The sequence below is a fragment of the Thalassophryne amazonica genome, chromosome 15, assembly GCF_902500255.1.
Source record: "Thalassophryne amazonica chromosome 15, fThaAma1.1, whole genome shotgun sequence".
NCBI lineage: Eukaryota > Metazoa > Chordata > Actinopteri > Batrachoidiformes > Batrachoididae > Thalassophryne > Thalassophryne amazonica.
Genome location: NC_047117.1, coordinates 60,339,671 through 60,483,849, shown reverse-complemented (window position 1 = coordinate 60,483,849; position 144,179 = coordinate 60,339,671). Strand labels below are relative to the sequence as shown.

The window sequence follows — 144,179 nt, the reverse complement described above, 5'->3', positions numbered from 1 at the left end:
TCGGTTTGCATAACCAAAGAATTTCTGCACAAACTGTCAGAAACTGTCTCAGGGAAGCTCATCTGCATGCTCGTCGTCCTCATCGGGGTCTCGACCTGACTCCAGTTCGTCGTCGTAACCGATTTGAGTGGGCAAATGCTCACATTCGCTGCTGTTTGGCACTTTGGAGAGGTGTTCTCTTCATGGATGATGCGAAGGAGATGTGTTGCACTGCATGAGGCAAATGGTGGTCACACCAGATACTGACTGGTATCCCCCCCCAATAAAACAAAACTGCACCTTTCAGAGTGGCCTTTTATTGTGGGCAGTCTAAGGCACACCTGTGCACTAATCATGGTGTCTAATCAGCATCTTGATATGGCACACCTGTGAGGTGGGATGGATTATCTCAGCAAAGGAGAAGTGCTCACTATCACAGATTTAGACTGGTTTGTGCACAGTATTTGAGGGAAATGGTGATATTGTGTATGTGGAAAAAGTTTTAGATCGTTGAGTTAATCTCATACAAAATGGGAGCAAAACCAAAAGTGTTGCGTTTATATTTTTGTTGAGTATATATCCTCATCAGTGTGATAACAGCTAAGTAGCCTCCTTTGACAATGAGGCTTTGGAAATGAAACAAATTGCCAAACCAATAAGGACGTTATTGTTTTTAATACCCGTACCCAAGCCAACCAATGATCATTTTGATTAGTCATGAAAGCCACCACCCAATTAATAAAACACTCAAATCATGTTTAGCCTGTTAACTTTATCTTGTTTGGTAACTGTGAGATGGGGGTGTATTCAGGCTTAATTCCTTCCATTCAGGTCTTACACAGTCTTGTTCATGGTCCACCTCATTACCCATTTATGAGTTTGCTGGGACTAAGGTGGAGTGAGCACTGCCAAGAAAGCAACATCCGAAGCATGTGAGCTTCAAAACCGCTCTTCAGAAAACTGGTGGGTGACGTCACCGAGGGTTTGTCCAGTATATAGACAGTCCATGAGTTCAAATCCCCACCTGACTGGAAAATCACTAAGGGCCCTTGGGCAAGGTCTTTAATCCCCTATTGCTCCCGGTGTGTAGTGAGCACCTTGTATGGCAGCAGCCTGACATTGGGGTGAATGTGAGGCATAATTGTAAAGAGCTTTGAGCGTCTGATGCAGATGGAAAAGCCATTTACCATTAGTTCCTTCGTCACGTTAGTCCCATCCAGATCCTCGCTGCTTTGATTCTGTCGATTGAACTTCCACAACCATCTGCTATAAACACCAGTTATTTAAGCATCACTGACTGAATCTGTTTTCTGTTGCAATATATTGGATAAAAGTGGCTCAAAGTTTATTCAACAAAATATGCACACAGTCATTTCTCATTTCATGACATATATGTAGCCTCTAAGTGCTTTTCAGGTGACTGAACATGACCTTTGCAATGCTCATGATAGAATATTGACGTCTTGAGGGAATGCGGATCATTTACTAGCGACCATCGGACGACTGCTCGTTCTGATAGTTCACATAATATGTTTTCATTTTTCACTTTCGCTCCCATGGCACTGCCTCCTTGCAGATATTATAGTGTTGATTCTTGTACCTTTCCCAAGGCATGAAGATTTTTTTCTACAGTAATATCACTGTTAATGATGAAAAATAGTGAAGGTGGGTGGGTGGGGGGTGGGGGGGGTAATCATTTTAATAAGTGCTATTTTCTTTAACAAGATAGACAGTGAGGTTTTGTTCCCCCTCTGAGTCTAACATGAATAATTCAGCAGCACAATTTGCCCCCGAACACTCATTTTAATCACTTTTGCGGGTCAACATCTTTCACAGATGGTCCAAATGAGCCAAATAATCAGGGTGAAGTTTTATAATGTGAAGCCTCCTGCAGCATTAAAATTATTTCACCATTTCCCTGAAAATCAGGTCGAGGAGCAGGCATTGGTGCCACATTCACCACAGTACGAAGCTGATCTGGTTCTGGTTCTGAAACCACTCAAGAAGATCTCTGGTCCACCTCCTCTTCCTTTAAATAGTTATCTATCTGCTGCAGCCAAGTGGTACGTGAATGTCCTTAAGACTTTGAAGAGTAGTTCAGGTCCTCAACACTGACTCGGCTTCATCTTGAATCATGCTCAGGGAAACACACCATGTGGCCATAGTATCGTAGTTGACAGTCCCTCACAGTACAGATAGTGCACCTTAACTAAGTATCCCTCAGTAATATCTCATTTGACACAAAGTCACTCCAGTGGTATACAAGGATTTTTTAGGAGAAACCTGGTGCTAAAAACATCAAGGCCCTAGCTTGATGATCTATGGTATATGGTCAAAAGCACATAATACCAGTGCAATACCACTTTACTATTTAAAGGGTGTGGAATCTGACCACAAAGATGGTCACATGGAGTAAAGGAGTTGTACTTAGTCAATTACTCATGGGTGTGGTTTGGGTATAACATGAAGTAAACCAATTAGAGTGTTAGGATTCATCCTTTGGGAACTGGGATGTCTTGGAACCTGGTGCACTGCTATTTATACAGCCTATCCAAGTGAGAGGTTTTCTGGTGAGTTCTGTGTGCAATGGTTCAAAGAGTGTAAGCGGACAGCCGCCACCAAACCTCCCTGAGGTGAAGAAATTAAGCAATAAGGGGAGGTTTGGTACTTTTCCATGAGTATTTACTTTTATTTCATTTTGTTTCATGTTGTTAATTCAGTTTTACTGTGTGTGCAAGCTGAGTATATGTGTGCTGTAAACATAACTATGTAAAGTGTATCTAAATATTGCATAGTATACATAGAAGGAAAACTCTGGGCTTGACTTTAGACCAGGATTTTCAAGAACAGGAAAAATGCACCAACACTGTGCCTGGCCACATCTTATTTTAAGAACAACATGACCATGGGCACACAGACACACATGCATACTTGCTATTTAAAGACAATGGGCATTGGGCATGAAAATGACATTTACTTCAGGTGGAAGGTAACAATGACATTGCTTAGGCATAGGTATTGCTTAGTCTGGGATCACTAGTTACAGACTCACCAAATACCTGTGTCCAGTGACCTCCTGAGTCATGAGGTGGGACAAAGTCACCAGCAAGTCATTCTCAAGTTGTTGTGTGGGCCGCTGAAGAGGAGGTACTGCTGGCCCACCACCACCAGAGGGCACCCTGCCTGGAGTGCGGGCTCCAGGCACCAGAGGGCGCTGCCGCCTCACAGGAGCAGCCGGGGTGACAGCTGACACTCATCACCTGTGACAGCTGTCACCACTCATCTGATCTGCATCGGTATATCAGCAAGACGTCATCTCCACCTCTTTGCCGAGATATCGTTCTACCTGAAAGGTAATATCCTCAGCCTGACTGCTTGATAGAAAGCCCTTTTTGTGATTTTTGTGAGTGATAACAGACTTTTTCTCCAACGAGAGGTGGAGGTAGCTTCCCTGCCGTGCAGATTGCTGGGTGCAGACGCACCCACATTTAATTGTGTTTTTGTTCCTCGCCAGCAGTACCAGGTCCGACACGCGGAGGCAGTGGCCACCTGGGAGTTCGGGACTTGGCGGCTCCAGTATTCCCGGGGTCTGGTGGCGGAGGAAATCGTGTGGTTCCGGTTCTGCTTTGGACAGGCGTCTCCTATCTTCGAGCCTGCCCACACGACACCTTGTAATTTGACCTTTGATCTATTGTGTAATCTGTTGTGTTTGTTGTGCACGTTCGCAACAGTAAAGTGTTGTTATTTGACCTATTCCATTGTCCGTTCATTTGCGCACCCTGTTGTGGGTCCGTGTACTTACACTTTCCCAACACAAGTCATGAATCAGCAAGTCTTAAGTCAAGTCTCAAGTCATAATGACCACTAATTGTTTGCAAGCTGACTTGAGATTTGAGACTTGCCGATTCATGATTTGAGAATGACTTGACAGTGACTTTGTCTCACCTCTACTCATGACTTTACAAAGTATCAAACCTAAAGGTCAAGCCGTCAGATACATGAATGGCATTGAAAGTCTGGATCTTAGTCTTGATCAAGGGCAGTGGTGAACCCAGAAATTCCAGCTCCTCAATCAGCTTCTTCAATGTTGCAATCAGGAATCCATTGATAGTAGAAGGTTCAGAGCATCATCCACAAGTTAAGGTTGATGAATCTTTCCTTGTCAACAAAGCCACCCAGGTCACTGGCCACAACACCCAGTCCATGCAATGAAGAGTCAATGAAGAGTCAGTGAAGAGTATGAGCCAGAGCACATCACTCATTACTCTGCTGTAATGTCCAGCAACTTACTGTGGATCCCACAAAATCTCCTGATGCCCCACAGAGCTGTCTGATCGACTCAGTCAAACACTTTGGAAAAATCAACATGGGCTGTCGATATTCGCAATTTAGTCGGTGAGTTTCATTTCACTCAGACTTCAGTCCCGGGATGCAGTCATTGCAAACTGTTCTGGTTTAAAACAGATCAAATATATGCTTGTAAATGAAAGTTCTGTGATGTGATGCTACTTGAGCGTAACATTTCCTGGTCTACATGGTGGTTGAGGTGAGCAGAAGATTGTCTTAAAATAACCATGCTGAACAAATATTGATTTTGTCATCATGTCCTGATTGGTCAACAGCATGAAGGATCAATGAAAAATATATCAATTTTTGTCTTATGTGCAGTGAGGTTTTGGGTTAACAGGCCCAGAAATATCATGACACCATTAATATATTTATTTTACCATAAAAAATGCTTAGAGTGGGGGAGGGGGGTCCAATACATTAAAGTCCAATCCATGCCTCAAAGCCTTCTTAGTGGTGAATTAATGCTATAATTTGAGAAACATTAGCCTAACCACCCCTCCGAGGTGGTTAGACTAATTTTCACCAAACCTGCTGTGTGCATGTAGGTTGACCTCAGACCTGCCCTGAAGGGGTGTGTTTTGGCAAAGGTCATGACCATTGGGATCAATTTTTTGGTTTATCTGTATGGTGCCCTACTCTTCCCTGGTCCTTTAGCTGATTTCCACCAAACTTGATATGTAAATACCAGTCAGTACTAGAATAACCCTTAAAGAGTTTATTTAAGCAAAGGTCAAGGTCAATGGGGTCAAAGGTTAACATTATTATTTTTGTCATTCCATTGTTCACCAAACTTATATGTAGGATATGTAGGTGGGCTCTGGATGGAATTGCCAAGGCATTTTACCAAAGGTCAATCATTGGTGGTGACAATGGTCATTGGGGACAGAAGTCAAAATTGAAGTTTTTCAGCCCAATTTGCAGCAAATGTGACACACATATCGAGGCTGGTTGTGGAATTTAGGTCAGATTTGATAAGGTCAGTCATTGAGGGTCAAGGTCTTCCTAGGTCCTGCTGAGGGTTTCTACCAAGCTTGATAATGTGAATGAAGGTTGGCCCCAAAATTGCAATATTTTTTTTTTCATTTTGGTAAAGGTCAAGGTCAGGCAATTTGATTTTCAACCCAAATTGGACAAAAGGTGGCAGGCACACACTTTGGAAAGGCCTGCCTGAGGTCAATCATATTGGTGAAGGTTAAGAGTATGTACAAAAACACACAAACACATAAAAAATAGAGACAAATTTAGTGTATTTTATTGATGGTCATTACTTAGGTTCAGCAGATGTGCAATGGCAAGCTGTGCAAGCATGCTCAAAACATTACAAAGCCACTGCACACACTCTCAGCAACAAGGCAGTACACACTGACATAATCATACACAGTATTCAAATACATACAGTAGAATCCATTCCATAGATATAACTAGAAAAATATAAAGTCACACCTTTTCAACATATAGAAAAAAAAATCACAACAAAAACACAGATTATCACATGTACCGGCACCCTTATTTACTCAAATGCGTGTTGCTAGATCAGATGGCCAAGTGAGAGTTTGGTCTATTTTCACAAAGTAATAAAAATAAATACAGCTGTTGATGCGTGTGTTCAAGTGATTTAATGATCCCTACACAAGCGTTTGTGTTTCCAGCGTGACGAAGAACATGCTGCACGTAGACAATGAATACGAAGCTGCAGCTTAGCCAGAGCAGTAGTACGCGCTTGCAAAGTAGCGGCGTGTGTTTGCGCCGTGTTTAATAAACAAATTGTCAGGAGGTGATTGCTTAGCAGAAACATTCTCGTGCCACGAGCTGCTCAACGAAACAATACGCCTGACTGCTGTGTGTACTTTCTGAGCCTTGACTGTCATGATGTTTGACTGCTAGCAAAAGCCAAACTTCTTGCTTATATGAGTCGGGGTTAGCGGCTAGATTTACAGGCTTAGTAGAGGAATCAAGGCCCAAAAAGTACATAAATCCTTCCAAAATGCCTCAAAGCGGCATTTTGGGTCCAAAAGTGGTGCTGACATCAAAGAATTTGACAAAGCACTGTGTGTATTTTAAAATGGATCATTTATGCTAACTGCCTCTGGAGTTTGGAGTGGAAACTTTTAGCCACTTGTCTAATGTATCACTGTGATGACAAAAGGCTTAAACTCTCCAGCTGAGCATGAAAGAAACGTTTATAATGGAATCTTTTAATGACATTCTTCAACGTTTTAATGTAAGTCTCATTAAAATCTCATTCCGCCAATAATGTAAGTTAATTATAGTATGTCAGGATGACTTTATTTTTTAATTGAAAGGTTAATTGTGTCGTTACTCTGAGACACCAAAAGAGAGTTTTCTCAACTATGATGATATAAGAAGATTTAAAAAAAATTTGCATTTATTTATTTATTGTTTTCACACACAGACTTTATAGTGTAATAGGTTTAGGTGTTTACACTTCAGTATTTTCCCACTGTTATAAAAATGCCACAAGCAGTAAGTCACCTTGATGGCCACAAGACCTTGGTTGAAGAAATGGAAGATAAGAAACTGACAAACAAGCTCATTTAAAGATACATTAACTTAAAACCCATATATATATATATATATATATATATATATATATATATATATATATATATATATATATATATATATATATATATATATATATATATATCCATATATATATATATCCATATATATGGAGATATATATATATATATATATATATATATATATAGAGAGAGAGAGAGAGAGAGAGAGAGAGAGAGAGAGACATACAATGAATAAGTGTCTGCTTTGGCTACATTCATGCAAAATACTTTCTGCAGGTTTGTGTAGACTGATGACTGTGAACTATTTTTCAATTGTTTAACAGCAGTTAAACAATTGGAAAATAGTTCGTTTTTTTCTGATTTAGTGCATTTCTGCATGGAAATACTCATGTACCCCACTTACTTGTGTAATTAGCTCAGAAGTGGGAAAACTACAGCCTGTGGGTCACATGTTGTTGTGTGTCGGGGGGTGTGGCTGGAGGTTTTGGTGTTGTTTTCTTTTCTTTGCTCCTCAGGTGGCATGGAAGCTGATTTGTCTGTGGAAAAGAAGGTGCTGGCTGAAGAATCCTCACCCTCGTCAATATCATGTGAGGCACCTGGGACTGGTGCTCACGTGCAGCCCTAAAGACTTTCAGCTGTAGCAGATAATTGGATGGCGTTCTGCTTTTAAGGCAGGTGTGAGCCAAGCAGAACTGCCGGGAACTCGACCTTGTGATGTTCGTTTGTGAGACGCTGAGGACCGCACCTGGGTTTGACACATTAAGCCTGTGAAGCAAGGAAGGGTGAGGACACATGCTGTCAGCACACAGTAAAGGTAATTAACTGTTGGACTAATTGTAGATAATAACTTGAGGTTTTGCTACATAGTATACGTGAAATTGTGATGAGAATGGTGTGGCTTGCTTCTCACTGTTGTGGCGTGCAGGATAGGTGATCCTCCACTTATTGTGAGAAGCTGCTCATGTGCATAAAGATAAAAAGTACAGACCTTGATGTGTTGCTGATAGCATGTGTTTTGTGAAAGAAATTGCTATAATTGCTAACGTGCCTCACATCTTCTGTGCTTCAACAGAGAATCAGTTTGTCGTGTCCACCTGGGGGGTGTCTGTTTGATGGTAGTGAGTCCAGGAGCATCGGACTTCTCTCCCCGTGAACGCTGGAGAGCGTGCCAGCAGTCACTCCTCTTGAAGGACATTGGGTTGGGGTTTTTTGTATGATTTATTTAGGCACAGGTGAAAAATAAATTGTTTTTTGTTGATGGAACCGCTTCCTGGTTATTTTTAATGCTGGGTCCTGTCTGACGCAGGTTCGCTCCTCAATCTGCGTCGACACATAACAGTAGTTCCCGGCCATTTCATAATGGATGCAGCGGCAGAGGCGGTTCCTTTTGCCAAGAAAGTCCAAGAACGCTTGGAGAAAATATGGGAGCAATTACAGCATCTCGCGAATCAAATTAAACAAACAGACGCCCGTGTTACGGAGCTTGCGGCGCAAGTCGTTTCGCTTCCTGCTGCGTCAGCTGTGGCATCAGTGATGTTCCGACTGGTTTTTGGTTATCCGATGAGGGCGAATGCCGTTGCTCCACGGTTGCTGAATTTTAGGCAGGGGAGGTGGAGTGCGGCGGAGTGTTCCGTGGACTTTCGGATTTTTTCTGCTCGGTCAGGTTGGAATGCCGCAGCTTTGCGGGGCGTGTTTGTGGACGGGTTAAATGAGTCATTAAAGGACGAGCTGGCGGTCCGTGACGAACCAGGCGATTTAGATGAGCTAATATCGTTGGTGATTCATCTAGATGATCGGATGAAGGAGCGTGGACGCGAGAGAGGACGCCCATTAGAGCGGGGTTTTTCGTCTCGGGGCTTTCCCCGACACAGGTCTGGGCCGCCTCTTCTTCGCCCCACTGAAGCTCCTCCGACGGGACCTCTGGCTCCTCCTGTCGACGAGTCCATGCAGCTTGGTCGAGCAGAGATTTCTGTATTGCCCCGACGATTTAGACGTCGAAAAGAATAACGGTGACGTGACTCCAAGTGTTCTGGGACCGGCGATATAATACACATATATAAAAAAAAAAAAAAAACCTACCACGGGTAATTGGTTTTTTTTCTTTCTCTTTTTTATTTTTGGTTGGTGGTTTGTAGTTTTGTCTGGAGGGGGAGGAGTGGCTGTTGGGCGGTTGGACGTCCGCCTGGACTCTTGTCCTTATTGCTTTTTTATGTGTTTTTAGGTATTTTCTGTTTGGGCTTGTAGGGTCGTTTTCTTTTGTTGTTTTTTATTTCTCTACATTCCTAACCCCAGCCTCACTTGCCCCAAGACCGTTTGTCTTGTGGGTGGTGGGGTGGTGCAGGTTGGTCACTGAGTATTCTCAGAAGACCTCTGCACCTAGGGGGGGTGTTAGAGGCGTTTTTTTGTTTTGGTTAGGGCCCGGTTCCACTCCAGCCTCGGCGTGCCTTTGTACCGTCTGTCATTGGTGTTGCCGGGGTATGGTGCTGCGGGGACTTACCTCAGTCGGAGGGGTGGCCCGATCTGTTGCCGTTTGCCATTTCGGTGGTTCCACCCCTCCCGAGGGGCTGGGGTATGGTCGAGTTGAGGCACCGGACGTTTTTCCGGTTCTCCGCTGCGCCTTGGGGTTGGAGCCGGGCTAGATTTTTCCTGTTCCCTTCTCCGGCTTAGTATTGTGAGCGGTTCGCTGCTATTGAGCTACCGACGGGCTCTGGGTGGGGCCTAGGGTCTTTCGGGGTTGCCGGGGAGGGAGACGGGGTTTAGGGTCGTTTTACCATCCCCCGGGGTTGTTTTTAGTAGTCCTCTGGGGGTTGATTTTTGTTTTTGTTATGTTTCCTTCCAGGGTTCCGCCTCCAGGGTTGATGGGACGGTCCTCTGGGGGGGAATTGGCTTGGGGCTAACTGGCCGAGTGTGCCTGGGTCTGGGGTTCCGGGGTTGTGGGGGGGGGGGGGCGCCTCCTGGGGTTGATGGTACGGTCCCCTGGGGGGCGCCGTTTTTCTCTGTGTACACCTGGGGACCTGTGTGGGATCTTGGTTCTGGCTGTTCCTCCTGGAACAGGCGATGAAGGCCTTCTGGGGGGTTGGTCTTTGCAGGTCATTCTGGGAGGGTTGTTTGTTGTTTTTCTTTCGTGTTTTTTTGTTCATATTGTGTTTGAGGGACTATGTTGGGTTTTGGTGTTTGGGGATGTTTTAGTCCAATTAGTCCAAACTGTTGGACTAATTGTAGATAATAACTTGAGGTTTTGCTACATAGTATACGTGAAATTGTGATGAGAATGGTGTGGCTTGCTTCTCACTGTTGTGGTGTGCAGGATAAGTGATCCTCCACTTATTGTGAGAAGCTGCTCATGTGCATAAAGATAAAAAGTACAGACCTTGATGTGTTGCTGATAGCATGTGTTTTGTGAAAGAAATTGCTATAATTGCAAACGTGCCTCACATCTTCTGTGCTTCAACAGAGAATCAGTTTGTCGTGTCCACCTGGGGGGTGTCTGTTTGATGGTAGTGAGTCCAGGAGCATCGGACTTCTCTCCCCGTGAATGCTGGAGAGCGTGCCAGCAGTCACTCCTCTTGAAGGACATTGGGTTGGGGTTTTTTGTATGATTTATTTAGGCACAGGTGAAAAATAAATTGTTTTTTGTTGATGGAACCGCTTCCTGATTATTTTTAGTGCTGGGTCCTGTCTGACGCAGGTTCGCTCCTCAATCTGCGTCGACACATAACACATGTGGCCTGTTAGGCTTTTTAATCCGGCCCGTCAAACTTGTTCAAATTATATTATTAAATTATATCATTATTAAACCTCCCCGCTCCCCAATCCTGGATAAACTGTTCATTTTTAAAAGGAGTGCAAGCCCAGATAACCTGTGATGAATCTCATTTCCACCACTTGTATCCACAATCTTATTCTTTCAGTCATTACCCAAAGTTGATGACCATAGGTTAGGATAGGAGCCACCTGAGGTCACCAAACTGGACACCCTCTCCGACTGCATCTGGTGCATCAAACTTTTATTTGGCTTATCCTCTTTATCTAACAGTGGGGTAAAAAAGTATTTAGTCAGCTCCTGATTGTGTAAGTTCTCCTACTTAGAAAGATGAGAGAGGTCTGTAATTTTCATCATAGGTACACTTCAACTATGAGAGACAAAATGAAAAAAAAAATCCAGGAAATCACATTGTAGGATTTTTAAGGAATTTATTTGTAAATTATGGTGGAAAATAAGTATTTGGTCACCCATAAACAAGCAAGATTTCTGGCTCTCACAGACCTGTAACTTCTTCTTTAAGAAGCTCTTCTGTCCTTCACCTGTTACCTGTGTTAATGGAATCTGTTGGAACTCATCTGAATAAAAGACACCTGTCCACAGCCTCAAACAGTCAGACTCCAAACTCAACCATGGCCAAGACCAAAGAGCTGTCGAAGGACACCAGGAAGAACACTGTAGATGTGCACCAGGCTGGGAAGAGTGCATCTACAATAGTCAAGCAGGTTGGTGTGAATCAACTGTGGGAGCAATTGTAAGAAAATGGAAGACATACAAAACCATTGATAATCTCCATTGATCTGGGGCTCCACGCAAGATCTCATCCCATGGGGTCAAAATGATCATGAGAACGGTGAACAAAAATCCCAGAACTACACGGAGGGACCTGATGAATGACCTGCAGAGAGCTGGGACCAAAGTAACAAAGGCTACACACTACGCACAGAGGGACTCAAATCCTGCAGTGCCAGGTGTATCCCCCTGCTTAAGCCAGTACATGTCCAGGCCTGTCTGAAGTTTGCCAGAGAGCATATGGATGATCCAGAAGAGGATTAGGAGAATATCATGTGGTCCGATGAAACCAAAATGGAACTTTTTGGTAAAAACTCAACTCGTTGTGTTTGGAGGAAGAAGAATGCTGAGTTGCATCCCAAGAACACCATATCTACTGTGAAGCATGGGGGTGGAAACATCATGCTTTGGGGCTGTTTTCCTGCAAAGGGGACAGGACGACTGATCCGTGTTAAGGGAAGAATAAATGTGGCCATGTATCATGAGATTTTAAGCCAAAACCTCCTTCCTTCAGTGAGAGCATTGAAGATGCAACGTGGCTGGGTCTTCCAGCATGACAATGATCCCAAACACACCACTCAGGCAACGAAGGAGTGGCTCCGTAAAAAGCATTTCAAGGTCCTGGAGTGGCTGAGCCAGTCTCCAGACCTCAACCCCATAGAAAATTTGTTGAGGGAGTTGAAAGTCCGTGTTGCCCAGCAACAGCCCTAAAACATCACTGCGCTAGAGGAGATCTGCATGGAGGAATGGGCCCAAATATCAGGTAAAGTGTGTGTAAACCTGGTGAAGACTTACAGGAAACATTTGACCTATGTCATTGCCAACAAAGATTATGTTACAAAGTATTGAGCTGAACTTTTGTTATTGACCAAATATTTATTTTCCACCATAATTTACAAATACATTCTTTAAAAATCTTACAATGTGACTTCCTTTTTTTCTCATTTTGTCTCTCACGGTTGAAGTGTACCTATGATGAGAATTAGAGACCTCTCATCTTTCTGAGTAGGAGAACTTGTACAATCAGGAGCTGACTAAATACTTTTTTACCCCACTCTGTCTGTCTATCTATCTATCTATCTATCTATCTATCTATCTATCTATCTATCTATCTATCTATCTATCTATCTATCTATCTATCTATCTATCTATCTATCTATCTATCTATCTATCTATCTATCTATCTATCTATCTATCTATCTATCTATCTATCTATCTATCTATCTATCTATCTATCTATCTATCTATCTATCTATCTATCTATCTATCTATCTATCTATCTAAATGTAGTCCATATCCTATTTTACTGTGTTTACATTTAGACATAGTTTGAACACAAATATTTTCATGTCACATTCCCCCAACAAAAGTACAAAAGTAACTAGGCGGTTAAAAGAAGCGGCTTGTAACTCAACGTGAGTACACACCACGTATTAAGATTGGCAGCAATAAAGAGTATCACCCATCATCATTATTGTGACAAGGGGAAAATTTATATTTCAATATTAATAACAGTTCAGCCAGCCAACTCATACAACTATTTATGATGTGGCAAATAAATGTTTGGAGTAAAGACTTTGACCTTGTTACTCCCCACAGTATACAGTAAGATTAATCTTGAACAGGAGGTGGGAGTAACAATAGCAGTTTCCAGACAGTGAAGAATACAGTCAGAGCCTACAGGCAGATGCTTGGGTCAACATGGAGAAGCCTAAATGAAATAAGCAGCAATGTGGGTTCAGACAAGGTTGGGTAGGATTACTTTGAAATGTAGTCCAAAAGTAATAAGTAATCCAAATGTATGTATATACATACATGTAATCCACATGTATTCTTTCAAAGTAATCCTACCCAACCTTGGGTGCAGAATTGTTTGAAATGAAAGTCAAGTCCTGGTTCCAGTATAGAGCCAAGAAGCACATTTTCCATGCTTTACTTGATAAGAAGTAAGTCCAACATAGGCCTTGATGCCTATTGATTCTGGTGCTTATCCCTGGATTCTACCATGAAGTAGATAAGTAGGTGTGAGTCTGAGTGTGAAAGAGTTTCTTTGTCTATATGCATTAGACCTTCAGTAGTGTGTAACCTGCCTTTCGCCCAGGCTTCACCCCCCCGTGACTCTTGTCAGGAACATCCAGGTTCATTCATCTTCTACACCCACTTACTCCAATCGAGCATCATGAGGGGGTGGAGCCTGTGCCAGCAGTCATAGGTGGTGTGAGATGGGGTACACCCTGGATAGGATGCCATTCTGTCACAGGGACACACATAGACAAACACATTCACACACACCTATGGTTAATTTATAGTCACCAATTCACCTAACCGGCATGTCCTTGGAAGTGAGAGGAAGCCAGAGCACCTGGAGGGAACCCACTGAAACTCCACACAGAAAGGACCAGGCGGGAAGTGATCCCATGATTCTTCCCAATTCTTGCTGTGAGGTAACAGTGCTACCCACTAAAACACCATGTCACCCAGGTTCAGAACATGAATAATTGAAAGTAACATCAAAATATAGCAACAATTTAAAAACAACTTAAAGTCACACACTCACTCATCTTCATAGGTGTCAACCTGTCTCCAGAAAGGGAAAAGAGGGTGCACGTTTCCTTGTAACCACCAACTCCACCAGGTGATTTCATAGATGAACCCACCCCATCTGTTTATCCTGTCGGCTGATAATCAGTGAAATCACCTGGTGGAGTTGGTGGTTATAAAGACACCTGCATGCTCTTTGCTCTTTCTGGAGTCAGGTTGACACCTATACATCTTCATCCAGGACCTGGTCATGGTGGCAAAAGCTCCAGCACAGGACCCCAAACTACCCCTTCCTGGGGCACATTAATCATCTCTGACTGGGGTATACCAAGGCGTTCCCAGGCCAGTGTGGAGTTACAATGTCTCTACCTCGTCCTGAGTCTTCCCCAGGGTCTCCTCAACCTGGTCTCATGGCAAGTTGTGATTCAGCAGCAAGAAATATACATTAATCTATTGATTTGTGATATTGTGACGAAAAGTGCCTCATTTTCATCACGGCAGCACAAATTCATTCTAATTCATTCTGTGATGGCTGCACGAAATTAAAAGTGAAGCGGGGGGTCCATTGTTCCTCTTCAATCCGAGGTTTGACTATCAGCCAAACCCTCCTTTCCAGCACCCTGGAGTAGGCTTTACCAGGGAGGCTGAGTAGTGTGATGCCCCTGTAGTTGGCACACACTCTCTGGTCCCCCTTTTTAAATATTTTTAAATATTTCTGAATGGATCTCATCAACACCCGGGCTTTGCTACTGTGGAGTTGTTTGACTACCTCATTGACTTCCACCAGGGAAAGTGATGATGATCCCCCATCAGCTTCCAGCTCTGCATCTACCATACAGGCTGCTCAACCTGGTCTCATGGCAAGTCGTGATTCAGCAGCACGAAATATACATTAATCTGTTGGTTTGTGATATTGTGACAAAAAGCACCTCACTGTCATTACGGCAGCATGAATTCATTCTAATTCATTTCATGATGGCTGCACGAAATTAAAAGTGAAGCAGGGGGTCGGGGTGGCTATGGTTAGGGTGGGGAGAAAGAGTAAGATTAGGTTATGGTTAAGGTTAGGGTTGGGGGTAGGAGTATGGTTAGGAATAGTGGTTTAAAAGAAACCCCGTCACGAAAATTTGACTCATTTCATGACGGGAGCACAAAAAAAACAAACAAACAAACAAAAAAAAACAAAACATGAGACTGGACTGGTCTCCTCCCAGCTGGATGTGCCTGGAACACCTCCATAAGGAGGCGGCCAGGGGGCATCCTTACAAGATGCCTGAACCACCTCAGCTGGCTCCTTCCTCATGGATGACTGAGCTTCTCACCTTATCTCTAAGGGAGACACCATCCACCCTCCTGAGGAAACCCATTCCTGCTGCTTGCACCCGTGATCTAGTTCTTCTGGTCATGACCCAACCCTCATGACCATATTTGAGAGTAGGAACAAAAACTGACCAGCAGATCGAAAGCTTTACCTTTTGGCTCAGCTCCCTTTTTGTTACAACAGTATGGTAGAGCAACTGCAACACCATCTCTGCTGCACCAATTCTCCGGCCAATCTCACACTCCATTGTCCCCTCACTTGTGAACAAGAGCTTGAGATACTTGAAGTCCTTCATGTGTAGGGCAAGACCTCATTCCCTACCTGGAATAGGCAGTCCATCAGTTTTCTGCTGAGAACCATGGCCTCAGATTTAGAATTGGTGATCCTCATCCCAGCCGCTTCACACTTGGCTGCAAACCGATCCAGTGAGTGCTGGAGGTCACAGGCCGATGACCTCAACAGGACCACATCATCTGCAAAAAGCAGTGATGAGTCCCTTAGCCCACCAAACTGAAGACCCTCCTCCCCCCAACTATACCTCAATATCCTGTCCAAGAATATCACAAACAGGATTGGTCACAAGGTGCAGCCCTGGACCAGAAACGAATCTGACTTACTGCTGAGCACCTGAACACAGCTCTTGCTTTGTGAGTACATAGATTGGATGGCCTCCTTTCCAGCACCCTGGAGTAGGCTTTACCAGGGAGGCTGAGTAGTGTGATGCCCCTGTAGTTGGCACACACTCTCTGGTCCCCCTTTTTAAATATGGGGACCACCACCCCAGTTTAACACTTCTTAGGCACTGTCACAGTCCTTCACACAATGTTGAAGAGACGTCTCACCCAAGACAGTCCCTCCACACCCAGAGCCTTCAGCATTTCTGAATGGATCTCATCAACACCTGGGGCTTTGCTACTGTGGAGTTGTTTGACTACCTCATTGACTTCCACCAGGGAAAGTGATGACGATCGCCCATCAGCTTCCAGCTCTGCATCTATCATACAGGCTGCTCAACCTGGTCTCATGGCAAGTCGTAATTCAGCAGCATGAAATATACATTAATCTGTTGGTTTGTGATATTGTGACGAAAAGCACCTCATTTTCATTACGGCAGCAGGAATTCATTCTAATTCATTCCGTGATGGCTGCATGAAATTAAAAGTGAAGCAGGGGGGTCGGGGTGGCTATGGTTAGGGTGGGGAGAAAGAGTAAGATTAAGTTATGGCTGAGGTTAGGGTTGGGGGTAGGAGTAGGGTTAGGAATAGTGACTTAAAAAAAACCCTGTCACGAAAATTTGACTCATTTCATCACGGGAGCACAAAAAAAAAAAAAAAAAAAAAAAGTGAGACTGGGCTGGGCTGCTCCAGTCTGATGCAGGAGTTCCTAAAAGTGTTCCTTCCAGCATCAGATTACCTCCTCAGTTGAAGTCAACAAAGTCCCATCCTTACTATAGACAGCTTGGATGGTTTCCCGTTTTCCTCTGCTGAGGTGCCTCAGGGTCCACCAGAAGCACCTTGGTGCTGACTGAAAGTCCTTCTCCATGGTTACTCCAAACTCCCCCCACACACACACCTGCTGCTTTGCCTCCCTCACAGGAGAAGTTGCCACACTTCTGGCCTCTTGGTATCTTGAAACTGCCTCCGGAGTCTCCTGAGATAACATATCAGTTCTTCAGTTAGACAGCTTCCCTGACCATCGGTGTCCACCACAGTGTTTGAAGGTTTCCACCTCTTGAGGCACAAAAGACCTTCAGGTCACAGCTCCCCACTGTGGCTTTATCAATAGAAGCTTTGAACATTGTTCTGGTGCAATGCCCTCAACCTCCACAGCGATGCCAGAAAAGCTCTGTCAGACGTGTAAGTTGAAGATCTGTCAGACAACGGGCTCCTCCAGACATTCCCAATTCACCCGCACTATCCGTTTGGGCTTACCAGGTCTGTCCAAAGTCCTGGTAAGGGAACTTAAAGTCAACAAGCAAATTTATCACTAAATCAAACGTGGTTCGATTCACATGTGGCTTCTCAAATATGTAATTTGTCTATAGCATTTTCAGTGAAGCGCAGCTTGCCCCTTTCTGGTTACAAGCTGAAAGCAGCATGATCCCCGTCAATACTTGTCAATTCCAGGAGGGGAAAATGGGACATACAAATCCATCCAAAGCAGCTCTGTAATCACTGCTGACAGATGGTGAGTTCACTGTCCAAAATACCCACTGTTGCCTTTTTGCATCTGGTATTATGTAGGTCTACATTTTTAGCAACACCACCATTGGTGTACAGCCTTGTGATCACTATCGGTCCCTACGCAGCAATCCATGAGGTCGGACATCCGGGACATTGGTCATGTGACTTGCATAGCAACGAGGCCTCCATTTTTCAGTGAGTGAAATCACAGCGAACGTCTTTGTGTATTTTCAAGTGATACTGGAGCTATGTCGCTGGCCGTAGAGCCAATTAAAACAAACTAGAAAAAGGAAAAAAATTTAAAAAAATTAGGGCCTAAAACAACTGACAACATTTTTCTGCTGAGCACAAACTAACACTGTTGCCTACACATTTAATGGGTTAGATGCTTTCACTCATAAAACAAACGTAGCATAGTGTAGTTTGACTACCACAACTCAGATTTCAAGCTTTCATTCAGACTTGCCGAATCAGGTAATAGCCGGACCTGTAATCAGAAGCAGCGGGTCCACAATTTATTCATCAACCTCCATCAAAACCATTTACAGATGTCAATTTTGACTCACCTTTCTGCTGAATAAATTCGCTAATTGGGACTCTTGTCTGTTGCTGCGGGCAAGAATAAAGAATCGTCTGCTGTTTCGCACCATACAGTTTTATCCGTTCCTCAGTAACATGCCTTTTTCCACCGGGGCGTCCCACGACAGTTCTCTGACATGGATTTAACCATTAATATCTCTCACTTCGCCGGTTTGCAAGCTGAAGTTATAGTCCCTCATGTAAAGGAAAAATAATAATAATAATATTCTTGGTGCATTGTTTTTGTGGGACATGACTGATTAAACATCGTTCCTTCAAATGCTGCAGTTCTCTGCCGTTGTTACCGTCTGCAGGTCTCCGCTCCTCCCGGGGCAACAACTTCCTTCATGCCGCCGGTGGGGTTGACTGATGAGATGCTCCCTCTTTGTTCAACTCACTCCTGCTGCTCTTCCGGCCCGGTTCCGAATATCCAGGTGTTTGCTTGTTTTGCGCTGTCTGGTGGGGCATGTTTGAATCCCATTGCCTTAGAAACTCAGTAAGAAATGCAAACTCTCTTACTACGAGAAAACAACAGTAATGTGATCATGACGGCATGCCGACTCCTCACCACCAAAATGATCCCGATACTGGTAGCTCATTTTACAAGTGAAAACTCTCCTTTTCCATTCTAATTTGCTAACTCCCTGACCATGCAAAAGCATGTGTGAAACACACACATTCACCAACTAGGAAATGATGACACTGCTGCCATAACAATCACGCAACAATGACATCATGCCGTCTTCCTCCATATAGCAGGTCCCTACGCAGCCGGTGGAACACGCCTACTAGGTTGATTAGACCACTTAGACTAAACCGTATTGAAAGAGCTGCAGACAAAGAAGCCTTTGAGGGATTCATTTCAACAGTTGCATGAAAGTAAAATGCAGATGTCAAACAGTTCAAAGAATACCACAAGTACAGTAGCAAAAAAGTAAAGTAAACAATCAAGAGACAGATCACTTTGCAGGAGCACGTGGGAGCAATAAAGGATGCTAATTCATGCTTATAATTGAATCGCAACATTAAGAGCTAAAACAGAATAGCCAGCAGCAATGGCAGCCAGAGATAGCAAATGCAATTAGAACAAAACCAGCCTTAGCAAGCATCATCAGCACCAATGCATCAAGCATAACCAATAGCCACTTAGGGTTGATTTCATCATGATGGTGATTAAACTCAGCTCTGAATCCAGCTGCTAGCTGGCAGTCAGCCAACCACACAGCGTGCAGGTGGCACGAACGCCAGCAGCTCAAGGTTATTAAGTCCACAAGGACACCAAAAATCCAAGGGCCTCATTTCTGCAAATTACTGGATAACATTAGAAATTAAACCTCTGAAGGCTTTTCTCACAAGTCAAGGAATCTTCTTTAGGTTTTTATCACTTTATTTCAGCACATTTGCACTGCCTCTGCTTGCCTTTTGTTCACCACTGAGGCAGCACCTCATATAGTACCAGAAAGTGTAACATAGAAGAAGACCAGAAATTTGAAAAAATTATCACCATCTTGAAAACTGAAGTGGCTAATAGCTTTATAGGTACGGTCGGACGTGATGCGCATGCACATAGCAATATGCATAGTAACCAACGAGCCGATGAAAACAAACCGCTATCGCGCTCATTTCCTACTTGACATCCATGGCGCTCGCATCATTCTGCCACATTTTTCTTCTTAATATGCACCAGTTTTCACAGAGAATGCAACGATTGTGTGTTGCAGTTGGCTGTACCAACCATGATAGGTTAAAAGATCGAAAAGTACATTTTTTCAAGCTCCCAAAGCGCCACAAACGTCCAGAGAGAAGAATAAATGGCTGGCTGCTATCAGCTGAGTAAACGAGGATGGTCATGGGAATTTCATTTCATTTAATTTCATTTATTTATTTATTTCATTCATTTATTTCATTATTTCATTCATTTAAAAGAATAAGAATAATGCCGCCAGATCGCTAGTTGGCATCATTTATGGTCGGAACTACGACTTTTGTTCTTGATTAATAAAAACATTCTTGGCAACTGCTTTTGCTTTCATCCGTCTTGCGCCGGTCCAAGAATTTCACCTCTAGCGGCACAATATGAATGCCCCTGGCCGTCCCTCTTAATCATGGCCCCAGTTCAGAGAAAGAAAACCCACAAAATAGAACCGGAATCCTATTCCATTATTCCTAGCAGGGGTATTCAGGCGACCGGGCCTGCTTTGAACACTGATTTTTTCAAAGTAAACGCTTTGGACCCCACAGGACACTCAGCTAAGAGCATCGAGGGGGTGCCGAGAGGCAGGGGTTGGGACAGATGGCATCTCGCCTCGCGATGGGTCATCAGCTCGATCCCGAGATCCAACTACGAGTTTTTTAACTGCAGCAAATTTTGCACACCTATCAAGGCTCTCCACATACTCATACATCATTTGGCATGACCGAATAGGCAGGCCTTTGCGAATAAACAGCGGTAAAGATGACTATATCAATAATGGTTGTGAGTGCACGTACAGTTTGTTTTGGTGGCCGTAACTAAGTGGAAGAGACGTAGGCCTGACCGTACCTATTTGCAAAAGCACACAAAGATGTACCATTGTGCCAAATTCTTACAATATATACAATTATTTGCTGTACTAGTTGTTGCTATTTTGCACAAATGATGGATTTTAAACTTCCTGGATGGGTGGCCAATTGACTCTCATGAATTAACTTGCTAAGCTAATTACTTCATCAAAACCAAAGGTAAAATGTGAGAAGAGTAAACAGAGGGTTGATTGCTAATAATGTTAAATAATAATGTTAATAATGTAAAAAGCAACTGAACTTAACTGTTGTGAAAGTGTAGTGACACAGACCCACAACAGGGGGCGCAAATGAACGGTCAATAGATGAGCCAAAAAATAACAATTTAATGTTGTGAAGGTGCACAACGAACATACAGACAATCTCAGAATATGATTACAGTCAATCCAAAAAGGTGACGTGTGGGCAGGCTCGAGGATAGAAGACGTCTGTCCTGAGAAGAGTGGGAACCACACGATTTCCGCCGCCACCGAACCTGGTGAATACTGGAGCCGCCAAGTCCTGAATTCCCAGGTGATCACCGTCCCCGACTGTCGGATCTGGTACTGCTGGCGAAGAACAAAGATAGTCAAGTGTGGGTGTGTGTACACCCCGTAACAACAACGGTGGGAATGCCACCTCCACCTCTCACTCAATATTCTGTAGAGTACCGCAGTGATTCCTCAGGGGAAAAGAGTGCCGTCCTGCACTCACTCAGCTTCCACAGAAAGAGGAACCGGTACTCCTGCAAACACTCACAATATACAGATATATTGCAAAACACAAACGGCTGAGTCTATTACCTCCAAAGAAGTACGATATCTCGGCAACGAGGTGGAGATGACGTCTGGTCTTTATGGAGTGACATGATGTAGAGTAGATGGGTGACAGCTGTCAAGAGATAATGAGTGACAGCTGTCACCCCCGGCTGTGTCCGTGGCGGCAGCGCCCTCTCGTGCTTGAAGCCCGCACTTCAGGCAGGGCGCCCACTGGTGGTGGGCCAGCAGTACCTCCTCTTCTGGCGGCCCACACAACATTAACCATTAAAAGCAAACAAATAGCAGTAGTCAGTTGATCAAAGTAACAACTTAGTGTTTTGCTTTCTGTTGTGAGAGCGAACCTTTGAATTAATTGACATTTGACCTTAATTTTCAGCAAGCACCCAAGTCACCCTAATAAGAAACCATAACTAATGCATCTGGACTCTTGCAAAGTGATCATGTCTACTTCAGAAGCAGAGACATGGAGGCGATGAAGGCAGCACAGTGGGAGGTGAAACACTGCATGAGGAAAGCAAAGGACAACTACAGGAGAAAGGTGGAGCAGAAGCTGAAAATAAACAACATAAACAACATGAGGGAGGTCTGGAAGGGTATGAAAACCATCACAGGTCATAACACAAAGACCAGAGTCGTGGGGGGGGAGGTGTCCATAGAGAGGGTGATCAAACTTAACGACTTCTTCAACTGGTTCAACCAGTCCATGCCCCACCCTCTCCCTCACCGCAGCCATCTCTCCTTCTTCCCTCAGCACCCCTCCCCCCAGACATCACAGCAGCAGCCCCCTCCTCCTTCTTCCCCACTTCGATACAACCTTCTCCATATATCACTGTGGAACAGGTCAGAGACCTGAGGAAACTTAATCCCAGGAATGCAGCAGGCCCAGGCAACTGAAGACCTGCACAACTGAACTGGAAGAACCACTACAATGTATCTTCAACCTTAGCCTGCAGCTGGGAGAGTGCTCACCCTCTGGAAGACATCATGCATCGTTTCGGTTCCTAAGAAGAACCGGCCCAGCAAGCTGAATAACTTGAGCAGTGGTACTCACTTCACACCTGATGAAGACGCTGGAGTGGCTCTTCCTCAGCTTCCTCAAACCCTAGGTGCAACACATCCAGGACTGTCTGCACTTTGCATATAGGTGCTACACCGAGTCCACTCCCACCTGGATAGGGTCAACGGCACAGTGAGGATTCTCTTCCTGGACTTGTCGAGCAACTTCAACACCATCCAGCCCCTTGTGCTTCAGGACAAAGTGAACAGGATGCAAGTGGACCCCTGCCTGGTCACTTGGATCTCCACTAACCTCACTGACAGGCAACAGTATGTCAGGCTGAGGGACACCACACCTGACACTGTGATCAGCAGCACCGGAGCACCACAGGGCATGGTGCTGGCCCCTCTTCTCTTCACACTGTACACCTTGGACTTCTACTACAACTCTGAACTGTGTCACATCCAGAACTTTGCAGATGACACAGCCATTGAGGCTGGACAAATTGGCTCTGTGGCTGGCATGAAGCTGGACTCTCTGGTGATGGTGGCAGAGAAGAGAACACTGGACAAACTGCAGGACATTATGGACGATGCCAGTCACCCTCTGCACACCATCATCATTAATAGAAGAGCCTCTTCAGGTACAGACTGCTCCTTCCCATGTGCAGGACCAACAGAATGAAAAACTCCTTTGTCCCTTAGGCCATCAGACTGCACAACTCCTCATTTGGGGTGGGAGTGGGGTGGGGGGAGTAACAGTAAATATTTGTATTTACATTTTGCAAATTATTTTGTATGTTTACTTTTGATACTCTGTCTGCTTCTTACCCTGTGTGCTGCTATATAATGATGCTGGAACCTCAATTTCCCTGAGGGAGTGTTCCCAAGGGATTAATAAAGTTCTCTCTAATCAAATCTAATCTAAGTAATGCCCCTACCTTGACCAGGAAAGGAAGGTCAAAGTCATCGGTCAAGTATAAATGCTGCTTGCATGCTCTGACTATTGAACTACTTGATCTTTGACCTTGATTTTTTTTTTTTTTTTTTGCATGTACTCAGGTAATGACCTTTCTTTGTCTGGGATTTAAGGTTAAAGTCATTGGTCAAGGTCAAAAGTCAAGTACAAATGTATTTTTGTTGTGCAAATTTGTGTAATGTTTAAGCCAACATAGGTACTGAGGTCAAGGTCACGGTCTACGGTCAACCTCAAAGGTCAAACATAAAGGCTAAGGTTAAAGGTCAGTGTACTTTGTAATTAAAAATAGGTTTCCCAACAGACTGTGTAATTAATTGAAGACCCCATGGTTAGTCTGATCTCAGTTGAGAGCAGAAATGCTCAAAGGTCTCGAATAGGGGCCAAGGTATAGGTCCCTGTTTTAGTAGTCCACAGCAGAGGACATTTGTTTGCTTTCTTGTTGCTGAAGAAATAGTTCTCAAATGTGATTTCTCAATTGAAAGTAGAAACTACAGTTTAAGTAGCTTTCCTTTACATTAAGTGGCTAAAAGAGACCATGATTGCCCATAGTGTGGTGGTTTTAAGACCATTTATCCTATCAGTGTGGCTTTTCTCCAGGAAACCACTTTACAGAAGCAACAGGAAGTTACAGCTGATATATGACCAAATGACGAAGTGAGGAGCCTTTGTACTTCCTCATTAATGCCAGATGCCAGTGGCAAGGGGTGGGTCACATGGGAGACGCTGGCCGTCACTGCAGCAGATGCAAACTGAAGATTGGATCAAATGTCCATCCTAAACAGATTTGCTGTTTATGTTTGGGAACTGACTCGAATAAGCCTCACAGATGGGGAAACTACAAAGCTGATAACTAGAGGTTAGGGACGATTAAGGGTATTGATGGACGTTTTCACAATATATCAACATGCTGTCAATTTTCACCTTGCCACATATGTCATTCCTCATGGCTGAAAAGAAGAAGGAAAAAAAGAACTGTAAGCTGATATATTTGAGATGCTAATGGAGGCTTTAATGCATCACATCGCTGCGATAGGGTTTTGGAGAGGTAAACCACATGACAGTCCTGTAAATATTAGCATAGGGGAAGTGTTGTGCCTCACTGTGTTTATGCGCACATGCCAGCTGATTCTGTCCACCTGCTAAAGTTTTCCATCTCACTTTCACAATGTTACTGCACATTTAGCGTTTGTGGAAGTAAAGAGGGGCCCCTAAGGAAAAATAAGAGCAATGTTTTTCAAATCAGACTTTTAGCGAAGCCAGAAGCCCTCAGCATCAGGTCAGCGTGGTTGGGAGACCTGCGGTTGAGTTGTAAACAAGCAATGGTGGACACAGTTCAGCTAATCAGCTAACAGCTAATGAAAGACGCTAACATTCTTGTTAGCGGTTTGGCTTTTCAGCTAACTTTAAAAACCACTAGAGGAACAATTAAATTCCACTAAATTTAGTTCGACTAACTTTACATCAGCTGTTGGGTTTTTTTATTTTTTTATTTTTACATTTGGAAGCGATAAAAGCACATGTGTGTTCCTGTTGGTGCTTGTGCACTAATCCAATAAGTGAAACTGACACATCACATGAAAGCAACAATCAACATTTCAGGGAGATGGTGTTAAGACCATTAATTATCATTACATTATAAAGCTGTAGACCACACTCACAATCACTAAGGTACCAGGAAACAAAACAAATGATAGATTTAAAGTAGGATTTACGGCACACTTAGATGCATGCAATTCTTTTTAATTTCTCTTTTATCCAAACTTTCGGTCAAATGACCGTCATCAGGGCACTGCACATAGCAAACAAAATGTACACAAGCAGGTTTATCTTATGTAACCTAGACTTCAATCAGTGCAATCAACAAAAGGGGTGACACGTGCAGAAGATAAGTTGTGTGCAGTTGGGATTTGTAGTTCATCATATTGGTAGCTCTCTAAGTACACAAGTATATTTGTAAAAAATACAATAAACAGATAGGTTATAAGAAAGAATAACAATTACCCCTCCAGTGTGCAATGCAATGAACAATAAAAAGACAAAAAGAGGCAAATGAATAAATAAAAAATAAATACAAATTTTAACTCGATCGAACCCTAATTAGAACATCTGGGGCAAAGTGAACCCCAGGGATAGATTTATTTATATATTTTCTGAACCATTACACTTATTTACCTAAGATTTTATGCAATTGTCACCTATAGAGTTATCTTTAATTTTACTTATTATTATCCAGTTTGTTTAAATTCTGTGGACTCCATAATAGTTTTTCTTATGGGGTCCATATAATGGTATCTGGGTCAGAATCCATAGCAAAATTTTGAGCTTAGTGTGAATTTTGCACAGCTACTGGACTGTCAGAGAAGTTTTTTATTCATTTTATTTGCATCAGAGCAACTACAGTGAGTAGGAATAAGTGCTGAATTTTTATATTGAAAAGTCTTGCGATAGGCCGGCGTCCTGTCCAGGGTGTACCCCACCTCACCCTATGACTGCTGGGATAGGCTCCAACCCCCCTTAATTGGAGTAAGCAGGTATAGAAAATCTATGGATGGTCACTGAAAAGTCATTTTCAAAAAAAAAAAAAAAGGAAAGGATGGATTGTCAGCCAGATACTCAAGCGTCATTTTTACAATGTAGTTGCAAAGTGATCATGTCTACTTATATTACGGATACCTACAAGAATGGCATAAATAAAAGTTATGTATTACAAATGAGAAGTTCTGGTGGAGTCCGCAAGGACCCCATGTGTACAGATTAGTAAATTTCACATGTACTGATGAACATTAATACGTTCTGTAATGTGAATAAACTGTTTGTTGAATGGAAACTACTGTTTAATTTCATCTGTTAATGACTTACATACATATTGATCAGCACTTGGTCTTGGCACAGTAAATATTTTGGGGAACTTCCTTATTTATGCTACAACATGTTAAAATTTCTAATGTTTTAGTGGCTTATCAATTTAGCATTATCACAGTTAACAGAGGTGGTTAATCCCGGCTTCAGTGAATAAACATCCTGCCACATATTTGTTCCATCCACCCACTAAACCAGCGGATTCTAATTAGTTCCGCTCTTCAGGCAGCTAGATGGTAATCAGTGAAATCACCTGTTTTAAGCACACAGCTAGAAGCAGTACATGGTAGGACTTTTGCTCACTGAAGCTGGGAATAACCACATTTGTTAACTGCAGTTTTCATCTTAGATAGTTAGCGTTTCAGTTAGCAGGTTAGAGCCCCTTCACACATAGTACAAATGTGCTCAAATTGTGCATGAAGTGTGCATGAAGCAGGAATCGTATGCAATATGTGTAAAATCGTAGCTGCCTCCAATGCCTTGTACACCTGTTGCTACAACTATTTGCGCACAGCAGTGGCTGAAAGACAGAGTGTGCACTGTGAGAGCCCATTGAACCCTCTCGCAGCAGGTGTCGGCCAAATTCCAGCTGACACACATGAGCATCTAACAACGCTCGCATAGCACTTACAAAATGTGTGGCCATTCATGTTATTAGCACGACAACAGTCAGCCGACGATCACTGTCGACCTGGACATGAAATTTGTCTATATGCCCCCACGAATGTGGCTTTGCAAACAGGCACAGTGACACGTTGGTGTGTGCGCTGAACTGACGGGGTGTGTCCGCCGACAGGAGCAGCTGTAGAGATCTGTGGATCTGGACATCACAGCTGGAGAATACGTACCCTGTTTGGATGGGCATGAACTAACAACTGTCCACTGTGACGCGCGTGTGTCTGCTTGCTGTCCTTATGTGGACATACATAAAAATATATAACGCTGTTGCAATGGGCTGCAGCGAATGCCTGCATGATGCACACATTGACAGGCTACTCCAAGTGAAATGGACCATCAGATCATAACATGCAGTGAGCGATCTGAATGTCACATTACCCACGTGAGCTCTGCTCTACATGATGCGGTGTCTGTCCTGCAGCCCGCCATCCACAAGACATGCGTGTCAGGCAGGACACATGTGCGGGGCAGTCTGGACACGTCGCCAGCAGATGTGGACATGATAAGAGCACCCTGTTTCTCATTCATGTCATTTAATGACTGTACGTCTGTGACGATGGGTCATCTACAGAGGAACAGATGGATAATACTTGTATTGTCCGCTTGATAAGAGGTATTCAATAAAATGCGGTGTTTTTATATGGTGTGTGGTTGTATTTTTTTTTAAATACGACCATGCCCTTCTTGATATCAGGCTTTTCCCCGTACCTTTTACAGGACAGTGATGGTAGCTCAGTGGTAAAGTTTCTGGCTGGCAATCAGCGCTTTTGGAAATTGCAGGTTTGAATCCCGTGGGTGGCATGTATTTATTTTTTTGTGAACCATCCTGTGTACACGATGATTCACAGCATGTATTTTTTTTTCCACAGCAGTGTGTTCCCGCTTGCACGAAACCATCACAGCATGTATTTTTTTTAAAATTTATTTTTGTTTATTTATTATTTATTTTTGTTTTGTTTGCTCGCACTGTGTTCCTGCGTGCACAAAGCCCGTCGGCTTGATGTTTTCATGGTTCACTCATACAAGTTGCTCCGCCGTGATTCTCCCTGATTTGTACTTATTTGTACTATGTGTGAAGGGGTCCTTAGCGGTTATCAAAATTAACTTTCAGTCTAGCTGTGCCCAACACTGTAAATGTATATGAACATGTACCCACTGTACATTATAAAAGCAACACCTCTGGCAAGTTAAACAGACAAGAAAAGCACGCATTTCACCAACAGTGAGCAAGAGAGAGAAAGTGGCATTGGTCGCCTATACATGAGGATATAGTAGTAGTAGTAGTAGTAGTAGTAGTAGTAGTAGTACACAACAAGGATACAGCATATTAACAGTCAGTTATGGCCTCGGCCCACCCACATCTCGAGTGTTGCCACCTTAGCGACTTTGACATTAAGTTTAGCAACTTTTTGACCTTCCCTAGCAAATAAAAATCCTACCTAGGGACTAGTAAATATATGTAGTGACTTTATTCTACACAAAACAGTCAGTTTGTAATGTAATAATATTACAAATAACACAAAAATAAAATAAAAAATTACTGCTATATAGTTTCTCCCTGGCTTCCTGAACCACAGGTTAGAAACAAAAGCAAACAAAATAATCTAAACTTTCAAGAGAACAGGATGCTATTCAACTTTCTGCCATATGCAAATTAGATGTGATTACATCATCATGTAATCTAGCGACTTTTTAAAACTACTTTTGACTTCTGGTGAGATCGTTTTTTTTTTTTTTTTTTGCAATGCTGCCCGTCCCCACCATTATAACTTAAAAAAAAATCATTCTTTCATATACATTAGATCCTTTCTCTTTCCATATGTTATGAGGTGTTTTTTCATATCTGTGGCCAAGCTGCTCCATGATTTCTACAGGTTTCCACAGAAATGAACAAATTAAAATAATAATCCAAATTTTCATGAATAACTATTTATTCCATCTCCAACTGCTGATGAATTGAACATAAAAACGGCACCCAGTTCATGTCAAAAACATTTCCTGGATTTAAGCCAGAAACATCAAATAAGACATACAAGGTGATGCGTTAAAGGGGTCATATTGTGCAAAATGAGTTCACAGTTGAATATAGTGTTGGTGTTATGTTGACCTTCCTCAGAGTCCCATAATTCTATAATTTAATTTAATTAGCTTATAATACGCCAAATCACAGCAAAAGCTGTCTCAAGGTGCCTTACATAAAACAATTCAACATAAAATTTAAATAATTAAAAATGAATTAAAAAAATTAAAATACATGATTAAAAACAAAAGTAAAAGAATAAAACATAAAAAAAACTATTCATAAGAAAGAGAATAAAAATAGGTTTTCAGTCTTGACTTAAAAATGTCCACGGATTCCGACTGCCTCACGGTCACAGGAAGACTGTTCCACAGGGTGGGTGCACGATGCGAAAAGGCTCTTTGAACCGCTGACTTCTTCTTCACCCTGGGAACACAGAGAAGTCCCGCATCCCCTGACCGCAAAGCCCTGGCCGGCACGTAAAGTTCTATCTTTGTAAATGTAGAAATGACCTCACTACAAGAAAAATGTAGACCTGAACCGGCTTGTTTTAGACTTCTGTGACATATGTCACAGGAGGCCATATCTGAATTAAGTCTGTCTGCGCTCTGTGAGACATGCCCACATGCTGATAAGGACAGATGCAAAATGGGTATCATTTTTAAAAAAAAACATCATCTCAGTGTCTGTGGAGTATTTTTTTTTTATATTTTTGTACAAACTTTAATATGCATTTTTGACCTGTGTGTCAGTGGTACAGCAGGACACTGTAATTACAAGTGTAATCGTAACTGTGTTTGTTGGTGTGGACAAAATAACCCAGAAAACAAATGTGTAAGCAGGCGTTTATCAAACTTGTGAGGAATAATTTAAGTGATCCTAAATTTATATCACTCAGCTAATCATTAGTCATTACATGGTATAAGTGATGTCATTATGACATCGCTAAATCATCAGGAAATGTTGCCACTATAGTCCAAAAAACACATTTCCTTGGTATCTGCAGTCAACAGGGCTAGATTACTAGATAACAGTGCCTACTGGTCTCACATCTATCACTCCTCCTATATCATGAAATGACGATTGCACTCATATAATGTGGTATTTTGTGTGCACACAAATGCAAAAACCCTCCAATGCCTTTATTAAAGTGTCTGTCACACTATGACGGATTGAGGAAATGTATTACTAAGGCATATGAAATTCTGATATCCATTTGTGTCCATTTTTGTTCTATACAACTCCTTCCTGGTTGTTGCACATTTGTTTAGCTTTTTGTCCTGTACTTGTTTGTGACCTCTGTGATACTCATGTATTCATATTCTGTGGTTGTCCAATGCTTCAGACAGGGCTTCTGATTGGCCAAAGCACAGCTGTTCATTTAGCTAAGGTCAGATTTAACTGAAGAAGAACACAGTGAGTCTGTGTGCTTTTTTTATCTGGACGTCAGAGTGCACCCAGGTGCCGACAGAGAAAGTAGATTGTTTGCTGTCCTCGCTGTTGCAGCCGCACTGGGCGCCGACACAGTGAGAAGATGCTGTCAGCACATGAACGTAGTGAGAATGTATGACATGTTGATCCAGAGTGAGATGTTTTCTAGCCACATTTGCGTTCAGACCTCGGTGATTCCCGGTCAAATCCGGATCCCCCCAGCATGTGTATCTCATGAAACTGGTAAAATTGTTCTGCTGAATGTGGCTATTTGTGTTGCCAGTGGATACATGATGCAATCTGTCCATCAGAGCCCCAAATCCACCAGAGACTGACTAATTAAGCGATATTTGTCACCAGACAAATTATTTCAATCCGTTACTATTATTACTGTAATTATTTTACTCAATCTGTCATAGTGTGACAACACCGTAAGACATGTGGTGACTGTCGTTAGCTTGCCAAAAATGTGCATAATAAGACCCCTTTAAATGCAAAATGGAAATAGCAATGGCAGTGCGTTTGGAATAAATGGCAGACGCCTGTGCAGTTAGCATTAGTGGTGATATCAGAGAGTTGGATATGTAATGGTATGTTTAAGTGATCGGAGAGAAACGCATCGCAGAAACACCACTGAAGAACGTTGGCACCAAAATCCCCCCTACCCCGCAACTCACACCCCAAAACACCCCCTACAACACAGAATTTCATGGATTACTACGTTAATCTGACGTTATCTGTGAAAATATCATCACGGCATTCCCCTCCTTTTACAATTAACAGTATGACACACCAAGTCTGCGCGTTAATTATTCACACCGCCGAGCTGGAGACCTGGAGCCAGCCCACCTCCGTGTAGGCCCCTGTCACGTGCCAGTACACCGCCCCCATCAGCTTGGTCCAAACCACCTGCACCTCTTCCGGAAAGAATTCTGGGAAATCTTCAGAAAAAACCTCTAGCATGACGCCGCTCAGGATCTGGAAAGCAGAAAACAGGATTATCTCAGCCCATCCCTGGGAAAAAGAGGGAGAAGCTAAGCGAGATCATCAGTGGGTGGAAGACACAGTCGTGTGCACATTAGATAAGCCGAGTGCTATTTTAAAATATAGATGGTTTCAATTTCAGCTATAATTATATTTTATTTGTCCACAAATCAATCAATCAATCAATCAATTTTTTTTATATTGCGCCAAATCACAACAAACAGTTGCCCCAAGGCGTTTTATATTGTAAGGCAAGGCCATACAATAATTATGTAAAACCCCAAAGGTCAGAACGACCTCCTGTGAGCAAGCACTTGGCTACAGTGGGAAGGAAAAACTCCCTTTTAACAGGAAGAAACCTCCAGCAGAACCAGGCTCAGGGAGGGGCAGTCTTCTGCTGGGACTGGTTGGGGCTGAGGGAGAGAACCAGGAAAAAGACATGCTGTGGAGGGGAGCAGAGATCGATCACTAATGATTAAATGCAGAGTGGTGCATTTAAGAAAATTGGCCAGATTTCTAGAAATGAGAGCTGCTCCATCCAAAGTGGGATGGATGCCGTCTCTCCTAACAAGACCAGGTTTTCCCCAGAAGCTTTGCCAATTATCTATGAAGCCCACCTCATTTTTGGACACCACTCAGACAGCCAGCAATTCAAGGAGAACATGCGGCTAAACATGTCACTCCCGGTCCGATTGGGGAGGGGCCCAGAGAAAACTACAGAGTCCGACATTGTTTTGCAAAGTTACACACCGATTTAATGTTAATTTTAGTGACCTCCGATTGGCGTAACCGGGTGTCATTACTGCCGACGTGAATTACAATCTTACCAAATTTACGCTTAGCCTTAGCCAGCAATTTCAAATTTCCTTCAATGTCGCCTGCTCTGGCCCCCGGAAGACAATTGACTATGGTTGCTGGTGTCGCTAACTTCACATTTCGCAAAAGAGAGTCGCCAATAACCAGAGTTTGATCCTCGGCGGGTGTGTCGCCGAGTGGGGAAAAACGGTTAGAGATGTGAACGGGTTGGCGGTGTACACGGGGCTTCTGTTTAGGGCTACGCTTCCTCCTCACAGTCACCCAGTCGGCCTGCTTTCCCGGCTGCTCGGGATCTGCCAGGGGGTAACTAACGGCGGCTAAGCTACCTTGGTCCGCACCGACTACAGGGGCCTGGCTAGCTGTAGAATTTTCCACGGTGCGGAGCCGAGTCTCCAATTCGCCCAGCCTGGCCTCCAAAGCTACGAATAAGCTACACTTATTACAAGTACCATTACTGCTAAAGGAGGCATACTGCTAAAGGAGGCAGAGGAATAACTAAACATTTCACACCCAGAGCAGAAAAGTGCGGGAGAGACAGGAGAAGCCGCCATGCTAAATCGGCTAAGAGCTAGTAGCTACGCTAAGCTAGCGGATTCCTAAAAACACGCAAAGTGAATAATGTGTAAATAATTTAGAGGTGATTCAGCAGAAGGAGTGCTTTAAATCGTAATCTAGATAACTAGATCAATCTAACTGATCAATCTAACTGCGCAGATTAAACAGCTAACAGATACAGAAAAACACCGCTGTGCTCCGGAACAGGAAGTGATACAATACCACAGTGAGAGCCAACCACCAGTAGAGGCAAGCAAATGCATTTTAATATGTCATAAATAGAATGAAAAAAGAAAAAACTTTTGAGAGCTATACTGGAGGAAATATAAGGATTATGATGCTGATTATGTTCAAATGTTAGACCCGTAATGTTAGACCCGTAATGTAAATGGGTAAAGCAGTGCATCATGGGGAAGACTGGCGTGACCTTGGCGAGACAAATGGAGCCCGGACATGCCTCTCAAAGTTACCAAATAAGTTAAAGGTAACAGCTAATCTTGGTTGAGGTGTTTTAGTCACACATCCATTTTGTGGAATGGGCGGTGGTTTTCACAATGGCTGCCTTTGGTGCCGGTGTGGCAGACCAAATGGTCCCCCTCAAAATCACTCACCTCGTTTCTGCTTCAAACTCAACTCCAGTCATCATCTCAGCAACAGATATCTGAAGCTTTTGTACAACAATCATTTCCACATAAATTCAGCATTATTTCATCATAAAAGGCGCTAAATGCGATCAGAGCACCGCGGCTAAATGAGCTGCTAGCTGATGCCTTCACTGTGCGTCAGACATTTCAAAGCGTCATGGAATTTCACCTTGTTTCTACTTAAAACAGCTTTGTTTCTGCTTAAAACTGACTTTAAAATGATTTACAACCTAAATTCCAGTGAAATTGGGATGTTGTGTAAAATGTAAATAAAAACAGAATACAATGATTTGCAAATTCTCTTCAGCATGTATTCAGTTGTATACACCACAAAGACAAGATATTTAATGTTCAAACTGATAAACTTTATTTTGTGCAAATATTTGCTCATTTTGAAATGGTTGTCTGTAACACATTTCAAAAAAGCTGGGACAGTGGTATGTTTACCACTGTGTTACATCACCTTTCTTTCTAACAACACTCAATAAGTGTTTGGGAACTAAGGATATTAACTGTTGAAGCGTTGTAGGTGGAATTCTTTCCCATTCTTGCTTGATGTATGACTTCAGTTGTTCAACAGTCCAGGGTTTTTGTTGTCGTATTGTGCGCTTCATAATGCGCCACATTTTCAATGGGCGACAGGTCTGGACTGCAGGCAGGCCAGTCTAGTACCTGCACTCTTTTACTACGAAGCCACGCTGTTGTAACACGTGCAGAATGTGGCTTGGCATTGTCTTGCTGAAATAAGCACAGACGATTCCTGAAAAAGATGTTGCTTGGAAGGCAGCATGTGTTGCCCCAAAACCTGTATGTACCTTTCAACATTGATGGTGGCATCACAGATGTGTATGTTGTCCATGCCATGGGCACTAATACACCCCCATACCATCACAGATGCTGGTTTTTGAACTTTGCGCTGGTACAATCTGGATGGTCTTTTTCCTCTTTTGTCCAGAGGACACGACTTCCATGATTTCCAAAAACAATTTGAAATGTGGACTCATCAGACCACAGCACAATTTTCCACTTTGCATTTGTCCATTTCAAATGAGCTCGGGCTCAGAGAAGGCGACGGCGTTTCTGGATGTTGTTGATGTATGGCTTTCGCTTTGCATGGTACAGTTTTAACTTGCACTTGTAGATGTAGTGACAAACTGTGTTAACTGACAATGGTTTTCTGAAGTGTTCCTGAGCCCACGCGGAAAGATCCTTTACACCATTATGTTGGTTTTTAATGCAGTGCGGCATTCAATTTTGGTTTTCAGCCTTGCCGCTTACGTGTAGAAAGTTCTCCAGATTCTCTGAATCTTCTGATTATATTATGGACTGTAGATGATGGAATCCCTGAATTCCTTGCAATTGAATGTTGAGAAACATTGTTCTTAAACTGCTGGACTATTTTTTCATGTAGTTGTTCACAAATTGTGATCCTCGCCCCATCTTTGCTTGTAAACGGCTGAGCCTTTTGGGGATACTCCTTTTACACCCAATCATGACACTCACCTGTTACCAAACAGGTATTTTTTGAGCATTCATCAACTTTCCCAATCTTTTGTTGCCCTGTCCCAACTCTTTTGAAACATGTTGCAGGCCTTCATTTCAAAATGAGCAAATATTTACACAAAAACAATAAAGTTTATCAGTTTGAACATTAAATATCTTGTCTTTGTGGTGTATTAAGTTGAATATAAGTTGAAGAGGATTTGCAAATCATTGTATTCTGTTTTTATTTACATTTTACACAACGTCCCAACTTCATTGGAATTGGGGTTGTAGAAGTAATTACAAATATCATTTTGTGGTAATGTTCTGAGCCATACCAATGCTTTTCTCCTGCATTACCTTGAAGTACACAGGTTCCACCTTGTGTTTGAGTGCGTGGGCTTTTCCCACCACGGCCAGCACCGATGACACCTTCTCTGGGTCGTGAAGGTTCTCCACCACAGAGTTGAGGGCGTTCATCACTCTGCCGGCGTGGTGCCGAAGCTGGCTGCTTCTCTCCATCTCCGCAGGATCCTCCATGTCCCGGAACTGGCTGAAGTACTGTTTAGCCGATGGGAAGTTCACAAAGAACCTGGAGACGAAACAAAACATGAGTATAGAGTACAATGACAAATGGATGTTTTTCTTTTACCTAGTTGGCCATTCTTTATATAATCTATATCTTCAATTTTACTGTTATGATACTTCTGAAGCTTGTTCCTTAGTTTGAGTTATCACCACATACTTTACTTTTTCAGCTCACCTTAATAATGAAAGAAAAACTAGTTTCACTTTATCTCCGCAGGCCCGCAACCCACACCTTCATTACTCCAAACCAAACCACAGTACACACAGTACACACTCTACTTTATATCATCCGGTTCCTTTCAGCAAGATAGTCTTGCACTCTGTGGCTCAAACTGGCAAGATATCCAACTATTTACTTTGTTTACAAAAGTGAAAGGTGAACCACAGAATTCTAAAGCAATAAACCACAGTGAAGCAATTTTGGTACAAATGCTCATTAGCTTGTAGAATGAACCTATTATCTGCCATCTAATACGTGCCATTAGAAGCACTGAAAGATTCTTTGAGTCACTGGTGCAAAGTACAGCGATGTGCAAATGGAGGCACACTGGAATTTTGTTAGAAACGTACCGGAAAGTATTCACAGCGCTTCACTTTTTTCTGCATTTTGACCCTGATCAAAATTTGACATACCCGTTCTTAGTAGAGTGTGTTGCCTCCTTTGACATCAATGACAGCTTGGAGTCTTTTGTGGTTGTTGTGCACGAGGCTCTCTGATGGTGAAGCTGCCACTGAATATGTCTTGAACTTTATTTACATCAATTATGAAGAAATACAAACGGTATGGCACTTTATGGTAAATCTGTGTGGAGTAGACAGTTCTCAAAAACTGAGTGACTGTGAAAGAAGGAGAAGAGTGAGGAAAGCCACCAAGACACTCAGACAACCCAGAAGAAGTTATAGGCTTATGTGGCTGTGATTGGAGAAATTGTGCACAGTGCATGTTTTGCATTTTGTATCCCCAGTTATACAGCTTCATGATGAAGCGGTGTAGAGGAGGATTTAATTAAGAAGAAGACCTGAAAGTTCAGCTACATGCCAGAAGGTACATCTGAGATGCAAGCCTCAATTTAATGTTTTGGTGAAAGAAAATCCCTTGGCTGGCCAGACTGCGTTTGAGGGATATTCGCCATGGTCAGGCACATCAAATCCTGCCAGCATGTCCAGCTTGTGCCGTACGTGCACTCCCACTGGATCCCGTTCAGGAAGAGCATGTCATGTAAAATGTCTGTTACACGCATCCATCATGTGATCCATCAAGTGGATTCATCTTTCCATTTGTTTATTTCATTGTAATTTCTGTTATACAGAACCAAAGCTGTCAGATGATCACGGTTCACGTACGCGCACCGACGCGATCTGAACGTTAATGAGACACCATCCCTTTCTCCTCAAAATCACATATCTAATGGCCCAAATGAAGGTCAAGGACAAAACGATTGGCCACACCTTCCATATCTAGCCATGTTCATATTCGTATCTATAGCTATGAGAAGTTTCATAAATATTTTGTGACAGAATGATTGACAGACGAACAGACAGACCCCCAGTGTGATTGCTCCTGTGATGTGTTGCAGTGGGGGCTAGAGGTGGGCGGATCGATCCTAATATCGATGATACCGATACCAACGCTGGTGTTGATACTGAATGATCCTCGTGTAAAAAAACGATACTCAAGCTTTTTTTCTCTCCCACATGCACTGACTGCTGCGCACGCAGATTCATCAAAGTCTACTCTCTGTCTGTAAGGGCAGCGCTGCGCTGTGTCACACAACACGGAGCAGCGCACCCTTGTATTGTGCTTTGTCAGCCCTCTACCTCAGGAGATTTTGTTTTAACTTGTGTTGAGTGATATTTTTTAAACAAAAATGTTGATTGTGATAATAAAGTATTTTGTTGTCACGTACAATGTTTGGCAAAATTCTATCCTAGGTCTTTTGGATCCTTTGCATCTATGAAGCTTAAATATGAAAAAGTATTGGTATCGGTATTGATATCGGTGCTACTGGGCCTGTATTTACTTGGTACCGGATCAATTTCAAAATTCCCGGTATCGCCCACCTCTAGTGGGGGCTAAAAGAAACTCGTACCAATAAACTGGAAAAAGCATATGATTGATTTGATTTTTGATATTGATTTCTTCAAAATGTTTGAGAACTCTCAAGAGCTTTACTTTTGTGCCAAAAATGTGCTGCTTCCAGTAAATATGGGTTGGCATCATCTTGACATTAATTCCATTGATGGCACAATTACATCCAAATGAAAGCCTAATTAGTAAAACTTCACAGCAGCATTCAGTCCACTATTTTGTGGCTGTGGAGATGATACAACACAAGCACAACAAATTTATCATCGATGTTCTCACAAACAAGATGCAACTACACCACCACAACAGTACCTCATCCACCACCTGTGACTGCTGTAACAAACCAAAGGACTTCGTCTTCTTTCGGCTGCTCCCGTTAGGTGTCGCCACAGCAGATTAATTGTTTCCATCTCACTCTGTCCTCTGTATCTTCTTCTGTCTCACCAACCACCTGCATGTCCTCCCTCAGCACATCCATGAACCACCTCTTTGGCCTCCCTCTTCTCTTCCTGCCTGGTGGTTCCAACCTCTGCATCCTTCTCCCTATATACCCTGTGTCCCTCCTCTGCACATTTCCAAACCATCTCAATCTCGCCTCTCTGACTTTGTCTCTAAACTGTCCCACCTGAGGTGTCCCTCTGATATCTTCATTCCTAATCCTGTCTGTTCTCATCACTCCCAAAGAGAATCACATCTTCAGCTCTGCCTCCTGTCGTTTTGTTAGTGCCATCGTCTGTAAGCCGTACAAACCAAAGGATGCCACAACAACAACAAAAATCAGTGTTTGCGAAACTGATTTGTTAATCCAGACACACACTTCAGTGTTGTCAACAATAATACTTTTCAAAAGACATGGATTTACACCAGACTGTGTCACGTTAAAATAAATAGAAAAAAGTAGTAGGTTAATACAGATCACATCAGAGTGCTGTATAAGCTGCTATATATCAAAATAAGCAATTAAAAAAATTAGGATGACTGCATATATTAAAATGAGAACAAATTTCAAAGAACAAAAATAAATTTTCAATTTTCCTCAGACTTTGAAATGTAACATTTGACAAAACAGCGTGGGAGGATCAGAGAGATCACAAAGGCGGATATGAGCTACAAGAGAGCCTGAAATGTCAGACACTCCTTTAGCATTTAGACACTGGTGCACTTCAAATTTAAAAGCAGTTTGTGTTCTGAGTTTGACTGGCAGCCTCTGAAACAGGACTAATGTCATCTCTCATCTTGGTTTTTGTTCAAATTCTGGCAGCAGAGTTCTGAATAAATGGTAGTGTGTCTGTGTGAGGGAATGTGAAGCATCGTTGTAAAGTCCTTTGAGCATCTGCATCAGACTGAAAAGCGCTATAGAAATAAGGTCCAATTATTGTCTAAAATCTACATTACAAAAGATAGAAACAAGTTTACAATCACCAAGAAAAAGGTTGATTTTTTTCTTAAATGCTAATTTCCAAATAAAAGCTTTCTCCTTGTTCAGCAGTATTTTAGATCAGTGTAATGGGGAGCTTGATGTCACATTTCTATCTGATACCATATTTTGAACTTATTATAAAATTAAAGATGTTTTTCCTCATTTATTTTTAATGGCCTTTCTCAGACCACCTGCATTACCTTTGTGACCATCAGGGGGCCATGAAGCACCTCAAGATTTCAAATGATTTCTCTGTGATGGATCACACAATCATCTAGTGATAAAGTTAAATCATTCTAACCATGTCTTGCTCTAGCAGGACCTACAATTATCTTAGACATCACTGACTTCAAAAGTAAAAAACAAAACAAACAAAAAACATTTCCTGTTTTCTGTTTCTTCATCTAGTTTTTCGAATTCTTGCAATATCAGATATTACTGACATGGTCAGGCATGGCATGGACATCTATCTGCATGTCATCACTATAACAGTGAGAGTCAACCCATGGCTAATTTTGATCAACTCAAGAGGTGCTACAAAACGAGAGAACAGTAGTAGACCTAGAACACAACTTTGAGGCACCCCAGACTTTACTGTGAAACATTCAGATGCAAAAAAACACACTGCAACTGACCCAATGTGCAAGATCTCAGCCATGACAGCACCTAACCAGAAATGTTAAAATAATGTTTTGCTCTATCAGCTGTGTCAAAGGCCACACTTACATCCAGTCACAGCAACACCAAACATGGAACCTGCATAAACAGCCAGAAAGAAATCATTCCTCACTTTGCAGTCTCCAAATGATGTGCCCTAAACACCAACTGCAAACACACAACATCATTCTTGTACAAATGTACATGTTGCCTAGAGATAGATGAAATGAAAGCTTTGCTGTGGGTCTGTAATTACACATCACCTCCATGTCTGGATTAGTTTCCTTTAATCAGGGGTTTACAATAGCAGATGTCAAAGAGCTGGAAAAACTCCAGTTTGCAAAGGTGTGTTTATTATGCCAAGACTTGATCTAATCTAGTTGGTACTGGGTCTATGTTGCATGCTGTGGACCTGCTTTCAATTATTAATTGATGGAGTTCAGTGACAGATATTAATCTAAACTGACTCATACCATCAGGATTGACTATGGAACTATGGGATTATTTATATCTTTAAATTTGTTGTTGATGAATTGTGTAAATTCTTCACATTTTTCTGGGTAGGCTTGGTAGTAGATCTGAAATACATATGGGTTTTGTAGTGTCCCAATTGTAGGGAAGAAGATACTGGAGTTTAGCCCTGAAAATTGTGCTCAAAGGTAGAACAGTATAGCTCATGATCAAAAATGATCACATCAGACAAAGTGACATTTTCAACATTTAACCATCATGGCAAAACCAATTTTAGTATGTAGTATTTCCATTTTGATGTGTAGCCACAGTGACATGCTGAATAAGGTCTAACTTTCAAGTAAATGCACAAAGTCCAGAGCCTTACCCCTCAATCACATTAGCTGTCAGAGACAGGGGCAAAGCAACGAGCTGCCATTTGTTTTCAATCAGAGTGGGTATTTTACCATGCCAAGTAAAACAAGTCGTTGCTATGCCTGCAGCTAGATGGGGCCAAACTAGACGATAAGTCTATTTTATGAAAACACTGAGTGAAGCAACACGGCAATTACCAATCCAAGTGAAGGCAGTGTTATGGCAGCGTGATATTTGTTGGCTGGTTGCTCAAAACAGGATCCAACATGGCGGAATGCACCCCCAGACAGCTGCATATTTGTATATGTGTAATAATACATTTAGAGAGGTGTTTGGTGATGGTGATGCATTTGCAGGAGAATGAAGACCCAAGTCTTTGGAGTCCTAGTGCTTCCTGTTTTATTGTGTCAGTGCGCCCAGAAAGTATTCACAGCACTTCACTTTTTCCACATTTTGTTCTGTTACAGCCTTATTACAAAATAGATTATATTAATTGTTTCCCTCAAAATTCTACTCACAACACCCCATAATGACAACATGGATTTTTTTTTTTAAATTTTGACAAATTTATTAAAAAGAAAAATTAAATTCACATCCTTTGCTCAATACTTTGTTGATGAACCTTTGGCAGCAATTACAGCCTGATGATGTGCTGTGAAGCACTGTGAATACTTTCCAAATGCATTGTAGTTGTTGGACTTGGGCTCATATAAGTCTAGTACTAAAGATTGAGTACTAAAGACATAGTCTCAAACACTGGATGGCTTTGTCTCACACCTAAACCTACTTTCGGGCATCTTATATGCTACTCTGGAACCACCACTAAATCCAAACAGCCCAACTATCAATCCCACTGATGTCCTTTGTCGGGGTCTTATTGGCATAAGATCACTGTCCTCAAAATCACTGTTGATTAATGATCTAATTATGGATCACCACTTATATATGATTAGGTTATGTGAAACCTAGCTTAAAGCTAGATCTGTCCTCCTCTTAAATGAGGTCTGCCCACCGGTGTACACATTTAGTCATGTCCCTCGTGATGCAAAGCAAGGTGGTGGTGTTGCTCTTATTTTATAAATCTAGGTTTAGTTTATTAGCTGTTGGGGGTCATAAATATAATTAATTTGAACATCTGATTCTCTGCTCTGCCCATGATGCTATGTACTGCCAAGGTCACAAGAATAATAATCAGTCATATTACTTTGTCGCTGTATATAGGCCCCTTGGACCATACTCTGAATTCTTAGATGATTTTAGTGAGTTTATCTCAAACTTGTCAACTACTGCAGATAACATTCTGATTATTGGTGACTTCAACATTCATATAAATAAGCCTTCTGATCCACTTTGCAAATCATTTATGGAAATTATGGATGTATTAGGATTCCAGTAATACATTCAGGATTCGATACCATTAGTGGAAATACCCTGGATTTGATCCAACTTTGTTGTGATTTGGTGCTATATATAAATTAAATAAATTGAAATCGAGCATCATTTGCATTGTCAGAAAATGTCAGTTACATGTTGGCCATGAAGTATGTCTCTGGACATGATCCAGCACACAGATACCTCAGCATTGAGGATCCCAGTCATTTGTGCATGGTAACATCTGGGTACTTGTAGTCCTAACAGCTTCAATCATGTTTGAACATCTTTAAACAGGCTGTTCTGAGTGAGTACAGATTGAAACTTGTTAGACTGTGCTCCATCGGGGTAACAATTTGAAGCCAAAGGCGGGTTTGTTGCAGTTCTGGTACTTTTGTTTTCTGACAGATTGCCAGGTCTGCACTTTATAAGCCAGCCTGTTAGGAGGTAAGCCAGATTAAGCAATTTCATCCAGTTTTTGCACTTTTTTTGGATCGTGGGCAATCATAGAACACTGTAAAAAAAAAAAAAAAAATCCATTGTTTTTATGAAAAAATTCAGGCAGCTGTGTTTACCAAGGGAACGCTATAAAAATTACAGGGAATATGTAAATGGTTTTGCGTAAAATGTGTAAATTTTACAGTTTAAACCTGTAATTTACAATAACACAAAAACCCCACAACATTTTAAAACTGTAATTTTAATGGTCCTTTCCTGTTTAATTATGCTGTTATTAAAACAAATTTCTTTCTGTAATATTTACACATACAGTAAGTCCCTCCGGCTGCTCCCTTGTTTTCAAATCAGGGTCGCTACAGTGGATCCAGGGTGGGTCTCCATGTTGATTTGGCACGTTCTATGCTGTATGCCCTTCCTGACGCAACGTCACATTACATGGAGAAATGTGGCACGGGTGGGGTTTGAACCGGGAACTTTCTGCACTGAGACCAATGCTCTAACCACTTGCCACCACCGCTGATATCTGTCGTTATCTTATTAATTAGTAATTATTTCAATGCAAAATAAACCCGTTCTTTATTTTTGCATGTTAATAATTACAATGCAAATATATGGAACACATAAGCTTTTGTGTATTTAGAAGATAAAGAAGGATCACATTATGTTTAAATATCCTCAAAATGTAGTTTAAACACACGTCACCTCTTTTTCCAAACCCTAAATTTATAATATTTTACTGTATTTGTGAAAATTCTTATCTGTAATGTCTAAACAATAGTAAAATTCAAATTAACAGAAAAAAAACAACATTATTTTAAGTGTTGTGTTGTAATTTTAACTGTCGCTAAGGTGGGTCTCCATGTTGATTTGGCATGTTCTATGCTGTATGCCCTTCCTGACGCAACGTCACATTACATGGAGAAATGTGGCACGGGTGGGGTTTGAACCGGGAACTTTCTGCACTGAGACCAGTGCTCTAACCACTTGCCACCACCGCTGATATACTGTCGCTATCTTATTAATTAGTAATTATTTCAATGCAAAATAAACCCGTTCTTTATTTTTGCATGTTAATAATTACAATGCAAATATATGGAACACATAAGCTTTTGTGTATTTAGAAGATAAAGAAGGATCACATTATGTTTAAATATCCTCAAAATGTAGTTTAAACCACGTCACCTCTTTTTCCAAACCCTAAATTTATAATATTTACTGTATTTGTGAAAATTCTTATCTGTAATGTCTAAACAATAGTAAAATTCAAATTAACAGAAAAAAAAACATATTTTAAGTGTCGTGTTGTAATTTTAACTGTCGCTAAGGTGGGTCTCCATGTTGATTTGGCATGTTCTATGCTGTATGCCCTTCCTGACGCAACGTCACATTACATGGAGAAATGTGGCACGGGTGGGGTTTGAACCGGGAACTTTCTGCACTGAGACCAGTGCTCTAACCACTTGCCACCACGCTGATATCTGTCGCTATCTTATTAATTAGTAATTATTTCAATGCAAAATAAACCCGTTCTTTTATTTTGCATGTTAATAATTACAATGCAAATATATGGAACAGATAAGCTTTTGTCTATTTAGAAGATAAAGAAGGATCTCATTATGTTTAAATATCCTCAAAATGTAGTTTAAACACACGTCACCCTTTTTCCAAACCCTAAATTTACACTATTTTACTGTATTTGTGAAAATTCTTATCTGTAATGTCCTAAACAATAGAAAATTCAAATTAACAGAAAAAAAACATTATTTTAAGTGTTGTGTTGTAATTTTAACTGTATGTATAGTTTTTGGTATTACAATTTTTCTGTGTTTAATCTACAGTCGTTTGTAAATTCTACAATGGTACATGATTATTTTAACATATTTGAACTGTAGATTTGCAGTTCAGCTGCATGCCACATTTTACAAATTATTGCTGTCAGTTAAACACTACTCCACTGTTTTTCTTTTGTAGTTTATTTTATGTTATGATTTTACAGGATTTTGCTGTTAATTTCTCATACTTTTTTTTACAGTGTAGAACAGCGCCCTTTGGAATAGGAGTGTTGCATGCATAAAATAGAACCTGTGAGTAATTACTCGTGGCACACAAGCAGCTAACGCTGCGCCACAGCTGCACAGCATCTCTCCACAGGCGGTGCACAATGTATGTTAGTGAACAAGGACATAATGTGATGTGGATATGTCATTCTCTGTTCTCACACTGACAGGCCGATGCGATCCAGAAACAGAATGCCTTCATTCCAGGAACAGTCTGCCTCTGTCGAACATTATCTGTAGAATGAGTAGTTAACGTGCTTAATTCTGATGCTCTGTTTAGATTTAATGTTATTCTTGCTTGTGTACAGAAAAACAGTTTAATGATGCTACTAATGATGATACTTACTGCCAAATATAACCACCACAGCGTGTTCCTGCAAATGGATACATTTATAAATTAAGACTTTCTATTTTTTTTGTTTTTTGTTTTTTTTTGCATCCTTGTAATCCATTTGTATTAACGAACTCTGCATGGGGTGCAATGAAGTCACTACAGGCTCTCTTCCGAGCTGTGCATCTAATCAGGTCACCCGATCCAATCAATAACAACACAATCTGCACGAGTCTGTTCCGTGTCAGCGATTCAGAGAGCAGCGAAATGAAATGTACATCCCACAACAATTTGCTCAACTGCTTGACCAGTTGTTATGGTACATTGTGGTCATTTGTATGGTGGGCAAAACACCACTGATATAATCTCATTCATTCTATATAAAGGCCCGGTCCCACTGGGGAAAGGATTAATTGTGCATGAATTGAGTATAGAAATTTCGAGCGTTCATTGTCGTCCGCAACAAAATTGGCCAGGAATGACAAATTGTCAGTATGAATTACGAATCTATTAATAATGTATAGTGAATATATGACGAACAATCACGGATGTATGACGCATGTATTGAGGAAACGGATCGGACACATTGCGATTATCACGGAAGTATCACGGATGTATTGAGAATGCATTGCGCATGTGTTGTGGAAACAGCGGTTGTATTGCACATGCGCATCATATGCATTGTGGTCATAAAAGAAGTGCACTCGGGCCTTTCGGCATCACTATTCACACCAACACCACAGCCTCTGGAGCAATTGCTGCACTTGGACAAGTTGATTGGTATGTTGTTAGACGGCAGCAACTGTCACACTACATCTTTGGGGATCCATAACTACATCTGTACGTCTCCACAGCTGGACTGGCAATGACTGGCAAGTATGTGGATTTCTGCCACATTTGTATAATACTTTGGGTTTATGTGATGTGTTTGTTATGCAGTCGCAAACTGTCAGCAAATCAGATGCAAAGCAGATGTAATACAAAAGCTTTATTCGTGGCCAATGTGTCTGCATTCACTACAACTTATTTTAGGTTGTGATGTGGATGTGATAAGCACGCTATATATGCATTTTACACACTGTCCCAGTCCGCGACCAAGCCGCATACCCCGTCAGTTGCGGATATCAGCGGATAACAGCGGCTATACAGTGCATAGATCGAGTATGTAAGGCAGATGTCATCCGCAACCAAAATTTTGTGCAGCTCAAAAATCCTGACAACGGAAAAACGTGCCTCTGCGGATACTTGCGGACGTTTAGCGAATATAAATCAAGTCTGTGTGCAATTCATGCGTAAATCTTCCTAAACGCCAGTGGCTCCGGGCCTTAACCAGCAATTTGGGTGGTGTTCACTTCAGTGAATCTGTTATTTTTCTGTTTGTTTGTTCATACTGGTGGGTTTACAATCTGCATGTTGATTCTTTTCGACTCATTTAGTCACTCATTTACTGTAATTTCCTGCTCCCTGAAAACTTAATGTAGCTCTTCATTTGCCTTTCTTTCCTTGTTCCATAAAGAGCTGCCGTGACTCTATTAGTGGAGCAGATAACTGCAAATATCAGACAGGCTGCTGAAATTGTAATAAAAGCTTTAAAGCTGTCATATGTGTGTGTGTATATATATATATATATATATATATATATATATATATATATATATATATATATATATATATATATATATATATATATACACACCTACACAGTGCACCTGGAAAGTATTCACAGCATTGCTCTTTTCCACATTTGTTATGCTACAACCTTATTCCAAAATGGAGTAAATTCATTTATCCCTTCAACATTCTACTCATGACATTCCATAATGACAACATGAAGTTTTTTTTAATTTTGCAAATTTATTAAAAAGAAAAAAATTAAGAAATCACATGTAAGTAAGTATTCACACCTCTGCTTTGCTCAATACATGATGCACCTTTGGTAGCAGTTACAGCCTCAACTCTTCTTGAATATGATGCCACAAGCTTGGTGCACCTATCTTTGGGCAGTTTTGCCCATTCCTCTTTGCAGCACCTCTCAATGCAACAAGAGGTCCTTTTCCCACAATCATTCACTTTAGACGGGTGGCCAGCTCTAAGAAGATTCCTGGTGGATCCGAACTTCTACAACCCCAATTCCAATGAAGTTCGGACTTTGTGTAAAATGTAAATAAAAACAGAATACAATGATTTGCAAATCATCTTCAGCCTATATTCAATTGAATATACCACAAAGACAAGATATTTAATGTTCAAACTGATAAACTTTATTGTTTTTGTGCAAATATTTTCCCCTTTTTGAAATCGATACCTGCAACATGTTTCAAAAAGCTGGGACAGTGGTATGTTTACCGCTGTGTTACATCACCTTTCTTTCTAACAACACTCAATAAGCATTTGGGAACTGAGGACACTCATGACTGGGTATAAAGGAGCATCCCCAAAGTCTCAGCGCTCACAAGCAAAGATGGGGCGAGGATCACCACTTTGTGAACAACTACATGAAAAACAAAAGTAAAAAGTGTGGCTTCGTAGTAAAAGAGTGCAGGTACTAGACTGGCCTACCTGCAGTCCAGACCTGTCACCCATTGAAAATCTGTGCCGCATTATGAAGCACAAAATACGACAACGGAGACCCTGGACTGTTGAACACCTGAAGTCGTACATCAAGCAAGAATGGGAAAGAATTCCACCTACAAAGCTTCAACAATTAGTGCCCTCAGTTCCCAAACAGTTATTGAGTGTTGTTAGAAGGAAAGGTGATGTAACACAGTGGTAACATACCACTGTCCCAGCTTTTTTGAAACATGTTTGCAGGCATCCTGTTATGTTTCGGACGCGGTTGGAGCACCGACCCAGCATTTGAAGGACCCAGCATAAATAAGCAGAGCACGGTTCAAAGGATAACAGAATTTAATAAACATAACAGTGAGTGATAAACAACCAAAATGTCCGTGGTGGTGAGGTGAAAACACGACGCGCTCTCAACAGCGCAAACGGTCCGGAGCCACAGCGTTCGGACCCAGGGACCCCGCCGACACCCCCCAGGTGGCCGCGACAAACCAAGTCTGTGAAGAAAGAAAACATGGAGGTGAGTCCAACACTCTCCACCCAGAGAGACACAACTCAAAGGTGCACGCAATCAGCAAACACTTCCTGGCTTAATCTATACATCAGCTTCTCACCCTGCAGGCACGGAACAACTCAGTTCAAATCTCCACTGCAGCAGAAGCTGATTAGACAATTAGCATAACGTGACAGCTCAATAACACAAGGTGTGAGGGACACCAAATCCACTGTAATTACTTCATAAAAGTCACCAAAACCAAATTACCTCAGGAAGTGTGCTGAAGAGCGTGAGACCTCACCAATCCTCCTTCACAGACTGTGGCGTCAAACCTGGAGCGGTCTCTGCGTCCGTGATGGTGAGATTGTTCTCCTGACGTCGATCTCACACGTCTGCTCACAAGGTCGAGTCTCTGGCAATCACACACTGTGCATTCAAGGTTTAAATGCAGCAATCTCTGATTAAGACAAAATACACCACAGCTGAGAGTCCTGATGACCTGCACGTGATAACAAGCCTCAGGTGTTCAGGGTGAGGTCCTGATGCTCAGCCACTCAGTCCTGAATGCATACCACCTGGTGGGAGAAACAGAAAACAAAAACCAAGCCAGCCAAACACCCCAGCACACAACACATCCATTTCAAAATGAGCAAATATTTGCACAAAAACAATAAAGTTTATCAGTTTGAACATTAAATATCTTGTCTTTGTGGTGTATTCAATTGAATATAGATTGAAGATGATTTACAAATCATTGTATTCATTGTATTTACACAATGTCCCACTTCATTGGAATTGGGGTTGTATTTATGGATGATGAGGCCACTGTGCTCACTGGGACCTTCAAAGCTGCAGAATGTTTCTGTACCCTTCCCCAGACAAACCTGTCTCGGAGGGCTACAAACAAGTCCTTGAACTTCATTCTTGGTTTTGTGCTCTGACATGCACTGTCAGCTGTGGGACCTTATATGTAGACAGGAGTGTGTCTTTCCAAATCATGTCCAAATCAACTGAATTTATCCCAGGTGGCCTCCAATTAGGCCTGTAGAAACATCTCAAGGATGATCAGTAGAAACAGGATTGCACCTGAGCTCAACTTTGAGCTTCATGGCAAAGGCTGTGAATACTTATGTACATGTGATTTCTTAATAAAAAAAAAATTAAATAAATGTGCCAAACACTTGAAAAAAATTCACATCTCATTATGGGGTGTTGTGAGTAGAATTTTGAGGAAAACATGTTTTGTTTTTTTAAATCCCTTTCCCATAAGTCTGTAAACATGGAAAAAGTGAAGTGCTGTGAATACTTTCTAGATGCACTGTAACCAACATGGGTCTGTCTGTTCATAAACAAATGTGGCCAAGGTTAAAATCCAAAATGGCTGCCGTTTCTGGTCTGACATGTCATATCTCCTTCATATAACCTAATAATAACAGAGCATATTTTTATGATTGTTTGATGTCAGTATGTATGTATGTGCTGTGTAGATTGCAATTTGTAAATTCAAGACTCTAAAACACATTGTTACATAATTTTATTTAAAATAGAATCCATTTAAAAACTACATCATAACTGTCATGAACCAATATGCACCGGGGTCGTTGGGGTTTGTTTTTAGAGGCAGCACTTTTGTTTCAGTAATAGCACATCCCTGGATGGACAACTGGCAGCCAGTGTGCGAACTTGATTCAGTGTTGAAGTCTTTGCCACAGTAGAGGCTCTTGCTTGCCTCTACTGGTGGTTGGCTCTCACTGCGGTATTGTATCACTCCTGTTCCGGAGCACAGCGGTGTTTTTGCTGTATCTGTTAGCTGTTTAATCTGCGCAGTTACATTGATCTAGTTAACTAGATAACGATTTGTTTCACAGTGTAATCTTCACGTGCCTTAACTAAAGCACTCCCTCTGCTGAATCACCTCTAAATATTTACAACATTATTCACTTTGTGTGTTTTTTAGGGAAATCCGCTAGCTTAGCGCAGCTACTAGCTCTTAGCCGGTTTAGCATGGCGGCTTCTCCTGTCTCTCCTGCACTTTTCTGCCCTGGGTGTGAATGTTTAGTTATTCCTCGGCCTTCCTTTAGCAGTAAATGGTACTTGTAATAAGTGTAGCTATTCGTAGCTTTGGAGGCCAGGCTGGGCGAATTGGAGACTCGGCTCCGCACCGTGAAAATCTACAGCTAGCCAGGCCCCTGTAGTCGGTGCGGACCAAGGTAGCTTAGCCGCCGTTAGTTCTCCCTCTGGCAGATCCCGAGCAGCCGGGAAAGCAGGCCGACTGGGTGACTGTGAGGAGGAAGCGTAGTTCTAAAAAAGAAGCCCCGTGTACACCGCCAACCCGTTCACATTTCTAACCATTTTCCCCACGGCGGACACACCCGCCGAGGATCAAACTCTGGTATTGGCGACTCTGTTTTGAGAAATGTGAAGTTAGCGACACCAGCAACTATAGTCAAATGGTCTCCGGGGGCCAGAGCAGGCGACACTGAAGGAAATTTGAAACTGCTGGTAAGGCTAAGCGTAAATTTGGTAGATTGTAATTCACGTCGGCAGTAATGACACCCGTTTTACGCCAATCGGAGGTCACTAAAATTAACACTGAATTGTGTTAACGTTGCAAAAACAATGTCGGACTCTGTAGTTTTCTCTGGGCCCCTCCCCAATCGACCGGGAAGTGACATGTTTAGCCGCATGTTCTCCTTGAATTGCTGGCTGTCTGAGTGGGTGTCCAAAAATGAGGTGGGCTTCAAAATTTTCAGTGTGACTATCCGAGAAATTGCGGAAGAGGTGGACATCAGCACTTTTTCTGCACATTCCACTGTGGACAGAATTTGGCCTTGAAAAGAGTGGCGGTGAAATTCGTCGCCGAAGCTGATGACGGATCAAAGCACCTCCGTGTTGAAGTCTCACAGGACATGCTCGACTCCAAAAAATGATGCCACACTTCTTTCACAATTTCTCGGAGAGTCACACGACTGAAAAGCCACCGAAAGCCGTCTGAATCTTCCGAATGGTAGAAGAGCTGGACATGTCACAGCATGTCCTGTGAGGCTTCAACACGGACTTGCTTTTGCTCCGCCGTCAGCTGCTTCGTGCCAAAGCCTTCCGCTGAATTTCACTGCCACCTTTTTCATGGCCAAATCTTCTGTCACAGTGGAATGTGCCGAAAAAGTGCTGACGTCCACCTTGTCTGCAATTTCTCGGATAGTCACACAATGGTCCCACATCACTACAGCGTTCACTTTGGAAATGATCCGGTCGTTTCAGCATGTTGATGGCCGACCGGAGCATGATTCGCTCTCCACCGTTGTGCGGCCGTCTTTAAACCGGTTGTACTGCTCCTTAATCTGTGTGATGCCCATAGCATCATCACCGAAAGCCGTCTGAATAATCCGAATGGTTTCCATCTGGCTGTCGCCCAGTTTCTGGCAAAATTTGATGCAGTAGCACTGCTCCAGTCGTTCCGCCATTTTCCTTGCAATGAAAATCCGATGAGAGACTACACCCATCCTCACACAAAGGCTGCTTACAAGCAAATGACGCAATCGACAGGAGTGACAAAATTCACGCATGCGCACGAAGGTTCAAAGTTTGCTCATGCAAGCACACGTGATTCAAATCCATCAGGTTGTTGCAAAAAATAAAAGGTTGGATACTTTTCTAACAGACCTCGTATATTCTGAATCCTCATGACATGGGGAACAAACTGGTACCATTTTTTAACAGTTGAACTGAAAATTACCCCAAAATAGCTGGCTGTGGGTATGACCAGGCAGATTTAAATTTCCAGCCCTGTATATGTGTTGGCCATCTCTGTTTATTTAATCCCTTTCTACAGCACACTCAGCACAGCACAGCAACAGCACACTCAACAAAACAACAGCATGCTTAGGCTGAGGCTGTGGTATGACCAGGCAGATTCAAATTTCCAGCCCTGTATTGTGTTGGCCATCTCTGTTTATTTAATCCCTTCCTTCAGCTATTTTATGTTCTCAACTGTTAAGCACCTGAATGTCCTGTACAACCCAGTTTGCCTTCCTGTCTGAATACATTCATTTTATGTTTGTAAAATTGCAATGTAAAAGAGTGAAATACACCACTACCTCAATTTTGATTCATTGATATTTACATTTACTGTTACCTACCTTTTTTGTGTAATTTTGTATAAATTTGAATGCAAACAAATCTTCATGAAGGACTTCAAATGTGTTTGTCTTTTAACCGCGTATTTCCACTTAGTTTGGTGAGTCCGCCACTTATACTGTAGTGTTCAGAATATAGTAGTGCTATGTGACTAAAAAGATTAATCCTCTTGCCTCTACTGGTGGTTGGCTCTCACTGCGGTATTGTATCACTTCCTTTTCAGGAGCACAGTGGTGTTTTGCTGTATCTGTTAGCTGTTTAATCTGCGTAGTTAAATTGATCTAGATAACTAGATAATTTGTTTCACAGTGTAATCTTCACGTGCCTTAACTAAAGCACTCCCTCTGCTGAATCACCTCTAAATATTTACACTTTATTCACTTTGTGTGTTCTTAGGAATCCGCTAGCTTAGCGCAGCTACTAGCTCTTAGCCAGTTTAGCATGGCGGCTTCTCCTGCCTCTCCCGCACTTTTCTGCTCTGGGTGTGCAATGTTTAGTTATTCCTCGGCCTCCTTTAGCAGTAATGGTACTTGTAATAAGTGTGGCTTATTCATAGCTTTGGAGGCCAGGCTGGGCGAATTGGAGACTCGGCTCCACACCTTGGAAAATGCTACACCTAGCCAGGCCCCTGTAGTTGGTGCGGACCAAGGTAGCTTAGCCGCCGTTAGATGTCCCCCAGCAGATCCCGAGCAGCCGGGAAAGCAGGCCGGCTGGGTGACTGTGAGGAGGAAGCGTAGTCCTAAACAGAAGCCCCCTGTACACCACCAACCTGTTCACATCTCTAACCGTTTTTCCCCACTCGGCGACACACCCGCCGAGGAACAAACTCTGGTTATTGGTGACTCTGTTTTGAGAAATGTGAAGTTAGCGACACCAGCAACCATAGTTAATTGTCTTCCGGGGGCCAGGAAATTTGAAACTGCTGGCTAAGGCTAAGCGTAAATTTGGTAAGATTGTAATTCACGTCAGCAGTAATGGCACCCGGTTACGCCAATTGGAGGTCACTAAATTAACATTGAATCGGTGTGTAACTTTGCAAAAACATTGTCGGACTCTGTAGTTTTCTCTGGGCCCCTCCCCAATCGGACCGGGAGTGACTTATTGGCCTCTCTTCATTGGCTTCCTGTTAATTCTAGAATAGAATTTAAAATTCTTCTTCTTACTTATAAGGGTTTGAATAATCAGGTCGCATCTTATCTTAGGGACCTCATAGTTCCATATCACCCCAAAAGAGCGCTTCGCTCTCAGACTGCAGGCTTACTTGTAGTTCCTAGGGTTTTTAAGAGTAGAATGGGAGGCAGAGCCTTCAGCTTTCAGGCTCCTCTCCTGTGGAACCAGCTCCCAATTCGGATCAGGGAGACAGACACCCTCTCTACTTTTAAGATTAGGCTTAAAACTTTCCTTTTTGCTAAAGCTTATAGTTAGGGCTGGATCAGGTGACCCTGAACCATCCCTTAGTTATGCTGCTATAGACTTAGACTGCTGGGGGGTTCCCATGATGCACTGAGTGTTTCTTTCTCTTTTTGCTCTGTATGCACCATTCTGCATTTAATCATTAGTAATTGACCTCTGCTCTCTTCCACAGCTTGTTTTTTCTTGATTCTCTCCCTCAACCCCAACCAGTCCCAGCAGAAGATTGCCCCTCCCTGAGCCTGGTTCTGCTGGAGGTTTCTTCCTGTTAAAAGGGAGTTTTTCCTTCTCACTGTCGCCAAGTGCTTGCTCACAGGAGGCCGCTTTGACCGTTGGGGTTTTTCTGTAATTATTGTATGGCTTTTGCCTTACAGTATAAAGCGCCTTGGGGCAACTTTTGTTGTGATTTGGCGCTATATAAATAAAATTGATTTTGATTTGATTTGATTTGACATGTTTAGCCGCATGTTCTCCTTGAATTGCTGGCTGTCTGAGTGGTGTCCAAAAATGAGGTGGGCTTCATAGATAATTGGCAAAGCTTCTGGGGAAAACCTAGTCTTGTTAGGAGAGAGCATCCATCCCACTTTGGATGGAGTAGCTCTCATTTCTAGAAATCTGGCCAATTTTATTAAACCCTCCAAACCGTGACTATCCAGGGTTGGGACCAGGAAGCAGAGTTGTAGTCTTACACACCTCTCTGCAGCTTCTCTCCCCCTGCCATCCCCCAATACCCCATCCCCGTAGAGACGGTGCCTGCCCAGATCACCAACAACCAGTAAAAATCTATTTAAGCAAAAAATTGAAAAAGAAAAAATAATATAGCACCTTCAACTGCACCACAGACTACAACAGTTAAATGTGGTTTATTAAACATTAGGTCTCTCTCTTCTAAGTCCCTGTTAGTAAATGATAAATAATTGATCAACATATTGATTTATTCTGCCTTACAGAAACCTGGTTACAGCAGGATGAATATGTTAGTTTAAATGAGTCAACACCCCCGGGTCACACTAACTGTCAGAATGCTCGTAGCACGGGCCGAGGGGAGCATTAGCAGCAATCTTCCACTCCAGCTTATTAATTAATCAAAAACCTAGACAGAACTTTAATTCATTTGAAAGCTTGACTCTTAGTCTTGTCCATCCAAATTGGAAGTCCCAAAAACAGTTTTATTTGTTGTTATCTATCGTCCACCTGGTCGTTACTGTGAGTTTCTCTGTGAATTTTCAGACCTTTTGTCTGACTTAGTGCTTAGCTCAGATAAGATAATTATAGTGGGCGATTTTAACATCCACATAGATGCTGAGAATGACAGCCTCAACACTGCATTTAATTTATTATTAGACTCAATTGGCTTCGCTCAGAATGTAAATGTCCACCCACCACTTTAACCATACTTTAGATCTTGTTCTGACTTATGGTATGGAAATTGAAGACTTAACAGTATTCCCTGAAAACCCCTTTTTGTCTGATCATTTCTTAATAACATTTACATTTACTTTAATGGACTACCCAGCAGTGGGGAATAAGTTTTATTACAGTAGAAGTCTTTCTGAAAGCGCTGTAACTAGGTTTAAGGATATGATTCCTTCTTTGTTATGTTCTCCAATGACATATACCAACACAGTGCAGAGTAGCTCCCTAAACTCTGTGAGTGAGATAGATTATCTCGTCAATAGTTTTACATCCTCATTGAGCACAACTTTAGATGCTGTAGCTCCTCTGAAAAACAGAGCCTTAAATCAGAAGTGCCTGACTCATCATTAATGACTGATCTCTGCTCTCTTCCACAGCATGTCTTTTTCCTGATTCTCTCCCCTCAGCCCCAACCAGTCCCAGCAGAAGACTGCCCTCCCTGAGCCTGGTTCTGCTGGAGGTTTCTTCCTGTTAAAAGGGAGTTTTTCCTTCCCACTGTCGCCAAGTGCTTGCTCACAGGGGGTCGTTTTGACCGTTGGGGTTTTTCTGTAATTATTGTATGGCTTTTGCCTTACAATTTAAAGCAAATTGGGGCAACTGTTTGTTGTGATTTGGCGCTATATAAATAAAATTGATTTGATTTGATTTGATTAATCCAGGTTTTGAGTATATCTTATTGTTACATGGGAAACAAGGTACCAGTAGATTCAGTAGATTCTCACAAATCCAACAAGGCCAAGAATTCATGATATGCACACTCTTAAGGCTATGAAATTGGGCTATTAGTAAAAAAAAAAGTATAAAAGGGGTGTTCACAATAATAGTAGTGTGGCATTCAGTCAGTGAGTTCGTCAATTTTGTGGAACAAACAGGTGTGAATCAGGTGTCCCCAATGTAAGGATGAAGCCTGGACCTGTTGAACATGCTTTTCGCTTTGAAAGCCTGAGGAAAATGGGACGTTCAAGACATTGTTCAGAAGAACAGCATAGTTTGATTAAAAAGTTGATTGGAGAGGGGAAAACTTATTCGCAGGTGCAAAAAATTATAGGCTGTTCATCTACAATAATCTCCAATGCTTTAAAATGGACAAACCCCCCCCCCCCCCCCCCTACAAATTATTTCAATCCGTTACTATTATTACTGTAATTATTTTACTCAATCTGTCATAGTGTGACAACACCGTAAGACATGTGGTGACTGTCGTTAGCTTGCCAAAAATGTGCATAATAAGACCCCTTTAAATGCAAAATGGAAATAGCAATGGCAGTGCGTTTGGAATAAATGGCAGACGCCTGTGCAGTTAGCATTAGTGGTGATATCAGAGAGTTGGATATGTAATGGTATGTTTAAGTGATCGGAGAGAAACGCATCGCAGAAACACCACTGAAGAACGTTGGCACCAAAATCCCCCCTACCCCGCAACTCACACCCCAAAACACCCCCTACAACACAGAATTTCATGGATTACTACGTTAATCTGACGTTATCTGTGAAAATATCATCACGGCATTCCCCTCCTTTTACAATTAACAGTATGACACACCAAGTCTGCGCGTTAATTATTCACACCGCCGAGCTGGAGACCTGGAGCCAGCCCACCTCCGTGTAGGCCCCTGTCACGTGCCAGTACACCGCCCCCATCAGCTTGGTCCAAACCACCTGCACCTCTTCCGGAAAGAATTCTGGGAAATCTTCAGAAAAACCTCTAGCATGACGCCGCTCAGGATCTGGAAAGCAGAAAACAGGATTATCTCAGCCCATCCCTGGGAAAAAGAGGGAGAAGCTAAGCGAGATCATCAGTGGGTGGAAGACACAGTCGTGTGCACATTAGATAAGCCGAGTGCTATTTTAAAATATAGATGGTTTCAATTTCAGCTATAATATATTTTATTTGTCCACAAATCATCAATCAATCAATCAATTTTTTATATGCGCCAAATCACAACAAACAGTTGCCCCAAGGCTTTATATTGTAAGGCAAGGCCATACAATAATTATGTAAAACCCCAAGGTCAGAACGACCCCTGTGAGCAAGCACTTGGCTACAGTGGGAAGGAAAAACTCCCTTTTAACAGGAAGAAACCTCCAGCAGAACCAGGCTCAGGGAGGGGCAGTCTTCTGCTGGGACTGGTTGGGGCTGAGGGAGAGAACCAGGAAAAAGACATGCTGTGGAGGGGAGCAGAGATCGATCACTAATGATTAAATGCAGAGTGGTGCATTTAAGAAAATTGGCCAGATTTCTAGAAATGAGAGCTGCTCCATCCAAAGTGGGATGGATGCCGTCTCTCCTAACAAGACCAGGTTTTCCCCAGAAGCTTTGCCAATTATCTATGAAGCCCACCTCATTTTTTGGACACCACTCAGACAGCCAGCAATTCAAGGAGAACATGCGGCTAAACATGTCACTCCCGGTCCGATTGGGGAGGGGCCCAGAGAAAACTACAGAGTCCGACATTGTTTTGCAAAGTTACACACCGATTTAATGTTAATTTTAGTGACCTCCGATTGGCGTAACCGGGTGTCATTACTGCCGACGTGAATTACAATCTTACCAAATTTACGCTTAGCCTTAGCCAGCAATTTCAAATTTCCTTCAATGTCGCCTGCTCTGGCCCCCGGAAGACAATTGACTATGGTTGCTGGTGTCGCTAACTTCACATTTCGCAAAAGAGAGTCGCCAATAACCAGAGTTTGATCCTCGGCGGGTGTGTCGCCGAGTGGGGAAAACGGTTAGAGATGTGAACGGGTTGGCGGTGTACACGGGGCTTCTGTTTAGGGCTACGCTTCCTCCTCACAGTCACCCAGTCGGCCTGCTTTCCCGGCTGCTCGGGATCTGCCAGGGGGTAACTAACGGCGGCTAAGCTACCTTGGTCCGCACCGACTACAGGGGCCTGGCTAGCTGTAGAATTTTCCACGGTGCGGAGCCGAGTCTCCAATTCGCCCAGCCTGGCCTCCAAAGCTACGAATAAGCTACACTTATTACAAGTACCATTACTGCTAAAGGAGGCATACTGCTAAAGGAGGCAGAGGAATAACTAAACATTTCACACCCAGAGCAGAAAAGTGCGGGAGAGACAGGAGAAGCCGCCATGCTAAATCGGCTAAGAGCTAGTAGCTACGCTAAGCTAGCGGATTCCTAAAAACACGCAAAGTGAATAATGTGTAAATAATTTAGAGGTGATTCAGCAGAAGGAGTGCTTTAAATCGTAATCTAGATAACTAGATCAATCTAACTGATCAATCTAACTGCGCAGATTAAACAGCTAACAGATACAGAAAACACCGCTGTGCTCCGGAACAGGAAGTGATACAATACCACAGTGAGAGCCAACCACCAGTAGAGGCAAGCAAATGCATTTTAATATGTCATAAATAGAATGAAAAAAGAAAAAACTTTTGAGAGCTATACTGGAGGAAATATAAGGATTATGATGCTGATTATGTTCAAATGTTAGACCCGTAATGTTAGACCCGTAATGTAAATGGGTAAAGCAGTGCATCATGGGGAAGACTGGCGTGACCTTGGCGAGACAAATGGAGCCCGGACATGCCTCTCAAAGTTACCAAATAAGTTAAAGGTAACAGCTAATCTTGGTTGAGGTGTTTTAGTCACACATCCATTTTGTGGAATGGGCGGTGGTTTTCACAATGGCTGCCTTTGGTGCCGGTGTGGCAGACCAAATGGTCCCCCTCAAAATCACTCACCTCGTTTCTGCTTCAAACTCAACTCCAGTCATCATCTCAGCAACAGATATCTGAAGCTTTTGTACAACAATCATTTCCACATAAATTCAGCATTATTTCATCATAAAAGGCGCTAAATGCGATCAGAGCACCGCGGCTAAATGAGCTGCTAGCTGATGCCTTCACTGTGCGTCAGACATTTCAAAGCGTCATGGAATTTCACCTTGTTTCTACTTAAAACAGCTTTGTTTCTGCTTAAAACTGACTTTAAAATGATTTACAACCTAAATTCCAGTGAAATTGGGATGTTGTGTAAAATGTAAATAAAAACAGAATACAATGATTTGCAAATTCTCTTCAGCATGTATTCAGTTGTATACACCACAAAGACAAGATATTTAATGTTCAAACTGATAAACTTTATTTTGTGCAAAATTTGCTCATTTTGAAATGGTTGTCTGTAACACATTTCAAAAAGCTGGGACAGTGGTATGTTTACCACTGTGTTACATCACCTTTCTTTCTAACAACACTCAATAAGTGTTTGGGAACTAAGGATATTAACTGTTGAAGCGTTGTAGGTGGAATTCTTTCCCATTCTTGCTTGATGTATGACTTCAGTTGTTCAACAGTCCAGGGTTTTTGTTGTCGTATTGTGCGCTTCATAATGCGCCACATTTTCAATGGGCGACAGGTCTGGACTGCAGGCAGGCCAGTCTAGTACCTGCACTCTTTTACTACGAAGCCACGCTGTTGTAACACGTGCAGAATGTGGCTTGGCATTGTCTTGCTGAAATAAGCACAGACGATTCCTGAAAAAGATGTTGCTTGGAAGGCAGCATGTGTTGCCCCAAAACCTGTATGTACCTTTCAACATTGATGGTGGCATCACAGATGTGTATGTTGTCCATGCCATGGGCACTAATACACCCCCATACCATCACAGATGCTGGTTTTTGAACTTTGCGCTGGTAACAATCTGGATGGTCTTTTTCCTCTTTGTCCAGAGGACACGACTTCCATGATTTCCAAAAACAATTTGAAATGTGGACTCATCAGACCACAGCACAATTTTCCACTTTGCATTTGTCCATTTCAAATGAGCTCGGGCTCAGAGAAGGCAACGGCGTTTCTGGATGTTGTTGATGTATGGCTTTCGCTTTGCATGGTACAGTTTTAACTTGCACTTGTAGATGTAGTGACAAACTGTGTTAACTGACAATGGTTTTCTGAAGTGTTCCTGAGCCCACGCGGAAAGATCCTTTACACCATTATGTTGGTTTTTAATGCAGTGCGGCATTCAATTTTGGTTTTCAGCCTTGCCGCTTACGTGTAGAAAGTTCTCCAGATTCTCTGAATCTTCTGATTATATTATGGACTGTAGATGATGGAATCCCTGAATTCCTTGCAATTGAATGTTGAGAAACATTGTTCTTAAACTGCTGGACTATTTTTTCATGTAGTTGTTCACAAATTGTGATCCTCGCCCCATCTTTGCTTGTAAACGGCTGAGCCTTTTGGGGATACTCCTTTTACACCCAATCATGACACTCACCTGTTACCAAACAGGTATTTTTTGAGCATTCATCAACTTTCCCAATCTTTTGTTGCCCTGTCCCAACTCTTTTGAAACATGTTGCAGGCCTTCATTTCAAAATGAGCAAATATTTACACAAAAACAATAAAGTTTATCAGTTTGAACATTAAATATCTTGTCTTTGTGGTGTATTAAGTTGAATATAAGTTGAAGAGGATTTGCAAATCATTGTATTCTGTTTTTATTTACATTTTACACAACGTCCCAACTTCATTGGAATTGGGGTTGTAGAAGTAATTACAAATATCATTTTGTGGTAATGTTCTGAGCCATACCAATGCTTTTCTCCTGCATTACCTTGAAGTACACAGGTTCCACCTTGTGTTTGAGTGCGTGGGCTTTTCCCACCACGGCCAGCACCGATGACACCTTCTCTGGGTCGTGAAGGTTCTCCACCAGAGTTGAGGGCGTTCATCACTCTGCCGGCGTGGTGCCGAAGCTGGCTGCTTCTCTCCATCTCCGCAGGATCCTCCATGTCCCGGAACTGGCTGAAGTACTGTTTACCGATGGGAGTTCACAAAGAACCTGGAGACGAAACAAAACATGAGTATAGAGTACAATGACAAATGGATGTTTTTCTTTTACCTAGTTGGCCATTCTTTATATAATCTATATCTTCAATTTTACTGTTTGATACTTCTGAAGCTTGTTCCTTAGTTTGAGTTATCACCACATACTTTACTTTTTCAGCTCACCTTAATAATGAAAGAAAAAACTAGTTTCACTTATCTCCGCAGGCCCGCAACCCCACACCTTCATTACTCCAAACCAAACCACAGTACACACAGTACACACCTACTTTATATCATCCGGTTCCTTTCAGCAAGATAGTCTTGCACTCTGTGGCTCAAACTGGCAAGATATCCAACTATTTACTTTGTTTACAAAAGTGAAAGGTGAACCACAGAATTCTAAAGCAATAAACCACAGTGAAGCAATTTTGGTACAAATGCTCATTAGCTTGTAGAATGAACCTATTATCTGCCATCTAATACGTGGCCATTAGAAGCACTGAAGATTCTTTGAGTCACTGGTGCAAAGTACAGCGATGTGCAAATGGAGGCACACTGGAAATTTTGTTAGAAACGTACCGGAAAGTATTCACAGCGCTTCACTTTTTTCTCTGCATTTTGACCCTGAATCAAAATTTGACATAACCCGTTCTAGTAGAGTGTGTTGCCTCCTTTGACATCAATGACAGCTTGGAGTCTTTGTGGTTGTTGTGCACGAGGCCTCTGATGGTGAAGCTGCCACTGAATATGTCTTGAACTTTATTTACATCAATTATGAAGAAATACAAAACGGTATGGCACTTTATGGTAAATCTGTGTGGAGTAGACAGTTCTCAAAAACTGAGTGACTGTGAAAGAAGGAGAAGAGTGAGGAAAGCCACCAAGACACTCAGACAACCCAGAAGAAGTTATAGGCTTATGTGGCTGTGATTGGAGAAATTGTGCACAGTGCATGTTTTGCATTTTGTATCCCCAGTTATACAGCTTCATGATGAAGCGGTGTAGAGGAGGATTTAATTAAGAAGAAGACCTGAAAGTTCAGCTACATGCCAGAAGGTACATCTGAGATGCAAGCCTCAATTTAATGTTTTGGTGAAAGAAAATCCCTTGGCTGGCCAGACTGCGTTTGAGGGATATTCGCCATGGTCAGGCACATCAAATCCTGCCAGCATGTCCAGCTTGTGCCGTACGTGCACTCCCACTGGATCCCGTTCAGGAAGAGCATGTCATGTAAAATGTCTGTTACACGCATCCATCATGTGATCCATCAAGTGGATTCATCTTTCCATTTGTTTATTTCATTGTAATTTCTGTTATACAGAACCAAAGCTGTCAGATGATCACGGTTCACGTACGCGCACCGACGCGATCTGAACGTTAATGAGACACCATCCCTTTCTCCTCAAAATCACATATCTAATGGCCCAAATGAAGGTCAAGGACAAAACGATTGGCCACACCTTCCATATCTAGCCATGTTCATATTCGTATCTATAGCTATGAGAAGTTTCATAAATATTTGTGACAGAATGATTGACAGACGAACAGACAGACCCCCAGTGTGAATTGCTCCTGTGTGTGTTGCAGTGGGGGCTAGAGGTGGGCGGATCGATCCTAATATCGATGATACCGATACCAACGCTGGTGTTGATACTGAATGATCCTCGTGTAAAAAAACGATACTCAAGCTTTTTTCTCTCCCACATGCACTGACTGCTGCGCACGCAGATTCATCAAAGTCTACTCTCTGTCTGTAAGGGCAGCGCTGCGCTGTGTCACACAACACGGAGCAGCGCACCCTTGTATTGTGCTTTGTCAGCCCTCTACCTCAGGAGATTTTGTTTTAACTTGTGTTGAGTGATATTTTTTAAACAAAAATGTTGATTGTGATAATAAAGTATTTTGTTGTCACGTACAATGTTGGCAAAATTCTATCCTAGGTCTTTGGATCCTTTGCATCTATGAAGCTTAAATATGAAAAAAGTATTGGTATCGGTATTGATATCGGTGATACTGGCCTGTATTTACTTGGTCCCGGATCAATTTCAAAATTCCCGGTATCGCCCACCCTCTAGTGGGGGCCTAAAAGAAACTCGTACCAATAAACTGGAAAAAAGCATAGGATTGATTTGATTTTGATATTGATTTCTTCAAAATGTTTGAGAACTCTCAAGAGCTTTACTTTTGTGCCAAAAATGTGCTGCTTCCAGTAAATATGGGTTGGCATCATCTTGACATTAATTCCATTGATGGCCAATTACATCCAAATGAAAGCCTAATTAGTAAAACTTCACAGCAGCATTCAGTCCACTATTTTGTGGCTGTGAGATGATACAACACAAGCACAACAAATTTATCATCGATGTTCTCACAAACAAGATGCAACTACACCACCACAACAGTACCTCATCCACCACCTGTGACTGCTGTAACAAACCAAAGGACTTCGTCTTCTTTCGGCTGCTCCCGTTAGGTGTCGCCACAGCAGATTATTGTTTCCATCTCACTCTGTCCTCTGTATCTTCTTCTGTCTCACCAACCACCTGCATCGTCCTCCCTCAGCACATCCATGAACCACCTCTTTGGCCCCCTCTTCTCTTCCTGGCCTGGTGGTTCCAACCTCTGCATCCTTCTCCCTATATACCCTGTGTCCCTCCTCTGCACATTTCCAAACCATCTCAATCTCGCCTCTCTGACTTTGTCTCTAAACTGTCCCACCTGAGGTGTCCCTCTGATATCTTCATTCCTAATCCTGTCTGTTCTCATCACTCCCAAAGAGAATCACATCTTCAGCTCTGCCTCCTGTCGTTTTGTTAGTGCCATCGTCTGTAAGCCGTACAAACCAAAGGATGCCACAACAACAACAAAAATCAGTGTTTGCGAAACTGATTTTGTTAATCCAGACACACACTTCAGTGTTGTCAACAATAATACTTTTTCAAAGCATGATTTACACCAGACTGTGTCACGTTAAAATAAATAGAAAAAAGTAGTAGTTTAATACAGATCACATCAGAGTGCTGTATAAGCTGCTATATATCAAAATAAGCAATTAAAAATTAGGATGACTGCATATATTAAAATGAGAACAAAGTTCAAAGAACAAAATAAATTTTCAATTTCCTCAGACTTTGAAATGTAACATTTGACAAAACAGCGTGGGAGGATCAGAGAGATCACAAAGGCGGATATGAGCTACAACTGAGAGCCTGAAATGTCAGACACTCCTTTAGCATTAGACACTGGTGCACTTCAATTTAAAAGCAGTTTGTGTTCTGAGTTTGACTGGCAGCCTCTGAAACAGGACTAATGTCATCTCTCATCTTGGTTTTTGTTCAAATTCTGGCAGCAGAGTTCTGAATAAATGGTAGTGTGTCTGTGTGAGGGAATGTGAAGCATCGTTGTAAAGTCCTTTGAGCATCTGCATCAGACTGAAAAGCGCTATAGAAATAAGGTCCAATTATTGTCTAAAATCTACATTACAAAAGATAGAAACAAGTTTACAATCACCAAGAAAAAGGTTGATTTTTTTCTTAAATGCTATTTCCAAATAAAAGCTTTCCTCCTTGTCAGCAGTATTTAGATCAGTGTATGGGGAGCTTGATGGTCACATTTCTATCTGATACCATATTTGAACTTATTATAAAATTAAAGATGTTTTCCCTCATTTATTTTATGGCCTTTCTCAGACCACCTGCATTACCTTTGTGACCATCAGGGGGCCATGAAGCACCTCAGATTTCAAATGATTTCTCTGTGATGGATCACACAAATCATCTAGTGATAAGTTAAATCATTCTAACCATGTCTTGCTCTAGCAGGACCTACAATTATCTTAGACATCACTGACTTCAAAAGTAAAAACAAAAACAAACAAAAAACATTTCCTGTTTTCTGTTTCTTTCATCAGTTTTTCGAATTCTTGCAATATCAGATATTACTGACATGGTCAGGCATGGCATGGACATCTATCTGCATGTCATCACTATAACAGTGAGAGTCAACCCATGGCTAATTTTGATCAACTCAAGAGGTGCTACAAAACGAGAGAACAGTAGTAGACCTAGAACACAACTTTGAGGCACCCCAGACTTTACTGTGAAACATTCAGATGCAAAAAAACACACTGCAACTGACCCAATGTGCAAGATCTCAGCCATGACAGCACCTAACCAGAAATGTTAAAATAATGTTTTGCTCTATCAGCTGTGTCAAAGGCCACACTTACATCCAGTCACAGCAACACCAAACATGGAACCTGCATAAACAGCCAGAAAGAAATCATTCCTCACTTTGCAGTCTCCAAATGATGTGCCCTAAACACCAACTGCAAACACACAACATCATTCTTGTACAAATGTACATGTTGCCTAGAGATAGATGAAATGAAAGCTTTGCTGTGGGTCTGTAATTACACATCACCTCCATGTCTGGATTAGTTTCCTTTAATCAGGGGTTTACAATAGCAGATGTCAAAGAGCTGGAAAAACTCCAGTTTGCAAAGGTGTGTTTATTATGCCAAGACTTGATCTAATCTAGTTGGTACTGGGTCCTATGTTGCATGCTGTGGACCTGCTTTCAATTATTAATTGATGGAGTTCAGTGACAGATATTAATCTAAACTGACTCATACCATCAGGATTGACTATTGAACTATGGGATTATTTATATCTTTAAATTGTTGTTGATGAATTGTGTAAATTCTTCACATTTTTCTGGGTAGGCTTGGTAGTAGATCTGAAATACATATGGGTTTTGTAGTGTCCCAATTGTAGGGAAGAAGATACTGGAGTTTAGCCCTGAAAATTGTGCTCAAAGGTAGAACAGTATAGCTCATGATCAAAAATGATCACATCAGACAAAGTGACATTTTCAACATTTAACCATCATGGCAAACCAATTTTAGTATGTAGTATTTCCATTTGATGTGTAGCCAACAGTGACATGCTGAATAAGGTCTAACTTTCAAGTAAATGCACAAAGTCCAGAGCCTTACCCCTCAATCACATTAGCTGTCAGAGACAGGGGCAAAGCAACGAGCTCGCCATTTGTTTTCAATCAGAGTGGGTATTTTACCATGCCAAGTAAAACAAGTCGTTGCTATGCCTGCAGCTAGATGGGGCCAAACTAGACGATAAGTCTATTTTATGAAAACACTGAGTGAAGCAACACGGCAATTACCAATCCAAGTGAAGGCAGTGTTATGGCAGCGTGATATTTGTTGGCTGGTTGCTCAAAACAGGATCCAACATGGCGGAATGCACCCCCAGACAGCTGCATATTTGTATATGTGTAATAATACATTTAGAGAGGTGTTTGGTGATGGTGATGCATTTGCAGGAGAATGAAGACCCAAGTCTTTGGAGTCCTAGTGCTTCCTGTTTTATTGTGTCAGTGCGCCCAGAAAGTATTCACAGCACTTCACTTTTTCCACATTTTGTTCTGTTACAGCCTTATTACAAAATAGATTATATTAATTGTTTCCCTCAAAATTCTACTCACAACACCCCATAATGACAACATGGATTTTTTTTTTAATTTTGACAAATTTATTAAAAAGAAAAATTAAATTCACATCCTTTGCTCAATACTTTGTTGATGAACCTTTGGCAGCAATTACAGCCTGATGATGTGCTGTGAAGCACTGTGAATACTTTCCAAATGCATTGTAGTTGTTGGACTTGGGCTCATATAAGTCTAGTACTAAAGATTGAGTACTAAAGACATAGTCTCAAACACTGGATGGCTTTGTCTCACACCTAAACCTACTTTCGGGCATCTTATATGCTACTCTGGAACCACCACTAAATCCAAACAGCCCAACTATCAATCCCACTGATGTCCTTGTCGGGTCTTATTGGCATAAGATCACTGTCCTCAAAATCACTGTTGATTAATGATCTAATTATGGATCACCACTTATATATGATTAGGTTATGTGAAACTAGCTTAAGCTAGATCTGTCCTCCTCTTAAATGAGGTCTGCCCACCGGTGTACACATTTAGTCATGTCCCTCGTGATGCAAAGCAAGGTGTGGTGTTGCTCTTATTTTATAAATCTAGGTTTAGTTTATTAGCTGTTGGGGGTCATAAATATAATTAATTTGAACATCTGATTCTCTGCTCTGCCCATGATGCTATGTACTGCCAAGGTCACAAGAATAATAATCAGTCATATTACTTTGTCGCTGTATATAGGCCCCTTGGACCATACTCTGAATTCTTAGATGATTTTAGTGAGTTTATCTCAAACTTGTCAACTACTGCAGATAACATTCTGATTATTGGTGACTTCAACATTCATATAAATAAGCCTTCTGATCCACTTTGCAAATCATTTATGGAAATTATGGATGTATTAGGATTCCAGTAATACATTCAGGATTCGATACACATTAGTGGAAATACCCTGGATTTGATCCAACTTTGTTGTGATTTGGTGCTATATATAAATTAAATAAATTGAAATCGAGCATCATTTGCATTGTCAGAAAATGTCAGTTACATGTTGGCCATGAAGTATGTCTCTGGACATGATCCAGCACACAGATACCTCAGCATTGAGGATCCCAGTCATTTGTGCATGGTAACATCTGGGTACTTGTAGTCCTAACAGCTTCAATCATGTTTGAACATCTTTAAACAGGCTGTTCTGAGTGAGTACAGATTGAAACTTGTTAGACTGTGCTCCATCGGGGTAACAATTTGAAGCCAAAGGCGGGTTTGTTGCAGTTCTGGTACTTTTGTTTTCTGACAGATTGCCAGGTCTGCACTTTATAAGCCAGCCTGTTAGGAGGTAAGCCAGATTAAGCAATTTCATCCAGTTTTTGCACTTTTTTGGATCGTGGGCAATCATAGAACACTGTAAAAAAAAAAAAAAAAAATCCATTGTTTTTATGAAAAAATTCAGGCAGCTGTGTTTACCAAGGGAACGCTATAAAAATTACAGGGAATATGTAAATGGTTTTGCGTAAAATGTGTAAATTTTACAGTTTAAACCTGTAATTTACAATAACACAAAAAACCCACAACATTTTAAAACTGTAATTTTAATGGTCCTTTCCTGTTTAATTATGCTGTTATTAAAACAAATTTCTTTCTGTAATATTTACACATACAGTAAGTCCCTCCGGCTGCTCCCTTGTTTTCAAATCAGGGTCGCTACAGTGGATCCAGGGTGGGTCTCCATGTTGATTTGGCACGTTCTATGCTGTATGCCCTTCCTGACGCAACGTCACATTACATGGAGAAATGTGGCACGGGTGGGGTTTGAACCGGGAACTTTCTGCACTGAGACCAATGCTCTAACCACTTGCCACCACCGCTGATATCTGTCGTTATCTTATTAATTAGTAATTATTCAATGCAAAATAAACCCGTTCTTTATTTTTGCATGTAATAATTACAATGCAAATATATGGAACACATAAGCTTTGTGTATTTAGAAGATAAAGAAGGATCACATTATGTTTAAATATCCTCAAAATGTAGTTTAAACACACGTCACCTCTTTTTCCAAACCCTAAATTTATAATATTTTACTGTATTTGTGAAAATTCTTATCTGTAATGTCTAAAACAATAGTAAAATTCAAATTAACAGAAAAAAAACAACATTATTTTAAGTGTTGTGTTGTAATTTTAACTGTCGCTAAGGTGGGTCTCCATGTTGATTTGGCATGTTCTATGCTGTATGCCCTTCCTGACGCAACGTCACATTACATGGAGAAATGTGGCACGGGTGGGGTTTGAACCGGGAACTTTCTGCACTGAGACCAGTGCTCTAACCACTTGCCACCACCGCTGATATCTGTCGCTATCTTATTAATTAGTAATTATTTCAATGCAAAATAAACCCGTTCTTTATTTTTGCATGTTAATAATTACAATGCAAATATATGGAACACATAAGCTTTTGTGTATTTAGAAGATAAAGAAGGATCACATTATGTTTAAATATCCTCAAAATGTAGTTTAAACACACGTCACCTCTTTTTCCAAACCCTAAATTTATAATATTTTACTGTATTTGTGAAAATTCTTATCTGTAATGTCTAAAACAATAGTAAAATTCAAATTAACAGAAAAAAAAAACATTATTTTAAGTGTCGTGTTGTAATTTTAACTGTCGCTAAGGTGGGTCTCCATGTTGATTTGGCATGTTCTATGCTGTATGCCCTTCCTGACGCAACGTCACATTACATGGAGAAATGTGGCACGGGTGGGGTTTGAACCGGGAACTTTCTGCACTGAGACCAGTGCTCTAACCACTTGCCACCACCGCTGATATCTGTCGCTATCTTATTAATTAGTAATTATTTCAATGCAAAATAAACCCGTTCTTTATTTTTGCATGTTAATAATTACAATGCAAATATATGGAACAGATAAGCTTTTGTCTATTTAGAAGATAAAGAAGGATCTCATTATGTTTAAATATCCTCAAAATGTAGTTTAAACACACGTCACCCCTTTTTCCAAACCCTAAATTTACAATATTTTACTGTATTTGTGAAAATTCTTATCTGTAATGTCTAAAACAATAGAAAATTCAAATTAACAGAAAAAAAAACATTATTTTAAGTGTTGTGTTGTAATTTTAACTGTATTGTATAGTTTTTGGTATTACAATTTTTCTGTGTTTAATCTACAGTCGTTTGTAAATTCTACAATGGTACATGATTATTTTAACATATTTGAACTGTTAGATTTGCAGTTCAGCTGCATGCCACATTTTACAAATTATTGCTGTCAGTTAAACACTACTCCACTGTTTTTCTTTTTGTAGTTTATTTTATGTTATGATTTTACAGGATTTTGCTGTTAATTTCTCATACTTTTTTTTACAGTGTAGAACAGCGCCCTTTGGAATAGGAGTGTTGCATGCATAAAATAGAACCTGTGAGTAATTACTCGTGGCACACAAGCAGCTAACGCTGCGCCACAGCTGCACAGCATCTCTCCACAGGCGGTGCACAATGTATGTTAGTGAACAAGGACATAATGTGATGTGGATATGTCATTCTCTGTTCTCACACTGACAGGCCGATGCGATCCAGAAACAGAATGCCTTCATTCCAGGAACAGTCTGCCTCTGTCGAACATTATCTGTAGAATGAGTAGTTAACGTGCTTAATTCTGATGCTCTGTTTAGATTTAATGTTATTCTTGCTTGTGTACAGAAAAACAGTTTAATGATGCTACTAATGATGATACTTACTGCCAAATATAACCACCACAGCGTGTTCCTGCAAATGGATACATTTATAAATTAAGACTTTCTATTTTTTTTGTTTTTTGTTTTTTTTGCATCCTTGTAATCCATTTGTATTAACGAACTCTGCATGGGGTGCAATGAAGTCACTACAGGCTCTCTTCCGAGCTGTGCATCTAATCAGGTCACCCGATCCAATCAATAACAACACAATCTGCACGAGTCTGTTCCGTGTCAGCGATTCAGAGAGCAGCGAAATGAAATGTACATCCCACAACAATTTGCTCAACTGCTTGACCAGTTGTTATGGTACATTGTGGTCATTTGTATGGTGGGCAAACACCACTGATATAATCTCATTCATTCTATATAAAGGCCCGGTCCCACTGGGGAAAGGATTAATTGTGCATGAATTGAGTATAGAAATTTCGAGCGTTCATTGTCGTCCGCAACAAAATTGGCCAGGAATGACAAATTTGTCAGTATGAATTACGAATCTATTAATAATGTATAGTGAATATATGACGAACAATCACGGATGTATGACGCATGTATTGAGGAAACGGATCGGACACATTGCGATTATCACGGAAGTATCACGGATGTATTGAGAATGCATTGCGCATGTGTTGTGGAAACAGCGGTTGTATTGCACATGCGCATCATATGCATTGTGGTCATAAAAGAAGTGCACTCGGGCCTTTCGGCATCACTATTCACACCAACACCACAGCCTCTGGAGCAATTGCTGCACTTGGACAAGTTGATTGGTATGTTGTTAGACGGCAGCAACTGTCACACTACATCTTTGGGGATCCATAACTACATCTGTACGTCTCCACAGCTGGACTGGCAATGACTGGCAAGTATGTGGATTTCTGCCACATTTGTATAATACTTTGGGTTTATGTGATGTGTTTGTTATGCAGTCGCAAACTGTCAGCAAATCAGATGCAAAGCAGATGTAATACAAAAGCTTTATTCGTGGCCAATGTGTCTGCATTCACTACAACTTATTTTAGGTTGTGATGTGGATGTGATAAGCACGCTATATATGCATTTTACACACTGTCCCAGTCCGCGACCAAGCCGCAATACCCCGTCAGTTGCGGATATCAGCGGATAACAGCGGCTATACAGTGCATAGATCGAGTATGTAAGGCAGATGTCATCCGCAACCAAAATTTTGTGCAGCTCAAAAATCCTGACAACGGAAAAACGTGCCTCTGCGGATACTTGCGGACGTTTAGCGAATATAAATCAAGTCTGTGTGCAATTCATGCGTAAATCTTCCTAAACGCCAGTGGCTCCGGGCCTTAACCAGCAATTTGGGTGGTGTTCACTTCAGTGAATCTGTTATTTTTCTGTTTGTTTGTTCATACTGGTGGGTTTACAATCTGCATGTTGATTCTTTTCGACTCATTTAGTCACTCATTTACTGTAATTTCCTGCTCCCTGAAAACTTAATGTAGCTCTTCATTTGCCTTTCTTTCCTTGTTCCATAAAGAGCTGCCGTGACTCTATTAGTGGAGCAGATAACTGCAAATATCAGACAGGCTGCTGAAATTGTAATAAAAGCTTTAAAGCTGTCATATGTGTGTGTATATATATATATATATATATATATATATATATATATATATATATATATATATATATATATATATATATATATATATACACACCTACACAGTGCACCTGGAAAGTATTCACAGCATTGCTCTTTTCCACATTTTGTTATGCTACAACCTTATTCCAAAATGGAGTAAATTCATTTATCCCTTCAACATTCTACTCATGACATTCCATAATGACAACATGAAGTTTTTTTTTAATTTTGCAAATTTATTAAAAAGAAAAAAATTAAGAAATCACATGTAAGTAAGTATTCACACCTCTGCTTTGCTCAATACATGATGCACCTTTGGTAGCAGTTACAGCCTCAACTCTTCTTGAATATGATGCCACAAGCTTGGTGCACCTATCTTTGGGCAGTTTTGCCCATTCCTCTTTGCAGCACCTCTCAATGCAACAAGAGGTCCTTTTCCCACAATCATTCACTTTAGACGGGTGGCCAGCTCTAAGAAGATTCCTGGTGGATCCGAACTTCTACAACCCCAATTCCAATGAAGTTCGGACTTTGTGTAAAATGTAAATAAAAACAGAATACAATGATTTGCAAATCATCTTCAGCCTATATTCAATTGAATATACCACAAAGACAAGATATTTAATGTTCAAACTGATAAACTTTATTGTTTTTGTGCAAATATTTTCCCCTTTTTGAAATCGATACCTGCAACATGTTTCAAAAAAGCTGGGACAGTGGTATGTTTACCGCTGTGTTACATCACCTTTCTTTCTAACAACACTCAATAAGCATTTGGGAACTGAGGACACTCATGACTGGGTATAAAAGGAGCATCCCCAAAAGTCTCAGCCGCTCACAAGCAAAGATGGGGCGAGGATCACCACTTTGTGAACAACTACATGAAAAACAAAAGTACAAAAGTGTGGCTTCGTAGTAAAAGAGTGCAGGTACTAGACTGGCCTACCTGCAGTCCAGACCTGTCACCCATTGAAAATCTGTGCCGCATTATGAAGCACAAAATACGACAACGGAGACCCTGGACTGTTGAACACCTGAAGTCGTACATCAAGCAAGAATGGGAAAGAATTCCACCTACAAAGCTTCAACAATTAGTGCCCTCAGTTCCCAAACAGTTATTGAGTGTTGTTAGAAGGAAAGGTGATGTAACACAGTGGTAAACATACCACTGTCCCAGCTTTTTTGAAACATGTTGCAGGCATCCTGTTATGTTTCGGACGCGGTTGGAGCACCGACCCAGCATTTGAAGGACCCAGCATAAAATAAGCAGAGCACGGTTCAAAGGATAACAGAATTTAATAAACATAACAGTGAGTGATAAACAACCAAAAATGTCCGTGGTCTGGTGAGGTGAAAACACGACGCGCTCTCAACAGCGCAAACGGTCCGGAGCCACAGCAGTTCGGACCCAGGGACCCCGCCGACACCCCCCAGGTGGCCGCGACAAACCAAGTCTGTGAAGAAAGAAAACATGGAGGTGAGTCCAACACTCTCCACCCAGAGAGACACAACTCAAAGGTGCACGCAATCAGCAAACACTTCCTGGCTTAAATCTATACATCAGCTTCTCACCCTGCAGGCACGGAACAACTCAGTTCAAATCTCCACTGCAGCAGAAGCTGATTAGACAATTAGCATAACGTGACAGCTCAATAACACAAGGTGTGAGGGACACCAAATCCACTGTAATTACTTCATAAAAGTCACCAAAACCAAATTACCTCAGGAAGTGTGCTGAAGAGCGTGAGACCTCACCCAATCCTCCTTCACAGACTGTGGCGTCAAACCTGGAGCGGTCTCTGCGTCCGTGATGGTGAGATTGTTCTCCTGACGTCGATCTCACACGTCTGCTCACAAGGTCGAGTCTCTGGCAATCACACACTGTGCATTCAAGGTTTAAATGCAGCAATCTCTGATTAAGACAAAATACACCACAGCTGAGAGTCCTGATGACCTGCACGTGATAACAAGCCTCAGGTGTTCAGGGTGAGGTCCTGATGCTCAGCCACTCAGTCCTGAATGCATACCACCTGGTGGGAGAAACAGAAAACAAAAACCAAGCCAGCCAAACACCCCAGCACACAACACATCCATTTCAAAATGAGCAAATATTTGCACAAAAACAATAAAGTTTATCAGTTTGAACATTAAATATCTTGTCTTTGTGGTGTATTCAATTGAATATAGATTGAAGATGATTTACAAATCATTGTATTCATTGTATTTACACAATGTCCCAACTTCATTGGAATTGGGGTTGTATTTATGGATGATGAAGGCCACTGTGCTCACTGGGACCTTCAAAGCTGCAGAAATGTTTCTGTACCCTTCCCCAGACAAACCTGTCTCGGAGGGCTACAAACAAGTCCTTGAACTTCATTCTTGGTTTGTGCTCTGACATGCACTGTCAGCTGTGGGACCTTATATGTAGACAGGAGTGTGTCTTTCCAAATCATGTCCAATCAACTGAATTTATCCCAGGTGGCCTCCAATTAGGCTGTAGAAACATCTCAAGGATGATCAGTAGAAACAGGATGCACCTGAGCTCAACTTTGAGCTTCATGGCAAAGGCTGTGAATACTTATGTACATGTGATTTCTTAATTAAAAAAAAAAATTAATAAATGTGCAAACATTGAAAAAAAATTCACATCATCATTATGGGGTGTTGTGAGTAGAATTTTGAGGAAAAATGTTTTGTTTTTTTTTAAATCCATTTCCCAATAAGTCTGTAAACATGGAAAAAGTGAAGTGCTGTGAATACTTTCTAGATGCACTGTAACCAACATGGGTCTGTCTGTTCATAAACAAATGTTGGCCAAGTAAAAATCCAAAATGGCTGCCGTTTCTGGTCTGACATGTCCATATCTCTTCATATAACATAATAATACAGAGCATATTTTATGATTTTGATGTCAGTATGTATGTATGTGCTGTGTAGATTGCAATTTGTAAATTTCAAGACTATAAACACCATTGTTACATAATTTTATTTAAAAATAGAAATCCATTTAAAAACTACATCATAACTGTCATGAACCAATATGCACCGGGTGTTGGGGTTTGTTTTTAGAGGCAGCACTTTTGTTTCAGTAATTAGCCACATCCCCTGGATGGACAACTGGCAGCCCAGTGTGCAGAACTTGATTCAGTGTTGAAGTCTTTGCCACCAGTAGAGGCTCTTGCTTGCCTCTACTGGTGGTTGGCTCTCACTGCGGTATTGTATCACTTCCTGTTCCGGAGCACAGCGGTGTTTTGCTGTATCTGTTAGCTGTTTAATCTGCGCAGTTACATTGATCTAGTTAACTAGATAACGATTTGTTTCACAGTGTAATCTTCACGTGCCTTAACTAAAGCACTCCCTCTGCTGAATCACCTCTAAATTATTTACACATTATTCACTTTGTGTGTTTTTAGGAATCCGCTAGCTTAGCGCAGCTACTAGCTCTTAGCCGGTTTAGCATGGCGGCTTCTCCTGTCTCTCCTGCACTTTTCTGCCCTGGGTGTGAAATGTTTAGTTATTCCTCGGCCTCCTTTAGCAGTAATGGTACTTGTAATAAGTGTAGCTTATTCGTAGCTTTGGAGGCCAGGCTGGGCGAATTGGAGACTCGGCTCCGCACCGTGGAAAATTCTACAGCTAGCCAGGCCCCTGTAGTCGGTGCGGACCAAGGTAGCTTAGCCGCCGTTAGTTTCCCTCTGGCAGATCCCGAGCAGCCGGGAAAGCAGGCCGACTGGGTGACTGTGAGGAGGAAGCGTAGTTCTAAACAGAAGCCCCGTGTACACCGCCAACCCGTTCACATTTCTAACCATTTTCCCCACTCGGCGACACACCCGCCGAGGATCAAACTCTGGTTATTGGCGACTCTGTTTTGAGAAATGTGAAGTTAGCGACACCAGCAACTATAGTCAAATGTCTTCCGGGGGCCAGAGCAGGCGACACTGAAGGAAATTTGAAACTGCTGGCTAAGGCTAAGCGTAAATTTGGTAAGATTGTAATTCACGTCGGCAGTAATGACACCCGGTTACGCCAATCGGAGGTCACTAAAATTAACACTGAATTGGTGTTAACGTTGCAAAAACAATGTCGGACTCTGTAGTTTTCTCTGGGCCCCTCCCCAATCGGACCGGGAGTGACATGTTTAGCCGCATGTTCTCCTTGAATTGCTGGCTGTCTGAGTGGTGTCCAAAAAATGAGGTGGGCTTCAAAATTTTCGTGTGACTATCCGAGAAATTGCGGAAGAGGTGGACATCAGCACTTTTTCTGCACATTCCACTGTGACAGAATTTGGCCTTGAAAAGAGTGGCGGTGAAATTCGTGCCGAAGCTGATGACGGATCAAAAGCACCTCCGTGTTGAAGTCTCACAGGACATGCTCGACTCCAAAAAATGATGCCCACTTCTTTCACAATTTCTCGGAGAGTCACACGACTGAAAAGCCACCGAAAGCCGTCTGAATCTTCCGAATGGTAGAAGAGCTGGACATGTCACAGCATGTCCTGTGAGGCTTCAACACGGACTTGCTTTTGCTCCGCCGTCAGCTGCTTCGTGCCAAAGCCTTCCGCTGAATTTCACTGCCACTCTTTTCATGGCCAAATCTTCTGTCACAGTGGAATGTGCCGAAAAAGTGCTGACGTCCACCTTGTCTGCAATTTCTCGGATAGTCACACAATGGTCCCACATCACTACAGCGTTCACTTTGGAAATGATCCGGTCGTTTCAGCATGTTGATGGCCGACCGGAGCATGATTCGCTCTCCACCGTTGTGCGGCCGTCTTTAAACCGGTTGTACTGCTCCTTAATCTGTGTGATGCCCATAGCATCATCACCGAAAGCCGTCTGAATAATCCGAATGGTTTCCATCTGGCTGTCGCCCAGTTTCTGGCAAAATTTGATGCAGTAGCACTGCTCCAGTCGTTCCGCCATTTTCCTTGCAATGAAAATCCGATGAGAGACTACACCCATCCTCACACAAAGGCTGCTTACAAGCAAATGACGCAATCGACAGGAGTGACAAAATTCACGCATGCGCACGAAGGTTCAAAGTTTGCTCATGCAAGCACACGTGATTCAAATCCATCAGGTTGTTGCAAAAAATAAAAAGGTTGGATACTTTTCTAACAGACCTCGTATATTCTGAATCCTCATGACATGGGGAACAAACTGGTACCATTTTTTAACAGTTGAACTGAAAATTACCCCAAAATAGCTGGCTGTGGGTATGACCAGGCAGATTTAAATTTCCAGCCCTGTATATGTGTTGGCCATCTCTGTTTATTTAATCCCTTTCTACAGCACACTCAGCACAGCACAGCAACAGCACACTCAACAAAACAACAGCATGCTTAGGCTGAGGCTGTGGGTATGACCAGGCAGATTCAAATTTCCAGCCCTGTATTGTGTTGGCCATCTCTGTTTATTTAATCCCTTCCTTCAGCTATTTTATGTTCTCAACTGTTAAGCACCTGAATGTCCTGTACAACCCAGTTTGCCTTCCTGTCTGAATACATTCATTTTATGTTTGTAAAATTGCAATGTAAAAAGAGTGAAATACACCACTACCTCAATTTTGATTCATTGATATTTACATTTACTGTTACCTACCTTTTTTGTGTAATTTTGTTATAAATTTGAATGCAAAACAAAGTCTTCATGAAGGACTTCAAATGTGTTTGTCTTTTAACCGAGTATTTCCACTTAGTTTGGTGAGTCCGCCACTTATACTGTAGTGTTCAGAATAATAGTAGTGCTATGTGACTAAAAAGATTAATCCTCTTGCCTCTACTGGTGGTTGGCTCTCACTGCGGTATTGTATCACTTCCTTTTCAGGAGCACAGTGGTGTTTTGCTGTATCTGTTAGCTGTTTAATCTGCGTAGTTAAATTGATCTAGATAACTAGATAATTTGTTTCACAGTGTAATCTTCACGTGCCTTAACTAAAGCACTCCCTCTGCTGAATCACCTCTAAATTATTTACACTTTATTCACTTTGTGTGTTCTTAGGAATCCGCTAGCTTAGCGCAGCTACTAGCTCTTAGCCAGTTTAGCATGGCGGCTTCTCCTGCCTCTCCCGCACTTTTCTGCTCTGGGTGTGCAATGTTTAGTTATTCCTCGGCCTCCTTTAGCAGTAATGGTACTTGTAATAAGTGTGGCTTATTCATAGCTTTGGAGGCCAGGCTGGGCGAATTGGAGACTCGGCTCCACACCTTGGAAAATGCTACACCTAGCCAGGCCCCTGTAGTTGGTGCGGACCAAGGTAGCTTAGCCGCCGTTAGATGTCCCCCAGCAGATCCCGAGCAGCCGGGAAAGCAGGCCGGCTGGGTGACTGTGAGGAGGAAGCGTAGTCCTAAACAGAAGCCCCCTGTACACCACCAACCTGTTCACATCTCTAACCGTTTTTCCCCACTCGGCGACACACCCGCCGAGGAACAAACTCTGGTTATTGGTGACTCTGTTTTGAGAAATGTGAAGTTAGCGACACCAGCAACCATAGTTAATTGTCTTCCGGGGGCCAGGAAATTTGAAACTGCTGGCTAAGGCTAAGCGTAAATTTGGTAAGATTGTAATTCACGTCAGCAGTAATGGCACCCGGTTACGCCAATTGGAGGTCACTAAAATTAACATTGAATCGGTGTGTAACTTTGCAAAAACATTGTCGGACTCTGTAGTTTTCTCTGGGCCCCTCCCCAATCGGACCGGGAGTGACTTATTGGCCTCTCTTCATTGGCTTCCTGTTAATTCTAGAATAGAATTTAAAATTCTTCTTCTTACTTATAAGGGTTTGAATAATCAGGTCGCATCTTATCTTAGGGACCTCATAGTTCCATATCACCCCAAAAGAGCGCTTCGCTCTCAGACTGCAGGCTTACTTGTAGTTCCTAGGGTTTTTAAGAGTAGAATGGGAGGCAGAGCCTTCAGCTTTCAGGCTCCTCTCCTGTGGAACCAGCTCCCAATTCGGATCAGGGAGACAGACACCCTCTCTACTTTTAAGATTAGGCTTAAAACTTTCCTTTTTGCTAAAGCTTATAGTTAGGGCTGGATCAGGTGACCCTGAACCATCCCTTAGTTATGCTGCTATAGACTTAGACTGCTGGGGGGTTCCCATGATGCACTGAGTGTTTCTTTCTCTTTTTGCTCTGTATGCACCATTCTGCATTTAATCATTAGTAATTGACCTCTGCTCTCTTCCACAGCTTGTCTTTTTCTTGATTCTCTCCCCTCAACCCCAACCAGTCCCAGCAGAAGATTGCCCCTCCCTGAGCCTGGTTCTGCTGGAGGTTTCTTCCTGTTAAAAGGGAGTTTTTCCTTCTCACTGTCGCCAAGTGCTTGCTCACAGGAGGCCGCTTTGACCGTTGGGGTTTTTCTGTAATTATTGTATGGCTTTTGCCTTACAGTATAAAGCGCCTTGGGGCAACTGTTTGTTGTGATTTGGCGCTATATAAATAAAATTGATTTTGATTTGATTTGATTTGACATGTTTAGCCGCATGTTCTCCTTGAATTGCTGGCTGTCTGAGTGGTGTCCAAAAATGAGGTGGGCTTCATAGATAATTGGCAAAGCTTCTGGGGAAAACCTAGTCTTGTTAGGAGAGACAGCATCCATCCCACTTTGGATGGAGTAGCTCTCATTTCTAGAAATCTGGCCAATTTTATTAAACCCTCCAAACCGTGACTATCCAGGGTTGGGACCAGGAAGCAGAGTTGTAGTCTTACACACCTCTCTGCAGCTTCTCTCCCCCTGCCATCCCCCCAATACCCCATCCCCGTAGAGACGGTGCCTGCTCCCAGATCACCAACAACCAGTAAAAATCTATTTAAGCATAAAAATTGAAAAAGAAAAAATAATATAGCACCTTCAACTGCACCACAGACTACAACAGTTAAATGTGGTTTATTAAACATTAGGTCTCTCTCTTCTAAGTCCCTGTTAGTAAATGATATAATAATTGATCAACATATTGATTTATTCTGCCTTACAGAAACCTGGTTACAGCAGGATGAATATGTTAGTTTAAATGAGTCAACACCCCCGGGTCACACTAACTGTCAGAATGCTCGTAGCACGGGCCGAGGGGGAGCATTAGCAGCAATCTTCCACTCCAGCTTATTAATTAATCAAAAACCTAGACAGAACTTTAATTCATTTGAAAGCTTGACTCTTAGTCTTGTCCATCCAAATTGGAAGTCCCAAAAAGCAGTTTTATTTGTTGTTATCTATCGTCCACCTGGTCGTTACTGTGAGTTTCTCTGTGAATTTTCAGACCTTTTGTCTGACTTAGTGCTTAGCTCAGATAAGATAATTATAGTGGGCGATTTTAACATCCACATAGATGCTGAGAATGACAGCCTCAACACTGCATTTAATTTATTATTAGACTCAATTGGCTTCGCTCAGAATGTAAATGTCCACCCACCACTTTAACCATACTTTAGATCTTGTTCTGACTTATGGTATGGAAATTGAAGACTTAACAGTATTCCCTGAAAACCCCTTTTTGTCTGATCATTTCTTAATAACATTTACATTTACTTTAATGGACTACCCAGCAGTGGGGAATAAGTTTTATTACAGTAGAAGTCTTTCTGAAAGCGCTGTAACTAGGTTTAAGGATATGATTCCTTCTTTGTTATGTTCTCCAATGACATATACCAACACAGTGCAGAGTAGCTCCCTAAACTCTGTGAGTGAGATAGATTATCTCGTCAATAGTTTTACATCCTCATTGAGCACAACTTTAGATGCTGTAGCTCCTCTGAAAAACAGAGCCTTAAATCAGAAGTGCCTGACTCATCATTAATGACTGATCTCTGCTCTCTTCCACAGCATGTCTTTTTCCTGATTCTCTCCCCTCAGCCCCAACCAGTCCCAGCAGAAGACTGCCCCTCCCTGAGCCTGGTTCTGCTGGAGGTTTCTTCCTGTTAAAAGGGAGTTTTTCCTTCCCACTGTCGCCAAGTGCTTGCTCACAGGGGGTCGTTTTGACCGTTGGGGTTTTTCTGTAATTATTGTATGGCTTTTGCCTTACAATTTAAAGCAAATTGGGGCAACTGTTTGTTGTGATTTGGCGCTATATAAATAAAATTGATTTGATTTGATTTGATTAATCCAGGTTTTGAGTATATTTCTTATTGTTACATGGGAAACAAGGTACCAGTAGATTCAGTAGATTCTCACAAATCCAACAAGGCCAAGAATTCATGATATGCACACTCTTAAGGCTATGAAATTGGGCTATTAGTAAAAAAAAAAGTATAAAAGGGGGTGTTCACAATAATAGTAGTGTGGCATTCAGTCAGTGAGTTCGTCAATTTTGTGGAACAAACAGGTGTGAATCAGGTGTCCCCAATGTAAGGATGAAGCCTGGACCTGTTGAACATGCTTTTCGCTTTGAAAGCCTGAGGAAAATGGGACGTTCAAGACATTGTTCAGAAGAACAGCATAGTTTGATTAAAAAGTTGATTGGAGAGGGGAAAACTTATTCGCAGGTGCAAAAAATTATAGGCTGTTCATCTACAATAATCTCCAATGCTTTAAAATGGACAAACCCCCCCCCCCCCCCCCCCCAAAAAAAAAAACAGAGATGCATGGAAGAAAACAGAAAACAACCATCAAAATGGATAGTAGAATAACCAGAATTGTAAAGGCTCACCCATTGATCAGCTCTAGGATGATCAAAGACAGTCTGGAGTTACCTGTAAGTGCTGTGACAGTTAGAAGATGCCTGTGTGAAGCTACTTTATTTGCAAAAATCCCCTGCAAAGTCTCTCTGTTAAATAAAAGACGTGCAGAAGAGGTTACAATTTGTCAAAGAACACATCAACTGGCTTAAAGAGAAATGGAGGAATATTTTGTGGACTGATGAGAGTAAAATTGTTATTTTTGGGTCCAAGGGCCGCAGACAGTTTGTGAGATGACCCCCAAACTCTGAATTCAAGCAACAGTTCACAGTGAAGACTGTGAAGCATGGTGGTGCAAGCATCATGATACGGGCATGTTTCTCCTACTATGGTGTTGGGCCTATATATCGCATACCAGGTATCATGGATCAGTTTGGATATATCAAAATACTTGAAGAGGTCATGTTACCTTATGCTGAAGAGGACATGCCCTTGAAATGGGTGTTTCAACAAGACAATGACCCCAAGCACACTATTAACTGAGCAAAATCTTGGTTCCAGACCAGCAAAATTAATGCCTCGCAGATGTGAAGAAATCATGAAAAACTATGGTTATACAACTAAATACTGGTTTAGTGATTCACAGGATTGCTAAAAAAGCAGTTTGAACATAATAGTTTTGAGTTTGTAGCGTCAACAGCAGATGTTACTATTATTGTGAACACCCCCTTTTCTACTTTTTTTTACTAATAGCCCAATTTCATAACCTTAAGAGTGTGCATATCATGAATGCTTGGTTTTGTTGGATTTGTGAGAATCTACTGAATCTACTGGTACCTTGTTTCGCGTGTAACAATAAGAAATATACTCAAAACCTGGATTAATCTTTTTAGTCACATAGCACTACTATTATTCTGAACACTACTGTAATTACAGGGCTTTTTTCTTTTTTTTTTCACATTCAGAGCTGATTTGTTTTCAAAGTGTTCCTTTAATATTTTGAGCAGTGTATAATATCCCATGTAGCCCATTGCCACCTGCTAGATGGTTGGTGGGTGCAGGTGATCTTGAAAGATGAGGATGGACCAGCTGTCTGCCTGGGTGGGTATCATCCATGACCTGGGGTGATTTCCCTCTGGTGGTGGGCCAGCAGTACCTCCTCTTCTGGCGGCCCACACAACAGGACCCCCCCCTCAACGGGCGCCTCCTGGCGCCCGACCAGGCTTGTCCGGGTGACGGCGGTAGAAATCCGCCAGGAGGGCCGGGTCCAGGATGAAGCTCCTCTTTACCCAGGAGCGTTCCTCGGGTCCATACCCCTCCCAGTCCACCAAATACTGGAACCCCCGGCCCATTCGACGGATGTCCAGGAGCCGGGGTGATTTCCTCAGTGTTGTGGATATAGCGATACACAGGAAGAATCCAAAGTAATACTTGCAGATGTGATCTGACTTGAGTCCAAGCACACCTGTGCAGTCATCAGGCTGCTTAATCAGCAGCTTGACTGAGACATGAGCCAGCTGAATGGATTATACAGGAAAAGGTAACGCACTCATTAACACAGATTTTAACAATTTCTGAACAAATCTGAAGCAAAATACTGTAAGACGTTTTGATAAATGGAAACAATAATAAAAGTGTTGCATTTATAATTTGTCACACCTTGTTGCGTGAACTATTTATGCAGAGTTGTACCCTAATTAGTATTTATGCATAATATGTTAATGAGCTGTATCATGGGTCATAATAACATACACATTTAGTCAATTTTCAACTCCTGTGCCACAGATCCACCTTTCCTGGACTAGAAGTTCGGCATTTGCCTGTGGAAGGAGGAAGACGTTGCATCAGAATTTTGGCTCTCTGTTGGAACTGTTTACACAGAGACTGCTACCTGCTGCTTTGGACTTTGAACTAACAGTCTTTTTCAAGACTTTTTTTACTTTTTTACTTTTTTTTTTACTTTTTCACCGTGCTCCAACGCTTAAAGAAGACCTCTAACGGTCGAAACATCGCGACGGAGCACTTTTATCAGCTAACTTTCATCAGCGTTGGCAAGCTAACTAGCTTGCTAACGCTTTCGTTTTTATTTTTATTTTATTTTTTAGCACTGTTGTCGTGCGTTACCTGTGCTGCTCCACAGCCTGTCTAGTGGATTTTTATTTTATTTTAGCACCGTTGTCGTGCGTTACCTGTGCTGCTCCACAGCCTGTCCAGTGGATTTTTATTTTATTTTAGCACCGTTGTTGTGCGTTACCTGTGCTGCTCCACAGCCTGTCTAGTGGATTTTTGTTTTGTTTTTTGGCACTGTTGTTGTGCGTTACCTGTGCTGCTCCACAGCCTGTCCAGTGGATTTTTATTTTATTTTAGCACCGTTGTCGTGCGTTACCTGTGCTGCTCCACAGCCTGTCCAGTGGATTTTTATTTTATTTTAGCACCGTTGTCGTGCATTACCTGTGCTGCTCCACAGCCTGTCTAGTGGATTTTTATTTTATTTTAGCACCGTTGTCGTGCGTTACCTGTGCTGCTCCACAGCCTGTCCAGTGGATTTTTATTTTATTTTTTGGCACTGTTGTCGTGCGTTACCTGTGCTGCTCCACAGCCTGTCCAGTGGATTTTTATTTTATTTTTTGGCACTGTTGTCGTGCGTTACCTGTGCTGCTCCACAGCCTGTCCAGTGGATTTTTATTTTATTTTTTGGCACTGTTGTCGTGCGTTACCTGTGCTGCTCCACAGCCTGTTCAGTGGATTTTTATTTTATTTTTTGGCACTGTTGTCGTGCGTTACCTGTGCTGCTCCACAGCCTGTCCAGTGGATTTTTATTTTATTTTTTGGCACTGTTGTCGTGCGTTACCTGTGCTGCTCCACAGCCTGTCTAGTGGATTTTTATTTTATTTTTTAGCACTGTTGTCGTGCGTTACCTGTGCTGCTCCACAGCCTGTCTAGTGGATTTTTATTTTATTTTTTAGCACTGTTGTCGTGCGTTACCTGTGCTGCTCCACAGCCTGTCCAGTGGATTTTTATTTTATTTTTTGGCACTGTTGTCGTGCGTTACCTGTGCTGCTCCACAGCCTGTCTAGTGGATTTTTATTTTATTTTTTGGCACTGTTGTCGTGCGTTACCTGTGCTGCTCCACAGCCTGTCCAGTGGATTTTTATTTTATTTTTTAGCACTGTTGTCGTGCGTTACCTGTGCTGCTCCACAGCCTGTCCAGTGGATTTTTATTTTATTTTTTACCACTGCTGTCGTGCGTTACCTGTGCTGCTCCACAGCCTGTCCAGTGGATTTTTATTTTATTTTTTAGCACTGTTGTCGTGCGTTATCTGTGCTGCTCCACAGCCTGTCTAGTGGATTTTTTTTTTTTTTTTTTTTTTGCACCGTTGTCGTGCGTTCGCTGTTGCCGTGCGTTACTTGTGCTGCTTCATGGCCTGTCTGGTGCCTTAACTAAAGCACTCCTTCTGCTGAATCACCTCTAAATTATTTATACATTATTCACTTTGCGTGTTTTTAGGAATCCGCTAGGTTGCGTAGCTACTAGCTCTTAGCCGATTTAGCATGGCGGCTTCTCCTGTCTCTCCCGCACTTTTCTGCTCTGGTTGTGAAATGTTTAGTTGTTCCTCGGCCTCCTTTAGCAGTAACGGTACTTATAATAAGTGCAGCTTATTCGTAGCTTTGGAGGCCAGGCTGGGCGAATTGGAGACTCGGCTCCGTACCGTGGAAAATTCTACAGCTAGCCAGGCCCCTGTAGTCGGTGCGGACCAAGGTGGCTTAGCCGCCGTTAGTTCCCCCCTGGCAGATCCCGGGCAGTCGGGAAAGCAGGCTGACTGGGTGACTGTGAGGAGGAAGCGTAGTCCTAAACAGAAGCCCCGTGTACACCGTCAACCCGTTCACATCTCTAACCGTTTTTCCCCACTCGACGATATACTCGCCGAGGATCAAACTCTGGTTATTGGCGACTCTGTTTTGAGAAATGTGAAGTTAGCGACACCAGCAACCATTGTCAATTGTCTTCCGGGGGCCAGAGCAGGCGACATTGAAGGAAATTTGAAATTGCTGGCTAAGGCTAAGCGTAAATTTGGTAAGATTGTAATTCACGTCGGCAGTAATGACACTCGGTTACGCCAATCGGAGGTCACTAAAATTAACATTAAATCGGTGTGTAACTTTGCAAAAACAATGTCGGACTCTGTTGTTTTCTCTGGGCCCCTCCCCAATCAGACCGGGAGTGACATGTTTAGCCGCATGTTCTCCTTGAATTGCTGGCTGTCTGAGTGGTGTCCAAAAAATGAGGTGGGCTTCATAGATAATTGGCAAAGCTTCTGGGGAAAACCTGGTTTTGTTAGGAGAGACGGCATCCATCCCACTTTAGATGGAGCAGCTCTCATTTCTAGAAATCTGGCCAATTCTCTTGGATCCTCCAAACTGTGACTGTCTAGCGTTGGGACCAGGAGGCAGAGCTGTGGTCTTACACACCTCTCTGCAGCTTCTCTCCCCCTGCCATCCCCTCATTACCCCATCCCCGTAGAGACGGTGCCTGCTCCCAGACCACCAATAACCAGCAAAAATCTATTTAAGCAAAAAAATTCAAAAAGAAAAAATAATATAGCACCTTCAACTGCACCACAGACTAAAACAGTTAAATGTGGTCTATTAAACATTAGGTCTCTCTCTTCTAAGTCCCTGTTGGTAAATGATATAATAATTGATCAACGTATAGATTTATTCTGCCTAACAGAAACCTGGTTACAGCAGGATGAATATGTTAGTTTAAATGAGTCAACACCCCCGAGTCACACTAACTGTCAGAATGCTCGTAGTACGGGCCGGGGCGGAGGATTAGCAGCAATCTTCCATTCCAGCTTATTAATTAATCAAAAACCTAGACAGAGCTTTAATTCATTTGAAAGCTTGTCTCTTAGTCTTTTCCATCCAAATTGGAAGTCCCAAAAACCAGTTTTATTTGTTATTATCTATCGTCCACCTGGTCGTTACTGTGAGTTTCTCTGTGAATTTTCAGACCTTCTGTCTGACTTAGTGCTTAGCTCAGATAAGATACTTATAGTGGGCGATTTTAACATCCACACAGATGCTGAGAATGACAGCCTCAACACTGCATTTAATCTATTATTAGACTCTATTGGCTTTGCTCAAAAAGTAAATGAGTCCACCCACCACTTTAATCATATCTTAGATCTTGTTTTGACTTATGGTATGGAAATAGAAGACTTAACAGTATTCCCTGAAAACTCCCTTCTGTCTGATCATTTTTTAATAACATTTACATTTACCCTGATGGACTACCCTGCAGTGGGGAATAAGTTTCATTACACTAGAAGTCTTTCAGAAAGCGCTGTAACTAGGTTTAAGGATATGATTCCTTCTTTATGTTCTCTAATGTCATATACCAACACAGAGCAGAGTAGCTACCTAAACTCTGTAAGGGAGTTAGAGTATCTCGTCAATAGTTTTACATCCTCATTGAAGACAACTTTGGATGCTGTAGCTCCTCTGAAAAAGAGAGCTTTAAATCAGAAGTGTCTGACTCCGTGGTATAACTCACAAACTCGTAGCTTAAAGCAGATAACCCGTAAGTTGAAGAGGAAATGGCGTCTCACTAATTTAGAAGATCTTCACTTAGCCTGGAAAAAGAGTTTGTTGCTCTATAAAAAGCCCTCCGTAAAGCTAGGACATCTTTCTACTCATCACTAATTGAAGAAAATAAGAACAACCCCAGGTTTCTTTTCAGCACTGTAGCCAGGCTGACAAAGAGTCAGAGCTCTATTGAGCTGAGTATTCCATTAACTTTAACTAGTAATGACTTCATGACTTTCTTTGCTAACAAAATTTTGACTATTAGAGAAAAATTACTCATAACCATCCCAAAGATGTATCGCTATCTTTGGCTGCTTTCAGTGATGCCGGTATTTGGTTAGACTCTTTCTCTCCGATTGTTCTGTCTGAGTTATTTTCATTAGTTACTTCATCCAAACCATCAACATGTTTATTAGACCCCATTCCTGCCAGGCTGCTCAAGGAAGTCCTACCATTATTTAATGCTTCAATCTTAAATATGATCAACTTATCTTTGTTAGTTGGCTATGTACCACAGGCTTTTAAGGTGGCAGTAATTAAACCATTACTTAAAAAGCCATCTCTTGACCCAGCTATCTTAGCTAATTATAGGCCAATCTCCAACCTTCCTTTTCTCTCAAAGATTCTTGAGAGGGTAGTTGTAAAACAGCTAACTGATCACCTGCAGAGGAATGGTCTATTTGAAGAGGTTCAGTCAGGTTTTAGAATTCATCATAGTACAGAAACAGCATTAATGAAGGTTACAAATGATCTTCTTATGGCTTCGGACAGTGGACTTATCTCTGTGCTTGTTCTGTTGGACCTCAGTGCTGCTTTTGATACTGTTGACCATAAAATTTTATTACAGAGATTAGAGCATGTCATAGTTATTAAAGGCACTGTGCTGCGGTGGTTTGAATCATATTTGTCTAATAGATTACAGTTTGTTCATGTAAATGGGGAATCTTCTTCACAGACTAAAGTTAATTATGGAGTTCCACAAGGTTCTGTGCTAGGACCAATTTTATTCACTTTATACATGCTTCCCTTAGGCAGTATTATTAGACGGTATTGCTTAAATTTTCATTGTTACGCAGATGATACCCAGCTTTATCTATCCATGAAACCAGAGGATACACACCAATTAGCTAAACTGCAGGATTGTCTTACAGACATAAAGACATGGATGACCTCTAATTTCCTGCTTTTAAACTCAGATAAAACTGAAGTTATTGTACTTGGCCCCACAAATCTTAGAAGCATGGTGTCTAACCAGATCTTTACTCTGGATGGCATTTCCCTGACCTCTAGTAATACTGTGAGAAATCTTGGAGTCATTTTTGATCAGGATATGTCATTCAAAGCGCATATTAAACAAATATGTAGGACTGCCTTTTTGCATTTACGCAATATCTCTAAAATCAGAAAGGTCTTGTCTCAGAGTGATGCTGAAAAACTAATTCATGCATTTATTTCCTCTAGGCTGGACTATTGTAATTCATTGTTATCAGGTTGTCCTAAAAGTTCCCTAAAAAGCCTTCAGTTAATTCAAAATGCTGCAGCTAGAGTACTGACAGGGACTAGCAGGAGAGAGCATATCTCACCCGTGTTGGCCTCTCTTCATTGGCTTCCTGTTAATTCTAGAATAGAATTTAAAATTCTTCTTCTTACTTATAAGGTTTTGAATAATCAGGTCCCATCTTATCTTAGGGACCTTGTAGTACCATATTACCCCATTAGAGCGCTTTGCTCTCAGACTGCAGGCTTACTTGTAGTTCCTAGGGTTTGTAAGAGTAGAATGGGAGGCAGAGCCTTCAGCTTTCAGGCTCCTCTCCTGTGGAACCAGCTCCCAATTCAGATCAGGGAGACAGATACCCTCTCTACTTTTAAGATTAGGCTTAAAACTTTCCTTTTCGCTAAGGCTTATAGTTAGGGCTGGATCAGGTGACCCTGGACTATCCCTTGGTTATGCTGCTTTAGACGTAGACTGTGGGGGGGTTCCCATGATGCACTGTTTCTTTCTCTTTTTGCTCTGTATGCATCACTCCGCATTTAATCATTAGTGATCGATCTCTGCCCCCTTCCACAGCATGTCTTTTTCCTGGTTCTTTCCCTCAGCCCCAACCAGTCTCAGCAGAAGACTGCCCCTCCCTGAGCCTGGTTCTGCTGGAGGTTTCTTCCTGTTAAAAGGGAGTTTTTCCTTCCCACTGTAGCCAAGTGCTTGCTCACAGGGGGTCGTTTTGACCGTTGGGGTTTTTCATAATTATTGTATGGCCTTGCCTTACAATATAAAGCGCCTTGGGGCAACTGTTTGTTGTGATTTGGCGCTATATAAATAAAAGTTGATTGATTGATTGATTGATAGTGTACCTCTAAACAGTGTATTGTTAAATTATCATGTTGACAAGACAAGCAGCAGTTTTCACCAGTTGTGAAAGGTTTTGTGGTTATTATATGTCATTTTAACTTGGTTACAATATCACAATTCATAATTCATTTATTTATCGAAAAGGTATACAAATTATACACATCAATGACATGAAATAAAGCACTTAAAATCAGGGCTTTCAACCAGAATTATTTCCACCAACTGGTTTGTTTGGAACACAAACAGTATTTCTGGTTTTGGGTTCCACTCCAAAATCAATGTTCCTGAACTGGTTAGAACAAAAATATTGATCCCGAACCAGTTAATAATGTTCCATGTCAGCTGTGAGACACTGAAAACAATGTATATGCCATGGAGAAGACAATAGAGTGTACTGCAACAGGCAGCAGAAGCTACAACTTTTCAAAACAGGACACTGATTAAAGACAAAGAGAGCGTTCGCACTGATCACCTGAAATACACATTCTGTGGATTTAAAGTGAAGCACTGTGTTGATGTGTTTATAAAAGACACGGCACTGTGGTACCAATATAATGGGCCGAGAGCTAACCCACTGCTGCCCATTAACTGCTGCAGCACCAACAGCTACAGTCCTCACACGACCATAACAACAACCCCATAACCGTAAAAAGGCTATGCAATGTAGCTACGTATGAATAACCACTTCATAAAACCATTCACATACAAAGTAAATACAAAGTCTTAATCTGACCTGTTATGTAATTTCAGTCTGATTCATCATCACAGCCTGACAAGAAGACGGTCTTGTTTTGGAAGATGACATCTAGGAAATACTTTTAATTCCTTATCATGGAAGTTACTGAAGAAACGTAGCATTTTTAAAGACGTCCCTCAGTGTTTGTCTGCTCCAGGTGCATTTCTCAGCCTGAACCAGAGAACTCCAGCACTTTGTCCCGTCAACAACAAGAAAAATAAGTTATTTTAAAAGTTAAAATAAAATAGGAATAATTTATAAGATTCTGAATTCAACTAATAACGAAATGTATTTTCATGTGAAAAAACAATGGGATAAAGATTTGAAAGTTGAAATACCAGAAGAACTCTGGTTGGAGGGATGGAAGTCTCAAAATTGTACAACAAACTCGCCTATTTGGAGAGACTTCTGCTGGAAAAGTTTAGTTCGTAATCTAACCACTTTTTTTGTAACGAGTAATCTAACGCGTTAATCTTTCCAAATGAGTAATCAGATTAAAGTTACTTCTCCAAGTCACTGTGCGTTACTATTATTTTTGCATTGTGGGTCGACAGCAGCATTAAACTTGGACCGTGAGGAGGAGGTCGGGGTTCGACTGAACTGCCCACTTTAAGTGAGCTGTGAGCTTTTCATCCACGGTTTTTTGCAGCAGCTACGACTCGTCCTCACCTCTTAAAGCGCGGTGATCAGCACACCTGCACTGAGCTTTACAAAGACATTTTTATGCTTTATTTTTCTCCTTTATTTAGAATTCTGAGCTGAGCCGCTCCGTATCTGGTCGTTAAAAACAACTGATCCTCCGCGACGCGTCAACAACTAACACTATTTTCCACTCAAATGCACCTAAACTCTCTTTCTGAGGACCACATGATGTGAAAACACAATAAAACTTTCTTACCTGTAAATCTGGTCCTGTTTTCTGCATAAATAAATGTTATCCATTCTTTGTGCTCAAACGCCAAAGCAGGGGCGAATCCAGATGGAATGGGGGCGTGGGGGAGGGATGTGCCCCCCCACAACACCCCTAGATTAAAGGTCCAGTTTTGAAGCCTTTTTTTTACTGCAACTACTAATACTACTTAAAATAATAATAATTTCGACAAGTAAAATATTTAGAGAGAATTTAAATGTTAGAAAAATGCTAGAATGAATTTAATAGTTACATTTATAAACAATGTAGGTTCAAAATTGCAAGTTTTACTGTTACAGTGCTGTCAACAGTTAAATATGAGGTCAAGAAAGAGGTCTTTATTTTACTTTTTATAAAACAAGTATTTATTTTCATTGAAGTCAAGAAAGGGTGACTATAAAGTGAGTTTTGGCAAAACAGGTATCATTGTCATGTTGAGGTGGCAGAGGGTTGTTGTCGGCAGCTGGGAAAAGTAACTAAAAAAGTAACTAGTAATCTAACTTAGTTACTTTTACAATTGAGTAATCAGTAAAGTAACTAAGTTACTTTTTCAAGGAGTAATCAGTAATCAGTAATTGGATTACTTTTTCAAAGTAACTGTGGCAACACTGCTCCTAATAGGAAATCAAAAGTCATGGGAATTCAGTTCTCTTGCTGGAGGGAATGTGGATCTATCGAAGCAGATCAAGTTCATATATTTTGGTCATGCCCTGCCATCGTTCATTTTTGGAAGGAGGTAATAAGTATGATTCACTCAGTACTGGGTATTCATTTGGACCTGTCATTTTGCTCATTGTTCCTCTGTGTCTCTCCAAAAGGATTAGGTCAAATGGACTTGTACCTACTAAGGATTATTCTTGTTGCGGCAAAGAAAGCCATCACAAAGTGTTGGCTCAAAAAAGACATTCCTTCAATGTCTCTCCTAATACAAATTGTGACACACATATGAACAATGGAACTTATAACATTCCGCCTTCACCTACAACAACACAAAGAAAAGTACTGGAAAAGATGGGACTGTTTTGTACAATCCACGGACAATGACAATGTTGACAAACTGTAAAAAATATCTTCTTTTTGTTTGTACTCCTGTGCCTGCCCACGTTTGTTGTTTATGTATGCCATAAAACTTCTTTAAAAAAAAAAAGTAAAAAAAAAAAAAGTTAAAATATATTCCCACCAGTATTCAGGTATCTGACGTATCTTCATCGTTCTGCTCATGACAAAAATAAATCCCATTTGATCCTCCAAAACAAAAAAAAACAAAACAACAACAACAGCAGCAACAACAACAAAAAACAGTATAATAATGACATGAATAAATGGAGTGTTTTCAAAAAGTCCCTCGGTTTGTCTGCTCCGGGTATATTTCTCAGCGTGAAACATGGGACGACAGCGCTTTATCCCGCCAACAACAACCAAAATATACAACAGGCGGAGCTGAACTTTATCGGGTCTTCTTGTTCTATCGAGTTATTGGTGGTTTGCAAACCGACACGGTGCATTACCGCCATCAACTGTTTGGATGTGGAGCATTAACAGAGTCTGATGTCCTCACCAGGTCATTGTAAAGGAGAATCTTTTGAAGAATGAGAAACATAACGGTATTAACCGGTTACCATTATTTTAAATAAATGGTTCTGTTCCAGAACATAAAAAATATAAAGTTTCAGGTTTAGTTTTCGTTCCTGGCAAAATACCAAACGTTTCTGGTTTTTGTTCCACGAACCTGTTCAGAGCCTTGCTTAAAAACAATAATGGTTATTTATTACTTTTAAAAACATTTACATAGGTGAGAGAACCACATATTCCAGTAAACAGTTCCACAAAGTTTTGACCCTATTCATAAACTTGAATTTCCTGACATTTAGTCTGCATCTGATAGCATTTACTGCTTTTCATTTATTGAATTATCATACTGGAAGAGATGGATTGCTTATTGCTCTTGTCACTTACCGCAAATAAACAAACATACAAATAAATAAATAAATCACTTTGTTTTCTAAATACATGCACTCTTAAATGGTCTTTAGCAGCATGGAAAATACAAACCGAACAGTGTTTCTGACACACGACTGGTTATCCAATAAAACTTTAGTTCCATATAGAAATTCAGATTTGAGAGCATGTTGAAGTGAAACGCTGGGATCTTACAACAGTGCCTCTATTTTTGTCCTACGATCACACTAGCTACAAGTGACAGAGGCAAAGCAATGACTTTCCACTAATTTTCAATCACAGTGGGCATTTTGGAGCAACAACAGACAATGTTTGCTCTGCTGCCAGATAGGTGGGGTCAAGGGCGCAATTTAGAACTAGAAATTGGGGGGGGCAAAGTTTGAGGCCCGCAGGGCCAAAGCCCATAGGCCGGGGCTCTGGGGGCCGCTTTAGGCCCCCAGAAGCCAACGGTTTCTAGATAAGCTCAGATGCATTCTGAGCATCCAGAACAGTAATTTAATGTTTTGAGAAGACCATAAAGTGGACACCATTTGCAATTTGAAACTGTGGATATAAGTACTTTATTCTGAGAATAGCCAGCACTGATTTTATTAACATCCTGGTGTAAATAAGGTATCACCACATGTGTAGAACTCAAAAAGAATGATAGGTTGAGTTTTCATTAAAAAAACAACTGCAATGTGGTAAAATGTATTCATAAATATGAAAGAACAGCCTCTTAATAATTAACTATCGCATATTGGATTTTTTTTTCTCAAGATTTGTTTTTGCATAAGTTTGAAAAAACAACAGATCATAAGTTTAGGATAAATTACTTATCATGAATTTAATTTTCGAAATGGCACTAATGACAACACTCATACTGAACATAATTTCGCTTGCATAGACTGATTTTGGAGATCAAGCAAAATTGCAGATGGGCTTTCTGAGGTCCCAGATAGCTTTTCTGATTTCCTTTTCTAACTTTCAGAATTTAGTAAATTAGCATATGGTCCATTGATACTTATGTGTAGACATTAGTCCCTAGAGTAAACTGTTTTTGCTTTTCAAATCTGGGCAAATGCAGTCCCAGAAAATTCTGAATGTGACAAACAAGAAACAGGTGTAAACAAGACAATGCTGCTAAAAATACAAACTTGCAGAAACAAAGATACTATTCTGACATGGTTTTGCACATAAGACTGGCATAACATGTTTCAAGTACACACATATATGTCAGAAGGTGGGGGGGGGGGGCATACCATATTCTGTCCCCCCGGTTGAAAAGGTGTGTGTGTGGGGGGGGACATGTCCCCCCTATCCCCCACCAAACTGCGCCCATGGGTGGGGTCAAAATAGATGAGAAGTCTATTTTTTGCACATCCTCAGTGATGAGACATGGCGACTGCGAATCCAAGTAAAAATGGCAACAAAATAATCCAAGATGGCAGAATATGCTCCAAAGCAGCTGCATAAATCTAATATGTTCGGCATTTTTTCCTCATATTTTGTAAAACTTAAAACTAAATCTAAAAACACTGTTTTTGTCACACTTCTGTAGTGATTTACAAGATATCTTATGGAGATGTTAGCATGCTAACTACAGGAACATCACTGTGAAAGACAATGGACTGAAATAAATCAAGGTAATGTTGGTTCTGTGAAGCAGTCAAGTATGAACTAAGAATTCAAAGTGTCTGGGTTTCTCATCCTTAAATATATTATACCCTGTTCTCCCAGCAGAGGGCGCAGGGCTCTCCATGCAAAATTCTGCCTGAAGAGGGGGTGGGCTGATGCATGAGCATGGCCGATATCATGTATGCCGGAATGCCACTTTCAATATAAATAATTAATTGAATCACAATTAAAAATATATATCACAAATAACTCACCTGATTGTGTCCTTTTTTCTTTTTTTTTTTTTTACCTTTTCTCGTTCATTAAATGTATTCCATGTAATTTAATGTAATTTCAGGCTGGCATTTAAGTAATTCTGTTCAAAAAGGCGGTGGGCTGATGCACACTCTCACGAGCGCCACTAGCTTAGCTTATGACAAGCTAAAAGTGGACGCTCTCATTTTGGCCGAACAACTTTCCACAGTTTCTGGGGATTCTGTGTTAGTACCCGCCCACGGCCGATGTGCTTGATGAATTCCTGCGCAAAAAGTAGTTCCCAGATAATTGTGATATATTCCTGTGAGATAATGAGTATATCTCATCTAAGTCAATTCTAAAATTTACCAGTAATAAAATTATAAAGAGAACTGAAGTTTTAAGAGTGGCCGTAATAAATATTTAAGAAACTTAAAAGTTTATGAGCATTGTAAACACTGACACGATGGAGTTTGATGCGAAAGAGTTCAGAAATGTTGGGAAAGTGTAGTGACACAGACCCACAACAGGGGGCGTAAATGAACGGACAATGAAAGAGCCGAATATGAACACTTTACTGTTGTGAAAGGGCACAACCAAAACACAGAGGAATACAGAATTTATGAAAACAGTCAATCCACAAAGGTGACGTGTGGGCAGGCTCGAGGATAGAAGACGTCTGTCCTGAGAAGAACCGGAACCACACGATTTCCTCCACCACCGAACCTGGAGAATACTGGAGCCGCCAAGTCCCGAGTCCCCAGGTGGCCACCGTCTCCGAATGTCGGATCTGGTACTGCTGGCGAGGAGCAAAAACAGTAAGACGTGGGTGTGTGCACACCCAGAAACAACAATGGTGGAGATTCCACCTCCACCTCTAACACACACTCGTGCAGCTCCTGTCTAACCACTTATCTGGTTGGGGTGTGAAGCGAAGCCGTCGCTGAATACACCAAACGCCAATCTCACAGATAAGGCACACCACAGGAAAGCAGCTGCAAAAAGAGTTCAGACTAAGACACAGTTTTAGATTACGGCAGAGAATATTACCTTCACTAGTAGATGATATCTCAGCAACGAGGTGGAGATGACGTCCTGTTTTTATGGAGTGGAATGATGTAGTGAAGATGGATGACAGCTGGCATAAGATAATGAGTGACAGCTGTCACCCCCGGCTGTGTCCGTGGCGGCAGCGCCCTCTCATGCCTGAAGCCCGCACTTCAGGCAGGGCGCCCTCTGGTGGTGGGCCAGCAGTACCTCCTCTTTTGGCGGCCCACACAACAGGACCCCCCCCTCAATGGGCGCCTCCTGGCGCCCGACCAGGCTTGTCCGGGTGACGGCGGTAGAAATCGTCCAGGAGGGCCGGGTCCAGGATGAAGCTCCTCTTTACCCAGGAGCGTTCCTCGGGTCCATACCCCTCCCAGTCCAGCAAATACTGGAACCCCCGGCCTATTCGACGGACGTCCAGGAGCCGGCTCCCCGTCGATGATCCGGGCAGGAGACGGCGCCTGACCGGGAGCACAGAGGGGTGAGGTGAGGTGCGGTTTAATCCGGGAGACATGAAAAACAGGGTGGATCCGCAGTGAAGCCAGGAGCTGGAGCTTCACTGCAGCAGGACTGAGGATTTTGACGATCCTGAATGGTCCAATGAACCTATCCATCAGTTTGGGGGAGTCCACCTGCAGGGGAATGTCCTTGGTTGATAACCACACCTCCTGCCCAGGCTGGTATGCAGGGGCCAGGGACCGCCGGGGGTCTGCATGGGTCTTAGCCCTCGTCTGGGCCTTCAACAAGGCAGAACGGGCAGTGCGCCACACCCGATGGCACCTCCGCAGGTGGTCCTGGACCGAGGGCACACCGACCTCTCCCTCCACCACGGGAAACAATGGGGGCTGGTACCCCAGACACACCTCAAACGGGGAGAGGCCAGTGGCAGAAGACACCTGGCTGTTATGAGTATACTCGATCCAGGCCAGATGGTCACTCCAGGCCGTCGGGTGCGCGGATGTCACACAGCGGAGGGTCTGTTCCAACTCTTGGTTGGCCCGTTCTGCCTGTCCGTTCGTCTGTGGGTGGTACCCGGACGAGAGGCTCATGGTGGCCCCCAGTTCTCTGCAGAAACTCCTCCAGACCTGAGAGGAAAACTGGGGACCACGATCCGAGACTACGTCAGTTGGTATCCCATGCAGACGGACGACGTGGCGGACCAGGAGGTCTGCAGTCTCCTGGGCCGTTGGGAGCTTCGGGAGGGCCACAAAGTGGGCCGCCTTGGAGAAGTCCTTGGGTCCTCTTGTGGTCTGCCTTGTCCCTGGCACAGGTGGTGCAGGCCTGGATATACTCCCGGACATCGGCTTCCATGGACGCCCACCAGAAGCGCTGCCGGACAACTGCCACAGTCCTTCGCACCCCTGGATGACAGGAGAGCTTGGAACCGTGACAGAAATCCAAGACTGCAGCTCTGGCTTCTGGTGGGATGTACAGACGATTCTTCGGCCCAGTTCCGGGGTCCGGGCTCCGTGCCAGGGCCATCCGGACGGTCTTCTCCACGTCCCAGGTGAGGGTAGCCACGATAGTGGACTCCGGAACGATGGGCTCCGGTGGATCCGACAGCTCTGTTTTGACTTCGTCTTCGTGTGCCCGAGACAAGGCATCTGATCTTTGGTTCTTGGTCCCGGGGCGATAGGTGATCCGGAAGTCAAAACGCCCGAAGAACAGTGACCAGCGGGCTTGCCTGGGGTTCAGCCGCTTGGCGGTCCTGATATACTCCAGGTTCCGATGGTCAGTGAAAACCGTGAACGGCACAGACGCTCCCTCCAACAGGTGTCTCCACTCCTCAAGAGCCTCTTTCACTGCAAGGAGTTCTCGGTTGCCGACATCATAGTTCCGTTCGGCCGGGGTCAACCTGCGAGAAAAATAGGCACACGGGTGAAGAACCTTATCGGTCTCTCCGCTCTGGGATAGCACGGCTCCTATCCCTGAGTCAGAGGCATCCACTTCAACCACAAACTGGCGGCCAGGGTCGGGCTGCACCAGAACTGGTGCAGTCGAGAACCGTCGTTTCAACTCCTTGAACGCGGCTTCGCACCGATCCGACCAGGTGAAGGGGACTTTTGGTGAGGTCAGGGCTGTCAGGGGGCTAACTACCTGACTGTAGCCCTTAATGAACCTCCTGTAGAAATTTGTAAAGCCGAGGAACTGTTGCAGCTTCCTACGGCTTGTTGGTTGGGGTCAATCTCTCACCGCCACAACCTTGGCCGGATCAGGGGCGACGGAGTTGGAGGAGATGATAAACCCCAGGAAGGACAAAGAGGTGCGGTGAAACTCACACTTCTCGGCCTTCACAAACAGCCGGTTCTCCAACAAACTCTGCAGGACCTGACGTACATGCTGGACATGAGTCTCAGGGTCCGGAGAAAAGATGAGTATATCGTCCAGATATACGAAGACGAATCGGTGCAGGAAGTCCTGCAAGACGTCATTAACCAAAGCTTGGAACGTCGCGGGGGCATTAGTGAGGCCGAATGGCATGACCAGGTATTCAAAATGACCTAACGGGGTGTTAAATGCCGTCTTCTACTCGTCTCCCTTCCGGACCCGAACCAGCTGGTACGCATTCCTAAGATCCAACTTGGTGAAGATTTTGACTCCATGCAGGGGCGTGAACACTGAATCTAACAGGGGCAACGGGTATCGATCGCAAACCGTAATCTCATTCAGCCCCCTGTAAACAATGCATGGACGGAGCCCGCCGTCCTTTTTGCCCACAAAAAAGAAACCTGCACCCATCAGGGAGGTGGAATTCCGGATCAGCCCGGCAGCTAATGAGTCCCGGATGTAGGTCTCCATTGATTCGCGCTCAGGTCGTGAGAGGTTGTACAGCCTGCTGGATGGGAACTCAACGCCTGGAATCAAATCAATGGCACAATCGTACGGACGGTGTTGGGGAAGAGTGAGTGCCAGATCTTTGCTGAAGACGTCGGCAAGATCGTGGTACTCAACCGGCACCACCGTCAGATTGGGAGGGACTTTGACCTCCTCCTTAGCATGTAAACCAGGAGGAACTGAGGATCCTAAACACACCCGATGGCAGGTTTCGCTCCACTGAACCACCACCCCAGATGGCCAATCAATCCAGGGATTGTGTTTCAACATCCACGGGAAGCCCAAAATCACACGGGAGGTAGAAGGAGTCACAAAAAACTCGATCTCCTCCCGATGATTTCCAGACACTACCAGAGTTACAGGTTGTGTCTTGTGCATGATTAAAGGGATAAGGGTGCCATCTAGTGCCCGCACCTGCAATGGCGAAGGGAGAACCACCAGAGGGAGCCCTACCTCCTTTGCCCATCTGCTGTCCAGCAGATTCCCTTCTGACCCCGTGTCCACCAGTGCTGGGGCTTGAAGGGTTAAATCCCCGCTCAGGATTGTAACTGGGAGTCGTGTGGAAATATGTGTATGTCCCACGTGAATGTCTTGGCCCACCCTAAGCCCAGTTTCTAAGGGCGGGCGTTGGTGTTTAACCGATTGGGGCAGTCTCTTAACTGATGCTCACTCAAGCCGCAGACAAAGCACTCCCCGCGGGCCAGCCTCCTCTGTCTGTTAGGTGGTCTAAATGTAGCCCTGCTCGTGTCCATAGCTTCATCAGCAGGGGGAGCTGTAGCCACACGGAGCGTTGAGGCTGTGGAGCGTGGGGAGGGCGGAACCTTTTCGGACCCGGAAGGGAGAGGGACGGCGTGTGCCCGGCCACGTCCTTCGTCTCGCTCCTGACAGCGTTCCTCCAACCGATTGTCTAACCGTATAACGAGATCAATAAGCCCATCTAAATCCCGCGGTTCTTCCTAGGCTACCAGGTGCTCCTTCAGGACCGACGACAGTCCGTTTATGAAGGCGGCGCGGAGCGCAATGTTATTCCAGCCGGACCTCGCAGCCGCGATGCGGAAGTCGATTGCATATTCGGCTGCGCTCCGGCGCCCCCTTTCTCATTGACAGCAGCACGGTTGAAGTGGTCTCTCCTCTGTTAGGGTGATCAAAAACCGTTTTGAACTCCCTCACAAACCCAGTATAAGTGGTAAGGAGCCGTGAATTTTGCTCCCAAAGCGCCGTAGCCCAAGCGCGTGCCTCACCACGTAGCAAGTTAATTACATAAGCCACCTTACTGGCGTCAGACGCGTACATTACGGGACGTTGTGCAAAGACGAGCGAACACTGCATAAGAAAGTCCGCACATGTCTCCACACAACCTCCGTACGGCTCTGGGGGACTTATGTATGCTTCAGGGGATGGTGGGGGGGGTCGTTGAACGACCAGTGGAACGTCTATATTCTGCACCGGGTCGGCAGGAGGAGGAGCTGCAGCAGCGCCCTGAGCGCGCGCTTCCACCTGCGCGGTGAGAGCCTCCATCCTGCGATTGAGGATGACGTTTTGCTCGGTCATCAGATCCAACCGAGCGGTAAAGGCGGTGAGGATTTGCTGCAACTCACCAATCACGCCTCCTGCAGACGCCTGTGCACCCTGCTCTTCCATTGGTTGTCCAACAGATGGTTGACGCCCCTCAGGATCCATGACGCTGGCCGAGATATCCTGTTGGGAAAGTGTAGTGACACGGACCCACAACAGGGGGCGTAAATGAACGGACAATGAAAGAGTCGAATATGAACACTTTACTGTTGTGAAAGAGCACAACCAAAACACAGAGGAATACAGAATTTATGAAAACAGTCAATCCACAAAGGTGACGTGTGGGCAGGCTCGAGGATAGAAGACGTCTGTCCTGAGAAGAACCGGAACCACACGATTTCCTCCGCCACCGAACCTGGAGAATACTGGAGCCACCAAGTCCCGAGTCCCCAGGTGGCCACCGTCTCCAAATGTCGAATCTGGTACTGCTGGCGAGGAGCAAAAACAGTAAGACGTGGGTGCGTGCACACCCAGAAACAACAATGGTGGAGATTCCACCTCCACCTCTAACACACACTCGTGCAGCTCCTGTCTAACCACTTATCTGGTTGGGGTGTGAAGCGAAGCCGTCGCTGAATACACCAAACGCCAGTCTCACAGATAAGGCACACCACAGGAAAGCGGCTGCAAAAAGAGTTCAGACTAAGACACAGTTTAGATTACGGCAGAGAATATTACCTTCACTGGTAGATGATATCTCGGCAACGAGGTGGAGATGACGTCCGGTTTTTATGGAGTTGAATGATGTAGTGAAGATGGATGACAGCTGGCATGAGATAATAAGTGACATCTGTCACCCCCGGCTGTGTCCGTGGCGGCAGCGCCCTCTCATGCCTGAAGCCCGCACTTCAGGCAGGGCGCCCTCTGGTGGTGGGCCAGCAGTACCTCCTCTTCTGGCGGCCCACACAACAAGAAAGATATGATTGGAATGGTTTGATTACCAGTTACAGTTGGCAATAAACAGTGTTGTATAAAGTACCGGAAAATCACAATTAAGTAAAAGTACAGATATCCATTAAAAAATGACTTTGGTAGAAGTTCAAGTAACCGATTGACATGCTACTCAAGTAAAAGTGTTAATCTAGTATTTATTGTACTTAAGTATGACAAGTAATGTACAACTAAATGTACTCAAGTATTGAAAGTAAAAGTACAAGTAAATGTTAATAATCAAAAATGGACTGATTTTTTTTTTTAATAAAAGTTTATCTAGGCTTGTAAATGACTGGTAGTATTAGTCAAAATACTGAAAATTGTGCACATCACACAAAAACACTTCAGAAACAAGGTTTCAAAACCTAAACAAGAGTAGGCTACTCACTAGGTGCTCACAGGAAACAGTTATTTCTATATGTATTTATTTATTTTCATTGTTAGATGGTTTTATCTTTTCTGTTGTGTTTTGTTTCATTCTTTTTGTCTCTCTAAAATTGTATTGTAACATTATTAGTCTATTATTATTGACTATTATTGTTTATTACGTAGACTATTATTGTTGTTGCTATAATATATGAATAAAAATAAATTAAAAAATTACAATTTGACTCTTTTACGACAACGAAAACAAATCAACACAAACGTGCTGATGCGACCAGCTTAATGCTACCTTTAACATTGAAAATGCCATAGACATGCTAACGCGTTAGCATCGGTCCCGTTTTTAAGTTATAAAATACATCTATCAACTGTTTCAGAAGACCATAACAGGTCAGTTTAACATAAAAATATTTAATATTACTCACAGACATATGCTCTTCAGGGTTTTAGCAGGAAAAAATTAGGATAAAGCGAAATAAAATCCACGAATCTTAGATCGAAGCACTGCTTCGACCTGCGAATCACTGCTTCAATTGGTTCAAGGTTCAAAGCAAAGCAAAGCTGCAGAAAAGTTGATTACAGACCCCCTGCAGGTCTGTAATCAATGTCGAGAAATTATCATTTTCCTGAGAAACACCCCCCAAGTGTGAAACTGCAAAAAAGCCTACCGGACATGACAAATCGGCCTGACTCCGTTGCAGTCACTCGTCATCAGTGGTGTCTCTGGGTGAAAACACGACTTTTTTCGTGTGTGTGTGTGTGTGTGTGTTTGTGTTTTTTTTGTAACGAGTAACGGCATGGTGCATTGAAAATGTATCGGAGTAGAAGTATGCAATTAAGGTCGGAAATGTGAAGTAAAAGTGAAAGTAAGCAGAATTAAAAAAACTCAAGTAAAGTACAAAGTCTCCCAAAACGTACTTAAGTACAGTAGTGAAGTATATTTACTTTGTTACTATACAACACTGGCAATGAAAGACTTGGGTGTTAACTTCGTGTTAAAGTCAGAACAAGAGGCTGCACTGAAAGAGATCTATCTGGGAGAAAGAGACACATTCTGTGCGATGTTGCTCCAACAAGAGCGGCATGCTGAGCAGTTTCGCGAATGTAGTCCGGCGAGTTCAATCTGTGGGCGAGATATCCCACAATGCCAAAATAGCAGAGATGTCGGTCCAATGAGAGCGGCACTCTGAGCAGGGTCAGGCTGATGATTGGACCTGGGCCCTTCGACGGGCAAATAACGTCAAGTAACCAGGAGCTATCCACACCCTGGGAACGCTCATCAACCAACAAAGCTAACTGCCTGTCGCCCACATTTGTAGCTAATGTGACCATAGGTTTGGACACTTTAGGGTTGTCTTTTCACTCAGGACAAAAACAAAATTATTCAGTGCATTATTCATTTACAATGCAAACACCATCATGGGCTAACCGGCTAATTAATGTCATGGCAAGGGGCAAGCTATATACTATGTACACTCTCAGTAAAGTAAACTGCATGTTGTTGCCACTGAAAAGGTGAAAATCTCATTAGAATTGTCAGGTAGCGTGGAGAGGACCCTTGTGGAGGTAAACGTGCATCTTTACTCACCAAATGTCAATTAACTACTGAAAATGGCCGATTACTCAGTTAGCTACTACCTTAGCCTCCTAGCTGCCAGCCAGCGCTGCTGTTCACTGAGTCATTAAGCTGACTGCTGAAGAGGGGCTTTCTCTTCCAAGCTGACCCCCAAAACATCTCAAAATAGAGCCTATGTTGTAAAATTACAGTTTCCTTTCAAAAAGACATTTTTTTTTTCAATAAAATGTCTCCGCAGTGTATTATTTCTATTAGCAGCTGTGCTAAATTCTACTCTTGCATGTAACACAGAGAAAACAGGAATCGTCTTCAGGGATTCTAGATGTTAAACCACATTTTCATTGTGATTTTTGATAACGTTAATCACAGCTAACCGCAGTTCATTACGTGTTCCCATAAGCGTAGCTGTTGGGAAGCGTGATAGAGAATGGGTTTATTGTTTTTGGTAATTTTTATGATGTTGCATATTTATGGGTATACAGCCATGCAGACACAAATCCGCAGGAAAACAAAAACCCAGATAGAGGGGCATGTACACAAACACACTTATGTTTTGACCCATTTAAACTCTTGTCAGAGCTCCAGCTGACTGGAATTGCTTGAACAGTTATTTCCCAGCTGGCGTTTTGCCCTTGGCAGTTGTGCGGCACTACATCCACAGATCCTATGACATGGTAGGCCTAGAAAGGCTCGGCTCGCCTGCAGCATTCAAACCTTGGCTCTTTCAGATGTCAAAATACTTATAAACTCTTCTTCCTTGGTGAAAGGAATAACACAGACAGTGTAGCTGCTCTGGTTCTGCTGAGACAGACATGAAAGTTAAGTGAAGAGCTTTAGGGAAAGTGCAGCGTGATGGTTTCTTTAAAGGAAAAAGGGGGTTTCTCTTTGTGGTTGTCTAATTGTGTTAGTGTGATAAATGAATAATTTCCTCCAGCAAATCAAGACAAAATATGCAATAGTCCTGTCACATTTTCTTTTTTTTAATCTGGTGTTCAGGGGCGCAAATGACCATCATTCTTCAAACATGGGATTCCACCATACTTGGAAATGCCAACTGTGTGTGATGAACTGAAGGGCTGCAGAAACTTGGTTTGTTCTTGTCACTTAAAGGTTACTTGACTCAGCTGTGGCTACGTCACTTCCAGTTTGCTTCAGTGTCAGATCAGTCGCCTGTGTGACAATACGCGGCTGTTGACGTGTTTTACCAAAATGACAAATTGTGTATTTGGGAGTGGTATTTGCTCTTGAATTCCAGATTTAAGTAATTATTTGTTTGAATTTAGTTATATTTCTGTTGTTGGGGTCTTAGTGTGGACAAGTTCTTGTGTGGACCTATTCTTGTGTGGACAAGAATAGGCGAAGCCCCCTTCGCCTATTCAGAGGGCTTGGATAATATTGCCCGGGAGCGATATAAAACCAAATTAGCAGCAGCAGGACTGGCATCTTGTTTGTACCAACTGGAAACTGGATAACGGAAAAATAATCCCACACAATGGGCAGATGTTAAATATCCTGATATTTATTCCTACCTCATAGACACACCAGGTATTTATGAAAGTAATTTGCATTTTATGTCATGTATGTATGCATTGTGAATTGCTGGTCAGTGTAACCCAAGACACTGATCGATGTGATGCATAATCCTCTTAGTGTGTCATCATTATGCTTTATTAAATACTGGCCTGTGCCGAGGAGGGACATGCTGCCCAAATTTTGCATTCTGTGTTTTGTTTTTAATATCGTGATGGATTTTTAATTTAACCTTTATTTAACCAGGTTAGCACCATTGAAATCAAGATCTCTTTTGCAAGAGAGACCTGGACTTATGGAATTATAAAGTTTCCAATTCACCTAACCTGCATGTCTTTAAATGTGGGAGGAAGCCGGAGCACCCAGAGGAAACCCACGCAAACATGGGGAGAACAAGCAAACTCTACACAGAATGGCCACAGGTGGGAATCGATCTCATGACCTTCTTGCTGTGAGGCAACAGTGCTAACCACTAAGCAACCGTGCTGCATTTTGATTTTCTTTCTCACTTTGTTGGTACAACCCACTGCCTCACATTGGCCAGGCATTTAAAAAAAAATGTAAAAAAAACCTGTAAAAACTTGCATCTAATTAAACTGTCCGCTACTTAAACAATCCACCCAGCCCGATTGGTATCACACCAGCCGGCATTGCTAAGTAAGTTGCTAAGACCTCAGAGACGGAGTGCCCGGATGTGCCACTGAGTCAATAGGATTTAGTCCCACATTGCATTTGCTGAACACAATTTTGCTTCCATTCAGGTTTTCACTTCATTGGCAATGGAGATTCAAGTTCCCGTGGCTTCTGTTGTGAGAAGCATATGCTTGATTTCCACTTCACAAAAATGAAGGTTGGCCTACATTAGCAACCAGTAGGCTGTGTATTGGTGAGAAACCACTGATTCCTGTTCTTTTTTTAATCATCATGCAAAATGCAAAAGTGGGAGTAAGTACGTCCCATAAAGGCTACTATATCAACACGGTGGTGCAACATGGCAACTTCTATCAGGGGTCCCGCTCCCATTGGAGATATCACGGGCTCACTCTAACCTATGAACACACATTCATTCATTGTCGTGGGCAGTTATATACTATTGCACAACTAGTTATAAATGCTATATTCCATTTATCCTACACATAACACTCTAACTAAGAGTGTACACATGAAACTCACAGTGATCCATTTAAAAATCAATAATAATAATAATAAAAAAAATTGCTCATTTTGATGCTTACTATAAAGGCATAGTGTAACTGTGAGCTCTCCTTTTACAGCACAAGATTTCCTGGATTACTTTGGGAAGAAAATAGAAGACATCAGGTTAAACATATCCCGGCATGCCTTAATCCAGCCACTACACCCTGCTATTGATGTGGGCGCCACTACTGAGGTATTACCTAGATTTACAGAATTTGCAGTATCTCACTAGGCATGCTGACAAAACTCGTAATGTCAACAAAAAGTACAACCTGTTTATTTGATCCTATACCAACAAAACTGTTTAAGGACCTGTGGCCCACTCTTGGGCCGACTGTGCTGGAAATTATTAATTTTTTTAACTTCTGGATCTGTTCCTAAATGTTTCAAATCTGCAGTGATTAAACCATTACTTAAGAAACCTAATCTTGACTGTAGTGTATTGACAAACTATCGGCCGATATCAAATCTATCATGTTTCTCTAAAATTCTGGAAAAAGTGGTGTCACGGCAGCTCGTAGACTATCTTACTGAGAATAATCTCTTTGAGCCACTGTAGTCTGCTTTTAGAAAATATCATTCCACAGAGACGGCTCTCACTAAAGTGATGAATGATCTTCTGCTTACAATGGATTCGGACATCACTACGGTTCTGTTGCTGTTAGATCTCAGTGCTGCATTTGATACAGTGGATCATCGTATTCTACTTGATAGGCTGGAAAATCATTTTGGGATTACTTGGAGTGCCCTTGCATGGCTGACGTCATACTTGACCAGTCGTTCTCACTGTGTTTTGTACAGTAACACTACCTCTAACCTTAGTGACATGAAATTTGGGTTTCCACCTGTGGTCTGTCTTAGGCCCCCTGCTTTTCTCCCTTTATATAGTACCCATTGGGCACATATTGTGGCGTTTTGGGATTACCTTTCACTGCTATGCAGATGATACTCAGTTATACATGCCGATAACTGCCGGTAATCTCGTTCACATAAAATCCTTAGAAGATTGCCTTGCAGCAGTGAGAAGTTGGATGTCTAGAAACTTCCTACTTTTAAACTCTGATAAGACTGAAATGATGGTTCTTGGTCCAGTGAGACATCTGCATCAATTTGACCAGTTAACACTCAGCCTCGGCTCGTGTGTCATACATCACACTGACAAAGTGAGGAACCTTGTTGTAATTTTTGATCCTTCGTTGTCCTTTGGCCTCCACATTAGAAATATTGCTAGGACTGCTTTCTTCTACCTGCGAAATATAGCGAAGATTCGTCCCATCCTGTCTATGGCTGATGCTGAGACCCTGATCCATGCATTTACCTCTTCTAGACTGGACTATTGCAATGTTCTATTTTCTGGTTTACCGCAGTCTAGCATTAGGGGTCTCCAATTGGTTCAAAATGCTGCAGCCAGACTTTTGACACGAAGCAGAAAGTTCGACCACATTACACCCATTTTGGCATCCCTTCACTGGCTTCCTGTCCCAGTGAGATCAGATTTTAAGGTTCTGTTACTAACCTATAAAATTATTCATGGACTGGCACCTCCCTACCTAGCTGACCTTACGTACCGGCCCAGGCTTTATGTTCTCAGGGTGCAGGACTACTTTGTGTCCCTAAGGTGAATAAGAAGTCTCCGGGTCACAAAGCTTTCTCTTATCGTGCCCCTGTTCTGTGGAATGATCTCCCTGCGTCAATAAAACAGTCAGATTCTGTGGAGACTTTCAAGTCCAGACTTAAGACGCACTTATTTTCCATTTCATATGGCTAGCATACTGGTACAGTTTTGTTTTACGCTTTTTACTCTTTCAATTCATTTATTAGTAGTTGGAGCGGGCCACGGCCTCAACTTTACCTAAATTCTGGGTCTTTTAGTGAAGTTTAGGGCTAGTGGCCGGTGATCAGCTTAGTATTTCCCTGTTGTTCTTGTTGTTTAATGCTGGCAAATTATACCGTATTTTTTGTCTTTTTGATGCCTGATTCTGTTTTTTCTCTCTGTTTAAGGTGCAGCTCCATCCAGAGATGGGAGTTGTATTCGTGTTGGCGATCCTCCTGTCCTGTGCGCCAATAGTATTTCTTGTATATTCGTCCGTGAATTGTTCTGTGAATTGTTCTGTAATTTATGTTTGTAGCATGGCCCAAGCAGAGGGTCACCCCTTTGAGTCTGGTCTGCTTGAGGTTTCTTCCTCAGAGGGAGTTTTTCCTTACCACTGTTGCTGTGGGGGTTGGTAAGGTTAGACCTTACCTGTGTGAAGCGCTTTGAGGCAACTCTGTTGTGATTTGGCGCTATATAAATGAAAATAAATTGAAATTGAAATTGACTTAGTAAAGTCTTGGATGTTCAGTTTAAAGCAGTTCAGTTATGTTTGAGGAGGTTTAAAATCCTTTAAACAATCATCCCCCTCTTCCTAAAACAATGAGCTCAACAGTGTGGTTCTGGAAGTAAATATCCCATTTGTATTATCCATAGCAATATAGATTATGGGCTAAAAAGTTGTAGCCATCCAAAATAGACTCATTAAGAGCGTAATAATGGTATGTGCTCCTACAGAAACCTCAGGTCTGTGTGATATTAACCTAATTTGAACAAAAATGTGTTTTATTTGCAAATCACTGAAAAGAACTACAGTACCCACAATCCTAAATTGAACCCATTATTATGCAGTTGGTGTACATAGTTAATCAGAAACAGGAAATGTTGATAAAATGTGAAGTACAATGGCTCACCCTGCAGACCAGTCTACTTAGTAGATGTGTAAATGCTTTTTACAGGAGTTTACAGATTTCTTTTTACGTTTTACCCTCCCTCCGTACATGGAGGGTAAAAGTAGCTACAGAGACCAAAACCAGTTTCTGTTTTCTAAACATACTTATTTTTCCGCTAAAGTTGGACATTTAAACATGGGCTTCTATGGCCCCTTTTGGAGCCAGTTCCAAGTGACCATTAGAGGAAATGCAACTTTTTCCGTTTTTCGCATGGCTTCATTTTTGGCGGCTGGAGGTTGAGGCTTGTTTACAACCTATCTGAGGGCTAAATTCAAGGTTACAAGCATACTAGTCTGGTGTCTTACACAAACCCTAACATAAACCATCGCCTTCACCTAACAGTTGAGAAAACAACAGCAATACAAGAAACACACTGATATTTCAGACTTTGAACAAAGACTCCCAAACCCATTGTAAAGCTATAAAAAAACCCTCAAGAGCATTTTCCATAAGCATGTATTTATGACAGGTGGTTCTGACAAATCATCGCTGTTTGACACACCTAAATAAGAACATGGTGCAGAATACTATAAATTAGCCATCGAGGAGTGCCATCATTGTGATTGGCTGACAGGTTGAAATTGAAGTTTTATGATCCAAAGCATCAAAGTCCAGTCAGCCAACTCATGTAAAACTGATTATACTGAATGCACCTCGTCTCTTAAGCATTGCCCAAGGTTAACAGAGCAGGAGTGACAACAAAAGAATATCCCTTCAACAGATATAGTCCATTTTTGGGAGTGTACAGAACAAGGAGGAATGATTAAAGGCTTGTATATTTCCATGTTGTGTCATCTGTGAGGTTCAACCCAATGACGGCTGATTTGTGTTTAAAGGATACGTTCACTTTTCTGAGGCTTTGGAAAATACATAGACATATGCCTGTGAGCAGGGGTGCCAAAAAATGGGGGATAAGGAGAAGGATTCTAGAGGCTCTTGACTGACAGGGGCCCAGAGAGGCCTCTAATACATTTAGGAAATTGACATAATAATATGACACTCAGTTATAAGCTTACAATCACATATATATTTTATTTACAATGTTTTGGGAACATTAAGTTTATTTGTTTTGGAAACATTTCTCAACGCCCCCCCCCCCCTATGTTTATGTAAAATGGTTCAGTCCACCTGCTCTCAGTCTGCTACAGAGCACAACTTTTAACAGAGATCGTGAGCACAGGATCATGAGAGGCAGGACAGCCCAGAGATCAAAAGAAAAAAAAAGAAAAAACTTAGACAGGAAAAACAAGCGAAGAGTCGATCACCTAATTCTTTCATAGGCAAGGTGGGTCTGTGACAGAACGTTCTGGAATGTTGGCCTGTTGTCTGTTCCTAACTTGTCCATAACACCTAGTTCACGTTCTCTCCATGTTAGCTCATATTTCTGAAGAAAAACTACAGTTCACTGTTGTTTTAGTTAAATAATCAATGCAGGCAAATGTTTAGCAAGCCGTTCTCAAAAACTGACCCATGTTCCACACAGACATGTTGGGAGCAGCTGTCAATCCCCCCCCACCTCAACAAGCCCAGGAACCCCTGAGGGGGCCAGCTGTGTGTTGATGAATGAATCAATTATTTTGGAGAAAAAATATTGAAAAATAAAAAATCTTTTTGAAATAAATAAGCCTATAGTCTGTATTTATTTCAGAACAATTTCATTGGTTTTAAAAGCATCAGCAATCACTGAAATGTAATGTTTGGTCAGTAGTTTGAGACTGTCATCCCCCTGCTTTGCAGTAGGAACAGAGACCATTTCTAGTAGGTACAGATTGGGCAACTGCTGTCAATCCAATCAGAGAAATGTTTACATTTTCTGGAAATCAGAAGATTAAATAGCAACAACCAGCCTCATATATGTATTTTGTCAGAGTACCAGTCTTGCAGCAAATAAGTGAATCTAAATGAATTTCATTGTATTTTTAATGCTTCCCCTACCAAGAAACTATCAAATCATGTTTTTCTTTTCATAAATATGAGAATGATAATCAAAAAATAATTAAAATGCATAGATTTATGGAAAACAGTATGAAATTTTCCACCGGCCTAGCGGCCCAGTAGGATTTCTTTTCAGGGGGCCCAAAATCCGTGGTGGCGCCACTGGCCATGAGTGAATAAACACATAAATGAATGAGTCCATCCTCTCCAGATTGTTAGCACAATTTAAAAACAATTCATCCTCTCATCTAGAACTTCTCCAAATTAGAAGGGTATGTAACAAGAACAACCTGATAAAATATAATGTTTGATGCAACAGATAAATCTGATTAACAGTGCCACCTCATGTGTGGTTTGTGGATGCTGAATGGATGATGGGAATTAGGAGCAAGTTTGCTTTGCCCAAATGAATTCTTTAAGGGTAACTACAGGGTCAACTTTCATTGACATATTCCGTTTGGTGCACATCAACCAAAGGATGAGGGAGGAGTCGGCCAACAATCAGACAGGCAGACATGACCAAAGCCCCCCAGTGATTGACCTTTGACAGATTTAGATGTTGCTGGGCAATTCCAGAGTTCACCTACATATATGTAGGTGAACACTCTGATTTGCACCATACGTGGCACATATGTGCCACGTATGGTGCAAATCAGAGTGAAAAAAAAAATCAATTTTGACTTATCACTACCTTTAACTCCAGTGACCTTGACCCTAATGACTGACCTTAGGTAACAATTCCAGAAACCATCTACACATCTATGCCACATTTGGTGGACATTGGTCAAAACATTGATCTTTAACCTCAATGAACTTTGCCAAAACAAACCGTTCAAGGGTAATTCCAAAGTCAACTGGCATCAACATACAGAGTTTGGCGGAAAAAGGGCAAAATAAGCAGGGAAGAGCAGGGGAACAGACAGACAGACAGACAGGTACAGCCATGCCTCAACTTTCAGTGGCGCCATGTTAATGGCACTAAAGGTCTGAAGAAATATGGTCAGCTTGTCATATTTTTCAAACATACCAATTTATATCTACAAAGTTGATCTTGGCAGGTTGTTCTGCTCGGTGTGTTTATGACAGCAGTCGTGCACAGTAAATAGCCCACACATCAACATAATGGCATCACCAGCAAAATATACGTTCTAAGTGACCATACAATGCACAAAAACACTAATAACCACACCATAAAAACTGATGGGTTGCAAAAAAAAACAAAACAAAAAAAAAACAAAATAGCTCTGACTTATTTTAGAGCTCGACTGCAAGATGCTGTATTATCTTCAAATACACCTGGCAGTATATACTGTATGTGCACTTTATAGCGTTTCATTTTTTACTGGGATTTCTGACATATGATGCCACTGTCTAAGATCAGTGCAGCACTCAGAGGTTGGATTACTAACATTTTATTTGAAGATTTTAAAAAAGTGCATTCCCTGTGTACACAAACACATCGTGAGAAGTATTTTGTGAGGAAAAATACCAGAATTGGATACTTTCAAGAGCCATGAGCACATTCTTGCACCTGTCTGTGCATTTAAATGAGGTCATCAAAGCTAAAGCAGTGCCATTAGCAGGGCCTGTTAATCACACTCGATTAACTGGAAGGGTTTTGTCATTTTTCAGCACCGTGTGCAACCTTCAGCCACTTCAGCACAACTTCAAGGATGTCGAGCACAAGACAAAGGTTGTTGCTCCATAGTGACACCTCAGTAGAAGTAAAAACAACCTTCACGATGAAAGTGTCTGGAATTCACTCACTCACTTGTCTTCAACCCCTTACTCAATTAAGGGTCACATGGGTCAGCTGGAGCCTATTCCAGCAGTCACAGGGCGTGAGGTAGGGTACACTCTGGACAGGACACCAGTCTGTCACAGGGCCACCTATAGACAAACAAACACCTGCACTCACACCTGCACTCAAAAAACTGATGCACTGGATAAACTCAATTCAATTATGAGCAGGATTTCCATCTAATAAATATATGTAGCCCCAACTCAAATAAAGCACATCCAGCCAAGATAATTTAATTTACTTTAATCCTGCCCATAATTGAATTGAGTTCATCCAATGAGTCATTTGTTTGAGTGATCACTCAAACAAATGACTCATTGGATTGATTCCATCTAATAAATATATGTAGTCCCAACTAAATTAAATTACATTATCTTGCATGGATGTGTTTTATTTGATTTGGGGCTACACATATATTTTAGATGGAAATCCTGCACATAACTGAATTGAATTCATCCAATGAGTCATTTGTTTGATGATACACTCAAACAAATGAAAAAAAAGCTCTGAGTTATTTTAGAGCTCGACTGCAAGATGCTATTTTTTTCTTCAAATACACCTGGCAGTATATATTGTATGTGTACTTTATAGCGTTTCATTTTTTACTGGGATTTCTGACATATGATGCCACTGTCTAAGATCAGTGCAGCACTTTTCTGAGTGTTGCTTTTTTGAGTCCAATTTTTTTGAGTTACAATCCACCTAACCTGCATGTCTTTGGATGTAGGAGGAAGCCGAAGCACCTGGACACAACCCACACAAACCTAAAGACTTTGACTTTCATTATCTTTGTCTTTTGTCCTTTGTGCATTATGTTTAGCCTTATTTCAGCATTTCAAAACACCTCTGTCCAGTGACCTCAACCCTCCATAAGCTCTTCCCAGGTGTTTCTCGAGGACCCAGAGACATGAATGTCACTGCCCAGATAAGTAAATGTCTTTACAAGTTCAACACTTTTTCTCACATACAGATATGAGGTCTGTCAATAAAGTAATGGTCCTTTTTATTTTTTCAAGAACTATATGGATTTCATTCATATGTTTTTACGTCAGACATGCTTGAACCCTTGTGCGCATGTGTGAGGTTTTCCACGCCTGTCGGTTACGTCATTCGTCTGTGAGCACACCTTGGGAAGGAGTGGTCCCGCCCCCTCATCATTGTCTGGAAATGGCAGAATGAAAAGGACTTTTTTTCCATTAGAATTTTTTCAGAAGCTGTTAGAGACAGGCAGCTGGAAACCATTCGAAAAATTTATCTGGCTTTCGGTGAAACTTTTACGGGCTTCACAGAGAATAAGGACTGTTACTACAGCTTTAAGGACTGCTTTAAGGATGCTCGGAGCGCCGCACTCCGAGCTGCGACATTTCGGAGTGCCAAGGGACAAGTTGGGACATGCCTATCTCGGCTTTCAGTGCTTACCAGTCGAGTGAGTATAAGAGAAATTGTGGAGAGCTGGACATGTCCCAACTTGTCCTCTAACACTCCGAAACAGAGGTGTTCCTTTGTCTCGCTCCATCAGCGAATTGGTCGTGAGGCGCGAAGCCTCCGTGCGGCTTTCCATGACAAAATCTTTTGTTAAAAGTGAAATCTGCCAGAAAATGGCCGATGTCCAGCTCTTGTGATAACCAGAGAAAGAGCACACGACGGTCTCGTATCCACAGAGCCATCCGTTTAGAAATGATCCGGTGGTTTGTGCCTTGTCATCGTAGCTCGGAGCGCGGCGCCCTGACCGTCCTTAAAGCAGTCCTTAAAGCTGTAGTAACAGTCCTTATTTTCTGTGAAGCCCGTAAAATTTTCACCGAAAGCCAGATAAATTTTTCGAATGGTTTCCAGCTGGCAGTCTCTAACAGCTTCTGAAAAAATTCTGATGATTTCCAGACAATGAAAATCCGACGAGGGGGAGGGACCACTCCTTCCCAAGGCGTGCTCACAGGCGAATGACGTAACCGACAGGCGTGGAAAAACTCACGCATGCGCACGAGGGTTCAAGCATGTCTGACGTAAAAACATATGAATGAAATCCATATAGTTTTTGAAAAAAATAAAAAGGACCGTTACTTTATTGACAGACCTCGTACATGGTTGATGGTTGGGTCCAGTAAGTCACTGAAAGCCTGGATCTCAATCTCGATCATGGACAGCTGCAAACCCAGACACTCTGACTCCTCAAATGCTGCAATCAGAGTATCCACTGATTCCACAAAGGTCGCAGCATCGTCCCTGATGACAAGGTCAGTAAACCTCTCCTCGCCAACAAAAGCACCTAAGCTGTTATTTTCCACAACCCCACCCAACACCCAGTGCACGCAAACATTGAACAGTGTAGGACCCAGAACACATCCTTGATGGATGCCAGTATTCACTGAGAGAATTCAGAGTTTCTGCACCTGCTCCATACAGCACTTACAGAATTTCTGTGAATGTTGGCTGTGATGTTCAGTACCGTGGTGACTCAGAGAGAAAAAAATGACAAATATCGTGTCCCTGTCCAACTACTTATCGACCTGACTGCACCTATCTCATTTTATTGTTCTTGCAAATCTCTGACCATTATGCCATCATCCGCCTTCAATTATCAACATAAAACACCTCATGTAAAGCAAAGGAGCTACACTTGGAAATCAGTATCTTTGACATTTTAATATCTCCTGCTTTGCAAAAAAAAAAAACCTTTAATCTTCCCATCAGCACTGCCTCTTATAACATTTCCGCTTGAATCAAAGTAAGCAGAGTTTGATTGAATTTGCAAATCTGCCATATGCAGTGCCGCGGTGCTGATGCCGCGGGTGCTCGGCCTCTTTGGTGCAATTGCATCTGCGCGTGTAGTCGATCCCCTCCGTGTATTCATGCAGATAGGCCGACATGAAATTGCAAATCTATGAGCACGTATCTGAAAATAAGAAGTGAAACACTGAAAAGTTCGAACTAAGTCGGCCTCAAGTTCTGTTAAGTAACAAAGGAGCCGCCAGCCAATTGTTTCTAATTCCACATCTCCCCCAGAGGTGCAACAATGAAATATTGTTCAACATGATGAAGGATGGGAAGCTAAAGTACAGTTTGAATGGCAGAGGAATTTGAAATTTCCTCTCTTTCCTCCTCGAGAGAAAGACATAAATGCAAGGTATTAAAAGGAGTGACAGACGTGGAGACAGATAGCAAGGCAAGGGAGACATTTAAGCACCAAAGCTCATTCCTGTCATCCACCGATAAGAGAGTGGCACACACACACACACACACACACACACACACACACACACACACACACACACACACACACACACACACACACACACACACACACACACACACACACACACACACACACACACACACAGAAAGCACGCTCTCTAGCCTTTCCATTTTCTCCCTTCGGGATTCTCATCACCCCAAACTGAAAATCAGTTTGTCTCACTCGCATCAGTCTTCTAGGCTACAACTTGCTGTCCATCTGAACAAACAAATTCTTAGCGCAACACTTGAGACAGTCAAATGTCTTCTTTCTTACACAAAAATGTTTAACCCCACCCCCAACATCACCAAAAAACCCCTTCCAGATACTGCATTACATTTATCAGCAAGGCTTAATGGAGAATACCTGCAAGGTGAAGATTAGGCTCCTAGAAAATGTTCAGTTTGAGGATATGTACGAAATTAAGAAGCAGCAGCGATGTTTGGCTAAAGGTACACAAGGTTTTTACGGCGTAACCAAAGGTGAAAATTTATAAGCTGTTATTTGCTGCCTCTACTTGAATTTCATCCAGGATGAATGAAAATGTTTGAGGCACAAATTTGCCATCTCAAACGCTGCAGGTGTTTTCTCGAAATGTGAAAAGAAGCGAAGTACAGGGTACTTTTTGCAGCATGCCAAGTCTAATGTAATGTGTTTTCCTTTCCTGCACCTGTCACAGCTCGGTTATTGGTGAGACGCTGAGTGAAAGGCTGCAGAGAACTGTGTGTGTGTGTGTGTGTGTGTGTGTGTCTGTGTGTGTGTGTGCCATAGATGCTGCTGAATCCAAAACCTTTCTCAGGTGTCATCAAGTCAAACATTATTGATTGTCAGTATTTCTTTCTATTTAGTTGTTCAGCCTGTTAGATTTCAGTAAACAGTGAGCAGCCCATCCTTCCATTTACCACAGAAGAAAGTTAACTACAACTCTGTCTTTCAGCTTCTCCTCGAGGATCTCAAGACATTCCGAGACCAGATGGGACATATAATCCCTTCAGTGTGCTCTGCGGTCTCCTGCCAGTTGGACAAGCCCTGAAAATCTTCAAAGGGAAGGTGCCTGGGGTCCTCTTGGTGCATGAAATGCTCAAGCCAGCCTAAGGGTCTTCTTTCACTATCACGTAAGAGGGATTCATTTCCAAATATCTGAACTCCTCATTCCGTCAGTAACCCCTCGGTCACATTAGCTACAAGTTACAGAGGCAAAACGACAAGCTGCAATTCATTTTTAATCAGAGTGAGTGTTTTAGATTAGATTAGATAGAAATCCCTTGGGAAGACTCCCTCAGGGAAATTGAAGTTCCAGCAGCATTGTATAGCAACACACAGCATCAAAAGTGAAAGTAAAAAAGAAAAACAGTTCACAATACAGACACGCAATATAAATACCAGACATACTGCTCGCTACTGGTTTACTGGCTACTACTGTTACTCTCATTCCTGACCTCTGTCTTCCTATTACTCCTCCTCCCCCTGAGTGAGGAGTTGTACAGTCTGATTGCCTGAAGGTCAAAGGTGTTTTTCAGTCTGTTGGTCCTGCACTTTGGAAGGAGCAGTCTGTGGCTGAAGAGGCTCGTGTGGTTGCTGATGACGGTGTGCAGAGGCTGACTGCCATTGTCCATAATGTCCAGCAGTTACAGCAACAACAGACAAGTGGACACTAAGTCACCAGCTAGGTGGGCCGAAAATAGACGAGAAGTCTACTTTATGCAAATACTGAGCAATGCGTCACAGTGACTGCCAATCTGACTGATTTAGCGTGAAGGTACTGTGACGTATGCTAGTTGATCCTCAACTAAAGAAATCCCACATGGCAGAGTACACGCTGAAGCAGCTGTGTTTGTTTAGCATTTCTTCTCTTCACTGTGAATGTCATCGTGAAAAGGGTTGGAAACCAATCAATTGAACTCTGGTTCCATTAAGCGGTCAAGCATGTTGTTAAAGGGTTTCCCCGTCTATTATAATCTATTTAACCCCCAAAGGCCCAGTGTTGTAATATCACATTACATTTAAAAAATAAAAAAAAACCTTCCACCCATTTTTTTTTCTTTTTTAAACTGCATTTACATGATAAATAGGTCCCATTGTTCTGTTTTGCAATGCCATTGGATGGCAGTGTGTGTAAATAGACCAGGTTATCTGGCCATGAAGTCATACCACTTGGAGTTCAGCTTTGAAGCACAACACCCTGTCGTTTTTGGAGAGATAAATCAAGACTCAAGTAAGTAAAATGTTTGAAATATTTTTTTCTGTTACAATTGATGTGTGTAAATCATGATTATTTGAGGACATGATTGAATATACTGATATTGTGAGATTTTTTAGCTTGTTTTATCTATGTTGTGATATTACAACGCTGGGGGCAAGTTGTAGCAAAAGTTCAGTCTGCACCTTGCACCTCATACAGAGGAACTGTCTTTTCCATTTGTTTGATTTTAGATTAAAATGCAATGTTTTGTGTTACATTAGTAATTAATTGATACATTTCAATTACAATAAGAAAGTAATAGTATATTTTAGGATAGAAAGAATTATGTAGTAAACATGTAATCTGAAAAATACTGTACTACTGGTCCTCTGTTGCTGCCTCTGGTCTTGAATTGTAATCAGGTGTTAATGTTCTGGGAGGTGGGGATGTAAGTCTGGAATGTGTGAAATTTTAGGAATGTGGGAATCTTTTGTGTAGACATAAGTACTGTTAATTAGTAAAGCTTTTTGTAACACTTACTTTCCAATTGCCAATTCCAATTACTTTGCAATTGTCTGGAAAATAATGAGTTGCTTTTCCATTTCAGAATGACTGAAATCAGGAAGAGCTGTCAATTCTATAGTGTGCAGGATGTGATTGATATCATCCAGAATGGGGACAGTGACTTTGAATTTTCCTCAGACTCCAGTGATGATGAGGAGCATGGACATCCCAGTGCTGTGGAGAAGAAAAATGAAGAACCTAACAACCACCATACTTTTGATACTCCAGTCCAAGTAGAGACAGTGAATCCATGTGCCCAGTCCATGCCCCGTGACCGGTATCGCTGGCTGAAAAAGGATTTCATCAGTCCCTGTACTGATTTTTCTGGTGAGGATATCACTAATGGTTTCCCCTCCCTCTGCACACCACTGGAGTACTTTCAAAAGTTTGTAACAGAGGACATGATCAAGGATCTGGTTGATAACACCAACCAGTACAGTTTCCAAAAGAATGGAACAACCATAAACACAGGCAAAAAGGAAATAGAACAGATGATTGGCATGTACCTGAAGATGGGCAGCCAAACCCATGGGTGAGGACCAGAATCTCTGGTATACTATGCAATTTTGATGTGTACCAAGGCAGTGTGAATGGTATGCGAGCAAAATCTGAGCTTGAACTGTGAGGGGATGTTGTGATGAAGCTTGCCTCCACACTTCCACATGGTCAAAACTACAAGATCTACACAGACAATTATTTCACTAGTGTCCCATTGTTTGTTAGGCTGCGTGATTGTGGAATTCATTACACAGGAACAGCCAGACATGTACGCCTTCCCAACTGTAACCTGGAAGATGAGAAAAGCTTGAAGAAAAAGGGGAGAGGAAGCTTTGATGTCAGAGTGGAGGGAAACCACAACATTTGTGCAGTGACATGGTATGACAACAGGCAGGTTACACTTGTGTCATCCTTTACTGGGCCACAACCAGTGGAGAAGATTCAGCGCTGGGACAAAACCATCAGAAGATTTGTTGAAGTTGAGAGGCCTCACATTGTCGCTGCCTATAACAAGTTCATGGGCGGAGTGGATTTGTTGGACTCATTTGCAGCAAAATACAAGTTCCCACTGAAGTCCTACCGCTGGTACATGTACATTTTCTGGCACACCATTATCCGAGGTGTGATCAATGCTTGGCTCCTCTACAAACGGGACTGCAAAACCTTGGGTGTCCCAAAGAAAGTGATGCTGAGCAGAAGACGGTTCTAGGCCCAGTTGGCATCAACACTGATCATGATCGGCTCAGTGCCAAAACGAGGGCGACCATCTTCAAGCCCTGTGAATTCTGGAGTTGTCATGACACCCAAGAAGACAAAAGCGCACCCACCGAAGGAAGTTTGCAAAGACATGACTGGACATTTTACCATCAAAGGTGGTAGGGGACGGTGCAGACGGTGTGTACTAATGGCTACACTACCACTTTGTGCAGAAAGTGCAATGTCCGCCTTTGCTTTTCAGAGCAAAAGAACTGCAGGGGTGGTGGCCAAGTGGTTAATGTGCTTGGTTTCAGTTCAGAAGGTTCCGGGTTCAAATCCCACCCCTGCCACATTTCTCCATGTAATGTGGAGTTGCGTCAGGAAGGGCATCCGGCGTAAAACCTGTGCCAGTTCAACATGCAGATCCACCTTGGATTTGCTGTGGCAACCCCGAGTGCAAACAAGGGAGCAGCCGAAGGGACTTACTTTACTCTTAAGGAATCAGCACGAATTGTACAGTTTGGAATCAGTGTCTTGAAATGATATATTCATTTTTGTAACAAATTTTTTCATAAAAATATGACTGGTGACTATTGTTATTATTAATATTATTATTATTGTTGTTGTTGATGATGTTGTGTGGATACATAGTCTTCTGTGTCCCTTTATAAGCAGGAAAGTAGAAACAAACCCTTATGATGTGTTCAGAGTGAGACTGAAATTCTGCAATCCTTCAGGCCCAAAGTTGCAATATTACAACATCCCCCAAAAACTTACTAAAATGTGAAAATTTAAAAAAACACACTGATTGTTGGGAAGGTGTCGTAGCACGGACCCACAACAGGGGGTGCAAATGAATGGACAATGAATAAGCCAAAAAGGTAACAATTTAATGTTGTGATAATACACAACGAAACGTACAGTAATTTGCACAGTTAATGTAACTCCAGGTGACGTGTGGGCAGGCTCGAAGATAGGAGACCCCCGACGAGAGAGAAGCCGCGTCCCACACGGCTTCCACCACCAACGGTCTGAAGAACACCGGAGCCGCCAAGTCCCGAATCCCCAGGTGGCCTCTGTCTTCGGCTGTCGACCCTGGTACTGCTGGCAGAAAGCAGAAATATGATGAGTGAGTGTGAGTCCGCACACTCAGTAATTCTCAGTCCGAACACAGTTAGGAGGGAGCACCTCCACCTCCAAATCACACACACTCGTGCAGCTCCTGGTCAACCACTTATCTGAGATGGGGTGTGAGGCGAAGCCGTCGCTGTCACACCAAACGCCAATCCTCTAGATAAGGCAACACTCCAGGAAAACGGCTGCAATAGAAGTTCAAGTTATTACACACACAGTGTTAGTCAGCAGAGAAATTACCTTGGTAATGGTAGTCGATTTCTCGGCGGGGAGGTGGAGTTGCAGTCCGGCTTTTATGGTGGTGATGATGAACGAGTGACAGCTGGTGCAGAGGATGAGTGACAGCTGTCACTTCTTCTGGGTCTGGCGCCCTCTCGTGCTTGGAGCCCGCACTCCAAGCAGGGCGCCCTCTGGTGGTGGTGGGCCAGCAGTACCTCCTCTTCAGCGGCCCACACAACACTGATTTCTGCATCAGATGCCACCTAGAACAAAATCTAAGTGGTTGAAATTTTTTTTCACTTTTTTTCTATATTTGGGCTTCTGGGGGTTAAACATTGTGCATAGTAACGCCAAGTAACCATGAGTTGGCCACGCCAACACAAATGAAGCCTACATTTATATCTAATTTGACCGTATCTTAAGGGTGAGCACATTGTCAAGCTTAAGGCCTGGTCACATGGCACTTAATGAAGGACAACGAAGCAAGAAATCTGGACTTTCGTTGACTTTCATTGGCATCGTTTAATTTCTGCGCAGCTTCGTTCCCGCAGCTGGCGCTTTGGCAAGATTTTTAAACTATTGAAAAATTTGAACGAATGCAGCTGAAAACCTCAATTTGTCCGTATTTCGTTTTGCTGTAGTTCTTGATGGTTTTTGTTTGCTTAGTTTTTGAAATGTTAGCATTTAGTTTGACTTCGTCTCACCAGCTGAATGTTTTCACACAGTACAGAAGCCGGTTTGTGAGCGCTGTGGAGGAGAGATGCAGCTCCTCCACGGCAGTGCTGGTGTGTGCGGTGTGGGGCTTCTACCACTGCGTGTGATGTGGTGAGTGCTGCCGCGGTCATGCCGTGGTGCTGGCCACCCAGGAAGAATTACCAGTCCACAGCAGTCTGCGATTGTGGTGTTGTTCCAGCGCTGTGCGCACCTGAGCAAAGAGTTGCTGCACAAAAAGTCTGGCTGGAGCTGCAGCATTCTGTCCATGAACTCTGAAGAGCTTGCTGTCATCCAGCCTGTGCAGAGAGAAAAGCCTGCTCATCCTGTCAGCGTCTGACAGTTCAAAAGTTTTGAAGAAGCAATCCTTGATCACTGCATATTTGTTCACAGCAGCGGGGCTTTGCAGGAGTGCGATCAGCCTCGTTTGTTTTTGTGGAGCTGCTGACAGCTGACACGATCGTTGATGGCTGTGTATTTGTTAGCAGCAAACTCCTTTTCAGGAGCGTGATCAGCCTCGTTTGTTTCTGTGGCGCTAAGGGCCGACACGACGTAATAATGTTTCGTGTCGTCTGCTGTGATCTGTCAGAGTGAACTGCACCTCCGTTTGTGCAAACCAGGCAGCAGTTTACAGAAGCGTGACTTTGAGCATCAAGTGTGGAAAAAAGTTTCAGCAGCAGCAGGCATTCGCTTGTGAACAGCTTTGATCCACAGAGGTGTGACATATGATAACAGAAAACCCAGTGTGATCAGCTGGAGAGAAGGTGAAGCATGTGCAGCATGCAGACAACACTATCTCTCTCTCTCTCTCTCTCCCTCCCCCTCCCTCCCTCCCTCTGTCTCGTATGCACGCATTTCGGGTGTACAGACAGCGATTAGAGTTTTGGTATTTGAGCGATTTGAGAAATATTTGCCATGTTTGCAGTGTGTATTATATTTTGGTGGAGTATTTAGCATGTGTGGTTTGTGTGGTAGTGTTTTCTTTTTTGTAAAAATGAGGCATCTTATGAATGTTGAACATGCGCTTCAGTTTTTGTTATTTGTTTTTTTTTCCATTGGAGCAAGACGGAGCTCACAGCATATCATCTAAGTCTCAACCAGACAGTGAGGATTCTGATGATGAAGGAGATGATCCCTTTTTTGTTCCGGACAAGGAACCAGAGCAGGTGGATCCACCGAGGTGCGCACAGATCTCCACAGTGGGTCAGATCATGCGCTTCTGTGTGCAGCTGAGCTCTGTCCCAGCATCGGGTCCTGCAGAGATGCAGACACACATGGCATTGTGTGGCATTTCATTTAAACCATTGAGATCAATGTTAGCTTCTGTTTCGTTTTGTTCCTCCTTTTTCCCTTTAGTGCTCTTGATTCACAGGCTATTCTGTGATAAAGCTCATTCATCCACCTTTTCTCAACGATTTGTGACTTTACTTTTTTCCCTTCATTCAGGAATCATCATATGCAGTGTGTCCGAGCCATAAATAAGTGACCAAATGTTACAGGTCAACAAATTTCACATTTGGCACACCAAAAAAGGCAATAAAATACAGGTATCTGAAATTAATAAGTAATAATAGAAAGTCACTATAGGGGTGGAAAGACATAGCTATAGTGATTTGATACACAATATGTACATAATTACATCACTGTTCACATCAGTTATAAAGAAAGTAATCTGTGGTGAAAGTTAACTTTAAAGATGCAAATTTTTCTGAAGCGTAAACTGTAATTATTGATGTTATCTGTCTCCTTTTTGAACATTTAGTAAATCTTTTATGATTCTTCTGCAAGAACTCATTATTTCTTCCATACAGTAGTGGACATTTCAGATTATCCTGATACTCATTTAAAAAAACCAAGACGATTCGATACAGGCCCCACTATAGAAAGGCATCCACTGAGCGCATACCTCTGCCAAAGTCCGACAGTCCTCCATTTTCCCTTAATCTCCTTTTTTCATTGTGTGGTTATGGCTTTGAGGCCTTCGCTAATAAAACACACTTTTGTCTACATTTGTTGTTATCTGTATTTGTTAATACCGTTATTGTAGGGTTCAACTACACTATTGTTATGTGGGCCGCTGAAGAGGAGGTACTGCTGGCCCACCACCACCAGAGGGCGCCCTGCTTGGAGTGCGGGCTCCAAGCACGAGAGGGCGCCAGACCCAGAAGAAGTGACAGCTGTCACTCATCCGCAGCACCAGCTGTCACTCATTCATCATCATCATCATCACCATAAAGGCCGGACTGCAACTCCACCTCCTCGCCGAGAAATCAACTACCGAAGAGGTAATTTTCTCTGCTGACTCAAATCGTTGAGTGATAATCTGAACTTCTTTTGCAGCCGTTATCCTGTTGTGTCTGCCTTATCCGTGGGATTGGCGTTTGGTGTGATCAGCGACGGCTTCGCTTCACACTCCAATCAGATAAGTGGTTAAACAGGAGCTGCACGAGTGTGTGATTGGAGGTGGAGGTGCTCCCTCCTAACTGAGTGCAGACTGTGGATTACTGAGTGTGCAAATTCACACTCATCCATCCTGTCTTTGTTTTCTGCCAGCAGTACCAGGGTCGACAGCCGAAGACAGAGGCCACCTGGGGACTCGGGATTTGGCGGCTCCGGTGTTCTTCAGGCCGTTGGTGGTGGAAGCCGTGTGGGACGCGGCTCATCTCTCGTCGGGGGTCTTCTATCTTCGAGCCTGCCCACACGTCACCTGGTGTTAATTGACTTTACAGATCTTGTGTGTTTAGTTGTGTGTTGTCACAACATTAAATTGTTACTATTTGGCTTATTCATTGTCCGTTCCTTTGTGCCCCCTGTTGTGGGTCCGTGCTACGACACCTTCCCAACACACTATTATACTTTATACGCTAGTTACCGGTTTTGTTTATCTTGTTAGCTAGCTAGGCACGATTGGCTTTTTAATGGCTAATTTAACAGTAGCTAACTATAGTTAGCTTATTTTCGTTATTTACTATTTTATTTTACATGGTGCAGATCTTTAATGATTCCTTATTTTCTTTTTTTTTTAAGAGATATCAACATATAGTACCTAATTTGAGATTTCCATTTGATACCATATAAATGATGTATTTTATCTTCCTATGGTATGCTAGCAGGGTTTACTTTGGATAGATACCAATACATATTACATCATAGCTTCTGTTTTTATAATATAATAACCATTAGCTAGCTATAATTTAATTTTACTACCAGTCTACAAACTAAGTATATGTATACTACAATCTTCTCCTATATTAATATTTAGGTTTTAGAAGCTAACTGCTATAATATTATATATAAAACATTTTTCTTGTATATACGAGGTCTTGTGAAAAGTATCTGACCTTTTTATTTTATGCAAGAAATATATGGATTTGATTCATATGTTTTTACGTCAGACAAGCTTGAACCTTCGTGCGCGTGCCTGAGTTTTTTCACACCTGTAGGTTGCGTCATTCGCCTGTGGGCAGGCTTTGAGTGAGCACTGGTCCACCCCTCTCGTCGTTTTTTTTCATTGCGAGGAAATGGCGGAATGATTTGGGCTTTGTTCCATCAGAATTTTTTCAGAAACTGTTAGAGACAGGCAGCTGGAAACCATTCGGAAAATTCACATGGCTTTCGGTGAAAAATTTATGGGCAGAGATTAAGGAGTGTTACTACCGCTTTAAGGACGGCCCACAATGGCGCACGGCGCACCGCGCTCCGAGCCGCGATTGACAGGCAGAAACCACCGGATCATTTCTAAACGGATGGCTGTGTGGATCCAGGACCATCGTGTGCAATTTCTCTGGTTATCACAAGAGCTGGACATCAGCCATTTTCTGGCAGATTTCACTTTTAACAAGAGATTTTGTCATGGAAAGCCGTGCGGAGGCTTCGCGCGTCACGACGGATTCGCTGATGGAGCAAGACAAAGAACACCTCCGTTTTGGAGTGTCAGAGGACAAGTTGGGACAAGCCCAGCTCTCCACAATTTCTCTTATACTCACTCGACTTGTAAGCCACTGAAAGCCGAGATAGGCATGTCCCAACTTGTCCTCTGACACTCCAAAACGGAGGCGTTCTTTGTCTCGCTCCATCAGCGGCTCCGTCATACGCGCGAAGCCTCCGCGCGGCTTTCCATGACAAAATCTCTTGTTAAAAGTGAAATCTGCCAGAAAATGGCTGATGTCCAGCTCTTGTGATAACCAGAGAAATTGCACACGATGGTCCCGGATCCATACAGCCATCCGTTTAGAAATGATCTGGTGGTTTCTGCCTGTCGATCGCGGCTCGGAGCGCGGCGCGCTGTGCGCCATTGTGGGCCGTCCTTAAAGCGATAGTAACACTCCTTAATCTCTGTGAAGCCCATAAAATTTTCACCGAAAGCCATGTGAATTTTCCGAATGGTTTCCAGCTGCCTGTCTCTAACAGTTTCTGAAAAAATTCTTATGGAACAAAGCCCAAATCATTCCGCCATTTCCTCGCAATGAAAAAACGACGAGAGGGGAGGACCAGTGCTCACTCAAAGCCTGCCCACAGGCGAATGACGCAACCGACAGGTGTGAAAAAACTCACGCAATGCGCATGAAGGTTCAAGCTTAGCTGACGTAAAAACATATGAATCAAATCCATATATTTTTTGCATAAAATAAAAAGGTCGGATACTTTTCTCACAGACCTCGTACTGTTTATTACTCTTATTATTTAATATCACTTATATACATGATGTCTATTTTCTTATGATATGTCTTATGATACATTATGATATGTCCATTTTCTTGAGCCGCTTAGGTGGGTAGGGAGAGTTCCCATGGGATAGAAAAGCTTTTCAACCTACCTTCCCTGGTTCTCAAGACCAGGCACCTAAGTGACTCTACTCTACTCTATTCTACTCTTCCTTTTTTAGATATTTAGATATACCTTAGTATACGAGGTCTCTTAGATAATAAACCGACCCTTTTATTATTTTTTTTAACTATATGGATTTGAATGACATGCGATTACACCAATCATGCTTGAACCCTTGTGCGCATGCGTGAGTTTTTTCACGCGTATCGGTGACGTCATTTCCCTGTGGGCAGGCCTTGAGTGAGATGTGGTCCCGCCCTCTCGGCTGAATTCCTTTGTTTCACACGCTGCTCGAGACGGCGCGCGTTGCTTTATCAAAATTTTTTCTGGACCTGTGAGGAATATCCGAGTGGACACTATTCGAGAAATTAAGCTGGTTTTCTGTGAAAAGTTTAACGGCTGATGAGAGATTATGGGGTGTTTCTGTCGGTGTAAGGACTTCCCATGGAGCGGGACGTCCTGCAGCGCTTCCAGGCGCTGTCGTCGGCCTGTTTCGAGCTGAAAACATCCTAATTTAAGGCTTAATTCAGAAGATTCAGAAGAGGCCGGCATGAGGAATTTATGCGGACATTCCACTGTTTAAGGACATTTTTTTAATGAAAGACGTACGCGCAAATTCGCCGAGTCGTTTCCGTGACGACTCGGCAAATCTGTGTGTGCCGCGACAGGAAAAACACCTCCGTGTTGAAAACCATTTGTAGAATTCAGGCGGCTTTTAATGGCTTTCAACAAGTGAGTAACTGAGAAATTGTTTAACAGCTTGGGCATGTTCCAACTTGCCCGTTAAGATTTCCAACTGAGGTGTTTTTCCTGCCGCGACCCCCCGCGGTCGGGTCCAGCCCAACACGCGACTGTGCCCGCACGTTCTTTCATTACAAAATGACCGTTAACAATGGAATGTCCGAATAAACTCCACATGCCGACTTCTTCTGAAAGTTCTCTGTTCTCTGACGACTTACTGCGTCAACAGAGCCTGAAATGTGGAAGTTTTCAACTTGAAACGGCGAGACGCTGCCTCCTCGAAGCGCAGATCGCCGTCAGGCGCCGTGGACCGTCCTTAAAGCGACACTACCAGACCAAAATCTCTCATCAGCCGTTAAAATTTGTACCGAAAACCAGCTGAATTTATTGAATGGTGTCCACTCAGTTGTGCCTTACAGTTTTGAAAAAAATTTGATCAAACAAAGCAGCAGTCTCTGAGCCATTCCTAAACAATGAAAAAAATCGACGAGAGGGTGGGCCACTCCTCACTCAAAGACTGCCCACAGGCGAATGACGTAACCGACAGGCGTGAAAAAACTCTTGCATGCCCACGAGGGTTCAAGCATGTCTGATGTAATCACACGTGATTCAAATCCATATGGTTTTTGAAAAAAATAATAAGGTCGGATACTTTTCTAATAGACCTCGTATACTTGTATAGTTCTACCTTAGAACTGGAATATATTATAGAAGACATACCTTACTGAATTTTCATGTTGATTGCTGATCTTTGTAATCATCATTGATCCTGATTGTTGATGTCTGATCTTGATTACTGATCCTGACTTTGGATACCGATGGCTGAGCTTTGATCTGTATTGCTGTTCTTTGACCCTCTTCAAGGAATTTGTATTTTTATTGCTATATGAAGGAAGTGTCAAAGGAATCAGGTTCAGTAAACTGATTCTGAACTTAGATCCTAGTTGCTGAAGTAGTTAGCTAATCTTGTTGAGAGGATCAAACGAATCAGCATCAAAGACCAAATAATAAGCAGGAACAGGATCAAAGGGCTCAAGATGAAAGCGCAAAGAACAAAGATTAAAGGCAAGATCTAACCCTTGAGTCAGATCTTCACCAAAATCAATTTTTCCTTGACCTAAGCTCTGTTCAAACACCTAATTTCATCAAACTGTGTTTGTTTATGTCATAACCAAATTATAGCTAATACATTTCAGCCCACAGCATAAACCCAGAATCAATCACCTTGCCAAAAGCCTAATCTGACAAATCTTTGCACACCACACAGCAGTTGTAGGGGCACATATTTCTTATCACATCCCCTCCTATGAAGTACAGTCATTTCAGCCATTTGTATCCATGAATTTATTCTTCAAGACACTAAGTCAAAGTTCAGGAGAAAAGGTGAGGGTTGTATTCAACTGAGTGCTTGGCCTTCTGGCACAGTTCTCTCTTGTCTGAAGCAGTCTGAGGTACTGTCAGTACTACTGCTGCTGCTTCTGCCACAATGTTCCTGTTCCCGATCTCACTTACTACACACACAAGACAAGCACCGCAATACTTGAATTCTTTTGTTTGAGGCAGGATCTTGCTTCCAGTCATTAGGGAGCAATAGCTGGTTTTCTCGAGCAAACCATGAATTCATTCTTGATGGTGTGTACTGCCTTCTTACCTTGTCATCACTATAAGGACTGATTTTCACAATATGAACACACCAGCAGTACTACATCACCTGCCACAAGCAGGTGCAATCCTGATGATGCTATAACACACTCTTTTTCACACTTTGAAATTCTGTCTATGGCAATTATATCTAGAACTCAAGATAAGGCACAACCCTCACAGAATTCAGTATGTACCAACAAAACTCAACAAACCACTTGCAAGGGTGTGAGAAATATTCCTGCAGAACCTCCCATAAGACACACTGATGGGATCATCCTCGTCCTCCTCTAAGTCCAAAAAGTACATAGAGATAGGCCTGTAAGTTACAGCACCTCTCCCAGGACCTCTACAAGGGAAGAGCAGCAGGTCAACTGTTCCCTGAGGACCATGCAATCTTTGTTTTTCAAAAGAGAGAGAAAAAAAAATAAAATAAACCAAGCTCTTGAATAAAGACAGGGAATAACCTTCATAGGCTCTTAAATAAAGATCGGAATTAACTTGCGTACTACTCTGCACTTGAGTTGTCTGGACTTGTGAAAAAGCTAGTAAAGCAACAGGAGAACATTTCTAGGCTAAACAAAGCTAACTATAAAATTGTTTTAAAATGCATTGTCGTTTCAAAATGTTTATTTACATTTAGTGGTGGAAATGTGCACACATTTAACTCTGCTTTGACATTTTCATCTGTTCAGTGATGACAAGAAGCAGTTTGTTTCTCCTACAAAGACTTTGCCCATTAGCTTCTGCTTGCTAACGTGATGGTTCCGTAACAAAGAAAAAATGTGCCAATTAAATAAATTTGTTTCTTGTTACATGAAACAGTAGCACCACATTTAAACAGTAAATGCAACTTAGAGACTAATGCAGCTCATGTTTTTCCCCTTTATAATACTTTTGTACAGATATGCCTAATAGTCCTGTGCATTGCAACAGATTGTTGTTGCTTTATTTTTTTTTTTTTTATTGAAATCGATCATAAAGAAAATAATACACAAATAAATACAACCATGATAAAAATGGCAATAAGAAGTATCCATGACAACACATACTAAGCACAGGGCTTTTTTAAAAGTTAAAAAGTATAGACTCACTGTGAGTGGCATTAGTTTTTGTATGTGTTGTGTATGTGAAGGCGATATGTATGTAATGAAATGAGTGATAAAGTGAGCAGATATGTGGAGTTGCATTAATGCTATGTTGCCCCCACACTACAGCTGCCCAGGTACTTTTGCAACCAGAGAGTCCCTAGTCATGGTAGGCATCCCATGTCAAGTACTCCAGCTTCTGCAGACAAGGGCAGGTGGCCCGATGGTCAGCATCCTGCACCACCAGGAGGCCCTAACTACCCTCGGAGAACAAGACCAGTCACACTGATTTGCTCACAAGCAAATACCATTGTGAGTACAAGGCAGAGAATACAGACCCACAGCATCGGCTTCAGATAGGCATCAAACCCCACAGAAAAGGTGGGCCAATGGCTCACTTGAGACTACCCACTCCCCAGAGGCTGAGGCCCCAACGCCTATTACCCACCCACCCCATCTACCACCTTGAACCAACTCCAAATCAACCAACATGCTCTGGCTTTAATATTCTGTCCACAATAGTAAGTCCCTTCGGCTGCTCCCTTGTTTGCACTCGGGGTCACCACAGCAAATCCAAGGTGGATCTGCATGTTGAACTGGCACAGGTTTTACGCCGGATGCCCTTCCTGACGCAACTCCACATTACATGGAGAAATGTGGCAGGGGTGGGATTTGAACCCGGAGCCTTCTGCACTGAAACCAAGCACATTAACCACTTGGCCACCACCCCTGCTAATATTCTGTCCACAATACTGCATAAAATGTTGAAAGCTCTGCATTGCTAACACAATTATGGCTTCATGTTCAGTGGGTGTGAATGACAGAGTGCATTCATATTGTACACAACTAATGAATGGTTGTCTCCCTGGGGAGGTCTTCAAGGCATGTCCAACAAGAAGGAGGCTCTGGGGAAGACCCAGGACATGCTGAAGGGATTACATCTCCCAGATGGCTTGGGGATGCCTAGGGATTCCCCAGTAGGAATTAGAGGACCTGGCAGTGGATAGGGAAATGTGGGATGAACTGGATAGTCTGCTACCACCATGACCCATACAAACACAACATTTAGGACCATGTGGTGCATTGCAAGAGGTCGGCCATAATATTCTGCATGGACAATTGGGCAGCGCAGTCTCGTTTGAGGCAAATGTGAGAGGTCATGTCAGTAAGTGTTAGCCTACACACCTAGCCAGAATAGCTTGCCTGCATAACCGCCTCGACATGTTTGAGCTCTGGGTCAGAAACAAATCGTAGCACGTGTCCACTTTCCACCACAATGTCACTTTTTCTTTGCATTTTCACTTTGTTTGCATGTAATTTGCCCAAAAACTCAGAGAAAGTGCCATGTTTCTAATGGGGACAGCCCTCGTCTGTCCACGGATGTCACATTATTGCATCATATTTTACCACTTTATCCCTCAAATGAGACCACACTGCCATATTCCTATGGGTTTTAAAATGATTTCATCCTGATATGGTTGTGAAGAAAAACTAAAAGAATATTTGGACAATAATACTGTATCTCTACTATAGCAGTAAAGCGACCATCTTGTATATAAGTTGTACTCAGTTTCACAGGAAGTTAAGGTTTTTGCCTCCATGTGTGCACATGTGCAACAAATTTCATCCTAGATTGTCTGTTTCAGGGGGGTTGGCAACACTGTGCCATGAAGGGTCAGGGCATTATTTTCTTTGCTCCTCTCCACCCCTCAACTTAAACCCCTGAAATCACCTGCTCGTGTTTGAGAGCAAGAAAATTCTGCATCATTTCAGCCCTTCACGGCCCCTCCTGGTCTTGTGTACGGCTGGAAGACGGTACACTCCTGATACTCCAAGATGACTTCCTACAAAACTGGAATATTTGGGAATGTCATACTGCTGTGAAGTGACAAATTTCCTTCTCTGGCAGTGTGAACCTTGTCTGTTTGAATAGGCTGCGTGTTGGATTAGTCACAGTATATACATTTAATAGCATCTCTTGCCAGATAACCTGGTAACAATCCGGCAAAGAAACATGGGTAATACCTTGTCAAAGAACAAAGACGGGCAAGTACAACTGACAAAACAAAACTCCAAAATGACTTCCCAAGCAACAGTAACAAAAAGGTCGACTCTTTGGACACTCAACAAGGCTCAAATAGGACAATAAGAAGTTTTCTCTCACTGAAACCTTTAAAACTCACCTTATGAGCACGGCTACTCCCACATCCTCACAGTTCTTGTACACGTGCCTCCACGTGTCCTGGATGATTTCCCTTTCCGTGTCGGACAGCGGCTCCGCACGCTCCGGACGATCCTCCACCTCTCCTCTTTGCACTCCTAGGAGCTGCGGAGGGGGAGGCGGTGAAGGCGGCAGTGGTGGAGACTCCCGGCGAGACATCCTCCTGCGGCGCAGCAGCCCGGAGGCTCCCAGCAGGGCCCGGGGGAGGTAGGGAGCAAGGGAGGGGGGGAGTGTGATGGAAAGCTGCGACCCCACGGTGGGAGCTGGGAGAGGAGAGTCAGGATGAAAAGAGGAGCAGAGAGGTGTAGGAGGAGGAGGGGAGAAGAAGAAGAGAGGAGCCAGACGGTGCTTACAGCCAAAAAAAAAAAACAAAAGGAAAATGAAACGCTGATTGCCCCCAGTGCCACCCACCGCGATGCCACAAATCCTCTCTCTCTTTTTCAAACTCTTCTTTGAGCTCCTGTTCTTCTGTGGACTTCGGCCTCCCTCCACTCAAAAGAACTTGTTTCTCCAGAAGCTGAACGCACTCTCTCTCCTCTTTCCCCTTCTGACTTTTCCTCTCATCTCCCAGCCCCTCTCGCGTTCTGTCGCCCAGTCAGGGAGATGCTTGCCAGTGATGCTGCTGGTATCCTGTCACTTTACCTCTCTGCCTCGCGTGCTCGCTCTCTGTCCGATTAGTTCTCCGTATGGGAAGATGAGGCTTCAGAGGCAGTGGTCTGTGCACTGTGACGACCCGAAAGTGAGGTGGAGAGAAAAATCAATTAGAAATGGGGGTGGGAGTGGAAATTTGGCAGGAACACACTCTGTGCCTACATATTGACAATTCCAGACAATGGTATAATTCTACACTCAGTATGACTAAAAATGGACAGGTAGGTTCATCTCAGTTTATTATAGAATGTTTCAACAGAAACTGTCAAAGAAGCTCACAGCTGTGACAGTTTGAAGGGGTCGGAATGCGTTGTGTGAAGGCTTATCTCGTATGAGAGTTGTGAGGTGTAGCATCTCAGTGCTGTCTTGATTTATGCCCTTGTTGAGTTTCCTTTGCTGTATTTATGCAGTAGACTGAAACCAAATGTATACTGCAGAAACCAGAAATGACAAACTATAGCAATCGTGGCTTTCCACTAGCACTGGATCTGTGAGAGATTCAGCTGCACTTTGTAACCTCTTTTTACTGGACTATAAGAAGGTAGTTTTTGATATTTTCTTGAGTTTAATACATCATAAACCACATCCAGATGTTGAACTCTTAGATAAGCCCCAATCCCTGATTCAACCAGATGAACAAGAAATCCAGATGTTGACCAGTCTACTACCTGTGATGGACTGGTGTCCTGTCCAGGGTGTACCCAGCCGCACGTATAAGAATGTGCCTTATACAGAAAAAAACATTTTTGTCTGAACAATGGGTATCCTGAAAATTTGTGGGATCCCAATAAAGTGTTAGATACCATAGTCAGTGTATACACAGGTACTGTGAGTGCTGTGCAGAGCATCTAACTTCTTCATAACAAATTCTGTTATTGGTCAAGAATGTGTTGTAGTTCCTACAGTGTTCAATGATAGATGGACTAGGTGTTGGGTAGGACTGTGGAGACCAACAACTCTGATACTTTTGTAATCAAGGAAGGGACCTTCACTTCACAGACAGTACTATGATCTTTGTGGCTTCAATAGAAACCCTGAATGCAGCACTTGAGAAGATGAATTAAGAATCAGACTATCTAGGTCTGTATTCGTCCTGGATCAAGTTTGAGATCCAGGCTTTCAAAGACGTCCTGGACTTGGACATCAGAAGTGTATCTGCATGTGGTGAAAGTGTCAAACCTCAGATTTACTTATGTCTGTGGATCCTATGCCTTATAGATATTGAGAGATGTCTGTGAAGACTTTATGGAGTCCTGAGGTCACTGGACAGAGGTGTGTGATTTTGCCAATCCCTTTGTAGGAGAAAGTAAGTCCAAATCTTTAAGGTTGTCACACTGTAGGATTGTGAGACTTGGATGAGAACCAGTGACCGAAGTCAGTGACTAGATATCTTTCGTATGATGCCTCTTTGTAGGCTTCTTGGGTACTGTTGGAATGACTTTGTGTCAATGAAATGGTTATTTAGAGAGACTCATATGAGACGAATCACTTGCATTCTGACAGAACATCAGCTGTGACGTAATAAGAATTACTGTTAGATAGGGATCTCAGCCTCCGTTTCTCGGGACATGTTCCATCCCACATTTGCCTTGGTGTTGAGGACTCCAGCAAATGGAACAAGCCAATTAACAGGTCTCTTCCTGTGTGGTTGCCATCCAGGCCACAAGGTAGTTACATATTGTGGTAGACTCAGTAATGCGTGGTGATGGGGCATTCTTACAGACCTGACCTCACCTTGATGGCAGGACCCTAAAAAAATGTAATTCAAGCATGTCCTTCATCCTTTTCCAGATGTTTCCAAAGGTGTTACCTCATCCAAATGACATAGGTAAACTATCTACATGCAGGTTCTCCCTAAAAACTCCTTCCATGCTGAGAAACCTCAGCTGCCTCATTTCAACTGAGGCAGCCACAGTTCTATTGTTCTTTCTGGAAATCAGACACTTTTAACCTTCCTGCAAGAGTGACTGCAAGGACACTAATTTGTTTAGATTTCTTCTGTGATATCCAACATCCAGTTACTACTCAAAGTTTAAGACGGCAGATATGGTTGACTGATGATCTGTTAAAAGGAGCATAGCCTTCTGGCTCAGCTATTTTCCAAAACATTCATCAATTTATTCCATGTCATTCTGGTTTACAATGGCAGCAGCATAAAGAAGGTATCTTGGACATCTATCTAACCAGCCACATCGTCCTTATGATCTTGTCTGCCCTCTTTAAACATAAAGGAACTGTTGTACTCCAAGTTCCTGTTCTGATGTCACTATTCCCAAGGTTGAACCAAGTTCAACTATAAGGAAAACTGACTTTGGTTGTCTATACCTAGGGATTTTGTTGCAACATACATTTGACTTCCATCTTGTTTTTGAATTGGTTGTCAGATTTTTTTTTTACATAATACTTTTAAGGCATTTCAGAGCCTATTGCCAGAATGACTGTCACCTTTAAACCCTGTGCACCCGCTTAAGCTTTCAGACAGGAACCTGCTATAGTTCTTTCTCCAACAAGTCTAAGAACCAAAGATGACAAACGATTTAATGCAAGGTCTTCTACGTTCTGGAAGGTCATGGCTAAAAACCTCAGATTCCTTCCATCTATGGATGTTGACACTTGCTCAGCCTGTCTCTTAATCTCATGGTCCACTTTGTGTGCAATACTGAAGTAGACCCCAAAGTAGTTGAATACCTTCAATGAGAGCAACAACATGGTCTTAACCCAGTGGAAGTCATTCCCTGTTTTTCAGGGTATCATGGTCTCATAGTCAGATGCACAAACTCACATTCTCAGACCACTCCCATTGTTTACTTAAGGTTGATATTACTTCCTAAGAAATGTTAAATCTCTCAAAAATAATCTGTTTTGACTCCTTGGGATGAGAACATGTTGGGATGGCATGTTCTAAAGAACAAATTGACATCATCTGCAAAGAACAACATCATCTTGAAAGAGGTTAGACACTATCCTTCAAACAATTTGCTGTTCTTGAGTGCCTTTACAAGTGTTGGAGATTTCAAGGCTGGCCTCCAGGCTCATTTTTTGGATGCCTTGGCCTTAGCTTCACTATGCAATAACTTGGTCTTGGCCTTGTTCATCTTCAAATATTAAGCCACGGCTGGTTCCGGGCAGCTAGTTTTATCTATTTTTCACACTGTTTACTCTCCACCAAACACAAACGTGCCCATCATGGTAGCTTTATGTGTTGTGTGGGCCGCTGAAGAGGAGGTACTGCTGGCCCACCACCACCAGAGGGCGCCCTGCCTGGAGTGCGGGCTCCAGGCACCAGAGGGCGCTGCCGCCGACGAAGGCTGTCAGGATGACAGCTGTCACCCATTACTGGACACAGCTGACTGCACTCAGGACGGAGTATATCAGCAGGACAGCGTCTCCACCTCAGTGCCGAGATATCGCCTTGAGCCTAAGGTAATCTTCTCTGCAGCTTATTTAAGTAAAATACTATAATACTTGTTAAACCTTTCAGGACAGCTGACTACCGAAAACCGAGTGATCGGATAAGTACTCACCTTCCTGCTTATTGTGACAAGAGGTGGAGGCGGCTTGCCCCTCTCATCTACTGGGTGCGGTCGCATCCCAACCTGTGTGTTTGTGTTCTTTCCCGCCAGCAGTACCGGATCCGACGAGCGAAGGCAGTGGCCACCTGGGAATTCGGGACTTGGCGGTTCCAGTACTTCTGGGTTTCGGTGGCAGAGGAAATCTGGGTGGTTCCGGTTCGACTAGGACGGACGTCTCCTACCTTCGGGCCTGCCCACAGGACACCAGCAGATTTCGGCTTACACCTCCAAATTGTGAATTATTGTATCAGTTGTGCTAATTTCACAACAGTAAAACTTGTTATTCACCTTTCTCCATTGTCCGTTCATTGCGCCCCCTGTTGTGGGTCCGTGTACCTACACTTTCACAACAGGATATCTCGGCCAGCGTCATGGATCCCGAGGGGCGTCAACCGGCTGTTGAACGGCCAATGGAAGAACAGGGCGCAGCGGCGGCTTCGGGAGGGGTAGTCGGTGAGTTGCAGCGGATCCTCACCGCTTTCACCACTCGGATCGATTTCATGACCGAGCAGCACGTTCTCCTAAACCGCAGGGTGGAGGCTCTCGCCGCACAAGTGGAAGCGCGCCCTCCGGGCGCCGCTGCGGCTCTCCCTCCCGAGGACCCTGCGTGTGAGAATGACGTTCCACTGGTCGTTCAACGGTCCCTTCCTCCGTCCCCTGAAGCATACATAAGCCCTCCAGAACCGTACGACGGCTGTGTGGAGACGTGCGCGGACTTCCTTATGCAATGTTCGCTCGTCTTCGCTCAGCGTCCCGTGATGTACGCAGCTGATGCTAGCAGGGTAGCTTATGTGATAAATCTGCTTCGCGGGGAGGCACGCGCTTGGGCTACAGCGCTCTGGGAACAGAGCTCACGGCTCCTTCAGTCATACGACGGGTTTGTACGGGAGCTCAGAACGGTGTTCGATCATCCCAACAGAGGAGAGTCCGCTTCAACCGCATTACTGTCCATACGACAGGGACGTCGGAGCGCAGCTGCCTATGCAGTCGCCTTCCGCATCGCGGCAGCGAGATCCGGCTGGAATAGCACTGCCCTCCGCGCTGCCTTTGTAAATGGATTGTCTCTGGTCCTAAAAGAGCACCTGGTGGCTAAAGACGAACCGCGGGATTTAGATGGGCTCATTGATCTGGTCATACGGCTTGACAACCGGTTAGAAGAACGTCGCCGGGAGCGAGGCGAAGGGCGTGGCCAGGCACGGGTCGTCCCTCTCCCTTCCGGGTCCGGTCGAGTTCCGCCGTCCCCACGCTCCTCTGTTCCGGCGCTCCGTGCGCTTACGGCTCCCCCTGCTGACGAAGCTATGGACACGAGCAGGGCAACATTTAGGGCACCTGAAGCACAAAGGAGGCGGGCCCACGGAGCTTGTTATGTTTGTGGCTCGAGTGAGCATATGGCAAACGACTGCCCCGAGCGGTTAAACTCCAACGCCCGCCCCTAGAGACTGGGCCAGGGGTGGGCCAAAACATGCACGTGGGACACACCCACATTGCTACACGACTCCCAGTCACGATCCTGTATGAGGATTCAACCCTGAAGGCCCCAGCACTGGTGGACACGGGCTCTGAGGGGAATCTGCTTGACAGCAGATGGGCCAGGGAGATAGGGCTCCCTCTGGTGGCTCTTACCTCGCCTGTGCAGGTTCGGGCACTAGACGGCTCCCTACTCCCACCAATCACGCACAAGACACCTCCAGTAACTCTGGTGGTGTCAGGTAACCACCGGGAGGTGATCGAGTTCTTCGTGACTCAGGCCACCTCCCGTGTGGTTTTAGGGTTTCCATGGATGCTGAAGCACAATCCCCGGATTGATTGGCCGTCCGGGGTAGTGGTACAGTGGAGCGAAACCTGCCATCGGGAGTGTCTCGGTTCCTCGGTTCCTCCTGGCTCCCAAGCTAAGGAGGAGGTCCGAGTCCCGCCCAATCTGAAGGCGGTGCCAGCGGAGTACCATGACCTCGCTGATGTGTTCAGCAAGGATCTGGCCCTCACGCTACCACCCCACCGCCCGTATGATTGTGCCATTGATTTGGTTCCAGGCAGTGAGTTTCCGTCCAGTAGGCTGTACAACCTCTCACGGCCGGAACGCGAATCCATGGAGACCTACATCCGGGACTCATTAGCTGCCGGGTTGATCCGGAATTCCACCTCACCGATGGGCGCAGGTTTCTTTTTTGTGGGTAAAAAGGATGGCGGGCTTCGTCCATGCATTGATTATAGGGGGTTGAACGAGATCACGGTTCGCAATCGATACCCGTTGCCCTTGTTAGATTCGGTGTTCACCCCCCTGCATGGAGCCAAGATGTTCACCAAGCTGGATCTTAGGAATGCGTATCATTTGGTTCGGATTCGGAAGGGAGACGAATGGAAGACGGCATTCAACACCCCCTTAGGTCATTTTGAGTACCTGGTCATGCCGTTCGGTCTCACTAATGCTCCCGCGACCTTCCAAGCGTTGGTAAACGATGTCTTGCGGGACTTCCTGCACCGGTTTGTCTTCGTATATCTAGACGATATACTCATCTTTTCCCCGGATCCTGAGACTCATGTCCGGCATGTCCGTCAGGTCCTGCAGCGGTTGTTGGAGAACCGTCTGTTTGTGAAGGGCGAGAAGTGTGAGTTCCACCGCACTTCTTTGTCCTTCCTGGGGTTTATCATCTCCTCTAACTCCGTCGCCCCGGATCCGGCCAAGGTTGCGGCGGTGAGAGATTGGCCCCAACCCACTAGCCGTAGGAAGCTGCAACAGTTCCTCGGCTTCGCTAATTTCTACAGGAGGTTCATTAAGGGCTACAGTCAGGTAGTTAGCCCCCTGACAGCCCTGACCTCTCCAAAAGTTCCCTTCACCTGGTCGGACCGGTGCGAGGCCGCGTTCAAGGAGTTGAAACGGCGCTTCTCGTCTGCACCAGTTCTGGTGCAGCCCGATCCTAGCCGCCAGTTAGTGGTTGAAGTGGATGCCTCGGACTCAGGGATAGGAGCGGTGCTCTCCCAGAGCGGGAAGACCGATAAGGTCCTTCACCCGTGTGCCTATTTTTCTCGCAGGTTGACCCCCGCTGAACGGAATTATGACGTCGGCAATCGGGAACTCCTTGCTGTGAAAGAGGCCCTCGAAGAGTGGAGACATCTGTTGGAGGGAACAGCCGTGCCATTCACGGTTTTCACTGACCATCGGAACCTGGAGTACATCAGGACCGCTAAGCGTCTGAACCCCAGGCAAGCCCGCTGGTCATTGTTCTTTGGCCGTTTTGACTTCCGGATTACCTACCGCCCCGGGACCAAGAACCAGCGATCGGATGCATTGTCCCGGGTGCACGAAGAGGAGGTCAGAACGGAACCGTCGGATCCCCCGGATCCCATCATCCCGGAGTCCGCTATCGTGGCCGCCCTCACCTGGGACGTGGAGAAGACCGTCCGGGAGGCCCTGACCCGTGTCCCGGACCCCGGAAACGGACCAAAGAACAAACTATACGTCCCACCAGAGGCCAGGGCCGCAGTCCTAGACTTCTGTCACGGTTCTAAGCTCTCCTGTCACCCAGGGGTGCGAAGGACCGTGGCAGTCGTCCGGCAACGCTTCTGGTGGGCATCCCTGGAGACCGACGTCCGGGACTACGTCCAGGCTTGTACCACCTGCGCCAGGGGCAAGGCCAATCACCAGAAGACCTCAGGGCAGCTACAGCCACTGCCCGTGCCTCATCGCCCCTGGTCCCACATCGGCCTGGACTTCGTCACGGGTCTCCCGCCGTCCCAGGGAAACACCGTCGTCTTCACGATAGTGGACCGTTTCTCCAAGGCGGCCCACTTCGTGGCCCTCCCGAAGCTCCCTACGGCCCAGGAGACAGCGGACCTCCTGGTCCACCACGTCGTCCGTCTGCATGGCATACCATCAGACATCGTCTCCGATCGCGGTCCCCAGTTCACCTCACATGTCTGGAGGAGCTTCTGCCGGGAACTGGGGGCCTCGGTCAGCCTTTCGTCCGGGTACCACCCCCAGACCAACGGGCAAGCAGAGCGGGCCAACCAAGAATTGGAGCAGACACTACGCTGTGTGACAGCCGCGCACCCGACGGCCTGGAGTACCCACCTGGCCTGGATCGAGTACGCCCACAACAGCCAAGTGTCGTCAGCCACCGGCCTCTCCCCGTTTGAGGTGTGCTTGGGGTATCAGCCCCCCTTGTTTCCGGTGGTCGAGGGAGAGGTCGGTGTGCCCTCGGTCCAGGCCCACCTACGGAAGTGCCGTCGGGTGTGGCGTGCTGCCCGCTCTGCTTTGTTGAAGGCCCGGACGAGGGCGAAGACACATGCAGACCGGCGGCGGGCCCCGGCCCCCACGTACCGTCCTGGGCAGGAAGTGTGATTGTCCACCAAGGACATTCCCCTTCAAGTGGACTCCCCCAAGCTCCAAGAACGATACATCGGTCCCTTCAAGGTCGTCAAAGTCATCAATCCCGCCGCAGTGAGGCTTCAGCTTCCGGCCTCACTGCGGATTCACCCAGTGTTTCACGTCTCCCGGATAAAACCCCATCACACCTCACCCCTCTGCACCCCGGGTCCGGCACCACCTCCTGCCCGGATCATCGACGGGGAACCGGCTTGGACCGTGCGCCGGCTCCTCGATGTCCGTCGAATGGGCCGGGGTTTTCAGTACCTGGTGGACTGGGAGGGGTACGGCCCCGAGGAGCGCTCCTGGGTGAAGAAGGGCTTCATCCTGGACCCGGCCCTCCTGGCCGACTTCTACCGACGCCATCCGGACAAGCCCGGTCGTGCGCCAGGAGGCGCCCGTTGAGGGGGGGGTCCTGTTGTGTGGGCCGCTGAAGAGGAGGTACTGCTGGCCCACCACCACCAGAGGGCGCCCTGCCTGGAGTGCGGGCTCCAGGCACCAGAGGGCGCTGCCGCCGACGAAGGCTGTCAGGATGACAGCTGTCACCCATTACTGGACACAGCTGACTGCACTCAGGACGGAGTATATCAGCAGGACAGCGTCTCCACCTCAGTGCCGAGATATCGCCTTGAGCCTAAGGTAATCTTCTCTGCAGCTTATTTAAGTAAAATACTATAATACTTGTTAAACCTTTCAGGACAGCTGACTACCGAAAACCGAGTGATCGGATAAGTACTCACCTTCCTGCTTATTGTGACAAGAGGTGGAGGCGGCTTGCCCCTCTCATCTACTGGGTGCGGTCGCATCCCAACCTGTGTGTTTGTGTTCTTTCCCGCCAGCAGTACCGGATCCGACGAGCGAAGGCAGTGGCCACCTGGGAATTCGGGACTTGGCGGTTCCAGTACTTCTGGGTTTCGGTGGCAGAGGAAATCTGGGTGGTTCCGGTTCGACTAGGACGGACGTCTCCTACCTTCGGGCCTGCCCACAGGACACCAGCAGATTTCGGCTTACACCTCCAAATTGTGAATTATTGTATCAGTTGTGCTAATTTCACAACAGTAAAACTTGTTATTCACCTTTCTCCATTGTCCGTTCATTGCGCCCCCTGTTGTGGGTCCGTGTACCTACACTTTCACAACATTATGCATATGATACGATAGTTTATGTGCGCAGTGCTTGAATGCATAGTTTTCTGGTCACCACAGTTAAAGTACTACATGCACACATAGGCACATGGTATGTTACGTCTACAAGTACCATCGTAAAAATTTCATCTGAAACAGCCTTATCACGACCCAAGCTTTATTATATTTCTTCATCTGGTTAATGTATTAAAGGAGAACTGAGTACGTTTGGTCAGTCTTTTGCTGTTTCGGCTATTTATTTATTTTTTTGGTCGCATTCTTCCCTACGAAGCTTGCCGTACAGCTTTGAAGTACATAGGTCAGAAAAACTTTTGTGAAAAACTCACTTGGCTCTCAGCCCTCTCACTTGGCTTGAAATTACACATCTATGGAAATTGGCTGCATTAACTATGATAGACTTTGTATGACACTCTGCCTTGAGTTGTTGTGACTCGGTCTTGGCCTCTAAGGCCCAGGGGTACTCGGCCTCGAGTTGCTGTGACGTGGTCTGGGCCTTGGCCTTGAAGACCCAGGGGTCGTACTCAGCCTCGAGGTGCTGTGACTCGGTCTGGGCCTTGGCCTTAAAGATCCAGGGGTCGTACTCGGTCTTGAGTTGCTGTGACTCGGTCTTGGCCTCGAAGACCCAGGAGTCATACTCGGCCTTGGTGTCAGGGGCGGTGGACTCAACTACAACACTGGCCCTTACCAAGAAAGAATACTTAAAGTTTATGTTATTAAATAAACTTAAGTAAACCAAGCTTACTTGCTAAGTATACTTGTAAGTGTGCCATTTTAATACTTCTTGGGACTAAATTGGTGTGCAAAATACTGTGATACAGATATGGAATATAAGGATAAGAAGGTTTGTAATCACCCACAGCACATCCCACCAAAACATCCAAAACCTTCTCCAAATCCACGAAGTGTGTAGCTAAAGGCTGAATATGTTTTTTAAATCGTGTAGCTACAATATAATACAAGCAAAGACGCTGAAAATGAGAAACAGAGAACGCTTCAGACAAGGTGGGCTCTTGAAGAGAAGAGAATCAGGGAATGCATCAGCTGCTACTTAATCTAAATGTTTAATTTTTCAATCCATCACTCACTAAAATTTAATCAATAACCACTGTCACTTTTGATTAACTGTGATGGCAAAAGAGCTCCATATTTAAAGTTATGCTTGAATAATTTATTCAAGGAAAACCTTCCACCAACCTCGTTCATATCCGTAACAGGTGAAATAATTTCACCCCACTGAAGGAAATAAGATTGTTAAGGACTGATATCGATGGCACACAAAATTACTCATTAAGATGGAGGTGTCTGCTGTGAGCAAATGTCAATTGAATTTATACTAATGCAGAAAATCACATGACCACTGAAGATGGTGCCTCAGGAGGTCAGGCATTTATCTCCATCTAATCTACCATGGAAATATTGAAAACACCACATTTGACATTCCTCATCTGGGTTCGCAAAAGAGGATGGCCATGTTTGATAAACTACTGTCTAGACAAAGGCAGAAGAGTGATGGCGGAGGACAATGTTGCTGGCAAGTCCATTATAGCACAGCGGTGACGGGAAAAGCTGGTAGTTGAGAGATGGAGCTGTTGTGGCATTTTGCTAAATGGCACCATACTATAGAGTATATCACACTGTCACTCATCAAGACAAGACGCAATAACTCACTCAGACATCTCTCAACTGTCACTCAACACATTCCAGGGTTCAGTGTTTGGCATGAGATTTAAAAAGAAAATGTTTGTTGGCTATTTTAGGATGAATCTATATGGCAATTTATGGGTAATTTGGATTTCAACCCATGCTGTAAATGAACTTATAAAGCCTCCTTTGTACTTGGACTTGGTATGTTGCAGTTATTTCACATATTTACAGCAATGACTGAAGGTGGTGAAGTTAAAAACAGCAAATAGTAGCAATAAATGCTTTACTATTGTAAATTCTAACATTGATTTACTCATAGACGCCTCAGCATATCTTACACTGGGAAAGGTGCTTGAATTACCATTTAAAGGTCAGGTTAAAACGTTGTTAGCAATCAAGTCTCTAAGTGTGTTAACCACCTTTGACAATTGGTTTATTTCTGAAAAATCCTTCTTTCTGAAAAACTAGTTTAGGAAGTTAATCCATGAGTATCAATAAGGGAGCCACACCAAGAGTTAAAAGTCAACCATATGCTCAAAGCAGCAATGAAATAACTACAGCAGGTTACGTTTTAAATAGTTGAGTCAATAGTGGTACAAAAGGCCTCATGAAAGCTCTGTACTTTGTTTTCCTAATTCCAGTTTATATCAACACTATTTCTGTCTTAGAAGTTAACTCTAACTGTAATTGTAGTCTAAAAAAAAAAAATTGCATGGACTTTGAGAACTGATTTAGGGTCATTTTGGGGTACTGAATACGATCTCACAATTTCCTCAATCACATCACGTTTATTTACAATCTGCAAGTATCGTATTGATGGATTAGGTAAACATTACTCATTCACTCACGAGTTTGAAGCCACTAATCGTGCACAAAAACAGCTTCCAAAGCATAGTTTTTAAACCAGGTTCTTGAAATGTGAACAAGAACCGTAATATTGTTTATGGCGCCGAAGAGGTGTACAAGACTGCAGCTTTTGCTTCAATGCTTGATACAAGAGATATGTTTTCATATCTCAAAAATGTGATGTGACTGCGAAAAACTAACACCAGATTCAGATTCAGGGCTCCAAAATTACCTAATATCAGTTGAAAAACCCCATGCAAGAAGAATCATGTTGACCAGCGTTATTTTAGTGAAGGGGAATGTAAAATATGATAAAATGGCCCAATATTAATTGCATAATATCATCAGCAAAATATTTTAATTCAGTGCACTCAGTCC

The 144,179-nt window shown here is 42.9% G+C and overlaps 1 protein-coding gene across 2 annotated transcripts; it reads right to left on the bottom strand.

The window, feature by feature from the left end:
• Positions 1 to 30,971: 30,971 nt before the first annotated feature.
• cygb2 (cytoglobin 2) lies at positions 30,972 to 132,357 on the bottom strand. 2 transcript variants are annotated; one of them, XM_034188890.1, is made up of 4 exons: positions 131,992 to 132,357; positions 131,543 to 131,843; positions 35,179 to 35,410; positions 30,972 to 31,315 (listed from the first exon to the last, which is right to left on the bottom strand). In XM_034188890.1, exons 2-4 carry the CDS (start codon positions 131,737 to 131,739, stop codon positions 31,151 to 31,153), a joined length of 594 nt encoding a protein of 197 aa, XP_034044781.1. In that variant the 5' UTR covers positions 131,740 to 131,843; positions 131,992 to 132,357; the 3' UTR covers positions 30,972 to 31,150. The 2 variants fall into 2 exon arrangements, with proteins under 2 accessions (XP_034044781.1, XP_034044780.1); XM_034188889.1 differs by having other exon boundaries at positions 131,543 to 132,354.
• Between the last annotated feature and the right edge of the window lie 11,822 nt (positions 132,358 to 144,179).

Coding starts and splice junctions, on each gene's coding strand:
- cygb2 (XM_034188890.1), bottom strand. CDS start 131,739: ATGTCTCGCCGGGAGTCTCCACCACTGCCGCCTTCACCGCCTCCCCCT. Junction 35,411..131,542: donor GGAGTAGCCGTGCTCATAAG/GTGAGTTTTAAA, acceptor TTTCGTCTCCAG/GTTCTTTGTGAACTTCCCAT. Junction 31,316..35,178: donor TGGAACCTGTGTACTTCAAG/GTAATGCAGGAG, acceptor TCTGCTTTCCAG/ATCCTGAGCGGCGTCATGCT.